The sequence below is a fragment of the Vigna unguiculata genome, chromosome 5 (genome assembly GCF_004118075.2).
Source record: "Vigna unguiculata cultivar IT97K-499-35 chromosome 5, ASM411807v1, whole genome shotgun sequence".
NCBI lineage: Eukaryota > Viridiplantae > Streptophyta > Magnoliopsida > Fabales > Fabaceae > Vigna > Vigna unguiculata.
The window spans coordinates 41,602,218-41,746,396 of record NC_040283.1 but is presented as its reverse complement, the minus strand read 5'-3'; the positions used below and the strand labels follow the sequence as shown (position 1 = coordinate 41,746,396).

At 31.0% G+C, this 144,179-nt stretch overlaps 14 protein-coding genes, 1 long non-coding RNA gene and 1 other non-coding gene across 27 annotated transcripts in view; 9 read left to right on the top strand and 7 right to left on the bottom strand.

Moving 5' to 3' along the window:
• LOC114185408 (SPX and EXS domain-containing protein 1-like) overlaps positions 1-212 on the bottom strand; it is a 7,507-nt gene extending 7,295 nt beyond the window's left edge. Inside the window, exon 1 of one of the 2 annotated variants that reach the window (XM_028073120.1) lies at positions 9-212. The gene's annotated coding sequence lies outside the window, so the exon portion shown is untranslated. The remainder of the gene's footprint in view (positions 1-8) is intronic. The other variant, XM_028073122.1, reaches the window with a different exon arrangement.
• A 1,511-nt stretch (positions 213-1,723) lies between these two features.
• LOC114183007 (zinc finger protein CONSTANS-LIKE 12) lies at positions 1,724-5,699 on the top strand. 4 transcript variants are annotated; one of them, XM_028069832.1, is made up of 8 exons: positions 1,724-1,908; positions 2,418-3,000; positions 3,546-3,767; positions 3,874-4,252; positions 4,593-4,778; positions 4,861-4,926; positions 5,007-5,084; positions 5,373-5,699. In XM_028069832.1, the coding sequence occupies exons 2-5, from the start codon at positions 2,422-2,424 to the stop codon at positions 4,607-4,609; spliced, it is 1,197 nt and encodes a 398-aa protein (XP_027925633.1). In that variant the 5' UTR covers positions 1,724-1,908; positions 2,418-2,421; the 3' UTR covers positions 4,610-4,778; positions 4,861-4,926; positions 5,007-5,084; positions 5,373-5,699. The 4 variants fall into 4 exon arrangements, with proteins under 4 accessions (XP_027925633.1, XP_027925635.1, XP_027925634.1 ...); XM_028069831.1 differs by having other exon boundaries at positions 1,725-1,908; positions 3,874-4,220; XM_028069834.1 differs by lacking the exons at positions 4,861-4,926; positions 5,007-5,084 and having other exon boundaries at positions 4,593-4,757.
• Positions 5,700-23,457: 17,758 nt separating this feature from the next.
• LOC114184728 lies at positions 23,458-25,197 on the top strand. Its single transcript, XM_028072039.1, has 3 exons — positions 23,458-24,231; positions 24,330-24,857; positions 24,967-25,197. Exons 1-3 carry the CDS (start codon positions 23,458-23,460, stop codon positions 25,069-25,071), a joined length of 1,407 nt encoding a protein of 468 aa, XP_027927840.1. The 3' UTR covers positions 25,072-25,197.
• A 7,245-nt stretch (positions 25,198-32,442) lies between these two features.
• On the top strand, positions 32,443-34,474 carry LOC114186085. Its single transcript, XM_028074103.1, has 3 exons — positions 32,443-33,242; positions 33,334-33,861; positions 33,957-34,474. Exons 1-3 carry the CDS (start codon positions 32,466-32,468, stop codon positions 34,059-34,061), a joined length of 1,410 nt encoding a protein of 469 aa, XP_027929904.1. The 5' UTR covers positions 32,443-32,465; the 3' UTR covers positions 34,062-34,474.
• A 7,369-nt stretch (positions 34,475-41,843) lies between these two features.
• Positions 41,844-42,736, top strand: LOC114184041 (cysteine-rich repeat secretory protein 38-like). Its single transcript, XM_028071273.1, has one exon. It carries the CDS (start codon positions 41,896-41,898, stop codon positions 42,628-42,630), a length of 735 nt encoding a protein of 244 aa, XP_027927074.1. The 5' UTR covers positions 41,844-41,895; the 3' UTR covers positions 42,631-42,736.
• Positions 42,737-52,015: 9,279 nt separating this feature from the next.
• On the top strand, positions 52,016-52,856 carry LOC114185765 (cysteine-rich repeat secretory protein 38-like). The gene has a single exon (XM_028073669.1). The coding sequence runs from the start codon at positions 52,085-52,087 to the stop codon at positions 52,817-52,819; it is 735 nt and encodes a 244-aa protein (XP_027929470.1). The 5' UTR covers positions 52,016-52,084; the 3' UTR covers positions 52,820-52,856.
• A 5,289-nt stretch (positions 52,857-58,145) lies between these two features.
• On the top strand, positions 58,146-59,168 carry LOC114186296 (uclacyanin 1-like). Its single transcript, XM_028074351.1, has 2 exons — positions 58,146-58,450; positions 58,543-59,168. The coding sequence occupies exons 1-2, from the start codon at positions 58,285-58,287 to the stop codon at positions 58,998-59,000; spliced, it is 624 nt and encodes a 207-aa protein (XP_027930152.1). The 5' UTR covers positions 58,146-58,284; the 3' UTR covers positions 59,001-59,168.
• A 332-nt stretch (positions 59,169-59,500) lies between these two features.
• Positions 59,501-61,598, bottom strand: LOC114186295 (transcription factor bHLH115-like). Its single transcript, XM_028074350.1, has 5 exons — positions 61,311-61,598; positions 61,104-61,160; positions 60,380-60,454; positions 60,139-60,301; positions 59,501-59,996 (listed from the first exon to the last, which is right to left on the bottom strand). The coding sequence occupies exons 1-5, from the start codon at positions 61,463-61,465 to the stop codon at positions 59,748-59,750; spliced, it is 699 nt and encodes a 232-aa protein (XP_027930151.1). The 5' UTR covers positions 61,466-61,598; the 3' UTR covers positions 59,501-59,747.
• A 997-nt stretch (positions 61,599-62,595) lies between these two features.
• Positions 62,596-70,155, top strand: LOC114182921 (beta-amylase-like). Of its 3 annotated transcripts, none has more exons than XM_028069721.1 (12): positions 62,596-62,763; positions 63,066-63,097; positions 63,216-63,250; positions 64,992-65,822; positions 65,937-66,134; positions 67,104-67,172; positions 67,268-67,666; positions 67,960-68,124; positions 68,236-68,499; positions 68,578-68,787; positions 69,556-69,795; positions 69,890-70,155. In XM_028069721.1, exons 5-12 carry the CDS (start codon positions 65,943-65,945, stop codon positions 70,103-70,105), a joined length of 1,755 nt encoding a protein of 584 aa, XP_027925522.1. In that variant the 5' UTR covers positions 62,596-62,763; positions 63,066-63,097; positions 63,216-63,250; positions 64,992-65,822; positions 65,937-65,942; the 3' UTR covers positions 70,106-70,155. The 3 variants fall into 3 exon arrangements, with proteins under 3 accessions (XP_027925522.1, XP_027925523.1, XP_027925521.1); XM_028069722.1 differs by having other exon boundaries at positions 64,992-65,860; XM_028069720.1 differs by lacking the exons at positions 62,596-62,763; positions 63,066-63,097; positions 63,216-63,250 and having other exon boundaries at positions 65,808-66,134.
• Positions 70,156-76,993: 6,838 nt separating this feature from the next.
• On the top strand, positions 76,994-90,439 carry LOC114183732. 5 transcript variants are annotated; one of them, XR_003604505.1, is made up of 9 exons: positions 76,994-77,050; positions 77,129-77,220; positions 77,290-77,391; positions 77,471-77,527; positions 78,918-78,984; positions 79,611-79,673; positions 82,426-82,513; positions 82,956-83,025; positions 87,875-90,439. It is a non-coding gene; the product is annotated as an uncharacterized LOC114183732 (long non-coding RNA). The 5 variants fall into 5 exon arrangements; XR_003604503.1 differs by having other exon boundaries at positions 77,042-77,220; positions 87,875-87,942; positions 89,423-90,439; XR_003604504.1 differs by having other exon boundaries at positions 77,042-77,220; positions 87,875-89,602; positions 90,082-90,439.
• Positions 81,158-81,228, bottom strand: TRNAC-GCA. Its single transcript has one exon. It is a non-coding gene; the product is annotated as a tRNA-Cys (tRNA).
• Positions 90,440-96,774: 6,335 nt separating the features above from the next.
• Positions 96,775-97,722, bottom strand: LOC114185751. The gene is made up of 3 exons (XM_028073652.1): positions 97,517-97,722; positions 97,231-97,436; positions 96,775-97,141 (listed from the first exon to the last, which is right to left on the bottom strand). Exons 1-3 carry the CDS (start codon positions 97,613-97,615, stop codon positions 96,970-96,972), a joined length of 477 nt encoding a protein of 158 aa, XP_027929453.1. The 5' UTR covers positions 97,616-97,722; the 3' UTR covers positions 96,775-96,969.
• A 4,826-nt stretch (positions 97,723-102,548) lies between these two features.
• LOC114184727 (arp2/3 complex-activating protein rickA) lies at positions 102,549-102,974 on the bottom strand. The gene has a single exon (XM_028072038.1). It carries the CDS (start codon positions 102,972-102,974, stop codon positions 102,549-102,551), a length of 426 nt encoding a protein of 141 aa, XP_027927839.1.
• Positions 102,975-106,564: 3,590 nt separating this feature from the next.
• Positions 106,565-107,520, bottom strand: LOC114186143 (transcription factor bHLH117). The gene has a single exon (XM_028074173.1). The coding sequence runs from the start codon at positions 107,492-107,494 to the stop codon at positions 106,781-106,783; it is 714 nt and encodes a 237-aa protein (XP_027929974.1). The 5' UTR covers positions 107,495-107,520; the 3' UTR covers positions 106,565-106,780.
• A 4,620-nt stretch (positions 107,521-112,140) lies between these two features.
• On the bottom strand, positions 112,141-127,807 carry LOC114184853 (histone-lysine N-methyltransferase ATXR3). Of its 2 annotated transcripts, none has more exons than XM_028072199.1 (20): positions 127,519-127,807; positions 124,945-127,313; positions 124,725-124,781; positions 121,619-122,752; positions 120,897-121,270; positions 120,270-120,815; positions 120,086-120,186; positions 118,549-119,584; positions 118,354-118,425; positions 117,499-117,609; positions 117,297-117,397; positions 115,820-115,919; positions 115,625-115,720; positions 115,249-115,416; positions 115,035-115,160; positions 114,846-114,899; positions 114,156-114,403; positions 113,955-114,063; positions 113,562-113,864; positions 112,141-112,955 (listed from the first exon to the last, which is right to left on the bottom strand). In XM_028072199.1, exons 2-20 carry the CDS (start codon positions 127,193-127,195, stop codon positions 112,779-112,781), a joined length of 7,164 nt encoding a protein of 2,387 aa, XP_027928000.1. In that variant the 5' UTR covers positions 127,196-127,313; positions 127,519-127,807; the 3' UTR covers positions 112,141-112,778. The 2 variants fall into 2 exon arrangements, with proteins under 2 accessions (XP_027928000.1, XP_027928001.1); XM_028072200.1 differs by having other exon boundaries at positions 120,897-121,267.
• An 11,692-nt stretch (positions 127,808-139,499) lies between these two features.
• LOC114183847 (scarecrow-like protein 32) lies at positions 139,500-141,518 on the top strand. The gene has a single exon (XM_028071002.1). The coding sequence runs from the start codon at positions 139,668-139,670 to the stop codon at positions 141,048-141,050; it is 1,383 nt and encodes a 460-aa protein (XP_027926803.1). The 5' UTR covers positions 139,500-139,667; the 3' UTR covers positions 141,051-141,518.
• The last annotated feature ends 2,661 nt before the right edge of the window (positions 141,519-144,179 follow it).

Genomic DNA, 144,179 nt, shown 5'->3' with positions numbered 1-144,179 from the left:
AACCGAACCGAATCAAATCGAATCGAAAGGAGGCGTTAATTGGAGGATGAATTGATGTGTTTGTGTGATTACTTGCGTGGTTGTGTCGCTCGCTATCTCACATGACGGAAAAAGGGTTTAGATTGCGAAGGACGAACCAAACGCGTATATTTGAACCGTCACGGAAGAAGACCGGTGTTGCAGTATTTTGAAGTTTGGTAATAACCTGTAGAATTTTACGTTGGTCGTAATCAATCCTTAACGCAGAATAATTTTTATGAAATTTTGTGTTATTATATTTTTAAATGTTTAATTTTTATTATATATAATTTAAAAAGGTATTCCATTTTCATTCTTTATATATTTTCTTCAATTAATTATTTAATCTTGGAATTTAATTCAAACATAATAGGCGTGTAAATTATTTTATATCACTCTAACAACAGTTACTTTAACATATATCTATAATTATTTTAATTAGTTGATAGTATAAACTTTTGTACTAAAAACGGATAAAAAATAATTATTAAATTTCTTAATTAGTTTTTAAATAAATTTTAATATTGATATATTAATATTATATGCAATTGAAATTTACTATTATCTACATTTTATTGAGTATATAGAAAGTAAAATAGTGTAATAAAAAGATTTTGCCTGAAAGATACGATGGATACTCGTTTTTCTGAATGTGAATTTTAGATGTCCAATTAAAAACACACATTTGAATGCTTTTTGTGTAAAATATTATTAAAAAACACGTACACCTATACGTATGTATAAAATTATGTAACTAAATACGAAGTAATGAAAAAAAAATAGCCTATTTTAATTCTTTTTGAAGTCACTACAAGCAACACTGACAGTGAAACGTTGATTATCAGCAGTCAACAACTGAGCTCTTTGGTTTAAACATTTTATCTCTTCGAATAAAAAAGATTACAGAAAAATAATAATATTAATTCGATGTTAGCTTTCTTTTTATTTTTATTTTTTTTAAATTAAGTCTACAATATATAGTTCTAAACCAAACTCAATAATAATTAGGTCCCAGTATTTTCTCAGCTGAGGCACGATCCATTAAGTGACGTGGACTAGTTCACCTAAAACCCCCTTCACTCTCCTCATGTTTCTGCTGCTTTTATGGTGTTTTTCGTTGGGTTTATTAATTAGGATTAACGAATTATTAAATAAAAAAAGTTAGTTTCCATAGTAATCAATATTTTAAAAACTAAAATTGCTATTAAATTGATTATGGGGGCACTTGTTCATACCGTTCAAATTTTATCCTACTTATATTTTAACTTTTAAAAGCATAATAAAATCAATACTGATTACGAACTTGGAAAACGAAGACCGCGGTAAAAAAATAAGAATAACCCGGTAATGACACTTGGAAGAAGTGGACCTACCCAGGAAATAAAAGATTAAAAATCATAATCTATTTGGCTCGTTTTCTGCATCAAATTCACAAAACCAAAACCAAATCAAAATCCTTTTCTTCATTATTTCCACAAATATTTCTCAATACATCCTTATAATAGTTGTGATATTTTATTTGCATTTATTCACGGATGATGAACTGTCCGGGTAAATCTGCTGAATTTTTTACAGTCAGATCAATGGCTGAAAGTTTCTTCCACAAACCTGTCCACATCAGCAAAAGATCTATTTTCAGACTTTCGCTACTGGCATGTGTCACTACTCCTAACAAAGCAAACCTAATAAATAAAGTGATGATTGAGATAGTGTTACTAGTGACCTTGGTAGTTGCTAGTATCTGAACGCATACATTGTTTCTCCGAAAATATCAGATACTACCCCATCCTTTGTTTCTCTCATTCACATTCATGGCTTCTGGGCTTCCAGATCTTGGATAATATTTTGTACCAGCTGCGTCTGGAGGGGAGCTACAGAAATTTTGGTTAGGTAAGAGTAAAACTCATTTTCTATTTTATTCTGCGCATGACATAATAAATAGTTATGATGGATGATGGATAACTTTTATTTGTTTTTGAGGTTTCGAGTAATGAATTTCAAATTTGATATTACAGTTGAACTAGTTCTGCATGAACTAATCATATATTTGAAATAGCCAATCTTTTCTTTGTAAGAAAGTCTCGCTATTGGTGTCCATTTTTATAGGGATTCAGAAGCAAAGTTCTTGAGTTTGAGCTCTAATTTTGAATTGAAAAATAAATAATTAAAGAAATTATTATAAAAAAAAGGAAGAATAAAATGATTCTGGTAAGAGAAGAACAAAGATTATACAAATCCATCTCAAAAGCTATTTAGTTCGAGAACCTTGTTCTACATGTTTTTTATTTTTTGTTTGCATTTAATTTCAAAAGATTCATTTTGTAACTTTTTGTTTGATTGGAGATGGCTAAGGGTTAGGAAATGTATCTTAGAATAAATTGAGTTTAGCATACTTGTAGGGGCATGGAACCTATGTGTGAGTTTTGTTGGGCTGTGAGAGCTGTGGTATACTGCAAGTCAGATTCTGCTCGTCTCTGCTTGCATTGCGATGGTTGTGTGCACTCTGCAAATTCTCTGTCTCGCAGGCATTCGCGTTCTCTCCTTTGTGATAAGTGCAATTCCCAGCCAGCAATGATAAGATGCATGGATCATAAGTTGTCCTCGTGTCAAGTTTGTGACTGGAACCCGAATGATTGTTCTGCAGTGGGACATAGGCGTCTCACACTGAATTGTTACTCTGGTTGTCCTTCTTTGACTGAGTTTTCTAGGATGTGGTCCTTTGTTTTTGAAGTTAGTTCTTCACAAGGTGGTTGGGAATCTGTTAGCACTTTGCCAAAAAGTGAGAGCTGCACTAGCCTGGAGCAACCTGATCACAATGGTGGTTCCTTTGGTTTGGTGAGTGAGAAGTTGGATGAAATTGAATCTTGTGTCAGATATGAACCTTGGATGGGGCAATCTCACATCATTCCTTCAAATCCAAATTACACACCGTACGGCAAAGAAGACGGATTTTTCCTGGCTCAGGACTCAAACCAGCCAAAGGTATGTCTTCTTCTGATTTTGTGTTTGGTTCATTGTAAGCAATATATATGCATTGTTTTTAACGTGTAAAGATAACACACCATTGTTTAGTACATTATCAGTGCGTTTCTTTTCTCCCTCTATTTAAAAGTATATGTCAAATAAATCCTGCCATTGCACAACAAAGGATTAAGAAAACTCTTATAAGAAATATAATTGTACTTGACTAAATTATCCACTGTTAAAGTATTCAAAATATTATCACTCAGGGTAATTTCTTGCATTCCATTTAGTGAACAACGAAAGATATATAGAAATAAAGACAAAGTTATAAGGGGGAAAGTTATGTGTTCTTAGTTTCTTAAAGTGACACTTCACTAAAACAACAAATATTTTGAAATGTAATATTTCACAGGGAAAGAAGAACTATAATATTGACAAAAGTGGTTAGAACATGCAATATGAGAATTAGTAAGCTCTTTTCATGTTCCTAGCAATTCTCTATTTTCCTTCTTAACCAAAGCTGATAGAAGTTTTTTTTAATGTTACTTCTTAACTCAAATTAGCCGCAGGAGTGTACTGATCGAGGAACTGGTGATGGGAATGTACTCTCTGAAGGTCTCAATGTGGACAGCGGTCCAATAAATTTTGAAAGTGCTGATGAAATATTTGGCTGTTCACAAGCTGCCACAAGATACCCTCTTGAAGATGGAGGAATGGACTGTCTGTTGATGGATAAAAAACTATCAGTCACCGAATCCAGCTCACTTATTGAGAGTGCCTTAGAGGTTATTCCTCAAAACTCATTTTCTGATTCTCCTCTCTAAATTTCCTTATGGTATAAGGTTTGGTAGTAGTGTACAGAACTAATTGTCAAACGCGTGATTGTTTAAGGCATCATCATCAATTCAACAAGATTGTGTGGCTTTTCAGTCATCTAGGACTGGTGGATCAGTTAGTATGTTGCCGGTTATGAACAGTAACACAAACTGTGCACTTATGAATCCTAGCAGCACTGGCAACATCAGTCTGGGATTTCCTCAGGGTCAAGTTCATTCAAGCATACCTCTTCAATTAGGCAACATTGTGGGTGAAAATAGTTCTACTGAATATCAAGACTGCGGGATATCGGCAATGTTTTTGCCGGGTGAAATCCCCTGGGAATCAAATTTGGAGGGTACATGCCCACAAGCAAGGGATAAGGCTAAAATGAGATACAATGAGAAAAAGAAAACTCGAACGTATGCACCCTTAATTCTCTACATATTTTATGGTAAAATGAAATGAAGACTTTTTTATTTTTCATTTGTTTTACTTTCATGATAAATATGCTCATTCAACTGTTCCTTGTTCAAGTCACTCAAGTGCTATTCTATATATAACCATTTGAATTTGTGAGAACATATCATATCCTATATTACGTATTGTAGTTGTAACTCTGCCGGGAATTATGTGTTGTAGTTGTAACTCTGCCGGAATATGTCCCCATGCTTCATTATGGTCTACTATTTGAAAGATGATGTTATCAGATGTTCATACCTCATACATTTCACCCTTGAGTTACCATTTTAGATAGTGTTTCTCAACAGACTTTGCTGATTTCTTATCTGCAGGTTTGGTAAGCAAATAAGATATGCATCTCGCAAAGCAAGGGCTGATACAAGAAAACGTGTGAAAGGTAGATTTGTTAAAGCAGGCGAAGCATATGATTATGACCCTCTTGTGACAAGGGAGGTCTAAGAATATTATCTGCATGAAAGATATGCTTTTTCTGACTGGTTAGTCTGTCATTGAACGCTGTAAGTACATTGCATTGTTTTCAAGCATTGTTTTCAAGGGATGTTTTGTTTATAACCTGAAAGTGGGAGAATTTTAACGCAGATAGATAATTTATTCAAAACTTGACTGCTTGGGTGATTGGTACAGATCTATTAGAGATTTTAACAGGTTAGTATTTAGAAGATAAGAAAGATATGTAATTGGGAATTGCACAGGAAGGGATTGACATTGCATTTAATTATACATAGGAACAAAGAAGAGCCCAACGTTTGAACAGATTACAAAAACAGCATCACGGTCACTATGAATTCAGATAAACACACAGGGTACGTAAGATAAACACCACTTTATACATCTAACAATCTTTTTTTCTTTAAGTTGTAAAAGGATAGAACTGAATACTCTCTTCTCTACTTAAGATTAATATCGAAGTGCTTATAGAAAGTTATTATGGGTTCCAAAGTCTTGCTATATGCCTATATAGTTCCGAATATATTTCCCGTTGCTTTGGCTTTCTGACAGATAAGATTAGACCTTTTACTGCATTAGTTAGAATTAAATAATTTTTTGCCTTCTTTATTGATCTTTGGATTTGATCATTCAAATATTTGCAGGCCTGCATTTTCTTCCTTGCTGTGAGATGTATATAGTTATCCACACCTGAATTTGAAAGGTGAGACTATGTGTAATGTATAAACACCGTCTACAATAAAACGGAAACTGGTGTTTGGCAAGCAACTATAGCCAACCGCACATTGTCTGCTTTCAGTTTGGTCCTTCCTCAAAGAGATCCTTCACACGACAATATTCTGTCATCCTAAGCCATTGTTCAAGAACAACACCTATCAAAAAAATGGTTCAAGAACAAAAAATATGGTTCAAGAAGAACAACTATCAAAAATAATGGTTCAAGAACAAAAAACATGGTTCAAGAACAACACCTATAAAAAAAATGGTTCAAGAACAACACCTATCAAGAAAAATTGTTCAAGAATAACAGCACCATGATTTGGAACCTCTTCGTTTCTCCCATTTTCATCAGATTGGGGAGCACGATCACCTGTGGATTGAGATGCCATTGTTCTTGACTCGCTGGAAGCCAGTTTCACTTTGCCTCAACTATTTCATTGCTTCTATGACTCTGTTTTCTAAGGATGAAACTTGTTTCTTTAATAATTGTACAAAGTACAAACTTCCTCACTTCAATGGAAGTTTGTTTCAGCTACTCCATTATTTTCTGTTCTTTCTATCTGTCTTTCCAGGTTATGGTGCAGAAGTACTGAAATGCAATAAATTTTCTCATCCTAATAAAGTAGTTAATGGATTTTCCATTTTTTTATGCAGTTTATTTATTTTGGTCCAGTAAGTTTTCCATTTTACTACTTTCATTCCTGGGTTACACTTTTAATGAATGCATATACGTGATAATAAATTAGGTAAGATAATTTCATTCCTGGGTTACACTTTTAATGAATGCATATACGTGATTATAAATTAGGTAAGATAAATAAGGGAATAATTAAAAAAAAGACTAATTCATATTGATTGAATTTTAGAAAAATTATAAAAAAAAAAAACAGTTTAAATAGTAGATGGAGCATGGAAAATAGGGGATATAATGACTGTTTCCTTGCTTTGCAAATTGATTTCAGAAATTACAAATAATAGACCATAAGTCGATTTTTCCATCTCCTGGACCAATTGTTAAGATTATTCACCTCACCTGGACCTTCATAGAGATTATTTCTCAAACTATACCACATTACTGTGTTGACGTGGAGAATTCTCTTTTCGGCAAATGAATTTTCATGATGATTTTAAATTTTGATGGATTCGGTTCCTAGAAGACGAATACTAAGAAGCTTTTATTATTTTTTAATTTAAAGAAATTAAATAATTTTTAATTTTTTTAATTGTATAATGATTTATTAAAAATAATTTATTATAAATTTAAAATTTTAATAGTGTAATGTAAATTTGAAATTAAAAAATAATATTTATTTTAATATGTATAAATAAGTTACGAGTAAGAATTTGAAAAATAAAAATAATAAATAAGATAACTTTTGTAAATGTAATTATGATAATAATATATTCATATTCTTCAAATTTTAAAATAGATAATTGTTTCCTATTAGTTTTTTAATGAAATGACAATTTACATTTTATATAACTTTTTGAAGACTATTTTCTAATAAAACAACATAATCTCTCTTATTTTTTCTATAATGAAACGATATTTACTTTTCTTCTTTTAATAAATGTAACATATTAACTCAAACTTAAACAAAAATATGAAAATATATTATTTATAGAAGTCTACATTTTTTTATATTTTAACATTTTATTTTTTATTTTCATAAATTTTAATGAAATTTAAATAAATGTAATATTTTAAATAAAATAAGAAAAGGAAAATAATACTTTATTAAAAACAAGTAAATTCCATTTTATTAAAAATATAAAACATTAATTTATTTTAAAAAAATTAGAGGAATATAATTATTCTTTTATTAAAAATTATGTCACTTAAAACCAGAGGGATAAAGTGTAGATCCTAATTTTGTTTTATTTGTTTAGAATTTTAATGTACAGTAATTTAACATTATTAGGTTTAATTATATTTTAAGTCTATGTTAAATTATAAAATTTTTAATTGAGTTTCTAATAATTTTTTATGGTTTAATCTTGATACGTCTTCACTATTACCTCTTTTGTACTAATAATATAGTTACTTATATGGGTATTATTTTGTCATATCACATGAGTTGTTGTGATATGTAATTTTATTATTTTTAAAATAATTTTTGTCACGATTATTATATAGTTTATATTGTTATATTGTTATTTTTAAGTGGTTGACATTATTATTATTTTATTTTCTATTAAAATTATAATGTATGATTTTATAATATTAAAATTTTATTATTATATTAATATTATTATATTGTTATATCATCATATTATCATATTGTCATATTGTTATATTGTCATATTGTCATATCGTTATATCGTTATATTGTCATATCGCCATATTGTTATATCATTACATTGTCATATTGTTATATTGTCTTATCGTTATTTTGTATTATTGTCATATTGTTATATCATCATATCGTTAGTTATATTGTCACATCAGTTATATCGTTATATCATCATATCTTTAATTATATTATCATATGATTATATTGTTATATCGTTAGTTTTATCCTCATGTCATCATATCATTATATCATCGTATCATTATATTTCTATATCATCATATTATTATATCGTCTTTATCGTTATATCATCATATTGTTATCTCGTCATGTTGTCATATCATTATATCATCTAATCGTATATTGTGTTATCGTTATATCGTCATATTGTTATATCGTAACATCGTTATATTATCATATCTTTATATCGTCATATCATTATATCATATATTGTTATATCGTCATATTGTTATATCATTATATCATGTTATCGTTATATTGTCATATTGTTATATCGTCATATTGTCATATCGTTATAAAATTATAAAATTATAAAATTTTTAAATTATAAAATCATAAAATTACATGTAAAGACAATTGAGCAATGTAACATGACAATATAATAACCACGTGAGTCACTAACAGTCACATCACTAGATTAGCAAAAAAAGTTAACAAGATTCGATTGCAAAAAAAATATAAATTTATTAGACACTCAATTCAAAGTTCTCAAATTTATTAAGAACTTAAAACATAATTAATTTAAATATGCAAAATGTTTAATGTTAGGATTATTTTTTTTGAACATGATACTTTTCTTCTTCTTCTTGTAAAATAGGTTAAACATATTTTATTATTATTTCCAATCAAATAATTTGAAGAATGTGATTTTTAATTATCTAAACTCTTTAATCGACCAAAATTAATCTAATGTATAAATACACTTAAAGTTTTACTTGTAACTCGTTATCAAAGTTACGACAAGCACATTCCTTCTTTCGTATATGTTAACACTTCATTTTGTTTTTTAAAAACAAATAAATATATCACTTTATCTTCTAAAATATAAAATAAAATAAAAATAAACAGAGAATTCATCCTAAAATTGTGAAAGATTGTTAAAAATTTTAAATTTTTGTTTTCATATGTGACATCTATAAATTAAGAGATTTACAATAGAAAAAAAAAATGAACCGAACAATTTCACAAGCGTAGAAGTATTTTTATTTATTTGGATGAGACAATTTACTTGTAACTCGTTATCAAAGTTACGACAAGCACATTCCTTCTTTCGTATATGTTAACACTTCATTTTGTTTTTTAATAACAAATAAATATATCACTTTATCTTCTAAAATATAAAATAAAATAAAAATAAACAGAGAATTCATCCTAAAATTGTGAAAGATTGTTAAAAATTTTAAATTTTTGTTTTCATATGTGACATCCATAAATTAAGAGATTTACAATAGAAAAAACAAAATGAACCGAACAATTTCACAAGCGTAGAAGTATTTTTATTTATTTGGATGAGACAATTTAAGAGAGTAATTCATTTATTTTGAGATTTTGAAATGTTTTTTTAAAAAATACATGTTTGGATAAGGAAATTAAAAACAAATTGAAATTGAGAAATTTTAAGAAGTATTTCAAATAATTAAAATAGTAGAATTTGAAATTCACTAAAAAAGAAGAAATTGAAATTCTCCAATTTGTGAAATTGCTTATTGCTTAGGACAAAAAAAGTCCACATGTCTAAAAAAGTTGAGGTATGTCGAACAGAAGGTCGAGATGTCTTGATTTGGGATGAAGGTAGAGTTGATTTTGCCCAAGCCAAAGGATGATTTGAGCTGAGCCAACCCGAATCAAAGGTCGAACCAAACCAGCTCAGGGTTGAAGGTCGAGTCGAAGGTCAAGTCAAGTTAGACTTGAATTGAAGGTCGAGTTGGGTCCGGACTGAAGGTCAAGCTGAGTTGGTCTTGGCCAAAGTTGAGTCATATCGGCTCAGGCTGAAGTTGAATCGAGTCAGTCCGGACCGAAGTTGAGTTGAGTTAGTTTAGGCCAAAATTGAGTAGCTCTGGATCGAATGTCAAGATAACTTAACTCAGGTTTAAAGATATAGTTAAGTTTGCCTTAAAATAAAAATTAATTTTTTTTAAAAAAAATTAAAAATTAAAAATATTCCAATTACTTTGTCCAAATAAATTATTTAAAAAATAAGTGAATTCAATTATAAATAATTAAAATATTTTTTTTTCATTCTATAAGAAATGTAAAAACATATAATATTTGAGAATAAAATATATAATCCCGAGCAAAATCATTGTCATTTTATTTATAATGTGGCTAATCCCATATCATCATGCATTTAATAACATAAGAAGTAATTGTGTTTCTGGGAGGCATAGAAGATCTCAGTTAATTACTATTTTGGTTCTTATTTTCGTTCAGAAATATTAAGTTAGTTCTCCAGTTTTTTTAGTCTCGATGTGATTCCAACTTTTGAAAATAATGATACAGTTTGATAAACTTTTCGTTAATTTTTTGAATCGAATCAATATTTTTTCATCAAAATTGAAGTTGTAAATAAAAAGGATTTGCTTTATTGTTGTAATTGACATGATCTTAATGTCAATTTTGATGAAAGATTGGTGTTTCGTTTTAAGAAATTTAACAAAAAAAATAAATTACATCAATTTTTTTAAAAATCGAGATCCTAGATTACCAATTTGACATTTTTTGACAAAAAAATAAATCAAAAAATTAATTCAACCAAAATTTTGACCCAAGATCCACCACTAATTACAAGTGTTTTAAATGGTTTAACAGTCATGAAAAAACTTAACGTTACAATTTTAAATAATGTAATTTAACAACTTTTTTCTTTTATTAAAGAATTCCACTGTTTTTAAAGAAAATAAAATTATTAAAAAATATATACACTAATTTTTTTTATTAAAATGAAAAAAATAAAAATAAAATTGTTACATATCATAAATTATTAATACCTTCACACATTTTTTTTTATCCTCCATATATCATATCTTATGGGTTCTTCATAAAAAAAGCACTTCATGTATTTGTTTGCACATTATGCATTACTTATTTAAACTAACTTCATAATAACACTCTTTTAACTGTCATACTCAAAACTTATACTCTATCGTGTTTTCTTCTGGATAGCTTTAAATACATGAAACCAGATGCAATAACCTATTAGCTGTTCGTAGAGTGTTTCATCAGTTTTCTTTCTTCATTCGTGAAATGGCCAAGAAGTATAAATCCAAAAACAACAACCCAGGTATTTTTTGTTCTTTTGATTCGTGCTTGTATGATAAGTATAAAGAAGTCAAATCTTGTGGGTTTTTCTTGGATGATAAATTTGCTAATGTGTGACCTAAACTTTACCTTTTTTTAGTGTTCATTTTATAACATGTGATTTGTTTGATTGAAAATAACAAAGGTTAACAATGATTTAAATTGGAGTGTCTTAGATAATCTTTTGTGTCCATATTTAGTATTGGATCATTTTATTTTGTTTAGTTTTAATTGTCAAAGAGATTTTGCATGATATAATAGTACTAATATATTATTTTATGATGTTAAAAATATCTAATTATTATTAAAAGTTAATTCTTTTGGTGTTTATTTTGGAATACTAGAACTTAAACAAATTGATTTAAACTATTTTATATATTTTTTTAATTTGATTATTTCCAAAAATTATTTCAAACCATTTTAGTTTCTTTTTTAATTTATTTATTTCTAAAAAAATATTTCAAACCACTTTAGATCGTTCTTTAATTTGGTCATTTTTAAAAATCGTTTCAGATACTTCTTTACTTAAATTATTTTAAATCACTTTATATAAAGTTTTAATTTTATTATTTTTAAATTTTATTTTAAACTCTAACTTGGTTGTTTTTAAATATGCATCCTTAATTTGATTACTTTTAAAAACTATTTTAAACCAATGTATCCATAATATTTTTGTTACAAAAATTATATCAAATTATAATTATGTAACTTTATTCTCCATTGCACTCACATAACATCTCTTTTAATGAACTAAATATACTATATTATATTACTCTTTTGCTGATAAAAAAACTATAATACTCTTTTATTATAATAATAATAATAATAATATTTATTTTTTTTAAGTAAGAAGACCATATCAAATAGATACTAAGTTTCATAAGATTTGTTTGACAGGTGAAATAAATATTTTTAATTTAACCAAATTTTCTTATTTAATCAGAGACAAGTATTTTAGAATGATGCTAACATGTTTCCTATAAAAAAATGTATTAAAACAACATTAACTACTACATTTACATGATATTAAAGAAAAATAAAACAACATTAATACTTGTATTTTATATCATAATACTAAAAACATTAAGCACTTCCCTGTAAGCCAGACATAGGAGATTACTCATCATATCATCAAAGGAAAAAAGGAAAAAAAAAAAAAAGAAGAAGAAAAAGATGGAAGTTAGAACAATAGGGAAGGGTTGCTATGCATTCTTGAACACTTTCCGAAGGTTCCTCTGTTGTTCGGAAGATTTCGTCTGGCCCAGTTTATGTTGGGTGGAAGAACCACTTCTAACGATTCTCCAATCAGATATCTTCGCGAAAGGTTATGACATGTGTTGCACAGAAAGCACCTTATATGCCTAAGGGCCAAAAAATTAGCTCCATGAACCCTTCTATCACATCTTCTACACAAATATGCATCATCAGCTTCACAATACAACGAAGCCTCTAATCCACACAGTTCACAACATTTATCACTTCCTCTTTCTCTCTCTTTATGCACGAAGCTACTGCAGAAACCATGTTTCTTTTCTCCTTCTGCAACACCTTTGCACATTTTTTTTTTTTTTTAAGCTTAGTGGTTTCTTGAACAAATGGTGTACCTTCTTATAACAAGTGATGGTTGGATGGACTTGTTCAACCAGACAAAGACAAGGGTGTCACTTCTACACGTAATCACACGTGTCTATGTTTCAACGCATGTGTCTTTTTCCAATTTTGCCTAAATCAATTTGGTGATTAAAGAGGGAGAAAGAATTTGTGATTCCACTGGTTTTGACAGAAGAAGGAAGAAAAAAACAAGGAAAAAATAGGGTGATGAATGATTAAGCTTAAAAGCTTCATTTACATGCTTGAAGGGTTGTTATGAGCCATAATTTGCATTGGTGTGTGTGGTTATCAATGTTTCTTGTATGGTCTAGAATTAGCACCTTTAAAATTGTGACCCACCAGAATCCATTTGGTTGCATCTAAGGCCACTTGAATGGAAACTGATTGACTCACTGGTATTGGTTGAGAAGTTGTGTGGTTTTGTGACATCTTTTGTCTTTCATGGTTGGACCAAAAAACTAATGCTTTTTTGCAAGGCACAAGAACATAACACGTCTCTGTCCACATATTGGTCGTAAACTTGACAATTTAGTCTACATGTATGGTTGAAACCAAAGGAGCATCAAATGGGTCATTCATTATTCGTCACGAATGTGAGATTACAAAGAAAGATAGAAGTTGACGGACATGAGAAAAATGAAAGGTGATTGGGAATTGGTGACGTAGAAATAGCTTTGCCATGAATTCTAAGCATTCACTTGAACACAAATCACAACCATTACTAATTAGATATTGTGTATATACATATATATTGATGACATAAAAGTTTAAAATAAAATCTACTATGATAATATAATTTGCTAGAATCGTTAGCTAGATTTTTTAGATAGTTCATATGACATTTATTGAAGGTGATTGAGTATTATGGCTTGTGACTCTCAGAATTAGAATTAGAATTAGAATTGTAATTGCAGTGATATTTAGTTTGATGAGGACTTTTTTTATGTAAGTGTGACTCAATTCATGAAGTTAGGTTTTCCATGCCTAATTTTTCTGTCGCTGAAAAATTCTTCGAAAAGGACAAATTTAGGGGCATGAATGTCGTGCACCTCGTATGTGTGTCACCAAAATTTTTGGCTTCAATAACTGTTTAAAATTGGAATGATCTTGAATGAGTAGTTATCTGGGTTCTATTGCATGCCTGCTTCAAGGGTAAACTTATGTAATGTATTTTAAGTTGAAAAAGGAACCAATAATTCAAATATTCAAGTGATTTGTTATTTGTGTTTCCATTCCTTAATTTCAATTATGGTATGTTATTTTATTGAGATAAAAATTTATTATTTATGTTAATTTTAACTTTGTTATTAATACGTATATATAATTGATTTATTTATGCATAACAATGGAAATAAATAGATTTACGAATATAGAGTAGCAATTAAAGTATTAAATTTTTATTTTATAATAAAGTTTAATTAAGGCTGTTTTGTAGGTTACAAAAAGTTAAGAAATATAATTTAATTGATTAGAATCTTGAAGAGCACGAGGGATCTTAATCAAAAAAATTGAAAAAGCCAAGATTTATATATTTAATTATTATCATTTATGTAACAAAAGACAAAAATATATATGATTTAGTATATTTTTGATATAATTATAAAAATTAATATGAAACTCCTCAAGTATAATTCTTTTAATTTTAATCTTAATAAATGGTTCCTCTAATTCAACAATTGAACATTAGTATATATCATGCTTAGAAAATATGTAAAAAAGTAAATTTGTCTTGTTTTCATCTTCACGAATATCTCTCCTTTTATCACTTCACAAATAAAATGAATCTACTATTTTATTTTTTTTATCAATATACCTATTTAAAACTAAAATTAATATAATAAAAAATTGAAAGACATGATTACTAAAAAAATATGATAATCAAATTAGAACCAAAAAATGATACGAAAAAAATATATAGTACATCAATTTTCTTTCTATATTCATAAAAAAATATAGAAAAAGCTTATGAGATGAAAACATTAATAAATATTAAACTAATATTTAGCTATCAAAGAGATAAGAAAGAGTTGCCTTTTTTTATATTGAAAAATGGAAAAGAACATATGAAAAACGATAATACAAAGAATGAATTTATGTCTAACTTCCAATTTAAAAAAAATGCAAGAGTGGAAGATAAATAGAATATGTGAGAATTTTAAAAGACAATAAGAAAGAACATAAAAAAATATCTCAATAAAATTTGTACACTTTATTATATTTAATTTTATGTTTTTTTATTTATTAACATTAGATATTATATTTTATAAAAAAAATAAAAACCTATCTAATTTAATTTCCATCAATATAATATTATATATATATATATATATATTTAAAATAAATTGGAGATATACTCTTGAAATAATTTAAAATTTTTGGAAGGATCATGTACCCTAGGCATTCACTTAGATCCGCCCCTCTTGAAGAGAATGGAGTTTTTATATAGGAAAAGAATATTTAGATCTTAAAAATAATTTTTGAAAATTCTTTTTGTACATAATGAGATGCTTATATCTTCATTAATTTTATAAACTATCATTTCGTTAAATATTTTAACAATTACAAATTCAAATATTTATTAAATAATTTTATATTTTAATATAATAAAGATAAAATATAATAAAAGAGATAAATGATTATGAATATCAAATTATCAAACAAAAGAGCAGTAATATGAGATAAAAGAGAAAAAATAAAAAAGTGAGAAACAAAATCTTCAAATTATATATTTTTGCTTAAGAGCATGAAACATCAACTTGTTGGTAGAGAATGATTTTGATGATGTCTAGTGATCTAGGATAAAACATAGCTTGGTCCAGTTAGGATATGCATTAGGCAATTAGCTTCTCTTTATCAAATGTATTTCAGGTCTGCTGTGTAATTCTGCATATGATTAGTTGTTTAACTAATGGATTAGCTGTGAGTATTGTAAAAAGTAAGTGAAAATATACTCACGATAATCGATTAGGTAAATTGCTAATCGAATTAGTGACAGCAAAAACCTTTGTATAAAAGCTGCTTTGGAATCTGTTTTGGGTTTGGAAAAATCAGAAAGATCACGCAGTTTTCATCTGAGATAGAGTCATCTGAGAGACACAAAGTTTCAGAAGATTCTACAAGATAACTCAAGTACAGATCCAAGAAGAATTGATGGTTGATTCTACCATGATGGATCTTGCTTGATTCAAGGAGCATCAAGTCAAATCTGCACAGTATAGGTGTATTCGTTTCTTGTTTTGTTTTCTGTATTTCTGATTACAGTTGCTTCAGTTTGAAGTGTGGACCTAGGTGCAATTGTGTGGATGCATTGCTCCTAGGGGGAGTTCTTGATTGTTGAATCAAGTTCTTGGGTTTTAGGGGTTAGAATTACATAGGTGTGCTTGTAATTCTTGGATCCTTTCTGTTTAGTGGAATCCTCCTAAGTGTGTTACTTAGGAGAAGACTGGATGTAGATTCGCATTGAATCGAACCAGTATAAATTGTGTGTCTTGATTCTTTCTTCTCTCTCTTAATCTTTCTTGATTGATTTAAACAGTCCATTAACCCAGAACTGCGAAATTGATTAATTGAGTTTTAAACCTTAAAGACTCCTTCAAGATTCACATTAAGTAAGTGAAAAACTCATTAATCAATTCAGATCCCTTTGTGGTTAAGAGTATTACACAGATTTGATTTTAACACAACTCTTGAGACATTTATTAATGGGGTGAATGGTTGAGCATTGTTTAATTTCTTTGAACTTTTATTATTGTTTACTAAAGTAACTCTAACACTAATGGGCTAATCTTAGAAAAAAAAAGATTATTTTTCTATAAAATTTATTTGAATAACGAATTTTGACTTGGTTATAAAATTTTATTAAGTTCTAAATTTAATTCCGTTATATAATTTAACTCACTTTAAATTTTGACTTGGTTATAGAATTTGATTCAGTTGTAAAATTTCACTTGGTTATAAATTTTGACTTGATCACTCAACCCGACTAAGGGTTGATCTTAAAAAAATTAAGATCAATTTTTTACAAAATTCAACTCGATTTGACACTTTGTTTGGCCAAGGGTTGGTTTCAGAAAGAACAAACCTGAAAAGACAAAAGTTGATACACTTGGCCAACATTTGACATCAGAAAATACTAAAATCAACGAAAAGATAGAGCTAAGAGATTAACATACAAGCATAACCCTTTTACTTGCTTAATCATTGTTTCAAAACCAAGCCTTAAAGAGAATGTGATCTCATCTTTCAAAGCCTCCTTTACTTTGTGTTATTCTCTCTCTTTTAGTTCATGTACAGTTATGATTTGAGTGACCTCCTATAAAATCGAGTAGTTGTTTGACAAATAGTCCAACCATTGATAACTAAAAAAGACGATTATGGACTAAGTTGACTTGGTACCACCACGACAAGGATGGGCTTCTTGATCAATTTAGTCTTTGTGTCTCACTGGTTAAAGGTTGAGAGATTATGTATCGTCATAACATTAGAGAACGACCAGGTACCGAATTCATCCTTTAAGCTGAAATTCACTCAAGGCTAGGGTCCATGTACTATCATAATATAAGACCTCATAAAGATTATTTCAGGTTGATTAATGATAAAAGATAAATTAAAATGAATCTCCTTTGATATCAGAGATATTATAGGAAATGATAAGATATTTATATTTTTAAGAAAGATAGTTTGGATTATCTTTCGAGGATTTTATATCTTTTCATGTATTAATAAATACATAGAAAACAAAAGGCTTAATTAGTTGATTGATACCAACTTTCGTTTGAAAATTTCAATTTGGGACCTGTTTTTAAAAAAGTTTCAATTTTGTCCAAACTTTTAAAAAAGTGTTTCAATTATGTCTTTTTCAGAGAAAAAATTATTAACATCGTTAACGGTGTATCACGTGTCAGCCTATGCTTTTTTAATTTTTTTTAAACATAAATTTATAATTTATTTAATAGAAAAATATTAGTAGAAAAAAAAAATTGAGACCCTTTTTGTCTATATGCCTAAAACGAGTGTTTTACTTACTTTACCCTTAAGTCGATCTAACTTGTATACCTATCCACCCGAAATATTTTAAATTAACTCGAATATCTTATAAAATCACTTTTTATTAATGGTTTAATTGTTAGCTATACAAAATATAAATCCAAACAATTTGACTATCATCTTTTATATATATATATATATATATATATATATATATATATATATATATATATATATATATATATTCTCTTGAAATATTATAATATCTTAATATATTGGTTAAAATATTTTTTATCTTTTTTAATTTTTATCAAATAAATCCTAATTTTGTTTGTGTTTAAGTAAGACCTAATTTTCGTCAAATTTATTTAATTTAATTTTTGTTACTAAGTTATCAATCGCATAGTTTCATTTGAATCCATATTTGTTCTTCTACTTAATCTTATTTTTCTAATTCTTTTATTTACTTAAGTGTTTGAAAGTTATTCAAACATAGATTTTCGGTTAGTACTCAGATCTGCTTCATCAATGACACTTTTTCTTTCTTAAAATCTACCATTCAACTTACAAAATACAAAATCAACTACTTGTCAAAAAACATTCTATTTCTACTAAGAACAATGGCTAAATATTTTTACTCTTTTAATAAATATATTGTTTATATTTATACATACAGACAATCTCTTGATAAACATTTATGAATAAATTAAAATAAAAAATTAATATTTATAAAAACTAAAAGCACTACTCAATTTTTTTAAAGTTAAAGTAGTTTTTGAGACGAAAAGAGTTATATGACGTTTTTAGAGTTTAGAAGAATTTATATGAAACTTATTTGAGTTTATAAAAAATGATTAATTATTTTTATAAATTATTTTAATAAATTTTATGGTCAAACCTTTTTGAATATAATAACGTTAGGAATTAGGCCATGTATGTAAAGGTGGGTAGATGAACTAACTTAAACCTATCACAGTGGTCCCTTCTTGAGCTCACTGTTAATTTAATTGATTTGTTTAAGCTAACTTGTATTTAATAGGCTAGTGTTTAGGATTTGTATTTTTTCAAGTTATAATTACCCATTTAGTTCTCTAATTTTTTTTTGTCAATCTGGTCTTTTATTATTTGTTGGTTTAATTTAGTCTTTTAATTATTTAAAAAGATCTTAATTTGATTCTCTTTATTAAATTTTAAAAAAATTAAAATTTCTTTTTAAATTTTTTTCTAAAAATATATAAATTGTCATGTCGTGTCACATGTCAGTTTACAATCGTGACATAAAATAATTTGAGTATTTAGGTAAAATGATTTAATATATAAATTAAAAAAATTATTGTAACATGTACATTTAGTGACATAAAATAATTTGAGTATTTAGGTAAAGTGATTTGATGTATAAATTAGGGATGGCAACGGGGCGGGGCGGGGACGGGTTTCGCTATCCCATACCCATCCCTGCATAAAAAATTCATCCCCATACCCATACCCAAACCCAACGGGTATCAAACTTTTTTCCCATCCCCATCCCCACCGGGTAACGGGTATAATCTCGTACCCATACCCGTACCCGTGTTCTAACTACTTCAATATTAATTTTTATAAAAGAAAAAAATTTACAGTAAAGAAAACATAATATTATGAAATATTCAATATTAGGAGGATTTTCTTCGATGCCAAATACCTTAAAATAAATTATAATTGTTTACATTTTATATTAGAATACCAAATAAAATTTCATGTGAACCAAAACATTTATTAAATTTGCAAACTACAACATTGATGAACTTAGTTGATAAAATTAAAAAATATTTCAAAAAAATATAAAAGGAAAACAAATATTCAAATTAAAATATATTTTAAATGTTTGTTTACTTCAATTTTTTAAATTCTAATGAATCTATTTTTTATACACTAATAAAAGTTATAATATATCACTTGATCAAAATGACACAAAGAACAAATAATAAACATAATAATAAAAGGAAAACAAATATTCAAATTAAAATATATTTTAAATGTTTGTTTACTTCAATTTTTTAAATTATAATGAATCTCTTTTTTATACACTAATAAAAGTTATAATACATCACTTGATCAAAATGACACAAAGAACAAATAATAAACATAATAATAAAATTTTGACATAGATTTTGTATCTTTTGAACTTCAATATATGTTGGATAGTGACAAAAAAATATTCATAGCAATTACATTAAATTTTTATATTGTAGTAAATAAAAGTTATTTATACAATTAAAGTGAAAAAAATTACAGTATGATTAATAGTGAGTTATAAAATAACAAATAATTAGATAGAATATATCGAAATATTATTATACATGATGAAAATAAAAAATAAATAAAAATATTAAAAAACTAACAAATGTGTGTTTTAGAAAGAATTTGAGAGATTATCCAAAGAAATCGTACAAAGGAAATCAAATGTATAATTAAGGTATGATAAAATGAAAAATACCTTCGAGAACTAATTATTAAATTATGTTTGAAGTGGTTAAAATTAAATAGAAATATCATTAGTGACCAAAAAATTTGTCATTAAATTACAAATAAATTAGTAATTAAATTGGTCACTAAATCAAGTACCGATTCGATCATTGAATCGGTCACTAATTTAGTCATTGATTCAGACAATAAATCAACTACTACCACCAATGACGAAAAATAGTGACTGATATGGGTTACTGACTAAATCAGTCACCATTTCATGTTTTTCTTGTAGTGAATTATCATATACTATTCCTAAATATCATTATATATATATATATATATATGTATATATATATGTATATATATATATATATATACATATATATATATATATATATACATATATATATATATATATATATAATTTTAACCACTTCAAACAGAATTTAAAGTGAAAAAATTATATTATGATTAATAATAAGTTATAAAATAAAAAATAATTAGATAGAATATATCAAAATATTATTCTACATGATGAAAATAAAAACAATAAATAAAAATATTAAAAAACTAACAAATGTGTGTTTTAGAAATAATTTGAGAGACTATCGAAAAAAAACAAATCAAATGTATAACTAAGGTATAATAAGACGAAAAATATCTTAGAGAATTAAGAAAACTTTTCAAATATCAACATATATACTTAATGGTTGAAAAATAACGAAAATTATTTTAATGAAACAAAAGAGTTCTTCAAATTAAACAATAATTAATAATAATAATAAGTAAATAATTTTTTTATATTACCCTAAATTGAGAGTATAAACATTCTCATGTGAAAGGAAAATTTATAATAAATAAAAATATTAAAAAATAATATAAATATTCAAATGTGAGGCATAATTTTTTTTTAATTAACATACATCATTTAAACATAATTACATAAAGGTTATGATAAGATAAAAAATATATTGGAGATGAGAATGGGTTTCATGACAAATGAAATAATTAAAAGAAATAAAAAATAGAAAAAAAAAAATATATATATATATATACATATATATATATATATATATATGTATATATATAGGGGTTACTTGATTAATTGTGAATATTTTAATAATTTAAACGAGAATGGAGATATGGCGGGAACGGGTATTATGGCGGGTATATGTACATCCCCATACCCATCCCCATACCCAACTGAAAAAGTCGGGGATTCCCCATACCCATACCCATACCCAGTCAATGCGGGGATTCCCCGTCAAAACGGGAACGGGTTCGGGCAATACCCACGGGGACGGGTTTATTTGCCATCTCTAGTATAAATTCAAAAAAATTATTTTAACATATACATATAAGTTGTAATTAAGTTTATTTACTAGTTTGGTCTCGAATTGGAAAGAACAAAATTTGATCATTTCAAAAAATAGAAACACTAAATTGAACAAAAGATTTAAATAGATGACTAAATTAAAAACAACTACTATCTCTGTCATGTGTCATGACCGTAAACTATCACGTAACATGATGATAACCTGACACGTGGCCGTTTATATATTTTTAGAAAAAAAAATTAAAAAAATTAAAAAAATTAAAAAGTTTCATGGCTTGAGATAGGTCATGTAGGAACACAGGGTTAATTTCAACTTAACGGGAAGACCAAATTTAACGTTTTTAAATAATTGAGAAGAGTAAATTGAACCAACAAATAATAAGGAAACCAAATTGAATTGAATCAGAAAAAAAGAAAATAGGCGACTAAATAAATAATTATACCTTTCTTTATCAAATAACTTTTGATAAAAATGGATTAATTTCTTGAATACCAAAAACGTTTGTTATGGTTATTATAAGGATTTTTTTTTAAATAATAATACTTTTAATTGAAATCAAAGCAAGGTACATTAAGCTTTTTTTACCAAGAACCAAATTGGTTTTTTTTTTTTTTTTCATAAAAGTACTCTTTTATTTGTAATCAAATTAATTACAAATTAATCAAATAACTTTTTTTTTTAATTTGTGTTTTTAGTAGTATGTTAAATAGTATTAGGCTTGTTTTGAGTTGGTAAAAATGAAACTAATCTGATTTAAAATTAAATTGTATTTAAATTAAAGTTATATAAATTTTATTTACAAATTGATTTATATGTAATATAATTTTAGTTGTATAAAAACTGTTTTATTTTCTTTCCTATAAATGTTTGCAGAAAAATTTGTACGGATGCATGTAAAACCTATTAATTATTAATTATAGTTACGTCTTAGATGAAAATACATTTAAGCGTATTAATAAAGTGTTTGATCATTTTTGTTTGCTGTTTAAGTTTTTCATGTATAAATTAAAAATACAATGGATATTTTAAATAAATATTACGCACTTTACTAATACAGACTCTTTCAAGAATTATTTAAATTTTCAAGTGCATAAAATAAGATTAATTAAAAAATTAAACTAAAGAAAATGTGATATATTTTTAGCTTGCATTTCTTGGATTTGTGACTTGAGTGAAAATAAATTGGTTATAATATTTTAATATTTATATAAATTATTATTTGACATTTAATATATATATATATATATATATATATATATATATATATATATATATATATATATATATAATATGGCGTTTAAGATTTAGTCGACATAATTCTTTAACAGCTAAATCGTAACATTTTTGTAATCTGTTAATATCGTCAATAATTTTTTTTAGATAATTTAATTAAGGTATTTTTAAAAAATTACGATATAATTGATATTTTTTTCGAAAGTTAAAATACAATTAAAACTTTTATTAAGAACGGAAATCAAATTAAAACTGTCTGAGAACCAAAATGGGATTAAGCAAGTAATTAAACTTATAAAATAATCAGTAACTTTTGTTATTATCGTTGAAAACATATTAAAGAGGCATGTTCTCCAATAACTTATAAATTATCGCTTATAACTATCTTTTGTACATAAATTAAAACACTTCAAATGTCCTAATATTTATATACAATATATTTTTCCGATAGACAAAAAAAAATTATAGCGACCAAAATATTATTTCTCTTTTATCACCGTCATATTGTGACCTTTCTTCTTATTTAATACTTTTTGAATAAAAATATTATTTACACATTAACCATAATATACTTTTATATTAAGTAAAAAATTCCATATTTCTTAACTTTTGGTAAACAATGACATGAAGAAAGAAAGAAAGAAAGAGTAGTTTTTTCTTTTCACGGTCAGTTAATAGAAATCAAAATCAATTAAATCATGGCCTAATAAGGCCTAACTAATTGAAAAAATAAATGTTTCTAACAATATAATAATCTCCATTTGCACAGCTACATCTCATTAATCATGGAGTCTTTTCAGAAGCAAATCAAAACCCAAATTCTGATCAAATTCATTATAGTCTGCTCTTCATTTTTTGCCATTTCTATATGCGTATCAGTGCTACTCCTAGCAAAAACAAAGATAGTAGAACCGAGTTATTCACCACAACAAGTCTCACAGTCTGATCTCACCACTGTTGATCATCTTGTATTTGGAATTGCCTCAACCGGAGCTTCATGGTCGTGGAGGAAGCAATACATCAAGCTATGGTGGAACACCATACCCAATAAAACCATGAGAGGATGTGTTTTCGTAGATACCCTCCCAAATGAAAATGTAAACAACGATGCTTCTCTTCCTCCTCTCTGTGTCTCCCAAGACACTTCCAAGTTTCTCTACACTTACGTGGGTGGTCTACGCTCAGCAATCCGTTTGACCCGTATTGTGAAAGAGATCGTGGCACTGAACCATTCTGGTGTTAGATGGTATGTGTTTGGGGATGATGACACCATTTTCTTCCCTCACAATCTGCTCAAAACTCTTTCCAAATATGACCACAGGCTTTGGTACTATGTTGGCTCCACCTCGGAGATTTATGATGCCACCCAGGTTTTTGGTTTTGAAATGGCTTTCGGTGGAGGTGGTTTTGCCATCAGTTCCTCCCTCGCACAAGTCCTAGCCAAGGTTCTTGATTCATGCATACAAAGGTATCCTCATCTCTATGGAAGTGATGCTAGGGTCTACTCTTGCATAACTGAACTAGGTGTCGGATTAACACATGAACCAGGTTTTCATCAGGTAACAACTAGGTTGAAATGCTAAATGTTGCTAGTGTTTTTTTTTCTTAATTATGCTTCTAATTAGGCCTCTATTATGTGATTATGGACTTGGATTAGGTTGATTTGCGGGGAAATATCTTTGGCCTTTTGGCTTCTCATCCGTTAACTCCATTATTGTCCCTACATCACCCAGATCACACTGATCCTATCTTTCCCAACATGTCAACCGAAAAATCGCTGCAACATTTATTTGAAGCTGTTCATGTTGATTCCGAGAGGATCCTACAGCAAACAGTTTGTTACGAGAAGAAGTTGTCATGGACAATTTCTGTGTCGTGGGGCTATGCTGTTCAAGTGTTCCAGAACAACATGCTTTTGCCAGAGGTTGTGAGAGTGGAGAAAACATTCAGACAATGGTTGCCGGGAAATGTTTTGAAAGGAATATATAATTTCAATACAAGAGAACTTCACCCTGACCCGTGTAAAAGATCCACCATTTTCTACCTAGATGAAGTTTCTTCTGCCAAAGATGGTAGCATAAGCAGTTACAAGAAGAATTTTCAAGATTGTTCATACAATTCATCGATGAGTAAATTGGAAGTGATCAAAGTGATGACAAATAAGTTAAACCTTGACAACAAACAGGTAATCTATTTAGACAATTTGTATTTCTTCATCAGGAACATGATTTTATATTGATTCGTAATATATAATATTACTAATTATAAAGTGTTCTTTTTGTATTGAACTGCAGACCCCAAGACGGCACTGTTGTGATGTGTTGCCCTCTAATGGTGGTAACTTGATGGAAATTGCAATCAGAGAGTGCAATTATGAAGAACTGATTTTTCTGAACTGACAGAACAAGTATGTGTAAAATCTTTTTCTATATAACAAATGAAAGAGTTTGCAGAATGCAATATAAGGGAATTTTAAATCTGGAGTTTGAATTCATATATGCTAACAGAGAAATTTACTGAAGTTGTATGAATGAATAATTTCGTTTCAATCTAAACTTGGAAAGAAAATGGAAAAACAAATAAAAGGGGAAGTGCATTTGGACGAAAAATAACCTTTTTAACTACAATGTATAGGTTGAACATCAGCATTTGATGCCATTTATGATAATTCTGAAATTTTTTAGATTCAACAGTAGCGTAGCACGTGAAACAGCTAGCTAGTTACTCCAAGGATGCAAAAATGGTTTTAATGCTGGTCAACTGCACAATATATTTAGCTATATTATAGAGGTTTTTTAAGAAAATATATTTAGATAAAATTTTAACTTCAAAATTGCTATTTGATAACACTTAATTTTATGAAAGATAAAATTAAATTAATCCAATAAATACTTAATTTTTAAGTAAAGTCTCACGGAACTTTATAAATGAAAAAACCTGGTTGTCACCCACTAAAATATTTAGCCAGATTTTTTTATATAGAAATTAGTTATTAAAAATAAAATATCTATAAAAATAATCCAAATAATTGTATTATGTTAATCATTAAATATTAGTGTAATTTTATCAAATATAAAGTAAACCCTAGTATAAAAGATAAAATTTTATCCTATCTATTTTATTTAAATTCAATCATTGGATAATATATAATTTTATTAAATACAAAAATTAAAAAATAACTCATATAAAATATAAATTATCATTATTTTTGTCAATAAAATGTTAAATTCAAACAATATACTGCATATTAAATACTGTAATTGTATTATGGGTATAACCATGTCAATAAAATGAAAATAATTTCATGTGTACCTCCCAATTTTCATACCCTTTCTAATACTTAGTAAAAAAAGTTACTTTTTCACTTTCCTAGCTGATTCATTTAAAATTATTTTACTTCTTACCATAAAAATATTATTTTATTGGTATTGGATGTTGAATAGAAAATAAAATGTTTGTGTATAATTATCTCAATCAAAATATGACATTCACTTTGATTTTCTGATTCAAATCTACTACTCCACAACAATCATAAGATAATTTTACCTTCAACATTTAAAAGAATGGAAATATATGAAATTTGAATTATATGTAATAAAAAAATCATTCTCTAGATATTTTGCTTGAATAAAATAATTAAGATATCTTATATTTCAACTTCTTTTTATGAAATATTGAATTTCTCTTTCGGGATAAATTATTCATTTTGAAAATATATATTTTAAAATTAAAATTTACAAAAAAATTAGTTAAATTTAAATATTAAAATAAATGTTTAATAATTTTTTTCTCATGTATATATGTATAACATGTAGAAAACAAAGCTCACAATTTGGTATAATCTATGAGATTTGGATCTGTCCACATATAATGGAGTAAAAAAAAAAGGAAAAGAACTCACAACTAAAATGTTTACATAAAAAAGTTCATAAGGTCAAAAGAATAACAAAACCAAAATAGTTAGTTGAAAATCATGTCAAAACGACCCAAAGTGAAAGTTGAGTTAAGTTAGTCAAATCAAAGAATCGAGGTGAACTAGACTGAGAAATTCAAGTTAAGCCAGTCTAGTTGAAGGTCGAGTCAAGTCAGTTTAGTCTATCAAGTTGAATTGGACTTGACTAAAGGCCAAACCGAGTCAAATCAACTTAGGTTGCAGGTCGAGTAGAGACAGTCCAAGTTGAAAACGAGTCGACTCAACCTAGTCTAAATGTCAAGTTAAGAGTTTAGTTAGCCTAAGTTGAATTTTAAACTAAGTCGATTCAAGATGAAGATTGAGTCGAATTAATCCAAACAAAGCTCAAATTGAGTCGATCGATGCATCAAGTCAAGTTAGTCCAAAATAAAAAAATACACAAGAGATGAAAGAGATCATCCTTATTCAAATTTTCTATTCTCAACTTATATAAAGAATATAAAATTAACTTGAAATCAATTAAAATAAATTAACTTGTTACCTGAAATTAACTTGAAATATAGGGAACAATTACAAAGCTAGGACTTTATGAATCTAAACACTTACAACTTTTAACTCCAAACCAGAATCAAATAAAAACAATATAGAAATTATTTGAAAAAAATTAATGTACTCTGTTACTAAAATTGTGAAAGACTACTAGTAAATACATTTTACAATACACTTTTTTATGACAATTAAAATAACTGTCTACATCAGTTTTTGAACCCAAATCATAATGTAATTAATTAAATATCTTTACACTATAATTTTACTTATGAAATATTATATTATGCACCTAATATTATGTCCAAAGGGGAATAGGCACTAGGCAGACGGAGGCACGTGTTCCAAATCAAATTAAGGAGATCATAAATGCTTACATATGAACGTTAAGGATGTCAGTTCTCCATCTTTCATAATTCTTCCATTTCTATATACATTTAATGAGTCATATATATTTCACATCTTTAGTCATTCACAATTACTTGAACTGGGGTCAATTTTTTTCATGGACTATAGAAAGGTAATATAGTAAATATATTGATGTCTTTAATTAACTAAAATCACCTTATACACTTTAATTCTTTGAAATATTAGATGAGAATAATCCTAGGAATAATTCAAAATTGGTAATTCATTTCACCGTCTTCAATCTCAACCATTCAAATTTTAATTACTATATCTATATGACAAATTCCGATTGTGGGGACTTTCCCTAAGATTCAACGATCAAAAAGCATCGAAACATTAACTTTTTTTATTGAAAAAAGCGGTCATCGCCACTGAATCTCACCATCAAATTTTAATTAATATACTATATGTCTAACTACTAATATTAAAGATGGGAATTGATGCAAGTTGAAGTGAAGAGAGTTTATTGAAATTTATTACATTTTTTTCTTTTTTCGTGGCTAATCAAACTTTATAATTGATATTTTGACTCTTTTTTTTCATTCACTCTTAACCCATCAAGTAATAAGTTAAAAGTAGATAAAAAATAATGAATTAAAATATTAATATCTTTATTCATTTTCCGATCTTTCTATTTTATCGTTTCTATATTTTTTTCCTCAATGAAAGATCAATTTATTCATTTGATCTAGAATGAAATCACAAAATATAAAATGGAAGATCTTAACCCAAACCTTACTTTTCAAATAAATCAATACAAAGTCTATCTATAATACTTAAACTTTTAAGCATTTTAGACAGACACTCTAAAGTCTAACATATAGCTCAATGCAAGACCTAAATTATTGTCAAATTCTAGTGCAAATTTGACGTACCATCATATTCATGTTATAATCATTTTTGGAGTGTTAAATCGTAAATTTCTTAACTTCAAGTAAATTAACTTGTTACTACTTTAATTTACTTACTTGAAGTTAATTTTATATTATTGATGTAACTTGTTACTTTGCTAATAAAAAAGAGTTTAACTTGATACCTTAAAGATAACTTGAAATCTAGGGGGAACAATTACAAAGCTGAGACTCTAAGAATCTAAACACTTACAACTTCTAAGTTCAAACAAAAAAAGTTATAGAAATTATTAGATAAAATCAAAGCATCCATTACTAAAATAAATTAAAAAAAAAGATATGAGTTAAAACACTAATATAACATGCACTTTTATGAGTGTTAAAATAAGCTTTTACGTCGGTTTTTAACCGTACTAGTCATAATGTAGTTAATTAAATATTTCTACACTAAAACTTTACTTATAAATTATTCTGGCTAGGTTATGCACTTAATATTATATCAAAGGGGAATAGGCACTAGGCAGACTCTAAGTACATGTTGCGAATCTACTGAAGGAGATCATAAATGGTTGCAGATGAACGATTCCATCTTCCATAATTCTTCCTTTTCTATGTTATGTTTAATTAGTTATGTCTTTCACATATTTATTAGTAGGTAATTCAGTAAATATATCGAATGTCTTTAATTAATTTAAATCACCTTTATGAAATGCAAAATTGGTAGTTCATCACGGTCTTCAATCTCAACCGTTGAAATTTTAGTTAATATAAGGAACGGCAATGTGCGGGCCGGATAAATTTCTTTATCTCGTACTCATTAGCAAAAAAAGAAAAAAAAATCTTCATCCCAGTATTTAAATTTAATGGTATCAAATTTTTGTATCATCCTCATTTTCATCAAATAACAAATATATACCTCTACTTGTACTCATATTCACTTCCTTGTTATTTCAATATAAATTAATTATTTTTGGTTAAATCGTTCCAGAGGTTCCTATTTTTGTATCAAAATCTCAAGTAGGTCTCCTCATTTTTATTTGACTTAATTGAGTCCCTATTTTGGAAAATTTGTTGCAATTAGGTCCTTTCCGTGGACACTTAACTATGTGTCACGTGTCAACACGTGGTTTTTTTAAATTTTTTATTTAATTTTTATAATTTAAAAAAAATAAAAAAATTGTCACATGTCAATATGACATTGTGTCACGTGGCAAGGACGGTGTGATGTGAATGTGACAGTGTCACGTGTGACTATGGGATGTGAAAAGTTTCAATGCAGTCCCTATATTTATTATTTTGTCTCAATTTGGTCCCATTTTTTTTAAAACTGAAACAATTTCATCCCGATATCAAATTTAGATTTTATATAAATTTTACAATGATATTTTTATTATATTTTAGTATTTTTAACAAAATTAAGTTTATTTAAATGTATATTTTGCATTGAATTTTATTTAAATTTTGTTTTAAATATTTATATATTTATAATTTATAGATAAATGTTAGAGTTACTTTCAAAATAAAAACTTTATAAATTCAAATATAAAATTTTAAAATAATTTGATAACAATTTAAAATGAATATATTTATTTAAAATTTTACAATTCAATTTATAAAGTTGTTATTTTTAAACCACTTTAACATTTGTCTATAAATTATTGATATATAAATATTTGAAACAATATTTAAATAAAGTTCAATGCAAAATATACATTTAAATAAATTTATTTTTGTTAAAAATATCAATTATAATAAAAATACTATTATAAAATTTATGTAAAAACTAAATTTGATATTGGGATAAATTTGATTCAGTTTTAAAAAAATTAGAACCAACTTAAGACAAAATAACAAATACATGGACTGTATTGAGACTTCTCACATCCAATAGTGACATGAGGCACTACCACTACTACATCACATTGTCTTTGCCATGTAACATAATGTTAGATTGACACGTGATAATTTTAATAAATAAATTATAAAAAACTTAAAAATTAAAAAGAAAATAAAAAAAAACCACGTGCTGACACATGAAACATAGTTTAGTTAACACTGTTAATGTAACGAGAATGACTTAATTACAACGATGTTTTCAAAATAGAGACTCAATTGAGTCAAACTAAAATGATGGGACATACTTGAGATTTTGCTACAAAAATTGGGACCTTTGGGATGATTTAACTTTACTAAAACTAAAATAGTCACTATTATGATTAAAAAATTATAATTGAAATTTTTTTTATACCAGATGTCGACATCTAGTAAAAATAAAATAAAATTTTGGATGTCGACATCCATAGAAAAAAAAATTAAACATCGAATGTTGACATCCAAAGATGAAAAAAAAAATCATAACATTGTATATGTCGACCTCCATAATGGACAATAGCTTAAAAAAAGTACTGGATATCAACATCTATAGAACAAAACAAGGTATTGTATGTCGATATCCGTTGGAAAAAGAAATTTCAGATAGAAAGAAAAAAAGTAGTTACTTTTAACTGAGAAGCAAAGTGAAAATTTTAAAAAATTTGGGGATGCAGAAGAAGTGTTTGGAGTTGCAGAAAGAAACCCATTTAGTTTAGTCCATTGTGTCTATAGAATTCTTAGGCAACAAAGGTGTAAAGATTATGAGTATGGATCATATAAAAGAAGAAAAGAAAAGTAATGATATTAATATTTAGTGTATTTTTATTAGATATCTTTTTAAATATATATTGTATTTTGTTTAGGGTTAAATATGTTTTTGGTCCCTCAAGCTGTAGTGAAACTTGAGATTAGTCGCTCTCCGAAACTTTTGACCAATTTAGACCTTCATCTTCAGAAACACATGAATTTAGTCATTTTAACCAAATTTGGTAAAAAGTTTATGTGACGTTTCAAGCGCATTTCATTATAGAATTTGAATTGTTTACACCGTTTGATACATTTTCGCTTCAATGTTAACTCAAATATTATCATAAAATACATTTGAAACGTCAAATAAATTTAACAAAATTTGGTTAAAATGACTAAACCCACTCATTTTTAAAGTTTAGGGACTAAATTAGACTAAAGTTTCGAGGATGAACTAATTCTAATTTTCACTAAAAATTAAGAGATAAAAAACATATTTAACTTTTTTTGATATTATCTTTATTCTATATTTAGGCTTTGTCTTTTCTTATCACAAATTTTATCAGTTATGGTTTTTATGTTGTGTTCACTTCATTTGAATTACTGTGCATGCGAATTACCATGTTGTTCATTTCTACGTATTTGAAGTTATTTGAGACGAATAACTTATGTGATATATCACTGTTCCCATCCTAATATAAGTAAGAAGATCGGAGAAGAATTACTATTCACTTATTGATATTTTACTGAAATGTCCATATATCTTTTTCAAAAGTGAGATCGATTATAGGTGACTCTTAGAATAAGAAGAAAATATCACTTTTGATCAATAATAACATTAATAATAATAATAATATATTAATTTTAATAATAAAACAAAATAGTAATTTTACATTTTAATCAATTAAAATATATTTTTTATTTTATTACATATATTAATATTATTTATTTTTTATTACTTGCATCTTTCCCATTTGCTGAATATTATTTCTACGCTTCTAATAATTCTAACAAACTAGAATTACTCCAAAATGGAGCTTTTATTGAGAAAAATTCAAAAAACAACTCCCCTCTCGGGAGGAAAGGGAAAATCTGGGACTTGCAATCTAAGAAAAGGTGGGGAATGTGAAGTAACAATCACGGTATTTATGTGCATTCAAATGCATTAATTCACCAATGTGAGGAGGAGTACGGCGCAAGGATTGAAAAGGTAACCATCCCCAATGGTTGACTTCAATCTAATCACCTTCTCACAAACCAATCCCATGGAATGCACATGTAGAGAAATAAGTATTAAAACTTTATTTCCATTTTTTTCTTATAATATTCCGCGGATTATGGTTTCTGTAGTTAAATATTAAAGACTTCAAACTTTTATGTAGGAAATATAATGCAACTTTTCTCTAACGTATAATAATCTGCATCTGCACAACTTCATCTGGCTCCCTCGTTCATCATGAAAAGGTCACTTCACAGTCCTATCAAAACCAAACCTACTCTGATGAAATTCATCTTGGTCTTCTCTTCATTTTGTGCCATTTCTCTCTGTGTATCCATGTTACTCCTAGCCACACCAAAGATAATAGACGTGCATTCTTCTCCACAAGATGTCTATGAACCTACCACTGTTGATCAACTTGTGTTTGGAATTGCTTCAAGTGGGAATTCCTGGCCTAAGAGAAAGGAATACAGCAGAATGTGGTGGAATTCGAATCCCAATAAAACAATGAGAGGATGTGTTTTTGTAGATTCCCTCCCAAATGAAAACGTAAACAACGATGCTTCTCTTCCTCCTCTTTGTGTCTCTGAGGACACTTCACAGTTTCTCTATACTTACAAGCATGGAGGTCTAAGATCAGCAATCCGTGTAGCACGTGTTGTGAAAGAAACAGTGGCATTGAAACATTCTGGTGTTAGATGGTATGTTTTTGGGGATGATGACACCATTTTCTTTCCTCACAATCTGGTCAAAACTCTTTCCAAATATGATCACAGGCTTTGGTACTATGTTGGGTCCTACTCAGAGATTTATGAGGGCACCCAGGTTTTTGGCTTTGGAATGGCTTTCGGTGGAGGTGGTTTTGCCATCAGTTCCTCCCTCGCACAAGTCCTAGCCAAGGTTCTTGATTCATGCATACAAAGGTATCCTCATCTCTATGGAAGTGATGCTAGGGTCTACTCTTGCATTACTGAATTAGGTGTTGGATTAACACTTGAACCAGGTTTTCATCAGGTAACAGGTTGAAATGCTAATGTTGTTGGTGTTATTTTCTTAATTATGCTTCTAATTAGCCCTTTATTATGTGATTATGGCCTCGGATTAGGTTGATTTGCGGGGAAATATCTTTGGCCTTTTGGCTTCTCATCCGTTAACTCCCTTATTGTCCCTACATCACCCAGATCACACTGATCCTATCTTTCCTAACATGTCAACCAAAAAGTCACTGCAACATTTATTTGAAGCTGTTCATGTCGATTCCGAGAGAATCCTACAACAAACAGTTTGTTACGAGAAGAAGTTGTCATGGACAATTTCTGTGTCATGGGGCTATGCTGTTCAAGTGTTCCAAAACAACATGGTTTTGCCAGAGGTTGTGAGAGTGGAGAAAACATTCAAACAGTGGAAGGAAGGAAATGTTTTGTTAGGAACATATACTTTCAACACAAGAGAACTTCACCCTGACCCATGTAAAAGATCCACCATTTTCTATCTAGATAAGGTGTCTTCCGGCAAAGATGGCATCACAAGCACTTACAGGAAACATTCTGAAAATTGTACATACAAGGGACCAATGCAGAAATTGAGTGTGATCAAAGTTGTTACAAATAAGTTATACATTGACAACAAACAGGTAATTAGCATTTCCTTTTCTTCAGATTTGGTCTATTAATTACATCGGTGATACTAATAATGTTACATTAACTATTGTTTTGCATTAAGTTGCAGACTCCAAGAAGGCACTGTTGTGATGTGTTGCCCTCTAATGCTGGTGACTTAATGGAAGTTGCAATCAGAGAATGCAGATATGAAGAACTGATTTACATGCACTGACTGACATTAAAACGTTGCTGAAGCAGCTGGCATCCTCGAAGAATGTTGCTTACAGAGAAAGCAAGAGACTGCGTAAGGAAATTTGCAATCTAGAACTCAAACTTTCTTACTTGCTTACCCAGCTTTTACTGAAGTTGTAACAATTCAAACGAACCGAATGTAGTTCCTCACAGCATAATTTTTGTTGTAAAGAGAGTTCATCTATCAGATAGGTTCAACAACAACCATGCAGGTCAACCATAAAAAACACCTGCAATTAATGCATTTTTTGGCTCATTTGGTGCCATTTATGATTTTATTCTAAGATACCGCAGTGGCATTGCACGTGAAACAGTTACCTAATGCAAGATACTGGTCAACTGCAACAATTTGTAGTGTTTGGATGAAAACAGTTGAGTTTATAATCGCTTTGAATTCGTTTCACACACACATACCTAAAGCAATTTGTAACATTTAAAATCTTCTATAACTTATCATCTATGTATTATTTTCAGAATAACTCGTATCACTATATGATATTTGGTTGGATTTGATTTATGTGTATTTTTTTTTCCAAAATTAATTTATAGATAGAGCAGAAGAAAGTGAAGTGTTATTGAATTGTCTTTTACGGATTGTATAATCTAGAAAGTAATTTTGAATTCGGAAAATACTTTTGAATTATTCATTTGGGAATTTTTTTTTTTTTTTCATTTGGAAATGTATTCTAAATTACACGTTCCAAAATACATTTAAAATAAAACTTTTGAAATAGTGTTCTGGAAGCTATTTTTCCTTCCTCCCCATGCTTCTTCTTCTCCTTTCTCCCTCACCCTCATTCTTCTTCAAGAAGGTGAACGTTGGATGGAATCTGTGAAGAGTACGGATGCAGTGAAAATTAGTGCAAATGATGTGACGGAAAATTAAATGAAGGTGGTGATCCACGGGTGAAAAAAGAAGATGAAAATGGAGGTGCAGCAGTGTGGATGCAAGAAGGGGATTGGAGATGAAGATGGGGTGCAGAGGTGTAACTAGTACAAGGATGAAATAGGAAATAAAAATTTTATGGTGGTGCAGAAAACAAAAGAGGAAGTGCTGGAGGAAGTAGCCGAATAGGATTCAACCAATTAAACATATTCAAATAGCTTATAAATAAGATGGGTCTTTCTTCCTAAACCTCCAACCATTTCTTGCACTTCCAAAATTGTTTTAAATTTTCAAAATACTCTTTGAACTTTTAAGAAAATTCACGGACATCACACTCCAAAAGTAATTTTGGATGTCGACTTCCGGAAGTTAAAATATATAATTTTTGGAAGTCAAAATATATCACTGAAAGTCAATTTTCGGAAGTCAAAATATATCATCGAAAGTCGACTTCCGAAAGTCAAAATATATCACCGAAAATCAAAAATCATTACCAAAAATCGACTTCCAAAAATCAAAAAACATTACCAAAAGTCGACTTCCGAAAATAAAAACATTAAGTTAATTTTAAAACACGTATTAAAAATTATAAAACATATAAATTAAAAAAAATTACTTTAAAAAATAAAAAAAATAAGTTACAAAAATACTAAATAAAAAATTGAAAATTAAAATTAAAAAACAATTTAAATTAAAATAATAAAACTTTAAATTAATATATATATATATATATATATATATATATATATTTATTTGTATATATATATATTTTTATTTTTTATTTAAAGTTTTATTATTTTAAAATAAATTTAAATATTAAATAAAATTAAATGAAGCAGAATAAATTTTTTAATTTTTTGTTTTTTTATTTAAAGTTTAATATTATTTTAATTTTACTTATTTTTATATTTATATTTATTTTTCAGTATATTAAATAAAAATAAAATTATGTATATAGATATTAATATTTTTAAAAAAATATATATTAAGAAATATGAAAACATAAAAAATCATTAAAAGTTAAAAAATGTAAATTTTAAAAAGAATTAAAAATATTCAAAATAAAATTTGTTTTTTGATTTAAGAAAGTCAACTTCCGGATAATGTTTTTTACTTCCGGGAATATTTTTTGACTTTTTTGGACTTCTGAAAGTCGACTTCCGGTAATAATTTTTGACTTCCAGTAATATATTTTGATTTCCGAAAATTGACTTTCGGTGATATATTTTGACTTTCGGAAGTCATATATTTTGACTTTCGAAAGTCGACATAATTTTGAAGGTGTGGTGTCTGTGGATTTCCTTAAATGGTCAAAGGGTTTTTTGAAAATTTAAAGAAAATTTGGAGGTGTAGAAGAAATTTTGGAGGTGCAGAAGGAAGAAAGACCCAATAAGATGAGGCTGTGCTTTAAAAAACATGACCCAAATTGATTTAAGCCATTTAAGCTTACTCGTTTAATCCTTAGGCCCAAATTATTTCTGATCATCATGGACTTCAGGTCAATCCTTTGTCAAAAAATAATTAACTAAATTTTTTAATTATTAAAAATAATATTATTTTATAAAAATCATTCGGCCCTTCAAATTTATATATCAAATCACTATATTCAATGATTAAAACTAATTTTATATATCAAATTACTATGTATATCTATTGATTAGAACTAATTTCATTAAGTTTAGAAAATTCATTCTAGTTTTCACTTTTTTGGATTTAGAATATTTTTATTTTTTAAATAAAGCTAATATTATCCGTTAACCCAGCGTACTGAACCTAAAGAACTCATAGTCATAAAAATGTGAGCTAACTAGAAAGATTCGAATTATTATAAACCAGGCTAAACTAAACCAGTGATTTTGAGAACCCTAATGCTATCCATATTCGATCATAAATAGATATTATACATCCATAGTAATAATTTAATGTTTTTTATCTATAGTAACAATTTAATGTTTTTTATTTATTTTTTACTTAAGTGTTCTATAATTTTTTAAACAAAGTTCAATGTGATCCGTCAAACCACCGTTAAAATCGTTTAAAAGATGAGCTAACATTTGTTGATATAATCATTTACTTTTTTTTTTCTTACGTAGTCTAGTCCTACAAGCAAAACACGAAAAATAATGTTAATTAAACTAAAAATATCAGATTGAGTATTTTTAAAATATATAAGAATTACATTGAATAAAACATAAATAAAAAACATTAAATTACTACATGTATAAAAATAAAAAGTGCTATTATACCCACAAAATAACTAACCAAAAATCAAAAGTTAAAATTTGGCCATACGTGAAACATTAAGGTGTCACTTTTTCTACTGTACATTAGCAATTTGTATGCAACCTTACAGTACGCATGATCAAAATAATCCTTTGAATCTGTTCAACCACATCCAATTCTCCCATATTAGAATGCAGCCTCTTCCCAAAAGTGTCATCTTGGGTTACAAGTTATATTTTTGAGTTAAAATGAAAAAGTTGAACACCATATGAAGATTAAAACCTATAAATTCATTATTAAGATTTTAGACTAAGAGTGATATTAATCCCTTATAAGACTCAAAATTTCATCAACTAAAGCACCGTATCATTTTCTTGCTTCTAGGGATCTTTTATCCTCTATTTCTGTGACTTCTTAAATTCCTATCAGCTTTCAGAATCCAAAATTTCAATTTACTTTGATGTCTTACTTTAATATTTCTCTTTTATTACACGATTCTTCGTCCTTCATCGTAACACTCCCAAAAACTTAATCGTTCAATACAAATTAGATTGATGACTCAATTGACAATGAACCTAGCATCATAATTACATATATAGTAGTGATCAATAAAAGATTCCATCAGCACTAATATCATTCTTGTTATTCAATATATTTTTAATAAATATAATAAAAAATCACTTCTTGTTTTACCTTAATATAATTTTATCTATATTAAATATATAACCTCTCATTTTTTAACATATAAAAAGCAACAAATAAGATGACATTTAAATATTCAAATTAATAAAAATATATATCAACTCAATTAAAAAGTATACAAAATTTAAACACTTAATAAATTATAAAAAATTAATAAAAACTCAACTATTTTGTTTCAATTATAAATGGAAAATTAAATTGGTTTGAGAATAACGTTTTTCTTCATCGTAACGTAACGAAGATGTTAGGTACATTTATCATACATTTTCCTAGTGCAATATACTTTTTTAAATAGCTCTATACAATTTTTGCATTGTAAGTTCCCATATCTAGACGCGAACTCAAAATATTTAAATTGTTTTCAAGAAAAAACATAAACACTGTTTGCTAATGAGATTGTCTTGAAGTGTAGAAGGTATTGATTATGGGATTGTTGACTTACACTCTTGACATCCTTTTTAGGAACAAGCTTCCAGAAGGAACGACATTAGACAGAAAGTATTAATATGTGTTTCTTTTATATTTAAATAAATGAAAAACTCAGAAATTATTTGGATAATATTTAAAAAATTCAAAGTAAAATTAAATTGTTTATAAACCATACCATTATTTTTTTAAAAGTTAGTAACTTTTTTATAAATGTATTAACCAATTTTAAAAATACGTTAATAATTAAAATTGCATGACTTTCTGAATTTTGAATTAAAGCAGGGATGCTGCACTTCTAGAATTTTTTTTTTTTACTTTTATTATTTTCAATGATTAAGAGGAGAAAAGTAGGAATAAGAAAGATGTAGTGTGAACTTAACATGGGATGGAAATAAAAGAGACGCAATGGTTGAAGAATGAGTAAATATGCGGGAAGAGTCAATGAGCTTGGAAATTAGGATATTCTCATTTCTCTTATATCATAAAAAATAGACATGATATTTAAAATGCTCATATTTTTCAGTTTTCTTTCTTTGTTTCTGTGTTAATACGAGTTCTAATCTTATTGAAAAGAAAATCCTAGGGCAATAAATGTAATTTGTGGGAAAATAAAATAGTATAATGAAGCTTCCTAATAAAAATTAAGTATCTAATAATAAGATGTAATAGATTTTATTGAAAGAGGAGTTACAAAAATCTCCTTTGTATCCATAAATAAATAACACTACCTGTCGCATCTAACAAATAATCATTGGGAATAGTCATTGGGGAGACAAAAAAATGGGAAACAATTACGAAATGTGATTCTTAAATAATACCATTGTTTAGGTAGATTTATTAGAACGGGTAAGCTTGGCATGAATTCATCTTAATAAATATGTATTTATCTTTTGGTAAATTATTTTACAGGTACATTTACAATTAGGACTACGGTATTATGATTATTATCTTTTTATTTTCATCTTTTATTTTCTAACGTGATTTAATGTGAGTCATTAATTAATGTAATACTATATTTTTTTTTTAAAAAATCAACAATCCACACTAAATCACGTCAAAGAGTAAAGAATATGAGTAAAAAAAAATGAGAATTAAAGTATAATTTTCCTTAAAATTAAACTCACTTCCATTGCTCCTTCAACCATGCAAATATAGAGCTGTCAAAATGGGTTGGAGGCCGCAAGTCAACCCGACTCACCACGGGTTCGGACCGGGTTGAGTTAAATTTTTTTTACAAATTTTAGTACGGGTTGATTTTTGACCGGACCCATTTAGAACCTAGCTCACCCAGGTTGAACGCGTGGTGAGCCGGGTTGGTGAGCCAACCCGCAAATAAAGGATCACACAAGTATTTTTTGTTAAATTGGGCTTTGCATTTGGATCAGGTTAAATTATTTTTATTAGTCAACACATAGATAACTTGTATTTTTTGTGATTTTAGTTTGTATTTGGATTGTATTAAAGTTTATTCATTTTTAATTAGAACTATAATTTAATTTTGACTGAAAAAAATAAAAAAAAATTGTATTTTTTTTAATTAAGTGAGCTCGTAAGCAAATCCGTTTAACCTACCAACCCGTGGTGAACCAGGTTGAACCTAGCTGACCTAGATTGAACGCGTGGTGAGCCGGGTTGGTGAGCCAACCCGCAAATAAAGAATCACACAAGTATTTTTTGTTAAATTGGGCTTTGCATTTGCATCAGGTTAAATTGTTTTTAAGTTAAATTACCCTTTTGATCCCTCTATTTGTTATGAAATTTCATTTTGGTCCTCACGTTTTTCGTTGTCTCAATTTGGTCCTCATTTTCTTAAAAATGACTCAATTTGGTCCTCACCGTTAACTTTGACCAGACGGTGTTAAAGTCAATGCCACGTGTCAATTTCTGGTTTTTTTGAATTTTTTGAATTTTTTTTGAATTTTTTTTTTGAATTTTTTAAATTTTTTTTGAATTTTTTATTTATTTTTGACACGTGTCATTTCACCGTTGTGCCACGTGTCAAAGTGACTCAATTTGGTCCCTATATTTATTTTTAGTTTCAATTTAGTCTCAATTTTTGTAAAAATGAAGCAATATTGTCCTCCTTAGATTGAGACTCAATTTAATCTTTGTATACAACTTATAATAATATTCTTAATAAAATTGACATTTTTATTAAATATTTATAGAAATATTTTTAATTTTTTTTAGTTTTATTATTAAACAAAGTTAAACCCCAAACTTAATTTCAAAAATTAACAATTTTGTCATCATATATAAAGGCATCAAGTGTATCATATTATACAAACTTGGTAAAGATTAAAAATCAAATAACTTGTCACACATAAATTTAGAAACTAAATTTCAAGTTTAAAACAAAATCAAAGTCTAATGTTTTGTGTAGAATTTAAAGTTAATTTAAAATATTTATAGAAATATTTAATAAAAACATTAATTTTAGTAAGAATATCACCATAAAATTTATAATAAAGTAAATTTAGTGTCAATTTGAGGAAGGACAATATTGCTTCATTTTTACAAAAATTGAGACTAAATTGAAATTAAAAACAAATATAGGGACCAAATTGAGTCACTTGGACATGTGGCAAAACTGTGAAGTGACACGTGTCAAAAAGAAAAAAAGAAAAAAAAATTCAAAAAAAATTCAAAAAAAAAAATCAAAAAATATTAAAAAAATTAAAAAAAAACCAGAAATTGACACGTTACGTTGACTTTAACACTGTCTGGTCAAAGTTAACGGTGATGACCAAATTGAGTCATTTTTAAGAAAATGAGGACCAAATTGAGACAACAAAAAACATAAGGACCAAAATGAAATTTCATGACAAATAGAGGAACCAAAAGGGTAATTTAACCTTGTTTTTATTAGTCAACATATACATAACTTGTATTTTTTGTGATTTTAGTTTGTATTTGGATTGTATTAAAGTTTATTCATTTTTAATTAGAACTATAATTTAATTTTGACCGAAAAAAAATGAAAAAAAATTATATTTTTTTTAATTAAGTGAGCTTGTAAATCAACCCGTTTAATCTAACAATCCGTGGTGAACCAAGTCAATTTTAAATTTTAAATTTTTGTTGACGAGTCAAACCGAATTGGACCTGATTAACCGTTATCACAGCATATATCATCTCTAGAGAGAGAACATGTCGCGCTATCTCTAACTTTCAACATTTGACTCAAGAATTTGTAGAAAATTTCAAATATCTCCTTCACAAGATTAAATATACACACGCCCGCAAAACTATATTATTTTTTTGCCAAACGTTTAAACAATGTATGAAGCAATTGACAGGATCATAACGGAGAAATGGTAGTGTGAATATAAAATGGAATGAAACTCAAATTTTTATCTTGTAAACCAAATGCGACAGTGTCCAAATTCCGAAATGTTCAAGGCGCAACCTAACTTTGACATAGTGCAGTGCAACCTAACAAGTTAGCATTAATTATAAAATGGTCAAAACGAAAGTGTTAACTTTTTGGATCAAAGCATAAGATTCTCCATAAATAGCCTCATTCTCCATAATCCAATTTGCAAAACAAACCAACAAAAACAACTCATTCACAATGTCTTCCACGAAGCTCTTTTCCACTTTTCTTTTCTCACTAACCTTATCTCTCATTCTCCAAACATCTTCTGGAGCTGACCCTCTCTTCCATTTCTGTTCAAATTCTCAGAATTTCACAGCCAATAGTCCCTACGAATCAAACCTGAAAACTCTCATAACCTCACTCATCTACAAGACCCCTTCAACAGGCTTTGGTGTGGCCTCTGTGGGCATAGACCAAAACCAGAAGGCTTATGGTCTTGCTCTTTGCCGTGGCGACGTATCAGCCTCAGAATGTAAAACCTGTGTTTCGGAGGCACCCAAGGAAATCCTTAATCGCTGTCCGTACAACAAAGGTGGCATCATCTGGTACGACAACTGCATGTTCAAGTACTCGGACACTGATTTCTTTGGCAAAATCGACTACACAAACAGGTTCTACATGTGGAACCTGAAGAATGTGAGTGAGCCTTCATCGTTTAACTACAGGACTAGAGAGTTGTTGAGGCAGCTTGGTGAGAAAGCTTATGTGAACAGAAACTTGTATGCAACGGGAGAGATATATCTTGAGAATTCGGTGACCCTTTACGGGTTGACTCAGTGCACCAGAGACCTTTCAAGCAATGATTGCAAGAAGTGTCTTGATGATGCGATTGATGAACTCCCAAAATGTTGTGATGGCAAAGAAGGAGGTAGGGTTGTGAGTGGAAGTTGCAACTTTCGTTACGAGATATACCCTTTCGTCAAAGAGTAGATACATATACTTGTGTTTTATGGATTCAGCAGCCTCATCGGTTATAAACCTTGTTATGTTAATTAAGTAATGCATGAATAAATTTATAATATTGTATTTCTTACAATTTTTTTTTTGTATCGAATCTTTCATTTTACTGATAATTTTGATTTGTAAATTAGTTTATTCAATTTTGGTCCTATATTTTTAATTAAACTGTTCAAGTTCTCGAATATTGTATTATGTTACAAATCGGAAGTTAATAACACAAATGAAATAAAGGAAGAATTTGTTATCACGCGTTAAGTAATTCTCATAAGATATTTCCACCTTGTTCATCCGATATTAGTAAAAAATCACCTCAACTTTTTTTTTTTTTTCATATACTATCTAAATATCTTCATTCTTTTAAGAATATTTCTCAATTTATCACTAACACTTATTTAATAAATGTGATTTAGAATATCATATAAGTTATCATATTCCCTTTCCTTGTGAGATCTATTATACTTACTATCAGAGAGAGCCCATAATATTATCATAGGTATAAACATATTATATCTCATCTAACACATGTCAATTCATACATACATGAATATCTCCAAGCATATATCACTAACATAACATCACAACTAAACATATGATGCTTACTTGAATGAGACTATATACACCTTCCTTGAGCACCTTACTTGAGCGTAGTGGCAGAACTTGAACAAAAATTTTAGGGGACCAAATTATACTTGTTATGTATAAATTATTTTTTCTAATTAATTATTTTTCATTTCTTCACATCATTTTTTTATTCAAAACAAACACTCATAATAATATATTAAAAAAAATTACCTTTAGTCAGAGTGTTCCTCCACGCTATTTCAATGACTTAAAATATTCAATAATTGAATTGAAACCGAAGCTAGTTGTAATATCTCTTTCAATGAAAATCAACCCAATTACATGTAACAATGAAAACATCTAAGTCAAGTCATTTGCTTGGTTTTTTACAAAAAAGATAGCACAATAAGCAATATGCAGCATCTTTTAGTGACAAATACTCAAAGAAGAGTTTGATCAACAGTTAGAGCATGATTTTATGATCTCTAAGAACGTAGAAAAAATCACATACAAGAGAAAAACATATTGTTTAAAAAAAGAGTAAAGAATGAACTTACTCAAAAGAATAAATTATTTGGGCCAAAATGTTCCTTAACTCCTCAATTTTGCCATAGTATAATTTAATTTTGAAAATAATAAAGAATTGGTTGTGAAAATTAAGATGGAAATAAGAGGAGAGAAAGAGATGGAGACACGAAAGAGAGATAAACCAAATAAAAAAGTATAAGAAATTCTAATAGAAAGGGAAAACATGATTTTTAAATTTTAAAAAAACTTTTTCAAACTAAATAAATATAAATAAATAAATAATATATAAAATATATATTTTTAAATATATAAAAAATAAAAATAAAATAAAAAATTGTTGAAATTAATATAAATAAAATAATAATATATAAACATTCTTTTTTAAAAATATATAAAAAATAAAAAGAAAAAATCGGGAGAGCCGTGGCTCCCCTTTTCACACTTATGATTCGTCGTTGCTTGAGCGGCATCTTAAACAAGGAAAAACTCATTGTTTAAACTGCGGACTCATCGATCGAGCTATACTACTCATATCATTTACTTATGCAAACTCATGTTACTTAAGTGATGTTGTTTCTCTTACTTAGACGTCCACATGTTACTCCAACAATTAAAATTTCAATTGAGAGAAAATTGATGCAACATTTTCTTTGTTTATATGTTTAAATTAGTACTTGATTCCCTAGCTTAAAGTGAGGAGAGTCGATCACTATAAAAATAAATATGAAAAACAATTAAAAGATTTGTATAATTTTATCTTTTTAATAAATTATCAAAACATTTGTAATGATTAATAGTTTTGAGTTCAATTAGATAATTCATAAAAAAGTATTTTTAAAAGTACAAAATGAATTTGATAATTAAAAAAAACAGAATATGATTAAAAGAACCATCATCATGTAAATAAAATTTGCAACTATATAAGACTAATTTAAAAAATAAAATGATAAATACTCTAAATTTTATGTTTAGTATTACATTAATAGTTAAATATGTGTCTTGTGTAAGTTTATTGTTTTTATAATTTTTATTTATTTATTTATTTATTATTTTATATTTATAAACTCATTCAAAAAATAATTTATCAAATATTTATAATTAATTGAATAAACTATTCATCCTTAATATTTTATTTATATTTATAGGTTCCTAATAAACATTTCTAAGAAAAAAATATATGAAAAATGACTTAAGTTCTTAAACTAAAATTAATCCATTTACTAATTAAGTTTATGAAAAAATATTTTTCGTGTTTATATTTTATATTTCTTTTAGAATTGTTTATAATAAGATTTTTAAACATACTCAACTTGGAACTATAAACTCAATTATCGACTTTTAATTAACTCTTCAACTCTTATAAGCTGTTTTTTTTTTAAATAAAAATAAAAATCAAGGGTTGTGCTTTAGTATATTAAGGTCCATTTAAATTCCTCTTCCAATAAGGACACAATAAGGAGACGTGTAGAACTAAAATGCCAATCTGTAATGTTTATTTCCCAATTTTAAAAATACATATTAGTCGAAGGGAGAGGGTATTTATGTTAAGTGGCAAAATAGGTAACTTGTCCTGTTTTATTTGTCCGTTGACTGTTGACTTGTCAAAAAGGTTAATTTGGATTAATCCGTCAAATAAAAGTGGACTAATAATAATAATTTATTCTACACATGATAAATTAATGGGTCAAATCAGAGTTTATCTCATCTTTTTTCTTTTTTTATTTAATTTATATATTTTTAATTTTTACTTTTAAAAATTGTTTATATATACATATAAATAAATATTATTAGAAGCATATTTAATTATGTAAAATATTTTTTAAATTTTTAATTAATTAATTAATATTTTTAATTAAATAAATTAAAATATTTATTACATTAATATATTAAATTACTCTATTTTAATTAATAAATAGAAATTAACTTGTAAGTTCATTATTTGAAACTTAAATTATTCTATCACAATTAAAACTTAAAAAGGGCATTGTTTGGAAATTTCTCATTAGATATGCTCATAGTCTTCGTGGTTAATTGTGAGAGAATACCACGTAAGTGATATATTGCTTTTATAGTGGTACTATAGTATTTTGTGAATACACTTCCACTATAACTTGGAAAACTTATCTTTACGTAGATAGTGGTATTGCACGAGTTTAAGGACTAAGATTTTCTACAAAATAAATGTTCTAATATTAGGTTTTCAGATTCTCTTTCTTCTTTCAACTTTATAAATTCTTTTTTGGCACCACTTGCACTTTTAGGTATACTTTGATCATTATATTTATAAAAAAAAATGAAGTTATTAAAAGATAAAATAGTGGATATATGTAAAAGTTTATTGGGTGTCAAAATAATAATATTATAATAGTCTTCCCAATAATAATATGAAATGAAAATTAAGTGTGTGTTTGGTGTTAAAAGGAAGTAAATGACATCTTAACTTAATTTGCACATTAAGAATGATAAAATAACCTAATAGTGGAGATAAAAGAGAAGAAGAGAAATATAATGGATTTAATCCTACTAATAATTTGGAGAAATAACATTGATTTAGAGGGTGAGAGAAGTTGTGGGTTCAACTTTTTTCATTAACAAATGAACAAAAGGTTAGATATGTTTTTGGTTTATAAACTTTCATTAAATATCGAAATTAGTCCATTTTTTTAAATTTTGGCTCAATTTAACCCTTCAACTTAAAAAACTTCTAAAATTAAAAAATTAAAATGAATTAAAGTTTCGAAGAAGAACTAATTTTTACTAAAAATTGAGAAATCAAAAATAAATTTAACCCAAAACAAAAAATAACAACTGTTGTCGATATTTTTTTTTTTTTTATAATCATGTGTTATATGTTGTCTTGAATTCATATTACAATTCTTGGGTTTTATTTATATCTACTACAGCATTTGAGTATGGCAAGTTTTCTTTGGTTTTACTTATTTCTCAAACGTAATAAACATTCCCTTTCGTCAACATGTATTTAATTTTTTTTCTTTTTTTCATTTCTGATCCATATTCTTTAAAAGTAAAACATAAGTGTCTTTCCCTTTTTTTAGTAAACTTAAAATTCCATAAAATTTTCCGAAAATAAATATTCAAGAATTTTCATTTGCCTTCCGTGTCTTTTCTACTTTGTTGTATTCTTTTTGTTAAAAGTGAACTTGATTAATTTAGACGTTATATTACTATTTTTATATTTTTGTTTTTAAATGCTATAAAATAATTACATGATTTCATTTTCCCCAAATTTATTGTTTTAAAATATACAAAAAAATAGGCTCCTACAAAATCAAAATTACTAATTTCTTCTTGATTGAGTGAATAATTAATACTTTTAATAATAAACTAAAATTATAAAATATATTTTTATATAGAACTGAATACATGTAAGAGAATTTACAATACTTCAATGAATTTGACGTCGTTATTTTATAGAAAATAATACAAAGTAATAATCCTTTTCTATCCATAACTCGTTTTTAGAAAGAGCCATTTTTTCTTAAACATAATGAATTGTTTCCTAACTTTGTGCCAATAATTAAAATTTTATAGAGAAGTGTCTTTTACTAAGTTTTCCCTTACTAATTTTTTATTTTACTTCCTAAGTTCAGTTAGTGTATTTATGTATTGATATCCATCTTTTCAAAGTACAAACACTTAATACCCATTATTTGTGTTAATAAAAGAAGTTATACTTTAAAAAGGAATTGAAAGATATTTTTTCTTTCGTTATGATATTGTTAGGTTTATAAGACATCAATGAGACATGAGCCTAATCATATAAAGAGTTGATATCACTTCAATCCAAAACCTTCGAACAAAAAGTTTATGGGTCTTTATTCTTATATATTGTTCTACTTTCTTATTTCTAATCAATGTGGGACTTAGACTCACACTTGTATTCCTAACATATATGATATGGTGATAACTTTATATCTAAAAGGAAGAAAGTGATAAAGCCAAGATATTTATGAGGTTTCGAAAAATAATAATGCATTAGCCAATAATGACATATAATGCACGAAAGATATTTTGTGATTAAATACTAAATGATGCTGGCGGCAGTGCTATTGGGAACATCACTCCCCTTATCTTTTATTAGTGAAAACATATATGCGCTATTGGAACATACTCCCGTTAAATTTAAGAAAAAAATACAAAATAAATCATTTTTAAAATTTTTGAGGTTGTTATTAAATTAAAAAAAGTAATTTCAAAATGAAAAAATAAAATAAAATAATTATTTATATTAAAAAAGTAAAATTGATATATGTATATATACTGAAATAACGGCGCTAGAAATAGTTATAAAGATGAATCTCATATAGATGACTATTGTATAGAAATTACTAGTATTATTTTATTTTTGTTTGATATAAATTATAATTATTTATAAAAAGATAATTCGAATAAAATAAAAATACTATAAATAATAAAACAATACAACTTTCTTTTCAATACTTAACATAACCTGTTTAAAGAATTTGAACCCCACAATATAATAGTGTCACTTCGTTATGGACATTAACTCCATTTAACTTATTTAACTTATGTAAAAGATAAACATTGCCTAAAGTTCAAAATATATTTAATTTAATGTGTGGTGTTTCTCTCTTGATGGAGATAGTATCCAGATATTAATGCTTTGGGACTAATGCTAATACTTATATGTTGAGAACACATATCACCATATCACAAAAGAAAATTGAAAACTATATCTATTTTATTTTCTATCCAATTAATTCATTAATTCTTTTAAGTGATTAAATAAATATTTCACTATTAAAAATTTTTATATTACATGGAATTTATTTAGCAAATTGCAAAAAATAATTTTTTCTACCATTTTTTCTAAGAATCTTAATTCGTAAGTAATTTTTTCGTGGATAATTATTTTCTATAAAATTATAAAATTTGTTTTGAAAAGTATTTTATACAAAATATTTTGTAAAAAAGTTTGTAACAATTTCTTGCAATTTTATTTTCACAATAAAATTTGTAAATATTTCTTAAGAAAATAATTTCAAAACAAAATTGACAGAAAATGTAAACCCCTTTTTACAGTTATATTCTTGGGCCTGACCTTTTCGTAGGCCCAAGGCCAGCCCAACAGTAGGACCCCATACCCTTTCTGTTTCCTCATTTCTCTCTGCCTGGGTTTTCAGAAACAGAGCTCCCTCTTGTCTCCCTCTACGAAGCAAAGTTCTGCTAGGGCACGTATCATCTCCCATCTCCAAGCTAGCCTAACCCATCTGGTACTCCTGGTAAGTCGAACTCTAAAGCTTTAGTTTAATTCTTTCCCTTTTCTTCGCTGTTGAGCGTTTTGGGTATATTAGGGTTCGATCTCCTAACCCCGTTTTGGTCTGGATCTTCATGTTTCAGCTCTACTCTTGTCCTTGTAGCTGGGATACCCCATAGCTAGGGTTGGTTGCTTTTGGTACTCCAAAACAGAGGTAAGGGGAGCTAGGTTTTTTTCGTCTCTTTTGCTGCATGTGCTTGTTTCCACTACTGTTATGCATGAAATGACTGGAAGCTGCATGTATTTGTGTAAGATGGAGTTAAAATGTTTGACGTGGTTTGTTTCTGGGGTTGCATGCGTGGAATAGTGGGGGAGATCTGATATTCCCGCCCAAGCGAGCCCGTCTCACCTAGGCGAGAATATTAGAGGCTCGCCTGAGGTTCTGCCTCGAATGCTCGCCTAGGCGACCAGTTCGCGTTTTGAGCGACGCCCTGTCTCGCTCAGGCAAGAAGGCCTCGCCTGAGCGAGAGTTCGTGAAATCCCCCTGTTGCATGTCTCGCCTAGGTGAGGGCCCGCTGTTTGAGTGAGGCCAGTCCCTCGCCTGAGCGAGTTCGTGAGTGTGTGCACTATTTCACTGACTATTTGGATGATTTGTTGCACGTATTGTCTAGATTATTCTTCCTAAATATGATGTACGTGAATATGCTTGGGTGTTTGGATTTTATGAACGAGATTGGTATGTTTGGTATGAGTGATGGAATGAATTGCACATGATTATTGGGTGAAATAAGAATTGGATGTATGAAATGAAAGTGGTGGTTGTGGTATGAGAGACAGGAAATGTGTATGTGATAGGCGTAATTCCATGAGTCTCATGGGGAGACCTCATGGTGGTGTGTAGTGTATATATTAAGTAAGGATCGCATCCCGAAACTCTAAAGGGTCAGCGAGTCTCAGGTAGAGCAAACAGACCTAAGTGGTGAGAGTAGGAGGAGACCTTACTCTTTGGCAGGATAATGGCCTTAGATGCTTGAAGGTTAACCTTGTGCGTGGTAGGGTGAAAGTCATTGGCAATGGCTATGCAGAGCAGTAGAGGCCACCACAAGTGCAAGCGTCCGATGAATCCGATCTTAGTATATGTATCCGGATAGTTGAGTCATAGTGTCTTGCTTGTTTGCCATAACATGACTTATGTGTCTCTGTGTTGTATGTCTGGGAATGTTTATGTACTTGTTCTTTTACACTATGATAAGTTTCAAATTACACTAGCTTACCTTTGCATTTTGTGTATGTTCCTGTTGTGTTTTCTCTTTTGCGATGATCACCATTGGTGGGAACAGACGAGAATACTTCTGGAGGTAGGCCTGATGGTGGTAGCAGTGCAGCCTAGTGGGCCCGTTGTTATGGCTTTCGAAGAAGTTCTATGGCCCTAGTGCCTTGTAATTCCATGCTCTTAGAGCATTTCTTTTGCACAACTGTTAAACTTTAGATTTGTTTTTGTTTATGGCAGTGTTGTATGCCCAAGTTTCCCTCTAAGTACTCCTATGGATGACTCTTAAAGTACATTCTTTAACTCTTGTTTCTTCTATCAGCTTTGCTCCTTAATATTATAACTATGCGATGTTTTGTTTTAGTAGATTAATCTATTTAAATGAGATGTCACAGAAAATCTGAGTTTTTTTATTAGTGTTAATTGTTATGATAAATTTTAAGTTAATAAATTAAATTGAATAAAAAATGTTATAATTATGATGAATTGGCACTACAAGAAAAAAAAATTAATGAAATTTTATTATATGTGTGATTATAGTTTTGACTTGCAAACCATTAGTTATCCTTTGATATGCAAGGGGGTTTCAACTTTTATCAATTAGTCAATCTTATATCTCCTATCTTATACGGGTTTAAAAATCTTGTTAAGTGAAGTGAGTTATTTAACTTAAACGACTGTATATTTCATAATTATCATAAAGTATAAAATTAAATAAAAATAATAATTTTAAAGTACATGCTCACTAAAAAGAACAAGGTCCTAATCGCATACCTACAATATTCTTAACTTTCTAAGGCATGAGCTGGTAGATATCTTGTGAAAGGAAATATATATTTGACTCATATGCTTGAGTTTTCCCCTTTAAATAATAAAAAAATTTATAAATAAAGCTAACATCCAATTTTGTTGAGTATTAGTCTTTACAAAAATTATACTTACTTTAAGTTCTCTTGCCCATCATTCACAAATTCTCTATTACTATGTTTATCTGTTTCTACCCATTATTCTTTCCAATTTCCAAGCTCTTGCTTAAAATTTAACAAAAGTATATGATATAAAATGGTAATATTTACACCTTCCATATCCATAATGTTTCCAGGACTTTGAATCTTCTCTTAACAAGGATTGGTCATTTCTCTCTTTCACACTTTCTTTTTTCCCTTTTCATTGTTGGTTGTACTCTAACTTGTGCGGCACTGAAGATAGTTAGGTCATGGTCATGGCAGGATAGGTAGTGATTATTTATGTTGACACTAACTAGTGCTAGATTACTGTGATGAATTTTGGAATTATTCTTTAGTCAAAAATTTTATGATTCCTTAAGTGATTAAAATAAGAATTATAATACATATTCTATTTTAATTTATTGTTTTTTATACAATTTTAATTTGTGATTGATAGCTAATGAGACAAAAACCTATGTTTTTATATATATTTAAAAATTATTGTACGAGAGGAGTTAAGGAAACAGATTTTATATATATATAATATTTTTTTATTTCACTCTCACCCTAATGCTCTTTATATTACATATCACCATCACTACTCATGTCATCAAACAAAAGATGATATTTTTTTAGGATAAAGATGATGTTGAAATTAATTTGAACCAATGTTTACACATGAAATATTTCACACCAACCCAGTATAAGGTGTTCTGAAGATGAATTTTCATACTTTTAGTGATAGATATTTCCTTTATTAAAAGTGAATTTTCTTGCAAACTATTTTTTCTCTATAAATGGTCTCACACCCTCCTCAAATTCATAGGCAAAAAAAGTCATCATCATCGTAAAATTTTCTTGATAGCTCATTGATCAACAATGTCTTCCTCAAAGCTCTATACTATTCTTCTCTTAGTTTCATTGAGCCTATTTCTCCACCAAACATGTTTTGGAGACCCTATTTACCATTTGTGTTCAAACTCTGAGAACTTCACAGATCATAGTCCCTATGAAACACAGTTGAAAACACTCGTCATCAAGCTCATTTACAAGACCTATTCAACAGGTTTTGCAATGAGCTCGGTGGGCAACAACGTAAACTCAAAACCATACGGGCTTGCTCTTTGTCGTGGCGATTTGTCAGCCTCAGAATGCAAAACTTGTGTCTCTGACGCAACCAAAGAAATCCTCAGTCGTTGTCCATACAACAAAGGTGGCATCATATGGTACGACAACTGCATGTTCAAGTACTCGGACACTGAATTTTTTGGTACCACTGATGACAGAATCAAGATTTATATGTGGAACAGCAAACGCGCGAGTGATCCAACAACATTTAACCCAAAGACTATAGAATTTCTTAGCGGAATTTCAAAGAAAGCTTGGGTGAATAATCCTAAGTTGTATGCAAGCGGAGAGCAAAAGCTTGAGAACTCAGACACACTCTATGGGATGGCTCAGTGCACCAGAGACCTATCTAGCTATGACTGCAACAAGTGTCTTGCTGATGCAATTAACGACTTTCCGAGATGTTGTGCTGGACAAATAGGAGGCAGAGTTGTGGGTGGGAGCTGTAACTTCAGATATGAGTTATACCCCTTTCTCAAACAATAAACAAAAATATTATAAATTATCAAAACATTCGTATTAATGATCTTGAGTTGAGTTTTTATCGACACAAATTCATAATAGTGATAAAATATATTTTGAAAAGTAAAAATTGAATGTGATAATTAAAAAATAAATAAAATATGATTAAAAGCACGACCTGATATGTGAGATTAATTTAAAAACTAAAATGATAAATCTAACTTTGCTTTTTTATAATAATATAAATTAAAACTTACGTATAATTACTTTATATTTATCAACTCATTCAAAAAATATTTTATCAATCTTTTTAATTAAGTCAATAAAGTAATAGTGTTTTAAATTTTATGTAATACGTTCTTAATAACCATTTCTCTCATTTTGTGAGTGCTATATTACTTTTCTAGTGATACCATAGCATTTGTCAGTACACTTCCACTACAAATTGGAAAATTTATCTTTATGTAGAAAGTGGTACCATTGCACGAGTTTAGACTATATGTTTTTCTACAAAAGAAGTGTTCTAATTAGGTTTCATTTTTTCTTTCTTCTTTCAACTCTTTAACCTTTTTAGATAATATAAAATGAAAAATGTGTGTATATAATGTTTAAGGGTAAGTAAAGGACATCTTAACTTAATTTGCATCGTAATCATGTGTTTTATGTTGTCTTGAATTCATGTTACAATTCTTGGTTTTAATTCATCTCTATTAAAGCATTTAAATATGCTAAGTTTTCCATGGGTTTCACTTATTTCTTAAACTTAATAAAATTTTCTTTCAACATGTATTTTATATAATTTTTCTTTTCCTTTATGATCTATTTGTTAGGCTTAAATACATCATTAGCTCTAATTTTGGTAAATTTTGTTCACTTTAGTTCTCATTTTTTGAAAGATTTAAAAATATCTTAATATTTGTAAATTGTGGTTAATTTGGTTCCTTTTTTAGATGTCGTTTAAATTGTTAACAGAAGATGTCTGTCACGTGTCACTTTGTAATTTTATTTTTATTTTTTAATTTTTTTAATTTTTTTAATTTAAAAAATTGTTCATGTGTCAAGTCATCATTGTGATACAGTGTTACATGTCAAGTCAGTGTTACTACCATATGTCAAGTCAGTGTTACTACCACATGTCAAGTTAGTATTATTATCACATATCGTGTCTTATATTCAATTTAGTTATAATTTTTTTTATTTTTTTTATTTAGTCTCAATTTTTGTTATTTTATTTTATCGAATCCTAATTTTGTCCCTCTCGAAATTGATCAAATTTAATTTTTGTGTAAATTTTATACAAATTTTTTTATTAAAATTCACATTTATATTAAATATTTATTTCATTATTTTTATACCAAACCTAATTATAGAAAAAAAAAACAAATTAACCACAATTACAAAAGTTAAGACCTTTTAAACTTTTCAAAAAAAAAAAATGAGAATCAAAATAAATAAAATTTATGAAAATATGACCACTAATATATTTAAGCCTATTTATTAAAAGCAAAACAGAGTTTTGTTTCCCTTTTTAAGCCACAAAACGCCTTTCTGAAATGTCCCTTGAATATGTTTTTAGATATGCATAAATCAGTCTGCAAGCGATGAATAATTTAGTTGCGAAACAACTTTATTGCTCTATTGACGATTCCAATTTTCAAATACTAAGCTGTGAGAATTGAATTTTGATTAAACCAAATCATGAGGAATTCAATCATGATTCCTTTAATTATATATATTAATGCTAATATAAAGTAATAATCTTTTTCCATCCATACCTCTCTGATTTAGAAAGGCCAATTTTCTTAAATATAATGAATTTTTTCAATTAACTTTTTACGTCAATAATTACATTTTTTTAGAAGAAGGTCTTGACATGGTGATAAGTACTAAAAAATGTTATATATAAAATAAGAAAGTTATACAACCAAGATATTTATAAGGTTACACTTGAAGAAAAAATGATAATGTATTAGCCAACAATGATATAAAATAAGTGATGCAAGAAAGACATTTTGTGTTAAACAGTGTTGCTGGCTTCAGCGTCATTAGCAACATTACTCCCATTATCTTTTATTAGTATAATAATAATAATTATAATAATAATAAGAAGTAGAAGAGATATTACAAATTTTATTATATTTTATTTGATATAGATTATAATTTTGGTTATAAAAAATAATTCGAATCAAATAAGACTTGTAAGACCCTAGAAAATGACGTTTTAAAAGTGATAGTGGTTTAAAAATAGTGAGACTCAATTATTTTAATATTAAAAGGTTTTAGTATAAATAGAATTGTTATAAACGAGTTTCATTATTTTAAAACACACCATCTCTCTAGAAACCACTCTTCTAGAGTTCTCTGACTTCTCTCTAGATGTTTTGTCTCTCGGCGAGCTCTTCAAATTGGACCGATCAGTTTCTCCGTTCGCGTAAGTTGAGTTTCCGCTCTCTTTTTTAGTCTTTTTCTGTTTTTTGTTGCATGCAAGCCCTCTTCCGCTTGCATGCGACGTTTTAATCATCAGTATGAGTCTTTGCTGATCAGTGATCATAACGGTATGTCCTGATCGTTCTTGTGATGTTTCTATGTGTAGATAGAGCATCCTGTGGAGTTAGAGGTGTTGACGTTTTTAAGGCGTTGACGTTTATAAAGTTGTCTAAACAGGATAACAGGTAAGGGAAGCTAACTGTTTTACTTGAATTTCGTATAGAAATCATTCTAATGACTTTGAATTGCATGATTGATTGTTGTATGAGTGCTTGAAATGTGTAATTGAGTGTATGCTTGAATTGTGCTAGATTTCTTTACTGTTGCATGTGAGAACAGATTGGGAATCTGGTATTTTCGCCTAAGCGAGCAGCTCTCGCCTGAGCGAAAACACCAGAAACTCATCCCTTGTCTCTGCGCGAGATCTCGCCTAGGCGAGCCAGTCTCGCTTGAGCGAGAGTCACTATCGTCTAAGCGAGACAGCTTAGCCTGAGCGAGAATTCGCCCAGAGTTTGGGCTGCTCTCTGTTTCGAGCCTCGCTCTGACGAGAATGACTCGCCTAAGCGAGAGAGCCCTTTTCGCCTAGGCGAGACCCTCTAGCTTGGGCGAAAACCTCTGCCGCTGAGTGTTATTTCTCTGTTTCTAATGGATGAAGTTATGTTTAAATGTGAACTTAGTTATGATATGCATGAATTGTTATGACTGGTAATATGTGTGGTGAAATTGCTTGAAGTTGGAATATGATAAGAAGTGGTTGAATTAGAATTTCAAGGGAAATTCAAAAGAGTATGTTAGTGTGTGTAAGGACATGAGGACTCTGTATGGGTTGGTATCCTGACGCTCCAATAACCATTAAGGCTCATGTAGAGTGTAATGGATTATGTCGTGAGGAGTAGCAGGAGGTCCTAGTCTGTGGACCCGATTCAGTCATAGACGCGAAGGAGACTTACCTTAGGAGTGGTTGCCCTTGTGTCCAAACTCTGCAGAGTTTGGGAACCTTCACAGGTGCAAGCCACCCAGAGATTCAATGTTGCTTACATAATCCGGATATCGAGTCTATAGTAATATATCTACATTGTGTTTGGGGTGATCTATGTGATTCTGGTGAAAATGAGAAAGATTGCATGATTTATGTTTATAATTGAACTGTATGATTCCTTTAATCAGATTAGCTTACCCTTCTGTGTGTCTATCTCGTGTTGTATGTTTTCCTTTTGCGATAATCACCTATTCGGTGGGAGCAGATGTGATTGCAGTGTCAAAAACACTTTTGGAGGATGAAGAGCCATCGTGTTAGTGTTGAAGAGGAGGTTTCCAGTGGGAGCTTTAGCAGTGGTCGGTAGTACATAGTTTATTAGTTTAGTTTAAGTGTATAAGTGATATATTTTTATAGTCATACCTTTTGTAAGACTGTATTAATATATTGGGTACACTGGATTATCTGTTTTGAAACTATGATGAAACTCCCTATTTTTATTAGTTTTAAGCTGCTAAAATTGGGATGTTACAAGACTAATGTAAATAATAAAACTTTCTTTTTGAACATTTAACACAACCTATCTAATGAATACTTCTTTGCTGAAACTGATTAGTGGAACAAGTATTATGAGGTTAACATCTAAGACGGGTGTGTTTGTTTTCCCGTTTGGGAGCCCAACCCACTTTCATTCTGAATTGAAAATGATGTCAAATGTTTGACAATTTTTTTAATGTTTCATTTGGTACAAAAATTGCTTAATTTTAAAGTAACTTGAAGATGTTTTTCCGTTCAACCAGATTTTTTTTGAAAGAAACTCAATTTCTTTAACTGTAATCCAATGAGTTGCTAAAGTCCATGAGTTGCTAAGTGGTTTGTCTTAGAATGCTTCTCAAACTCTAATGTTATATGCCGCAGGGATTTGTAAATCCAAAAAAACAAAAACACTGTACATTAGAATCAGAGATAAAACATGCAAATCTTACTTTATATATTCAGATGGATTAAACTTAAAATTTCCCTCTTAATATGATATATAATTATGAGTTACAATCCATCACAATGAAGTTTGATGTTGTGTTAGAATCAATCCTAACCAAAATGAAAATTAGATTAAAAATCTTTCATTAACTAAAGATAAAATTAATTTATAATATATAAATAGATAAAAATCTATTTTATAGATATTATGATTATAAAGTTGAATAAAGTTGTATGATGCAGAGTGGATTTCTACCTAGAGAAATGTATCATATTGATACCTATTCGAAACAGTTAGCTAGGAATTTCACCGTAAATAGAGGAGATGTAAAGCTATCAATATTAGTAAAAACCAGTTTCCTCTGCTTTTTTATTATGTTCCTTATTAGATCCCTACTTGCCAACAATTAGACACTAGTTTAATATTCTGCCACAATGGGTTGGTTGGATGCATGGATTAGGTGCACCTCAAGGGAATAATTGGCCCAGCCTCAAAATGATTCCCCTGTACTTCTCTGACATTTATTCTACAAATTAAGGGGAAAAAAATTGTGATGCCAGATTTTGATTGGATGGAGTAGAGAAAAAGAATTTTGTGAAACTTTTCGGTAGAATGATGTGCGTGCAAGTGAACTAAGTCACATAATTTTTATGATGGAATTGATAAATTAGTTTTCAAATCATAGATGTGAAAAAAAAGGCTGAAGTTGAGTTGTTGTGAATCCAACAACTATCATCTGAAAATTCTACACCTGTGAATCCTCCAAGCATCAACCACCTTAAATTTAACAAATAAGAAGTTAGGAATCATATGGAAGAGTCAGGACTTTACCAACTTATATAATCCCTCTCATCTGCATGACTGTACCAACTCCAGCATTTGCATGAACCACAAAGATTCTTCTCCAAATTCCATTATGTCTCTATATATACACTTCTAAACTCAAGGTCAAAATGTCAGACACAACCAAACAACTTTTATCACTTCTCATCTCTTGTGAATCTTCTCCATCACTCCACATACCTCACTTAGCCATTAGAAAATATGGGTGTTCCAGCAATCATCTTCAGGGTATCTTTTTTGACCATACTCATCAAATTGGCCTTGGCTACAAATTACATTGTTGGAGGACCAAATGGTGGGTGGGACACAAACTCAAACCTTCAATCATGGGCATCATCTCAGATACTTTCAGTGGGAGACAGTCTAGGTAAGTCACTCTAAGCATGCATCAGTGAAGCACATCATCTTCATGTATTGTTTCTAAGTTGATGACATTGACATTGACATTGATGAATGCAGTTTTCAAGTACCTGCCAAACCATGATGTGGTTGAAGTTACAAAGGCAGACTATGATTCTTGCCAGCCATCCAACCCTATTCAGTCTTACAACGATGGCGCCACAACCATCCCTCTCACCTCACCAGGGAAAAGATACTTCATCTGTGGAACAATGGGACATTGCAGCCAAGGAATGAAGGTTGAAGTAAACACTCTTGCCACTGCAGCATCTCCTGAAGATTCTACTACTTCGCCTGCAGAATCACCTGAAGAAATTCCCGCAGCACCAAGTCCATCGTTCCAAACTGATATAGAAAGTCCTATATCTTCTCCAGTCATTCCTTCTAATGAATTTCCTGCTTCTGTTTCACCTCTAGCACAACATTCACAAGACGTGTCAGCTTCATCTACCAGGGAAGGAAATCTACAAGCCTCCTTTATAGTTTCAAGCTTCCTAATGATGTTTATGGCCTTCTAAGGACGGTGAAAATTTTAGTTAATCGTTACTTCTGAGTTCATTGTATGAAAATTGTTATGGTGTTCTCTTTGTCAGTTTGGTGTGGTTATTGCTTACAAATTCAGATATAATTTTTATGAGCGTGTGTTATTAGTCAATGATATTTGATTTTAGACCCCATTACTGAAACTGATTTTCGGATCATCCTACCGAGGATAAGCTTGCTCTTACATCTTCAAGTTCTCAGAACTTTGCTTAAAAATGAAAGGAAACTAAACTACTTTCTCACAGGTGATGTGAAAAAGACAGAACAGACAAATAGATGGGATCTTCCCCTATATTTATAAACCGCAGAAAATAAATTTCCTATATAACGATGAGATGATACAACTTCCCAAATGGACATGATATTCATTCAGTACCTTGAAACAATAGGCACTTTCTGCTCTTGAAAATGAAAGAAGTATTATATAGGTGATCATTTTGGTTCTAGAACCTGGACCAAGAAAAAAAAGGAAACATTCCAGCAAAGAATCACTAAAACACACTTTTATTTTTAATCATGCAACACACATTATAGCCATGACATGGTCCACTTTCTTAAAATAGTTCAAGCAACAATAGCACAAATTTATCTTATTAATCAGTTTCCGAGCACACTTCTCCAATGACTTTTAGAAAACACACAACAGGTAGGATGGATGACTTATACAAAAATAACGCAAGCAAAGAGCACACACAACAAAGTGGATGCTATTGCTAACCACTTTATGCAACTGGAGGTCGAAGCAGATGATCCTTTGATGTATCAACTGCAGCAGGAGGCATAAACTGCCACATAGCAATTCCAGGATAGCCAATGAAAGGTATCAGCTTGTGGCTACCAACTTGTCCTTTAGCAGCTTGGGCTTGAGGGACGAAACTGTTATGTATATTTGTCAGTTTTACCTGTTGCTCCAACTTTTCTTTCTCATCCTTCAGCATATTCTTCTCATCACGAAGCTCATTCTTCTCAGCCTGCAAGGAAACAAAAGTTAAGAACTACGCACAATCAGAACTTGTTTCGATACAGAGAGCTTACCGATCGAATTCCAGACAGAACTAAACTCTACCAAGTTAATTCATCAAAGTAAAATAATCTCTAGAAACAGAAAATCACCTTCAATTCTTTAACTTTTCCCTGTAGTTCATCATTCATTTCCTTAAGCCTCTCGGTTTCATTTCTCAATTGGACTACCACTCGAGCAGCATCACTTAATATTGCAACTTTGTCTGTTTTGGGCGGCCTACCAGGCTCCAAGATGGAACTCAATTCCAGAAACCTTAAAATCATGCCAAATTGAAGACATGAGATTTTGAACACTAAACTCAATCACATAAGACGCAAGGTAATAGCATGCCTATCATTCAGTTTATCCCTTCGCATTTTTTCGCGACACGCCTTGGCGCCAGATGCACATGACTCAGTCCTTAACCTGCAGTAGCAGTTCCAAAGGATTTAGGGAAAATAATGAATCAAAGAGAAAGATGACAGAGGTAAAAGAAAAGGACACGGGCAAATTCATCAGAAATTTCAAGTCACTAATTGAACTTTGTCATCAAGCATAGCAGATCCGTATACTTAACCCTGTATTAGTTGACTAAAGTTTAACATAGTCACTGTTAACTAACAAAGAAACATAGTAGTAATTCCTAATCTCCAAATACATGAACATCAATTAACACACGAGAAACATTCTTGAGGCCCATATTCTTCACTGTGACTAATAATAATTGGTTAGACCCAATTGAAAGAATTATTCAACTAAATTCAGAGCACGATAAGATTCTTTTCACTCAAACCCACTTTGACTGTAGTACATAGAATTAATTTCCTCTTCTATATTTACAGCATGGAGAAAATCCTTATGTAAAGTTCTAGCCAACTGGGTGTCCTATTGCTGTAGAATCCCTTAAGGCATAGAACATGTCATGGGAGGCTTCAAACTGTACAAAATTTGAAATTGTCCTGGTTATGATAACTCGAACATCCCTGCTCCATGCCAAGATTCTAAATCATAGAAACAGTTGTGAAGGTACAACTTTTACTTCATATATTCCTTACAGAGCCAGAAGAGATATTACCGCTTTGAAGGACTATTTTCCAGAACAGTTGAATCCAGTGAGTATTCCATTTCCAAGCTGCAATTATACAACAATCATCATAAGGCAGTTCCAGCTTGTAAATAAAGGTTAATTCAAACAATATTCACTACAATTCCCATGCTCAACAACACTCAGTGGTGCAAACAGAAGGTAAAAGAAGAACAGAAAGCTACAAACCAAACCAACCTCGTATGTGAAGGACCCTTCAAGGTGTGATTTTGAGGCCCCCAACTAAAACCTCCAGAGTCTGCTGCAACCATGAAGTCAGCACCAGCAACAGGGATATCAAAACCATAATCATAAAGCCAACCGGAGGCACCACTTGAGGAATTCATGTCCATGTTGGAAGTAAACAAGAAGAGAGAAGAAGAGTGTACTGTGTATGAACTGAGGCTAGGAGAGCAGTGAATAGCGTGAGAATATTATAATACTATGTAACACAACATTATTCATTTGTTCCTTTGGCTTTTGTTTATTTTACTTGTTTGTTCCTTATCTTCCGTTGTAAGTGTAAAGAGAAAGTCATCGTGGTGATGAGGGCTGTGACGGAAGCAGCAGATTGTGCGTCATGCTAGAACAGTGCACCATTGCCAATTGCATTACACTGCCTTACGTTGTTACAGTGCAGAGGAACCAAGTAAACGCCATCTCTTCCTTTGTCGATGCCTTTGTGTTGGGCCGTTTCACATGCAAATTAAGCCGAGTTGACCATTCAACCACGTTACTATTTTTCATAAAACAACTTCCACTTTTGTAACTTTTTGTTGGTAACGTAAAGACATTCTGCATAGTAGTTCTCTTTTGGTACGAGACAGAGAAATTGTTAAGGCTGGTTATTCTACTCGATCCTCAGATCAACGTATACAAAAGTTTGTTCAAGATAAGTACTTACGTATAAATACATAATATGATTGGTAGTATTTATATTAATAAGTAAAATCTCTTAATTTACCATCTTTGATTATTTTAAAATAGCTCGATCTTATCGTAAGAGCCATCATTTTTGGGGACGGTGGACTATTTAATGAGCATTAGGATAGAAAAGGTGTGGTGATGTTTCTAGAAATCACCATATTAAAATTTACGTATTAATCCTATTAATAGCAATGATAATATCATAATAGTGATTAGCTCATTGGTGTTAATATAATGTGAAGTGTTTTTCATTGTTGTGGTCATCTAAACTCTTTGGATGCATTATAAAATACAACTAGCCCTTTCCCAATGGCTTGAAACATGCTGCTCATTGCCGTGACGTTATGTGCATAAAAATATCATTTTGGAGATTAACAACTTAAATCAGAGATTAATAAAAAAAAATCTATTACACTCCTACTTTAATTAATAGTAGATTGATTAGATTATTGCTAAATTAAATAATATTATGTAATAGCCGAGAGGGTGACATATCACATGTAAAAATGTAGAGTTACTGGGATGAAAAAAAGAGGGAGTCGTTTTTAGGGTAAAAAATATTTTCATTTTTCCATTCAAATTCTCTTCCTCTTCCTCTCGACTTCGTCTCCTTTGTTCCTTCTCTTTTGTTTCGGTTTCCATTTCATTACTTCCATTGAGCAATCTGTGTGAGTCGTTATGATCATCGAGCGGCACGGGTGCGTTTTTTCGTCTTCTACAACATGTAAGCCTTCGTTTCTGTTTTCGTTTTTGAATTCGTGTTTACATTTGTTAATGAAATTTGTATTGCAAAAAATTGGGAATGTGCTTGAATTTGTGTTAAGGTAAGATCAGTGTCTTCCGTCTGTAAGGCTGGGATATAGTTTAAACCGAAGTAAAGAAGGAACAAAATAGGGTTGATCTGATACTACATCCATAGCACAATATTATTACACCTCCAAATTTTTTACCGATTTCAAATTTTTCTGTGTTGAGGGTTTTTTTTTTAGTTTCTGATTTCATTTTTAATTCTTCTATGGAAACTAGTTCAGGTGGTTTAAACACGGGTCAACGTTGAGGTATATATATGAACCAACTCATTTCTCATTTTTCAAAATACTCTGTAACAATATTTTGTTTATAGGTACATTGTTTGAGTTTGATTTTGCTTCTTTTTTTCCCGAGACATGTTTACAGAGTTTATTCGGCAAATGCAAGTGAAAGATGTACAGGTATGTCTGTTGGACTTATTTATTTTTTGGTTGTCTTTAGCTTGGACATGGTGTGAGATGTTGATTTTTGTTTCTTTGTTTAGGAGATTTTGCTTTGTTACTGGTGTGGTTGGGAATTGGGTTTTGAAGAGGACCCTTATGTTTATGTTTGTTACTTAAGTTGGTTTTTGTTAAGTCTTTGTTTTGCAGCATTTATGAATAATAATGTAAATAACCTGTTGAAGATAAGAGAGGGGTAATACAATACAATCAGGGAAATTTAAAAGGCATCAGAAAAAACACTTTACTATTAATTCATTTTTTAACTCTTAAATTCTGTAAAAAAAATTGGTAAATAAATCAAAAGACAGTAAATAAGAACCCAGAGAGGTCAACCAATATTACTGAATGCTTTATTATTAATGTCTCCATTGGAAAAAAAATTAGAGGTACATAATTTATAATTTTGAGCATTGTGGTGGTTGAAATTGCATGGTATATTTATATAAGTAAAATACATTAGAAAATATGAATAATGCTTAAAAGAACACATGAGAACATAATGTATCCTAATGAATACTCAATTCACAATGAAAGATGATAGGTTAAAATATATTTCCAAATAACTAGGTGAGTATGAAATAAATGCTTTAAGAATTTAGTTAGTTTGATCGGTTGAAGTTGACATTAAGCAAAACTCAATAATTATGTTAAAATTTTGTGTCAATTAGGAAATGTATGATGTTGATACTATTTGTTATTTATATTAAGACTTTTTGTCAGGTTTTATCTCAACCTATTGTTATGCTAAGACCTCCTATCATATTAAACTTTAACATAACTCATAATTCGACAAAAATCAAAGTCCCTTAGAATTTTAAAGGGATGAATTTTGACACAACTTGTCGAGAATTTTTACAATTACTAGGATTTTAATTTAATTAAAACTAGAATGAAAACCTCTTATTATTTTTAACTATAAACCTTAAGACAACTCTAAAATTACACAAAATTACACTCAACAAAACTTTATCCTAACTTGAGGAAAGTTGAACATTCTTCAACTAATCTAGTACTGTATAAGTGTATGTTTGGATTATTATTTGACGTAATTTAAATGGAAATTTACACTTTTTAAAGCACATAATGTACAAGTAACAAGTATGACGGATTGAAAGAAGGTAAGTTACGTTTAATTTAAAAATAAACAAAACAAAATTATAACGTAAAGTATCAATCAAAGTTCAAAAGCGTATCAAGGACAAATTGCACTTTTACTACCAAATACATGACAGCACATGTAAGTAACAGCTCTACACAATATGCTGGAAATGTGTTTTCAAACAGAAACAATAACTTAAAACAGTAAAAAGCTTCGTTTCTAATTAGAATTATGTCCAAGTCCTATAGGAGTTAAGAACTTTTGACACAATTCAATAATTATGAGAAAAACGACTCAATTTTTATACAAATTAATTTTATATATTCTTTTTGTTTTAATTAACATAAAATTGACCAATTGATTAATTGATCTTACATAAATAATAGATTTTGAATCCAACCAAACTTGGACCTATTCGAGTCCAATCTAGTTTTTTAACTCTAGCCTACGTGACCTACACCTGGCTGAGCAACCTGATCAACTAGCCCAAAAGTCCATTAAATAACTTAAAACATTATTGTTTTATCTGTGGTTAAAAAAAGTGTCATCATCATTGATGAAACCAATTACCATCATCAATCGCCCTATTGCAAAATGCAGATAGATAGCTACACATTAGCATGCACAGGATCCTGGTGTAGGTGTATTAACATGTGGCGCCGCCACTCTTGGAGGATTTGGAGGGGCAGTTTCCTCCGGCGGAGGTGGTGGTGGCGAATATGGGTTGTTATCGAAAGGGGGAGAAGGGGTTGGTTTGAAACAGGAGTGGTTGGTGGCGTAGAGGGGTATTGAATGGGGGAAGGTTGGGTTGGTGAATTGAAATTGGGGTTTGGGAATGTGGTTCGTGAAGGAATGAATGCAAGACCCATCAGAACATTGTGGTGACGACGGCGTAGGAGTTCCATTCCCAAAACCAGACACAAAACAGCGAGCATGCGACTATGGAGATGAACGAGGATTTGCAGAGTGAAGATTAGTAATTTTTTTCAATTATTTTAATTTTAGAAAATATACTATGTTTTAATGGTATAAATTAGTTTTACATTACCTGCTGCTAACCATTACTTTTTTTTTCATGTCTTTGTTTATTCACACAGCACACAAATGGATTTTACGTATTAGATTAATATGTAAAGAAAGACGATATAGATTGATAGTTGTAATATCAGAAATTAGTAATTGATGGGTCTTCGAGTGAGGCCCAATTACAACAAGAAGTAGAAGATGATATATTATGAAGCCCAATTAAGAAGCAGATGAACGACGATGAAAAAATTGACACTGACGGTCCAGAAGCGCTCTCTATCCTTCATCATCGGTCCAAGAATTAAGAAGCAACATCCACCACGTTCCTCATCATATAAGCTGCATCCCTTAATTAGCGCCTTTAAATAGACATATAAGAAGATTCAAATCGAAATCAACATTAAAGTTCGTTCATCCTTCTTCTCTGCTTTTCCCTTAGATAGGTAGATTCTCTTATTGCATGGTTCATGCACTCAGTGTGAAGAGGTGCTAATGGAAGACTTGGTGTGTGCAACACAGCGCAACATGGGAACAAGAATGACGTTTCAGTTTCAAGAAAGGTATAATTTCCAGCACGAAAGAATGTCTGGTGAAGCTATACGTGTGGAGAGAGCAAGGAAGCAAAGTGCCAGCTATGGATTCAAATTGGATGGTGGGCACGTCAAGAAACAATCACGTCTTGGGCTGCCGTTGAAAGCTTCACCTGCTAAATCCAAGGTAACCGCTTCTTCCATTTCTCATCACTATCGAGTAACCATACTTTTGTAAGTTCCATTGCGAGTTTAAACATTTTAATTTTAACGGTTCATCAACCTTGCACGTGTTCTTTCTTTCTTCTTTTTCTTGATTGATTTTCATTTTTGCGTCTATACATTGTTCAATATTACGATAATTTCATTTATCTTTTTGCATTTTCTTGTGACCAAACAAATTTTCATATAATACGAATTAATTGGATTGACAATAATGACCTTCTTGCTTTGTATGTTGTATCGTAAGTTTGTGATAATTATTTCAGTGGTCCCCGCTCTCAGATGTTTGCCACGAGTCCCTTGCTATCAGGAACCTTACAAGTTCTCAATCAACGGCGAGAATATGTCGAGAACGTTATTATAATAATAATAAAAAAAAAAAAAAATGGGATAAGAAAGAAGTTGATTCATTCACTTAGCGCAGTCAATAATTTACTGTTGTATTATATGTTTTACTGAACATAACCAAAAGTTTAAAATGATATTAAATAATCAGACTTTGTTATTTTTTTTGTCCAAATATTCCCCGCCAAAAAATAAGTTACTTTCTTGTGCATCTTGATGAAAATTGTGTCTTATATTGATCAATATTGGTATGGTGACCCGTATTTGTAACTTTGTAATCTACATATTTTGTAATGCAGATAAATAATTTTAATATATTTTTCAATTATTTTTAAATTTTGAAAATATATGATAGTGAATATTATATTAAAATTTGACAAAATTAGTCTATAATGGCAGAAAATATTGTTAAATTTAAATTTAGAACACAGTAACATTTTAAGACTTTTGTTAAAAATATGTTTGATAATATTATTGAATTTACAGTGCAGCCATATATAGCTAACATATCAATTGATGAAAAACGTGTAAGATCTCCAATTTGATCAAAACCTTATAGTAACTTATAAACTCTGTTCATAAAATGCAGGAACAAATTCATTCAATTTCCGAAGATCAAATGCTTGCAAATTATGTACCGGTATATGTGATGCTCCCAGTAAGTCACTAAGCGTTATAACTTTTTCTGCATACCTGTGCCACTTAGCAGGATGTTGTGTTCCATTTTAAAAATGTAATGGTTGTCGCTTTCAGTTAGGAGTTGTTACAAATGAAAATGTCTTAGAAGACAGAATGAAACTGGAGAAACAACTCAGGAAGCTACACGAAGCAGGTGTTGATGGCGTTATGGTTGATGTCTGGTGGGGCATAGTTGAATCAAAGGGGCCTGGGCAATATGATTGGTCTGCTTATAGGACCTTGTTTCGATTGGTTCAAAAGTGCAAATTGAAGCTACAAGTTATAATGTCGTTCCACCAATGTGGGGGAAATGTGGGGGATTCGGTTTTCATATCACTACCTAAATGGGTCCATAAAGTTGGAGAAGCAAATCCTGATATCTTTTACACCAACTGTAAGGGTATCAGGAATAAGGAATGTTTATCCCTCGGGGTGGACAACGAACCTGTGTTTCATGGACGAAGTCCCATTGAGGTAAACTTTCTCGTATGCTTTTATTTCATATATTCTTGTTGTTTGTGAACTCTTCACGTTCCTTAAACATCTATATTTACCAAGTCTTGCCATTATTCCAGTATAGCTAATCAATCGCGTGCACGACCATTTAGCCATTTGGGTCTACCCCAAGTTCAATTTTGGGTACCTTATCATGAATTGGAAAAAGTCTAACACAAAACAAAGCCAAAAGGAATTGTGGATTTTTTTGGTTTCCAATTGATACTTTTTGCTTCTTGATGTTAAATTGATTGTTTCACATTTTCATACAGGTGTATGGAGACTACATGAGGAGCTTCAGAGATAATATGAAAGAGTTTCTTAAATCTCAACTCATGGTAGACATTGAAGTAGGACTTGGCCCTGCAGGAGAACTCAGATATCCCTCTTACACTCAAATTCTGGGGTGGGTATTTCCTGGTATTGGAGAATTTCAGGTGAGTTTGGAGTTTTCTGATGAAGCTACTTGTGTGTACTTCTAAAATGCATTAGGTACATCAGTAATAACAAGTCATCCTGTTTAAACTTATTTGAATAAAATCTTGCAGTGCTATGACAAATATCTTAAAGCTGATTTCAAAAAGGCTGCAGCAGAGGTAGGCCATCCTGAGTGGGAGCTGCCAGATAATGCTGGAGAATCGAACGATATACCGGAATCTACAGAATTTTTCAAATCAAGTGGAACTTATCAAACCGAGAAAGGCGTTTTTTTCCTGACATGGTATTCCAACAAGTTGTTGACCCATGGTGATGATATCTTGGATGAAGCCAACAAAGTATTCCTTGGTTACAAAGTGAAATTGGCAGCAAAAGTAAATTCTTTGAATGAATATAGTAAATGAGCATGTTTGTTTTTTGCATGAATTACTTGACATTTTCATATGAAACAGGTTTCTGGAATCCACTGGTGGTATAAAACAGAAAGCCATGCTGCAGAACTTACTGCAGGATATTACAACTTAAATCATAGGGATGGATACAGACCCATAGCAAGGATGCTTTCCCGACACAATGCTATTTTAAATTTTACATGCCTTGAGATGAAAAATGATGAGCAACCAGTTAAAGCCCGCAGTGGAGCCGAGGAACTTGTCAAGCAGGTAATTTATTTCAACTTCAATCCCGATCGTATTCCTTCTCCACAAATCATGAGATGTCTAATTGATATATATATATATATATATATATATATATATATATATATATATATATATATTCTAAGTTTTAATTAATCAAATATACTAGTTGCTTACTATTTGTTAGTGATAGTAACATATTTTTTATCAATCTTGATATATATGTGTGTTCTAAGTTTTAATTAATCAAATATTAGGTTGACATAGATGTTAACAAGGTTTTGAATAATGGATGTTAATAATTATTATTCAAGAAGGTAAATTATTTTGAAGGTTCTCATTACACACAAGAAATAGGATTCCTTTGTTCCTGTATAGCTCTTATTCTTAACGTCTAACGTCTATATCGTACATGGAGTTGAACTCTGGAATTGCAAGAAAATTTAACGAGACCCAATAGGAAGCCAGAGAATTTCCTTGATGAACATTCTCCTTTCATTCTCATCCTTCGCGATAATCGATCCAACTTCCTGAAATTTCATATTCAGCTTTTAAGAAACTGCAAAATTTTCATCTTTACACAAACTTTTGTTTACAAAAAACGTGTAAGTCCTAACGTCTGACATAAAATTTCTTTCAAGCCACTGAGTGCAATGATCAGTAGCCTCAGCCAGAAACTGAGCCTAGCATTGCAGGCCAACTAAAATAATTCCTTATGCATTTCTTTTCACAAGTTATTTATATATATCGAGTAAATATTCGTGGCTATATTTAATATCGAGATACCTACAGGTTCTTAGTGGCGGCTGGGCGGAGAACATTGAAGTTGCAGGAGAAAATGCACTCGCAAGATATGACCGTAAAGCTTACGACCAAATCCTTTCACATGCTAGACCGAACGGTGATGCCAGATCTGGCCATCCCACACTAAAAATGTATGGCGTGACATACCTCCGTTTATCAGACAATTTAATGATGCAAAGAAACTTTGACATATTCAAAGGCTTCGTGAAAAAGATGCATGCAAATCTGGTAAGCAGCACCATTGCATTCAATACATGTGGCAGTACTTAGTTATTTGAAGTATATAATCAAAAGACTCTATGTTATTGTAAAAACTTTACAGGATTACTGTCCGGACCCTGAGAGGTACTATCATTTCACAGGACCTATGGAGCGATCAAAGCCAAGGATTCCATTAGAGCTTCTTCTGGAAGCAACCAAACCATTGGGGCCGTATCCTTGGTTAAAGGAGACGGATGTAACCCTGAGTGTGCTTACTGGTTTTCTTCATTACATACTTGCTACTGTTTTACGCATACTCAGAATAAAAGTAAACTAGCAAGGGAATGTAAATGAACGACGAAATGGAGGAATAATAGAAAAAAAAAATGAGAAGGATGAAGGAGCAGCAAGATATCCCTTCATTTTTGTCTACCTATCCCTTCACGTTTACGCGTTGACTTCAAAAAATTGTAAAAAGTCAGCATCTATTTTCCTTTTCAAATTAAAATATCTGTGTCATTTAATTAAAACAATAAAGTTGATAAAAAATTAAAATTTATAATATAAATATTAATTTTTTGGTTAAAAATATTTTTTATCGTACAATTAAAATTAAATTATATTGTAAGTACATACATATTTATTTATAATAATAACTACTTTAAATAAATAACTTGTAAAATATTTTAATAGTAATAACTACTTTTTGTATTAAGCTTTACAATTTTGACACAACATTTCCAAATCCAATTATTGATCTAGTAGATAAAAATCACGATTTTCATACAGTTGGGTAATAAAAAAAATCTTAGACTTTGTTGTAAGGTTAAAAAAAATAAATCAAATAAGAGTTCAGTATTATTTCTAAACTTTATCCATTTCTTTGTTCTTTTATGAAAGATTATTTGATTGCATGCAATAGGGTTATTTGCATTAATAATTTATTGAGTAATTTGATTTGAAATGGACTTTAAAATTATTATTTTTTAAATACATTTTATTTAAAATTTCACAATAAAAATATATAAAACTATTTGTAGATATCATGGGTACCTGAGGTTGAACTTTTTCAAGGAAAGACCGTGACGGTTCATGTCCAGCTCCTTCTATTCTATAGTTCCTTCCCCCTTTCCTTCACCACCAGCTGGAGCGCAGTCTTCGCCGGTCTCCAGGTTATCAACAAGACAAGACCTATCACGTGGCACAAAGGTGCGTAGCTTGTGAGAAATTAGCTGGCTTAGAGATGAGAAGACTTATTAGTAGTGCTTACGTAGGCTAGTAAGGTGCGTTAGCCAGCAAGCAGCAAGCAACGACCTATTACGTTACGTGAACACATTTTTACGAGTCCCGTGAGCCGGCGAGAAGAGTTTTAGTCTTATAAAAGCATTGAAGGGACACAAAGGCTGAATTGGAAAAAGTCGGATACCTTCATAAGGGTTTGGCATGAGTTAGTGGGAGACTCTTTGACGCCCTGCAGAGCCCCCCGCCCCTGACCTTTCCCATACTTTACTGGATGACAACACTCGTCGCGCCGAACTAGATGAGCGCGCGGGGTTTCATTTTGTGGGGAATTTTAAAGATCTCGGGATTGCTTCAATGGCAGAAGCTAGAAGAGTGAATTCAGCGATAATGAGTGATCCGTTCCCCTGCGGATCATGGCCTTACCACTCGGTCCCCGATGGCCAGCGGGGGGTATTGGATAGCTGCAATTTCTGGCCCCATATTCTGGGTGTGCCATGGGGGAATATTTCCGCGATAATGGAATGCACGCATTAATAATCTATGATGATCATACTGTAACTCCCACTTTTTCAGCCCCTGGCATCTCCAAGCTTTGGGACGAAGCTGGACTAAGACTCTTTTCGTTGGGTTGCCTTTCCGGCCAGTGGAGTCATAAGTTGTAGATCTTCAATGGCTGAATCCGTTGTTCAAATAGCAGTTGCTTGGGCACCAATAAGAAGTAAAATACAAATAAGAGTTATGGCATTCAATCTCATATTGCAAGAAATCCAAGAATTTCTGGGGGCACTAGCACGAGCAAAAATGGTTGAAAAGCTATTTTAATAAGGCATCCGAGTAAGACTAGCGTCTCCTTCATTCCCAATATATGCTCCACAGTAAGCTATTTTAAGAATGATTTAGAGTCAGATGAGAAAATCGGAGAGAGCCTCAATAAGTTAATAGGCCATTTATTACTTGACTCTTAGAACCTTTGTTTTGGGCCACATATCACTCACTACTCCTACATGAAGGGACTCTCTTTCTGTCCGGAGGGAATCATTCTTTCTCAATCAATCATGCCTCAACTGGATAAATTCACTTATTTCACACAATTCTTCTGGTCATGCCTTTTCCTCTTCTTGCTTTCTATTTTCTTCACGCTCCTTTATGCTTTAGCCGATAGGGAGCGAGGTGGAGTGAAGCAAGGTCGGCAACAGTGAATTGGCTCAGGTGAGGGGAGTCTTACAGGGGAAGGGTGTAACACAATCCGCTTCGTAACTGGAAGGCCGGACCGAAACATTCACTGGTTCAACAAGCTCCATAGCCCCCATGTTCGTTTTACTCACCGTCAGCCTTACTACTCACTACTTATTCGATTACCAGCTTTCTCTTACTTCCGTCCCCGCCCCCGACCATAAGAGGTGGATTTTTGCCCATACCCGCTATTACTCCTGGTTGGCCGCAGAGGATTCACGCCTTCTCTCTGTTCCTAGAGTGTGATCCTTATTGTATGCGACAGTTCGAGGAGAAAAAATGGGGCATCTATTTCCCTGCCAGTTTCCTTTGCTGTCGATGCAGGCGAGTTGGGCCTAAACCTGACCTTCGCCCAACAGTGAGTTCTAGCTATGGGGAATTTGAATGAAAAGTGGGCCTTGAGCACTTCCAAATACTTTTCTTCATATACGATACCGTCCGGTTTGATATCCGAAACTATAGATATGACACAGGAAAGAGATTTCCTTAGGCAACTTTAACCACAGTAGATCTCCCACCTGGAACTTATGATCGGCGGTTCCGTCTCGGTCGTGCCTTTGCTTCTGTTGCATTTTTGTTTAGTAGGTCGGGGGAAGCTACCGCTTATACGACAGCTCTGCTTCCCCGTCTTGCTTCTGGCAAAGCTTCTACTTTGCTTGCTTCTCTCGCGCTTGCTTGCAAATGATTAACTATTATTATTATTATCTTAAGAGTTAATATATTTACGGTTATATATGTCATTAATTATTATAATAATAATAATAATTATTATTATAGTTATTATAATAATAATTATTATTATTATAATTATAATTATAATTATTATTATTATAATTACTAGCGAACAGTTACATGTGTGTTTGCATTTTTTAATTTTCAAGAAATTTAAGTTAAGATGAATAATAAATATATAATTAATTTTTAAAATAGTTGTATATAATTAGATTTGTTATATATAATTTTTTTTAGAAAAAAAATTATTCATTTTTTTCTCTTCATTTCCTCTTCTTATAACAAACACATATAATAGTAGAATTCAAAAAAATATTACTATCATTCGTTATTATATCATGATACCAATTCATGAATACTATTTTAGATAAGTCATTCGTATTTCATCAATTTGATTTGGTGGTATTGTCAAATTTGATGTCGTTTTTCCCAGATCACGTTCTATTGAATTGTTAAATTCATTATATGTAACTCTAATAACTTTAGAGATTTGTTTTATATTGTCTTAAATTCTTGGTTCTTATTAAATTTCTCAAGCTTAGTTAACGTAAATGCATTTCTTTTTCATCTTCATCACAAACCTTCCTCTTTGAAAAAAAAAATCAATTTTTTTACTTTTTATCATAATCTTTCTAATATAAATTTATCACCTCTTACCTATTTAGAAAAAATAAAATTTATATTCACAAATCACAATTATCACAATGCAAAACATAACAAAACTCATACTACTTTAATTAAATAAGCAATACTGTATAAATTCAAAACTTAAAAAAAATTACCATAGGTAGCGAAAAACACAAAATCCCTAAATTTCATAATTAAGGATTATAATAATTTAGGAAAAATTATAATTAGGGTTCATACCAATTTCATAAAAGAATCCCTAAAATAATAATTAGGGGTTATATTAATTTGGGATAAACTTAATTTGGAAGAAACATCCTAAAAAGAATCATAAACTAACATACATAAATCCTAATAAGATATTAACCTTGATTTGTGATAGATCATGTAAGAATGTATACATGAATCTCAATCTATGTGTTTCCAACCTCTATTTCTCAACCTTTGTATTTATCTCTCTTCAGAGACTTTCATGATAATTTACATGATGAAAAGATCTTATAGTCAGAAAAAAAACCCTAATCTCTTTTATAAATGAATGTCTCTATTAAAAATTTTTATTTTATCTTTTATTATAATTTTCCATAATATAATTTTAATATAAATAATATATAATATAATTTTAAAAAATATATAAATATATATAAAAAAAATTCAAAAAAAAAAATGGGGGAGCCGTGGCTCCCCCTGTCACATCCTAGTTCCGCCACTCCACGTGGCATTGACAATATCACGTGTCCCACCAAGAATTTGACATGTGGAATTTTTATTTTCAAAAAAAAATTAAGAAAATTAAAAAAAATAAAAAAAAAGAATAAAAAAAAACTAGAGACTGACATGTGGCACATTATTAAATGCGTTTCGAATTTCAGTACTAAATTAAAACAAGCTTAAAAGTGGGTACCATTTTGAAATTTTGGAACTAAACTATGTATGTTCCAATTAATTAAGTCAAAGTAAAATTACACATCAAATCTTAGTGAAAAAAGTTTGTTATTATTCAATGAGGTTGAAGTTCCACATCGGATGAAAGTGATTAACATTACTAGTATATATGTAGAATTACACATCAAATCTCATGGGAGAGGTTGTTAATATTTAAAATTATTCGGGACAAAAATGAGTACTTAAGTCATGATTATAAGAAGACGGAAGAAATGGTTAAGATGGTTATAAATATAATTGTTATTATCATAGTTATTATTATTATAATTATTATTAAATTTTTATTTTTTTATTGTTATTAATTTTTCTATTTTTATTATTATCATCATAATATTATGTTATTATTTTATTTTTTGATTTTAGAATTTCATAATTGTATAATTGTATAATTTTATAGTTTTATAAATTTAGTATTTCAATATTTTAATTCAAAAGTATATAATTATAAAATTATGATTTTTTAAAATTTTAAACTATGATATGTTTTCAATTTTTATTCAAATAATAAAATCATTATAATTATACAACTTTGAATTAAAATAATAAAATTTTAATTGTCCAAGGATTTGATGCAATATTTTATTTTGTCTCACAAACAACTAAAACTCCATTTGGTTAAATAAAAGTATTATTTGAGAAAATTCATATAAATTTTGTAGATATAAAAAACTATGTATTAATTTTCTTGAAAAATTTATTAATTTAATTAGGATTTTATTTTAAATAGAAGTTTTAATTTTATGTTTTTATCTTACCACGAGTTTTTATTACGAATTTATGAAATATAAAAATTATGATATGTTATATTTTAATTTAAATAATAAAATCATGATTATTTTAATTATTCAATTTTAATAGAAAATAATAAAATGATTACAACATAAAATTGTATAATTATTTAATAAAAAATTCATATAATTTATAAATTTAAAAATTATAAAATCATAAATTGTAAAATTATAAATTTTAAAATAATAAAATAACATGTGGTGACAACTCATCAATGTGATACGACAAGATAATAACATGATTATTCCTTTAAAATTAACATCCCTTAAAATTAACATCCCTTAATAATCAGAAAATATTAACAAACGGGAGCTCAATTGAAAAAAAAAAAATTTATTAAGTACTCAATAAACTAAAAAAATTTATCAATGACTCAATTGAAAGATTTAAAATTTATTAGGACTAAATTGAAAAAAAAATAAATATAGGAACCAAATTGAATATAGAATATTGACTTTGACATATGACACGTTGTATTGGCACGTGGACATTTAAAAAAAAAAAACTAAAAAAAAAAACCACAAAGTGATACGTGACAGTTAGTGTTCACATCCGTTAATAATTTAAACAGTGTTAGCAAAAAAGGATCAAATTGAACAAAATTGACGAAAATTGAGACCTATTTGAACACAACATCAAAATTATGACTTATTTGACAAAACTTGACGAAAATTAGGACTAAAAAATATTTTAACTAAAAAAAACATATTTAACCCAAAAAGATTACTCTCCTTCATTAAATCATATATCATCTACGTTATCGATGATGCAAATAAAGAAGAAAAAAAAGAGAACATGTGGTGGAAAAAATTCTTCAAAACATATTTCATGTTTTACAAAATTTATTCTAATGATTTTGTTCCCATAAAATAGTTTCGAACGTTTTTCATATGTTTTGAAAACTTTATTCTAAAAATTATGTTTAAAAAAACCCATTTCATATGTTTAAAAATTATGTTTTACGTGTTACAACTTGTTTTAGAAATTACGGAAATATTTTCCCATACTTCCAAAACATGTAATTCCAATTTTTTATCTTTATATATAAATATTCTCTTTTAAAATAGACATATTTACCAGGTCTAAAAATAGACAATATTTAATATAGTAAATATTTGCTTAAGTCTACTTTTTGATTTTGAGAGTTCGATGTAAACTTAATTGGAATGCGAACTTATGAGATATTAATAGTCATATTACAATATGAAATATTAGAAGTCATATAATATAATTATAGTATAAAATATTATGAATGTTGAAAAAAATTAAAAAATTATTAAAATATGAAAGATATAAGATATATGACAGATGTAAGAGATATGTTACAAAAAGAAGAATTTGTTATTTTATTTGATATAACAAAATATAAAGTCAAATAAATTTACGAGATTAATTCTAAAAATAAACTTACAAAATTATTTATCCTATAAATTTTTTCTTTCCAAAGATTTAGGTAAGATACGAATTAAACAGAATTTTGAAGAATTTTATCTCATTGAATTTAATAATAGCATATAGCTTAAATTCTATATATTTTCTATTTGTATTAACTCAACTTTTTTTTTATTTTGTTTGGCACCGCTATATAATTGGGCCGTAGGCCCAAATACAAAAATAACTTAACCGGCACATATATTCGATCCTTTCGCGGCAATTAGTTTTCATATAAATTCTCTCAGGCAACTGGGTTTCTGCCCAACGGCTACAATCAATGGTATCGTCTTTTTACGTTTACTGTGTAGACATGATATGAATCTGATTCTGATGGTGTTTGGATTTTGCATGAGTGCAGGGGAAGGGAACAGGGAGTTTCGGTAAGAGGAAGAACAAGACCCACACCCTCTGTGTTAGATGTGGCCGTCGCAGTTTCCACCTCCAGAAAATGTAACTCTTTTACTTATTAAATTTAGGGTTTGTGTTAAAGATGTGTTCTTGATTGGTCGATGGTTTCAGATAACTGGAGCGTCAAGGCCATTAGGAGAAAGACCACCGGAACGGGAAGAATGAGGTATCTGCGTCACGTGCCTCGCAGATTCAAGAGCGGCTTCAGAGAGGGTATAATCGGTTAAGTATTTGAGTGTTTACTTTTGGGTTTTGGTTTAGGGTTTTTGCTAACGTGGTAGTTTTGAATCAGGTACCGAAGCTGCACCCAGGCAGAGAGGAGCGGCTACCACTGCCTAAGCTTTCGAAGGTAGCAATTTTTCTGGATCAATGAATTAGGAGTTTAGGCTTCTGTGTTGCGCGAAACCCAGTTAAACAATTTTTCTTTCTGTCTTTTTGACCTTATTCATATAAATGGATTTGTTTTTCAACTTGAGTATGGTAAGGAGTTTTGACTTGATAGTTTCTTTTACGTCTATACTTTAGAATATCCCTTTAATTGATGATTTATCAAAAGTTTGTTGGTTTGGTGTTATGTAATTTAAATTGGCTTGCCATCGAAGCCAGCTAGAATAGTTTCAAGAAGGAAGAAATGGTGCGGGTGAGAGATAATAAAACCATGTCTGTTCAAAATTCTTCGCAACTTTGTTTCATCTGGTAGTGTTTCCTTGATAGAAGAACAATGAGAATATGCAAGATTGCGATTTATATAATGTAATGAGAGATTGGCCTTAGTTATAGGGATATTTTTTGTTTTTTTCTAATCAATTTTCTCTGATAAAGTTCTATAGATATTGAAAAATTTACTCTTGATAATCCCCTAGTCGTTCGACACAATTTAAGAAAATGCATTATTACCAAATTTTACGTGTTGAATGACTTAATAATTATGGCATCATGACATATCCACTACAACCATCAAGCATTATTTTCTTTTTAAATTCGTCTCTCTAGCCTTTTCTTATATATTTGTACTCTCAGCTTTTTTTAACATTCGTTGTTTCTCATTTTCCTTCCTATAAAATAGTAGCTATACATAATTTCCTGAGATAAGATGATGTACGTGTAAAGATGGAATTACTTCATGTCTTTTTTGTATTTCCTTCCCAAACTAGGTTTATCGTATTAGGGTTTTTACTACCATTGTCAAAATTGATGTTAAATAAGCCATTTTGCACTAATACGTGTAAAGATGAGATTGTATTTCCTTCCCAAACTAGGTTTATCGTATGAGGGATTTTTCTACCATTGTCAAAATTGATGTTAAATAAGCCATTTTGCTCTAATACTGTGATGATATTTTCGATTTTCGTTTCCTATTTAAATGGAAATATATTGTTATTATTATTATTCTTATTTTTGGATGATAAAAGTTGGAAGAAGATTCATCGACATTTTGTTTTTAAAAAATTAGAGAAAGTATAAAATAAACTGGGGTTGTGTCATTGTTCTTCACTAACATTCTTCTTTTTTATTTTTGCAAACTTATTATTGTATTAATATAATGTTGACTGGTATACAATATACTGTTTTACATGTTTTTTTCCCTTTAGAGAAGTGTTTAGGGACCAATCAATAGACATTCTTAAATTAACAGATGATTCGGCACTCTTGTTCTTGTATTCACAAAATACATGAAAATGATACTGCCAAGCCAACCAATAAATTGAAATGTTATGTCTATTAGTTAATTCTTATAGGTCTCATGAATTTTTAAAGCTGGAAAACGAGATTGGAAATATCACAAGACATGAAGCTATCAATATGGTGAGTCTTTATATGTACTTCAAATCTTCAAATGCTTATATGTGATTTTTTGTTCATAATTTAGTTGCGAGATGAATGCTTTATTCTATTTATGACTATTTATTGAGTTCGAAAGATATTAAAAGATTACAATTGAAATATTCGATGTGTAACTTGGGTGTGCAAGCACATTGAGATTGAGGTAGGAAATTTTGAAATATGTATTCATAGTTAGGATAAGGTATGTGTATATATGACTTAACACTCCGAATCTTTTTACAAGATGAAAATGTTCAGTTATCACAAGAAATAACGATGGTTTGTGATGCTAATTTTGTGCGAAATTCTCAGATTTTACTATGCAAGTTTCATACGAGTATATTTTGAGTTATCCCACCTGAAATTATCGATTCGTACTTTGATTTTCTTAGTTCACTGTGCAAATTTCATGAGAATATTTTTAGTTGTTCTATCATAAAAACAATTGTCAAAGTGCACTTTGACTTTCTTTTTCTCAATGCAAATTTCTTATGCTTATATTTGATTTGTTGCTCATAATTCACTTGCGAGATGAGTGCTTTATTCTATTTTTTACAATCTTTTGAGTCTGAATTATATTGAGATTACAATTTTCATTGTGTAACTAGGTGTGCAACCACATTGAGGCTGAGGGAGCAAAATTTGAAATATGTATTCATAGTCATCACAAGGTATGCGTATATTCGAGTTAATACTTTGAATCATTTTGTAAGATGAAAATGTTTCGTTATCACAAGAAACAATTATGGTTTTCGAGTCTAATTTCGTGTGAAATTGTCAAATTACAATTTTGATTTATATTGAATTTATGGTAAACATAAATTGTTATTTATCGTTGTATGGATTTGACATCTTACATAACTATTGTTTTATTCGCTCTTAGAATTTGAGTTGAAATTGTGACTTTAATTTTGAAAGTTCTATTACCTGAATTAGGTATACATTCTAAATGAAATTGTTGAATAAAACTTTGCTTTTTTGGTTCACAGTGCACGTTTTATCAAAGTATATTTTGAGTTGTTCTACTTAAAACTATCAGATCGCACTTTGATTTTCTGAATTCATTGTGCAAAATCATTATGGGTATATTTTTAGTTGTTACTTCATAAAAAGAATTGTCAAAGTGCATTTTGACTTTATTTGTTCACATGAGAAAATTGAGTTGTCTCTTGTTATTTGAACTCTTGATGAATTATTTAGCTATCTTTGTCCCAACACAAATTTCAGATGTTTAGATTTGGTTTATTGCTTTTCACTGGTCTGATGAATTATGTGCAACAAATCAAATATAAGCATATCAAATATCAACAACTCAATTTTCTCATGTGAACAAATAAAGTCAAAGTGCACTTTGACAATTCTTTTTATGATGTGACAACTAAAAATATACCCATAGTGATTTTGCACAGTGAATTAAGAGAATCAATGTGCGATATGGTAATTTCAAGTGAGATAACTCAAAATATACCCTTATAGAACGTGTCGTGCACTATGAACCAAAAAAACAAAGTGTTATTTAACCGTTCCATTGATGGTGTATGCTCAACTAAGGTAATAAGGTTTTTAAAATTAAAAACAGAACTTCAACTCAGATTCTAAGAGCGAATAAAATAATAGTTCTATAGGATGTCAAATTCATACAAAGAAATAACAAGTTTTGTTGATCATAAATTTAAAATAAATCCAAATTGTAATCTGACAATTCCACACAACATTAGACTCGCAAACTATAATTGTTTCTTGTGATAATTAAACATTTTCATTTTGCAAAATGATTCAAAGTGTTAGCACTCATAAACTTTAAATTAGTCTGTATAGAAGGTTTTTCTTCTGCCTTTTCTCTACCTAAAAATGGACTTTCCTATCCGACTTATTCTTAATCCAATCTAATAAAAGACCCAGTCAGGAGACAGACACTACAATAGTTGTGTAGTGAACGAACTATCATTTCTAAATTTATGGATTCCTTTTCACTACTAGAATCTTTCCTTGAATTCGAGACAAAAATATTTACAACATTTTTTAAGCTACTGATGCTTATAATTTCGAATCAAACGCAATTCTCAAGACTCCTTTTCCCTCGCTTGCTTCTGTTGGAAAAAAAGTTTTCTAAAAAAACGTAATATAATCTTTCATTTACAGTTTCTTATCGATCAGGCGACACCCGGATTTGAACTGGGGAAAAAGGATTTGCAGTCCCCCGCCTTACCACTCGGCCATGCCGCCAATAAAAATATAGATATGAAGTTTTTGAGAATACTCCCCCCTTTTCTTTCTATTGAAAAATTGAAAAACAATCTTGAGACAAATCGCAACCGTTAACTATTCTTTTATGAATTATTCTTGAATATTTGAATAGAAATTTTTTTTTTCTTAATGAGATCAGAAAATAAAAATTGATACATAACCAATCAATATTGCTTTTTTTTTTTAACTTTGTTCATTCTAATTATAACAGCAACTTTCAATATATGTAAACCCTAGAATATCAATTTGATCTGTTACACAGATATTATCTAATCAAGTATCTTATCCATATCTATATAGATATAGAATACCAATACTATACGGTATTTTCAAGAAATTATCGTGCTTATTCTTTTTTTACAATTTTCAATAGAAAATTTGTAAAAATTCACACAACATGTTATGTGTTTGTTATCCTGAACAAATATGACTGCAATAAAGTTAGAGACAGATCTATAGCTGCAGTTAAATATATGCATGTTTCAAAAATACAAGCCTTATTACATTACACATAACATACTCTAATCATATTCTCCCCAATTCTCTCCAAAATACTTCACTTCAAAATATATCTTTTCTTGACAATTTCGAATGGATTTTTTTTTGTATCCAATTGAATTTGACTCATACATTATCACGACTATGAATATATATTTCAAATTTTACTCCCTTAGTCTCAATGTGGTTGCAAAAGAGACTTTACTCCTAAACCTTTTTCTATAAATTTAATATTGATTTTTTAATTAGTGGGACAACTTCACTTTTGTATTGATTTGAATTTGTTGATATTTAGGATTATAGAGGGTGATAACCTTAATTTTTGTTGGGATTATAATTTTTTTTTAGATTAATATTGTGATAAATTTTAGTGAATGATTTTTGATGAATTAGTTATGAATTCTTGAACTTAGGATTATATTATTCATAAATATGTTTATATCTTGTAGAATAATTGTGATGTGTTATTATTTTGGTTAGGAATGTAAGTGTGATATTATGATTAGAATTATGTGATTGTATATTTAATGAATTAGAGCAAAACCACATTACTTGAGTAAAAGATTGGTTGTGTTGAGCATGAATTTAAGAATCACATCTCATTGTTGCGAATGAAATATACAAGTCTGTTATTTCTTTTTCTATATATTTATCCATCTATGCCTCGTTGCATCCTAGGTACGAATGAAAAATTGCAGAATGAAAAATTTACCTTTCTGTTGGTTATTCCTGCATGGAGGTGTTTGGTCAAGGCAGTTCTAGTAAGGTAAACTATGCGATTAACATATTAAAAGATATGGTTCTCTCATTATTAAAAACATGTACATGATTTCAAATAATGAAACCTAGAAATAGAACGTAAAGGTGACAAAGAATGTCCATTCTATAAATTCTATTCCTTTTTGTGAGTTTTTTTTTTTCAATTTATAAATTATTGTTGAATTTGGTTGGAAGTGTGGTGAAAGGAATTTAAAGCACATTTATGTTTCTTTATAAATGTTTGATGTTCACATTATATTGTTCATGTCAATTTAATTCTTGAGATATGATAAATGTTTATTACATGTGTTAGAAGTTCATAATTATTCATTCTAACCAATTCATTTTTTAACTGTTTATTTTAGTGTACAAATATACCATTAGTCAATTGAAATTTTAGTTCTTTATTGGGTTGTTACTGCATTCTTAACGATATTGTCTCTTTGCAGTTCCAACATCCTTGTATTTGCAGTCCTTAAGCAAAGTTTTCTTCTCATTGTTGTACCATCTTCAAGCTAGGTAACATTGACTCCTTTTGTTGCAATTCTTTTCAACGACATGTTTTTTTTTTTGTAATTTTAAATCAGAATTAAAATTTTAGATGTTTATATTTGAGTTGTTGCTTAGAAATATGTTTTTAATCCTTGTATTGATTTGACATCTTACAAATATATTGTTTTATGCACACTAGATAACTGACATGATAATATCCCTTCAATTTTAAATATGAGTTGATATTGTTCCTCCAACTTTGAAAGTCCTATAACTTGAGTTAATATTGTGCCTCCAATTTTGAAAGCCCTATAGAATTCCTTTCATTTGGAATGCAAATTTCATATGTTTATATTTGAGTTGTTGCTTATAATACAATTGCAAAATAAATGCATTATTCTGTGTATGACACTTTCTTGAGCTTGGATGATAGAGATATTATAACTGAAATATTGGCTTAACAACTTGGGTGTGCATCCACATTGAGACTGAGGGAGCACAAGAATAATGCTGTAACATTATTTATTCATAGTCAGAATAGGAGATGACTATAGTTAACACTTTGAATCGTATTGCATGATGAAAAATTTTAACTCTCACAAGAAACAATGATGGTTTGTGAGCATCATTTTGTGTGAAATTGATGGATTACAATTGGGCTTTATACTAAATTTATGGATAACAAAGATTGTTTTTTATCTTTGTATGTATTTGACAACCTGAGTTGGGCAACCACCAAAAATGAAATTGCCAAATAACACTTTGATTATTTTGAATCACATTGTTCTGTAAGGGCATGTTTTGAGTTAGACCATATGAAATTCTCTATTTACCCTTTAATTATCTTGGTTTAATGTGCGAATTCCAATGCAAAATTTATATTCTTATATTTGATTTGTTGCTCATAACTCACTTGCGAGAAGAATGCTTTATTCTATTATTGGCAATTTTTTGAGTCTGAATGATATTGAGATTACAATTAGAATATTGGATATGTAACTGGGTGTGCAACCACACTAAGACTGAGGGAGCAAAAGTTGAAATATGTATTCACAGTCATGACAAGGTATGAGAATATCTCAAGTTAACAGTTTGAATCTTTTTACACGATGAAAATGTTTAGTTATCAAAAGAAACAATGATGGTTTGTGAGCCTAATTTCCTGCGAAATTCTCATATTACAATCTGTTTTTATATTGAATTTATTGTCAACATAAATTGTTATTGATCTTTGTAAGGATTTGACACCTTAAAGATATATTGTTTCATTCGCTCTTAAAATAAGAGTTGAAATTGTGGCTCCAATTTTGAAAGGTTTAGGTATACAACCTAAATGGAACTATCAAATAGCACTTTGCTTTTTTGGTTCACTGTGCAAGTTTCAAACGGGTATATTTTGAGTTATCCCACCTGGAATTATCAAATCGCACTTTGATTTTCTTAGTTCACTGTGCAAATTCCGTGTGGGAATATTTTTAATTGTCCCGTCATAAAAGGAATTGTCAAAGTGCACTTTGACTTTCTTTGTTCGCGCGAGTTGCGTCTTGTTATTCGGACTGCTGATGTATTCCTTAGCTATCTTTGTCCCAATGCAAATTTCATATGCTTATATTTGAATCGTTGCCCATAATTCACTTGCGAGATGAATGATTTATTCTATTATTGGCAATTTCTTGAGTCCGAATGATATTGAGATTACGATTAGAATATTCACTGTGTAATTGGGTGTGCAACCACACTGAGACTGAGGGAGCAAAAGTTGAAATATGCATTCATAGTCATGACAAGGTATGAGTATATCCCGAGTTAACAGTTTAAATCTTTTTACAAGATGAAAATGGTTAGTTATCGAAAGAAACATTTATGGTTTGTGAGCCTAATTTCGTGCGAAATTCTCATATTACAATCTCTTTTTATATTGAATTTATTGCCAACATAAATTGTTATTAATCTTTGTAAGGATTTGACACCTTAAAGATATATTGTTTTATTCGCTCTTAAAATAAGAGTTGAAATTGTGGCTTCAATTTTGAAAGGTTTAGCTATACATCCTAAATGAAACTATTAAATAGCACTTTGCTTTTTTGGTTCACTGTGCAAGTTTCATACGGGTATATTTTGAGTTATCCCACCTGGAATTATCAAATCGCACTTTGATTTTCTTAGTTCATTGTGCAAATTCCGTATGGGAATATTTTTAATTGTCCTGTCATAAAAAGAATTGTCAAAGTGCACTTTGACTTTCTTTTTTTCACATGAGAAAATCGAGTTGCCTCTTGTTATTCAGATGACTGATGTATTCCTTAGCTATCTTTGTCCCAATGCAAATTTCATATGCTTATGTTTGATTTGTTTCTCATAATTCACTTGCGAGATGAATGCTTTATTCTAATTTTGACAATTTCTTGAGTCCGAATGATATTGGGATTACAGTTAAAATATTCGTTGGGTAACTGAGTGTGCAACCACACTAAGACTTGGGTAGCAAATTTTGAAATATGTATTCATAGTCAGGATAAGGTGTGAGTATATCTGAGTGAACACTTTAAATCTTTTCGCAAGATGAAAATGTTTAGTTATCACAAGAAACAACGATGGTTTATGAACCTAATTTCATGTGAAATTGTCATATTATAAATTTGGCTTTATATTGAATTTATTACAAACATAAATTGTTATTGATCTTTGTAAGGATTTGACATCTTAAATGATATATTGTTTCATTCACTCTTAAAATCATAGTTGAAATTGTGGCTCCAATTTTGAAAGGTTTAGGTATTCACCCTAAATGGAACTATCGAATAGCACTTTGTTTTTTTTTTCACTGTGCAAGTTTCATAAGGGTATGTTTTCATTGTTCCACCTGAAATTATCGAATCGTACTTTGATTTTATTGATTCAAAGTGCACTTTGGCTTCTCTTTGTTCAGATGAGAAAATTTTGAGTTGCTTCTTGTTATTCATATTGTTGATGAATTCTTTAGCTATCTTTTGATGTGTTAGCTCAAAATAAAATGATTTCAGATTATAATCTTCATATTTCTTCATTTTGTAAATATGTTAGGCGTGCATTCTAAATTTAGTTAACAATTTTTGAATATTTTTGAAGACTTTGGATGACTATATCTAATTTGTCCCTTATAAGTTGGTAATATGATTTTTTGTCCAATGAGGTATAGATTGTTGGTGTTGACCTCATTATGAAATTTACTAAAAAAAAAAAATTGTGTCTAGTTTAATTTATCTGAGCTTGTACCTCAACTTTTGATATTTGGTATTGGTTAGAAAGCCAAATGAAATTTGGTTAGATGGGTATTCAAGTTGTCCCTTTGAAATGTTTCATCAAACTTTGGGTATTGATCGTGGGTAACAGTTGTGCCTCTAATTTTGAAAGTCCAATAACTTGAGTTGGTATAATGCATCCAATTTTGAAAGCCCTACAACTTTGTTTGATATTGTGCCTTCAATTTTTGAAAGCCCTACAAAATTACTTTTATTCTAAATGCAAATTTCATATGCTTATATTTGATTTGTTGTTCATAATTTAGTTGCGAAATGAATGCTTTATTCTAGGTATGAATATTTCTAGAGTTCGAATGATATTGAAAGATTACAATTGAAATATTGGATATGTAACTTGGGTGTGCAACCACACTGAGACTAAGGTAGCAAATTTTGAAAATATGTATTCATAGTCAGGATAAGGTATGAGTATATGTGAGTTAAGTCTTTGAATCTTTTTGGAAAATGAAACTGTTTAGTTATCTCAAGAAACAGTGATGGTTTGTGAGCCTAATTTCGTGTGAAATTGTCAGATTATAATTTGGCTTTATATTAAATTTAAGATCATCATATTTTGTAATTGTTTTATTCACCCTTAGAATCTGAGTTAAAATTATGGCTTCAATTTTGAAAGGATTTAGGTTTACACTCTAAATGAAACTGTCGAATTACACTTTGCCTTTTTCGTACACATTGCAAGTTTCATAAGGGTATATTTTGAGTTGTTCTACCTAAAATTATCGAATCATACTTTGATTTTCTTAGTTCACTGTGAAAATCCATATGAATATATTTTTAGTTGTCCCGTCATAAAAAGAATTGTCAAAGTGGACTTTGACTTTCTTTGTTCACATAAGAAAATTTTGAGTTGCTATTGATGAATTCTTTATGTTTCTTTTGATGGTTTGTTGGCCTAGTGGGAATATGATTTTTTTGTTCAATTGGTTTTTGAGCCCTTTATTAAATTTACGCAACTCAAATTTATTTTTCTGTCAAAATTTAATTTTAAGTTGGACTTGTACTTCAAATTTTGATATTTGGTACAAAGTCCAAATGAAATTGGGTGAGGTGGATATCCTAAATTGAATTAATTAAGTGTGGTTCGAAATTTTTATTCTTAGTAAAATTTACACAAGCATATGCAAATTTTCCCCCTTGAAATGTGAAACTTTTTATATTGATCACATGTGACATATGTGCTTCCAATTTTGAAAGTCCTATAACTTGCGTTGATTCCAATTTTGGAAGATAACCATGTAAAATGAAAAAAAAACATCGATGGATGTAGCAAAATATTTAAAACTGAACTAGGCGGGTAGTTATCAGAACGTTGTCAGAAAAGTCACTTGCGTGTGTGGTTTAGAAACCTTGAAAAACAAAAGACTTATTATACATAATTAAAGGATATTCTCTCATCTAAATCAAAGATTATATGCTTATATAATGCTATTATTGCAGTAAATATAGTATTTTGATTTTCTAAAGTTTTTTGTACGTGGATCTGATTCATGTCAAATTAGCTTATGTCTCTGCAAATCTTTTTGATGAGGGGACAATGTGCTTTGAATTGAATGTTCTTTGCCATTATATTGCAGAAATCTTTATAGTTAAAGGTGATTCAGCTGAAGGAAGTGCTAAGCAAGGGTGTGACAGGCGCTTCCAGGTAAAATATACATGTTTCCATTAAAGAAGAGTATCGAAGGAATATTAATGAACTTATTGTATTTGATTATTCCACTACTTTATTAATCACTTATTTATTCAATGCACATACACCATTTAGCTATTTAGTTGTTTCATTTTTGTACTGTATGTCCATCGGTCACTCGGCTAAATATAAGACCCTCAGGGGACCATCGGTCTTACGGTCAAACGAATAGTCATGAAGCATCGTTAAAACATAAGACCATCGGTCAAACAGATAAAATGTCATACCATTGGTCAAACGGTCAAACATACAAGTCAAGACTTAATCGTATTCATACCCATCGGCCAATCGGTAACATAGCAACGTTGGACCCTCTGACCTCTAGGGCCCATCGGCCAATCGGTAAAATAGCAATGTTGGACCCTCTGACCTCTAGGGCCCATCGGCCAATCGGTAAAATAGCAACGTTGGACCCTCTGACCTCTAGGGCCCATCGGCTCATCGGTACAACAATAACAGCGGACCCTTTGGCCGCGAGAGTCCATCGGTTCATCAGTAGAACAGCAGCGACGGACCTCATAAAATACTTGACGGTCGATCGGTAAAACACATTATTAGCTTGTTGAAAGCATATCGTCATTAACCCAGCAAAGCGACCATCGGTCGCACAGTAATATAACTTAAGCCAGTGATTATCGGTTAAACGAGTCAATAATCGTCATTAAGGGATCATTGGGCCGTGATTAAGAAACCCTAATTACAAGCCCATGTCGAAAGCTATAAATAGGGCCCAAAGGTAGGTTGGTAAGGATCTTAATTGCGCATTTATTACAACTGATATACTGACGCACCGATCGGTCCGTTCTGACTTAAGCATCGGAGTATTTTAGACAGGTACCCCGATCGTCATCCCAACCGATCGAGCTAAGGAGTGGATTTAGTTGAAGTCATTGGAGAGAAGGAAGATATCGCGAAGTGAACGAGTTCTTTTAGTAGGCTCTTGGTCCCTACCCCGAAACAATTTTCATTCTTTTAAAATAAAGGCTTCACAAACTCATATAACTAATAATTTTATTTTGTAAGATTTTCCCTTAGTAATTTAATCTATGTCTAGTTTAATATGTTTAGAGTGGATACGGTATATTATCTATATGATGTATTTAAAAGTATATTTCAGTTGCTTTTGAATCTTATTACTCCATTCAAATTATGATTCATGATTCAAAAATATGCTTGGCGATTTACAACTGAAATCTCAATTTGATAACATTGCCTAAAAGATTGAGTTCTCAGGCCATGACAGACGAACACACTCATTGGTTTTGTTGTTGTCATTAAAGCTTTATGTTACCTTTTGAGTGTAAGAAAACATTATAACTAAGGTAATGTTGTGATGAGTAGAAATATAAAATTGAGAATGTGGTTTTTATACTACTAACGGTCATTTTTCTACTTCCTGTATCTAATCACTTGAATTTTGTTTACTGACATGTAGAGCACTTTATCAGAATTATTTGGAGTTATGTAAGTGCATCTATTTATCAGAGCATATTTGATGCAAGGCCATTCTCCCTTTGAGGGGTAAGATTCTGAATATTAAAAGGAGGGATGAAGCAGGAATGTACAAAATGGAAGAGATCAAAATTTTATTTTCGGGTTTGATCTTGGTGTGAAGGTTAAAATACTTCCTGTTTCATTAATTTGCTATTAATGACCGAGTTAAAGCACACAAATAAACTGATAAAAAACACAAATGAATAATTAGTGAAAGTTCTGATAGATAGGCCACGGTTAGGCTTAAATAAATTATAGAATATTACTAAATTGATATATCTTCAATTGCTAAATTGTAAGTTTTTGTCTTTGTCATTTTCTTCTTAATTATATTAAAATAGAAGTAATTTGATATATGATCTAGAGTCTAGTGGAAAATTAACTTGCATGAAGTTCAAATTTGAAAAAGTAAATCCAATCTTTAAATTGCTGAGATTTCCAAATGGAGGCCAACAAAAGAACCAAGTTAACATCAATTGATGTGATTTTATTAAAAGTGAATTTAGAGTAACTTGGTAGAAGTTTTGTGCACTGTTGTCATGGTATTATCTTAACCTTTTTGAGTTGTTGGGTATATTCAATCACTCTTGATCATTGCAGCGATGGATGTTGTTGTCTACGGGAAATTAGTATTTAAATTTTGTAACTTGAGGACGATTGAAGTACTGATATGAAATTCAACGTGATCATGATGGATTTCGAATGCTCAAAAGAAGGATGTGGTGGTAATGTCATCAACAACCTAACACTCATTGCTTGCTACAAAAGATCGGATTTTAGTATTTCACTTTAAAATGTTCACCAGTTATCAACTAACTATTAAAGTTGACACAGATTGAGATGTCAAACTTGACTTAGCTTTGGTTTCTTGTTTATTATTTACAACTGGTTGTGAATGATATAGAATGCTTTTGCTGTCTACGTAGAAATAAATGCTTTCTCATTGTCCCAAAACAAATGTAAGACACAAATCCCTTAGTCATTGAACGAACAAGGCTTGGGAGGTTTTCACGTTGTTTATTTAACTTTTTTAATCAAATCTGATAGGTTTGGCATGGTGTATAAAAGACTTATTTATAAGGAGAGTGTCCGTTGTAAAGCAATAAAGATTTTCAAGATAGAGTCTTGTATTTCAGTTCTTAATATGTAGTTCCATCAAAATCAAACTAAACATAAATCCCAAAACCTCTCTATATGCCGTTAAAGAAATGGCTAGTGTGGTTGACCATTTTACATATTTGTGTATTATGTTGTTTATTTAGATAAAAGAAGTTATGCAGAGAATGCAGTATACAAGTGTTTCCTATGCAGCACTTATGCGTCTTTTATTTTTTATTTCATTTGCAAAGCTATTTGCTTGAAATGAATGTGAAAGTTATACTAAAAAACTAATGAGCTAATGTTGTCTATTATGAAGTTTAATGAGTGTAATATTAGCCAGTCATACTAAGTAGAGACACTCCATATTGAAATTCGATCGAGTCAGTCCTTTTGAATTTGAACGAGTTAGACTGGTCCAAAATTTGGTTGACTACATCCCAACCTAACCTATAGTCCATAACCATAATCCAACTACTCATTTTTGCCCCTAATAAGTTTGGTGAGTGTTTTTACTTATATACTATTAATCACTTTCACCTTATGTGGGACATCAACCTCATTGAATAATAACAAACTCCTTTTTATGAGATTTGATGTGTAATTTCAATTAAATACTAGTTATCTAAATCACTTCCACCCGATGTAAGACTTCAAACTCATATTAAATGATAACAACCTCCCCCATTGAGATTTTATGTCTAATTTTACTTATATACTAGTTATTTAAATCACTTTCACCCTATGTGGGACCTCAAACTCATATTGAATGATAACAATCTCCTCCTCATGAGATTTGATGTGCAATTCTACATATACTAGTTATCTAAATCACTTCCCGATGTGGGATTTTAAACTCATATGGAATGATAACAAACTCCTCTCCATGAGATTTGATGTGTAAATTTACTTATATACTAGTTATCTAAATCACTTCAACCCGATGTGAGACTTTCACCCGATGTGGGACTTCAAAGTCCTATTGAATGATAACAATCTCCTACCCATGAGATTTGATGTGTCATTTTACTTATATAATGAAACATCACTTAATAATCAATAAAATTTTACTTATTTATTGAGTACTCAATAGACTATATAATTATAATTATTATTATTGTTATTATAATAATAATTATTATAATTATTATTATTATATGAGTTTGAAGTCCCACATCAGGTGAAGGTGATAAACATATCTAGTATATAGGTAGAATTGCATATTAAATCTCATGGGGAGGAGATTGTTATCATTCAATATGGGTTTGAAGTTCCACATCGGGTGAAAATGATTTACATAATTAGTATATATGTAAAATTGCACATCAAATCTCATGGGGAGGAGGTTGTTATCATTCAATATGAGTTTGAAGTCACATGTCGAATGAAAGTTATTAAGGTAACTAGTATATAAGTAAAATGACATATAAAATCTCATGCAGAGGAGATTGTTATCATTCAATATGAGTTTGAAATCCCACATCTGGTGAAAGTGATTTAGATAACTAGTATATAAGTAAATTGCACATCAAATCTCATCGGCAGTTTGAGTCCTACATCGGTTGGAAGTGATTTAGATAACTAGTATACATGTAGAATGTTGTGGACGAGTTAGGCTTCAAGAAGATTGCAAATGTTGCATCTTCAAAGGAAGCATGGGATACTCTAGAGGTTGCATACAAAGGGAACGATTGGGTCAGACAAATCCGACTTCAAGTCTCATAGGAGAGTTTGAAGGCTTGACAGGTAACTGAGTACATAACTCGGGTAGAGAAGGTGGCCAACCAACTCGACAGGAATGAAGAGTCAATGCAAGCAAGCCGAGTGGTGGAGAATATCTTGAGGTCATTGACAAATGATTTCGAGAGCATCATATGCGCCATCGAGGAGTCAAAGGACCTGTCAGTTCTCTTAGTGCAAGAACTTTCCGGGTCAATGAAGGCCCGTGAACAAAGGAGAAGGAAGAAGAACGGGTCAATCAAGCATTACATGCGCAACTTTATTTGAATGAAACTCAGAATACTCAGAGCCGAGGTCTTGGAGGCACAAGACAAGGTGGACGTGACAGAAGTGGCCAAGGAGATTGGTCCAAGTCAGAAGTGGAATGTTTTAGGTGTGGCAAGTACAGTCATTACGCAAGAGAATGTAGATCAAATAGTTACTACAACTGTGGCAAGGTTGGTCATAAAGCAAAATATTATCATTCGAAAAAAAGGAGAAAAATCTTCTCACAGAGAAAGACGACGATGAGGAGATAAGGATTTTAATGATGATGCAAAACTTTGATGCCAAACTCAATATTGGTAAATCTGAGTAGCATTTAGAGTGTGGAGATCTCAAATAGCCTAAAAATGTACTTGGAGAGCTCGGTGGAGCATGAGGCCAGCTTAGTTAGCTCGGTGAGAAGTTCGAATAGCTTGGTGGAGCAAGTGGAGTGCCCAGATCGTTCCGGGGAGCAAGTGATCACCTTGAAAAGCTTAGCAGGGAGCCTAGGTAGCTCGGTAGAGCGTCTAGCTAGCTCGGATAACTCAGCGTGGATTGCGGATAGCTCGGATCTTGAACAAGAAGAGCAGTTGCATGCCGAGAAGGATCCGAGAGTTGTACTGGAGGTGCAAGATGAGAAGTGACAACTTGGAATGGATGATAAGTTTGGTGTGAAGAAGGCATGGAAATTCCGATCTCTTAAAGAGAGCTCGGCCTATTCAGAGGAACCCGGTTAATGGCAAGTCGATCACAAAGACCATAAAGAACCCAACAAAGGGTAAGTCAGCCAAGGTTAAGATGAAGTCAGTCAAAGAGAAGATAAAGTCTGTTAAAGAGAAAAGTAAGTCGACTATAGAGATAGAAGATTGTTCAGGATGAGAGAAGAAAAAATTTAAGATTATAGAAGAATTTTGTTGGATAATCTTTAATTTTGTTAGATAAGATTTAGATTATATTTTAGATTATTAAGTTGTTTTTATTTAACAAAGTGATAGTGTATTTTATATTTGATGAATTAAATTTAAATTAGTTGTTATTTTAGTTAGTTGGAATATCTAAGATTTATTTTGATAATATGACATATTAGATAAGATAAATTAAATTTAGTTTGATTTGTTAATATTTGGTTTGTAATTGACTACGTAAAAGCTCATTCTTCATCAATGCTCATTCTTCATCAATGAAATACATCATAATAAGTTACATTACATATTTTTTAGTGTGTGTGAATTTTTTCCAACACTAAATACCAATCCAAATCGGTCTCGACAAGTTGGGCTAGGCTGGAAAGCTTCTTAAAAGGATTTAGAGCTTCTGCTAATATGCTAACAAATATATATCTTTTCTATCTGCACCTCCACGTTAGTATGTAATTTTTTTGTTTTCAAAATACCTTAAAATAAACACACAAATGACTTCAAAATATTATAAGATAAGAAATCAGTATTTATTATGTTTTTTTTTTCAAACTAAAATAGTCGTGTCATTTAATTAGAACAATAACTTTGATATAAGATAGAAATTTACAACATAAATATTCCTTTTCTTTAAAAATATTTTTATCGTGTATTAAATTATTTTGTAAGAGAAAGTGATACATTGTTAACATACATAATTGTTTATACTGTTTATAATGTGTATAATAAGTTTTCTAACTTGTATAATTTTCATCTTTAAAAACTATTACAAAATATAATGGTATAGTTAACTATAAATTCAAATTATACAAATGAATTAACATCATTAATGAAATGTTTCAATTTTGTTAGATAATTGTCTCAAATTTATTTAAACCATACATTTTAGTTTATTCACAGTATAAACCTTTTTATGCTGACAGTACTAAAGATATAAGTTGATCTGATAATTAGTTATTCAAAAATCTACTAAACCTGTTTGAAAGAAAAATTAATAATTATAAAATTTACTTTAAAATATCAACCCTTATTATAATTCTCTTCAATATCTAAGTTAAAATACTCATAAAATATATTTATAAATATAATATCTTTAAAATATACTTATAAATTAAAATAATAAATACAAAAATATTTTTAAAATATTTCAATATCAATAACTACTCTTTTTTATTTAGTTTTACAATTTTGATGGACACTTCTACTATCAAATTCCAGTGTTTATATATATATATATATATATATATATATATATATATATATATATATATATATATATATAATATATATATATATATATATATATATATATATATATATATATTACCAAAAACTCAAATTTAAGCACGTTAACTTTTTCCAAAATATTGGGCAACAATACCTTTATTGTGTCGAACTATAAAACTAACGATTGATCTTGTTTCCAAATTATTGACCAAGTAATGTAAAATAGTCAAAAGAAATTTATTTGAACTCATAAACCATCAAAAGCACGACTTTCATACAGTTCGATGAAGTTAAAAAAAAAAAACGAAATCTCAGACTTTAATGTACAGTTTTAAAAATATAAAATGTAAATCATGACTTGTTTTACGTCCAATTTCAATAAAAAAATGCAACTAAGACATAATTTCTAATAATTTGTCAAATGACTTTAAATTGATGAAGTCGTACTTACCAGAACGTATGATTTTTAAAATTATTTGACAAATGAATTTTAAAATTTATCCATTATTCTTCTTTGATCCTCTCTGAATGATTCTTTCACTGAGATGTAAGCATTGGAGCTATACGTGTGGAGGGAGGAAGGAAGCCAACAATAACTCATGGCTTCTTCAAATTGCTTTGGGCTTGGATTAGGGATATCTTGTGCTCCACAATTATCAAAATTTACTCGCAATAAAATTTATTTGAATTATATTTTAAAATTAATTTTTTATCTGAATTTATATTTCATAATATTATTTTTAAATAATTTTGCTTACAATTAAAAAAAGAAAAATAAAAAAATATATACGGATATCATGAATATAATTGTTGTTTATATATGTCATCAAATGTATTTAATATTGTTTTTTTACAAGACACTATCCTTTTTTTTAATATCATTCAATTACATTAACCTTCTACAATATCTTTCTTAAAGAAAAATACTAATAGAAAAAGTACATAAAACTATTATAGTTAATTATCTTCATCTTCTTTATCTTGATTTATTACCTTCATTAATTTGTCATTGTTACCTCAATCAAAAAGTAGTGTACAAGAGTTATATATAAAATTGGTAATACCAAAAGATGGCACACAAGTAAGGGTAGGGATCTCAACAAGGCGGGTAGTAGTTTCCATGTACCCTATCTGCTGGATAATTATTTGTCTTGTACCGTATCTATATTTGTTATGTGGGTATCCGCATAATTTTTTAATATTCACGGATATCTATGGGTACCCGCGGATATTTACAAAAAAATAAAAATAAATATTTAATAACATATTTTAATCGTAAATTCAAATAAAATACAACACATAACATTCATAAATTGTAAACAAAGTCCAAATAACTCATTTAAATAGTATTTGAATTATAGTTTACAAAGAAATGATTTTTTTAAACTAATTGATAAAAAAATAACTCATTCAAAATCAATATGTTAATTTTTTAATCACGTCTTTTAATTTTTTTGAAAATTTAAATTAGAATATAGCGGGTACGGGTATCCACGGATAGAGATACTATGATGCCCGTACTTGTCCCGCTAACATGCAGGTATTAAAAATACTCATATCTATTACCCATAGATATTCATTTACAATATTCATTTTTCTAACTGTTGCGAATTTTATTTGTGGGTACGAATTTTTATGACATATCTGGACAAGGGGATGCATGTGTTGTTTTTTTTTTTTTTTTTTTTTGCCAAAACAAGGTAGGTAGTGAAATATTGTATACAATAATGCTAAATAGTACAAATAATTTTCTTGAATTGGTTTGAGGTACTTTTATTACAAATTAAGTATGAAATGAAAATCATATATTAAATAAAAAAATTAAGTAATATATACAAAAAATAAGATTAACAAAGATTAGATTTTAAAGTTTTCAACAGCTTCTTCAACCAACCAAACCATTTGAGCAATTTTCATGGTCCAAGCAAACAGACTCGAGCGGAATGAGGTTACTGTCTTTTCTTGATTGCACAATCGCTATTATTTTACGTGTATTCAGGCTAAAACTAAACTTAAAATAATTTAATTATACCAGGATGAATAATGGAGAATTTAAAACAAGGTCTAAAATAATAATGCTTAATCATTGTTTTGAAACTAAGATTAACAGTAATCAATAAACTACACATGTTAGTGGATGAATAAGACCGGTTCTATTTTTGTTTAATCTAACTTAGTACACATTTGGTAAAGCAAAACAATAGAAAATGGAGCAACAAAGGAAGCAGAAGTGGCCTCAAAGTTCAGTTATCTTAATGAGTAACTAAGAGGCAGTGGAAGAAACGTAATACATAACACTGAATAGGGCATGCACAAAGCACAAAATTCCACCGATGGATAGGAAGTGATGGTGAGTGAACCCACAGGAACCACTTGATTTGTTGTTTGATGAAGTCCCTATCACCAGCATGCTCAATCCAACGGCCAACACAATCCTGAACAACAACACAATTCTGTATTCATTTTTTCAAACTAAATATTTTATAATTTCTCGAAAAGAGTAATGATGAAAATGAGGCATTACCATGTTAAAATGAGAGAAGCCATGGAGAGTTGTCTATTGGGAGAAGCCTTATCAGCCTCTGATTGAGAACAAAGGCAACTGAAGCCACCAACCAAATTGAGTATAAGATGAGCTAATGCCAAAAGCAGTGCTGCACCCAACCCCAGCATGAAGGCCTTATGGCTTGGATCTTTGCACTCAAATATCCACAATCTCAAGTGCTTAACCTGTTCAATTGGTTCAAACCTAAAACAACCATTTCATCTTTACACAAACTTCAAAAACGAAACATCTTCTTCAACCATACCTTGTTTTGTGCAATTTCAGCTTCAATGCCTAGAATCCCAGCTGTGATATCCATCACCACAAGCAAGAGACACAGAAAAATTGCTGCTCCTCTGTTCATTTTTGGGAGAATTGAAAGTGTTTGTTTCTGGTTTGATTGTTGGGAAGAGGGGTAAACACTGAATGGTACATAAAGTATATATAGAATATAACTAGATTGGTAGGAGGTGGGATAAGTGGGAAAAGCCTTTTTATACAAACTGGACAATCTAAACTTTGGTTTGCTTTTGTGTCTCTTTATTTTTATTTTTTTCCTCTGATGTTGGATTCGTTTGATAGGGTGCAAGGAAAGCAGGGCATAAACCAGCTCATAAAATAGCGTCACTATAGGTATCTACACAGTGGGCCAAATGATTGTGAATAGGTAACATTTCTTTATTAATAAATGCTCATAATTAAATTATTATAAATTAATAGACTCATTTGATTATTAATACAATCATCTATAATCTTTATAATATTACTACATATCTTATTATTAGTAAGAGGTTAAATGTTCTTGTTGGATCTTCCAAGAGAGAATCAATTTCTTCCTCAAGTGTAACTTCCTTCACTTTGGTACTTTTACCTCAAAAATATATTTGTTTGATTCTCTATCAGAAAGATTTTTGATACAGAACTCGTCTAAGTCGGTCACCATAGGAACATTCGTCTTTAACATCATTATTGGGTCTTTCGAGAAAGGATCACCGAAAAGATACAAAATCAATAAGACATGAGAATATAAGGTATTGACACCACTCTCAATTCAAACCTTAAGACAATAGGTTTATGGGGCTTTATTATTATATGGTGCTCAACTTTCTCATTTGAGTTTATGGGACTTCATCCTTATATAGTGTTTAACTTTTTCATTTTTAGACGTATTAGAAAGACTTTCGATACAGGAACTTGTCTAAGCTGGTCACTAAGATAAACCTTCGATTTTGATACCAATGTTGGGACTCTCGAGAAAGGATCACCGGAGAAATAAAATCCCGATGAGACATAAGTGTAACCCACACATAAGAAATTAATATCACTCTTAATCCAAAATTAAAGCAGTGTGTTTGTAGGTCTTCATCTTTATATGGTGCTCAACTTTATAATGTATACTTCAAATATAAAATAAATAAAATTATTTTATCTCTCCCAAATACTAGTACATAATATCTTATTGTGAGGTTTTTTTTTTTTTCGGCTTTCATTTTGTTTTCTTTCGGTCAAGTAAGCAATGGAATGGTATCAAATGAGCACATGATTTCGTATTATAAGCCATATATGAGCACATGAGCCATAGCATCAGCGATAAAGCCAAGAATATTTAGTAAGGTGTCGCTAATGTTGTAAATGACACTCTACTCTCACGAAAAACAAATTTTCATCTAATCTTAGAATAATTAGTACCTTATTTTAGAATTCATTAAATAAGTGGTGACATAATATTCCTTTTATTTTAAAATAATTAGTGCCTTATTTTTAGATTCATTAAATATGCAGTGACATAATATTCCTTTTATTTTCCAAACTTGTGTACATTTTACGGTAATAAATTATATACATATATAAAATTGAAATTGGAAATTAAGATGGATGCATTTGGAAGAAAGAAAATATCCTTGTCTTAGAAAAAAGATACATCATGAATACCTATATGTGTGACAAAAAGTATATATATGTGGTTTCAATCAGACAACCATGGTTTATGTTTGATGGCACTATGAACCTTTCCTTATTAATTAAGCGAACGTAACTTTCATCACTTTAAAGCTTATTAAAGGCACTGATTGGAATAAGCAAAAGTGATTTATACTATTCTATAAACAATATTTAACGTCCAACGAGTCTTATTTGAAGAATCTGTCACAATATAAATTTAAGAAACCTAACATGAGTAAATTCTATGGAATTATGTATTTTATTCTTAACGCTTTTCTACAATATTTCCTTAAATAAGGCTTGGCTAGCATTTTAGATTTTAAAAGTTACTTCAAAAATAAGTAATAATTGAGATTTAGGTTTGAAACTAAGATTGTTTTGTAATTATGTAATTTGTTTATCTTGATTCTTGAAGTTGCTTTTAATCAAGGTTGTGAATTAGAGGAAGGTGATTAAGATTGTTGTCATAGTTTCTAATCCCACTTAATAGTTTTAATGTATGTCTATATACATAAACCATACATGACAGTATAATTTGGTGGAATTGAAAGCAAATGGGAAGTAAACAGTGAGAATACCACTTAAAAGAAAATAAGTATCAAAAGTTTTAAAATGCATGAAAAATATAAAAAGTATTTCCACATAGAAATCCTATATTTAAATTGGTACCCAACACAAAACGAAAGTCTTTTTAGATGCAAGTATCTCCGATCTATTATTCTTAAACATCAAAATGCATGGAATAGACATGAAAGAAGGATCTATCCCTACAACACTTTATAGAATCAGTACAAGATCATGAATACTTGTAATCTAACTCACAAGATAAGAACTTGTAATAGGAAAACCAGTGAATTACCACAATTGCTTAAAGAATCAAATCGAATTTCTCCTCCTGCTGCTTGCTGAATTCTTTTAGCAATTGAACTCTCTATTTCAATCATTATAAGGCACCAAAATTATGGAATTGATTTGAAAAAAAATACCAATCAATAACTGTACCGTTCAAGTTCAGTTAACAATCGACGAGCCAACTGCTTATGATTAGGAGCTTGATCGGTGATAGAAAAAGCCACCGCCAATTCAATTTAACTGCACTGCGCTTGATACAATGTCGGGAGCACAACAATCACAAAACTGCATCCGCTGCTGTTTGTGGAATTAAATGCATTGAACGTACTCATTTGTTTTGATTCAAACTGCAGTTGCTGAATTAATCCAATCACAGAAAATATCAACTGCTTGCTTCCAAAACACTGGAGCAACGAACCAGACCTTGAATCAATTGCTTCTCACAAAATTCGTCTGAACAAAACTATTGAAACAGATGATAAAGCATAGACTCACTTACATTCGGCGCAGAGCCAATTCCAAATATTGGACGAAATGCTTCAGTGAAACCTGATTGATTCTTGCACTGAACGTAAATTTTAGCGTCACCTCCAGAATTCCGCTTGTTAATTGCGTGAATTCAGTCTATCTTCGCTTAATCAACGAAAGCGATCCTTCAATCAAAGACGCTTACCACTTACCAATAACCGAACAAACATCACAGAGTGTTACAGAGAGGTTGGATCTGTCATCAAAATGTTGGATCTAAGCTTTGATAACCAAATACGAATATTCAACTTCTGTTTAGCTTGAGATTAGAACCTGTTAGGGATTTTGATTCAATTTTCTATCACGAACTAACTAACAATGGAAACTCTGAATTTTGATCGAGAAATGTTGGATACTTATTATTGAGAACTAATTAAATCTAAGAAGATTATTTAAATGTGAAGATTTACTTCTAAGAGATGAGAAAGAATTAAACACATTTCACATTTCACTAGGTAAGCAAAACATGATAAAGGACATTCTTTGGCGAAAACATGAAGCGAAGGATAACAAGACATTAAGTTCAAGACAGAGAACAAAGAAGAAAAGATGGAGAAACCTATAATAAGAATGCAAAGAGTACTACTTGAAGATGGAGAAGCCTTCATTTCCATGATAATTTCAAGATAGAATCATCACTTGCCTTTTTTAAGAGTTTAAGATAAAATCCAAATCACTTACACAAGTGTTCTTACAACTATAAGAACCCTCCTTATATATATATAGTGTGGGAAGGGATTAATCAAACAAATAATTTCCTTCCGTAGTCTTATATTAGAACAAAACATAAAATAAACTAATACCAGGGACAACTACTCTTTTCTTGCTAATATAAAAAATACACATTTACTTTATTTTCAGCATCACATCAACATCAATTCAACAACCAACACAGTCCTGATCAACCACACAATTAAAAGGAGACAAATAAAAATCATGCCACACAAATTTTGTATTTATTTTTCTCATCACATCGTTTATCACATTCCAAATTTCTTTGCTTCTCTCTGAATTGTACATTTAACATTTCTACTTGTTCTTTTTCTCCAAAACAATACTGAAGGCAATGAGACATTACCATGTTAGAATGAGAGAAGCCACTCAGAATTGTCTATTGGCAGAACCCTTATCAGCCTCTGGTTGAGAACAAAGGCAACTGAAGCCACCAACCAAATTGAGTACAACATGAGCTAATGACAAAAGCAAGGCTGCACCCAACCCTATGACTTGGATCTTTACTCTCAAATATCCACAATCTCAAGTATTTCAGCTATCTAATTGGTTATCAACTAAAACAACTATTGCATCTTAATAGAAATTTCAAAAGAAAAAAAAAATCTTGAATGAACTTAGAGAATGAGCTTCAAGCATGCCTCAGTTTTGTGCAATTTCAGCTTCAATGCCATGACCTTAAGCAAGAAGCATGAAAAAAATGTCTCACCATAATCTTTCCTTTGTAGTTTTATTCAGTGTTAGCATTCTCATGCAGGTCCTCACTGGAGGCTGGATGGAGAACCTTGAAGCTAATTGCAGGGCAAAATATAACACTGAACCTATAACCAACTGTTTCAAAATGCTAGACGGAATCCAAAACCTAAATTATATGGCGTCACACAACTCCGTTGATCAAATGAATTAATGCAACAAACAACACACTTTGATAGATTCAGAGCCTTTGGGAGAAAAATGCATGCAAATCTGGTACGCAGCATTACTGCATTTAATCAATGTCATTCGAAGTGTATAATCAAAGAGTTGTATACCTTATTGCGAAAAACATACAGGGTTACAAAAAAAGTGCTCCCACATTCACATCATCCCAATACCAAAAGAAAAACATCAATAAAGTAACAACCCCATCACCCAACAAATTTATGAAAAAAAGAGAGTGAGAATAATAAGAATCACTCAGATCCGATACCAATTTTCCTTTTCCTTTTTGACCCAATTGCCATCTGAAAAATGCAGACACATAGCTACACAAAAACATGCACAGGAGCTAGTGCCACCAGCGCCGACCCTGGTGTAGGTGTATTAATAGGTGGCCCCGCCACACTTGGAGGATTTGGAGGGGCTGGAGGAGCAGTTTCCTCCGGCGGCGGTGGCAGTGACTGCAGCATCGGCGGCGGCGGCGGCGGAGATGGGTTGGGGTCGGAAGGAGGAGGAAGGGTTGGATTTGTGCCCGGAATTATTGGTGGGGGAGGGGGGTACTGAAAGAAGGGAGGTGGGGTTGGTGAATTGAAATTGGGGCCGGGGAGTGGATGTGAGCAAGACCCATCAGAACATTCATTTGCAGCTTTGTGGTGGCGGCGTAGGATCCCCAATCCCAAAACCAGACCCAGAACAACGAGCACCGTGACTATGAAAATGAAGATCTTTGTTGCTTTGCCTACGTAGCACATTGTCTTGTTCTTTTTTCTCTGCAGCTGAGAAAAACGATTTCGTAACTGTTGAAGATAGTGGGGCTTTGTCTGTGTGTCCTACCCTGAAACTTGATTTCCTTTTCAGAACAAGTTCTTCTCCCACTATTTGTTCATCTGGGTTCAGTAGTGACTGTGTGTGGGTCTTCTGCTTTCTTTTTCGTCTTTTTCCATTGTTGCGCTCTTCTATGCTCTTTCCATGCTCACTACAATGCACCTGCACCTGCCCTTTCCTTAACGGCTAGAAACACAGCAATTCACGTTACCAGAGGTGCATAAACCTATCATTTTAAAACTTAATAGCTTTAAATCAGAGATTAAAGACCAAACAACTTTTGTAATACTCCAAGGTTACATTATTCTTAAATTAAATACTAGCATGTAATAACCGATTTACAGGTCAACTAATCTTCTAACAAATACTGTCATGAACAATTCTGATATACACACCACACTCCATCTAGCTAAACATTATGATCATGGTTGCACAAACTTTATGCACGTATGCAAAAAAATTCAATTTAAATCCATTCATTTATTAAAATCTTAAAATTTGTAATATATAATATATAAAGACAGTGGACAAGAATATAGAAAATCCACCTACATTAATGGTGACAAACTGCTTCAACAACCACCAATAATAAAGCCAAAAACTTTTCAACAAAAGTAATGACATTAACTATTATGTTAAGACATATGATTCTAAATAAGGAGTTAAATTGATTATTTTAGAACATTTAAAAAAATGAAAAATGCTTACACTTTTAACTTCATAACTTTATATATAATCATAATTAATAATTAATAAGGTGTATATTATTTCTATAATGATAGTTCTCTATTCTATGAATATATTTACTTATATCATTCATCAAATTAGATTACTCTTGTTATGATAACTTTTTGGCCTCTATTATTAAATGATGTATTATTAGTGTTTTATAGAAAGAATTTGGAAGACATATAACTTTTGGTTTTTAATGTTATGGTGGGAAGATGTTGACATTAAACAGTATATTTATATAAGTAAAGGTCATTTGAAAGTAAATAAACTAAAGAAGTGAATAATACTTAAAAGGATAAATAAGAATAAAATATCAATTTATATTAGTGAAGACCCAAAATATTTTAATGTTGAAGTTAAGAATAATGACAATGGAATATGGAACAATGTATGTTCAAATAGTTAGTAAGTATGATAATAAATGTTAAAAGAATTTAATTGGTAACTTTTAAAACCCAAGTGGAGTCCAAGAACTTCAACATATATTTCAACTTCAGACCCAGTATTCTCCTTTTAAAAAAAATAAAAATGTTTAATTGATGTATATTCTAAGTTTTAATCCATCCAATATACTAGGTCATTACTTTAATTAATGATAATTAATTTGTATTTTTTTTTAATCTCTCATCATGATTAACAAGTATGAACTTTCAAGGATAAATTATTATATTTGAACCTATTTAGGTCTGCTTATAGTTGTATTTTCATTATTTTTAATAAACGCAAAAAGAAATAGAAATAACTTTGTCACTATATATATGAATGTAATGATGACACTTTATTAGAAAAGAAAACTCTTAGAAGGTTATCATACATGGATAGAGCCCAAAAGTAGGAAAAGTTAACGGGACATAAGAGGAAGTCATCAAGAAGTATTTTCTTTGTGAAAATTGACCCAATTTTCCAATGCTTTCTAACACTTAAAATTTTCATACTTACTTTTTCTTTCTTGACAAGCTTTTGTTTAAAAGAAATTACTTCATAATAACTTACAACAACAGCAACATGGTTAGGAATAATGATGATACTGATTTCCAATATTAAATCAAAGAATGAATACGCGTATAAGAAAGGATGAAAAATTAACTTAAATGAGTGCCACCGAAGATGATTAGTGTATATACTACAAATATATGAATTTATTTGTAGTTTGAAAAACATGAAGATAATGACACTAAATTTAAAAGCTTTTAACAATGTCTAACCATTACAGAGAGAATAACCAATTCAACAACATAATCATACTTATTATATTGATATTCATCTTCTTTTTACCAAAAGACTCAAGCTTATATTATAAGAACATATTCACTTCTCACTATTCATACTCCTATATATAAAAATTTTAATTAAATATTTTAATTGTTATATTTTCATCATTTTTATTTAACTTGAAAAACTATTTTATTTCGTTTTTATACTTGTTAGTATTAGAAAAAATCAAATGAAATGTATAGATTTGATATTGAAAATTTAAATAAAAAAATAAGTTGGAATTTAATTTAATCTCGATTTGGTAGTTTTGGTAATAAGTGAAAAATATAAAAATATTTGTAATAAGTGAAAAATTGACTATGGCAAAGATTATTTATTGAAGTATAAATAAGTGAAAAATTGACTATGGCACAGATTAATACAGATTAAGCCCACAACCCAATTATCTGTAACTATTAATTTCAAAAGCTTTTTTCTTATTGCACCCCCATCACTACTAAATACAGCATAACACATTAGAAACTACATTTCTAATATCAAGAGTTTTTTTTATTATTATTTATTTCAGTTCTCTTCCATAGCCTACTTATGAAACATTCGTTTCTATGCTTAACGAATTTTACTATCTAAAATTCACAAATACAAATACTTTCGTACACACAACCTAAATATTCTGCATCCCATATATCTAACCTTAGTTTGAAACCAATTTTGTTATCATTAATATAATTTTATTTAAATGTATAATGTGTTATTTATTCTTTTAGAGAAATGTAATACATTTTCTAAAAATAGTAAAAACAATTGATAAAATAATATCATTTATAATATTTTGGAATTCGTTAAACGCGTTTTTCAAGCTATATAGAACTTTCGCTCCGTTCAGTGTCCAAAAGAAGTACTAAATAGACACTTTCATATTTATCTCTTCATACCACTGGAATTTGATATTCATGTCCAATTTTGACGTAATTTTTAATGAAATGAGCTTCATGGTTATCTTATCCATTTCAATACTTTATTCAAAGCCTTTTAATTTATAACTAACCTTGAAAGTTTGTCTCTAAATTCTTAATATAAAATTCAAAACAACTCGAAAAGGACTCAGAAGACAAATGCATAAATTTATAAAACATTCTACTGAATATTCTGAGAGCAAAAATGAGAATGAGTGTTTTAAGTACAGGAGGAATATGCTTATTATCTCATTTGCAAAACCCCAAAAAAGTGTTTGTAGAAAAAAAAAACAGAGAATAAAAAATGTTCCACGGGAAAAAGGAACGATAAATACTTTAAAGATAAGAAATGATATATTTTCACCGTTTGATTAAATAAACGCCCACTTGACATATTCATTTTAATAATATAATAATAAATTAATTCTTTCAAAAAATATGTCTAAAATTTTACAATAATAATTTCAAAAAGAAAATTGACATATATTTTTTAATAACGAAATAACTATTTGAAAACCAGTAATATTAATAATTTTTAAATATGAATTTTGATATTATTACAATGAAGTTGCGAAGTAGGTGATAATATAAAACTTGTGTAGACGATTGGAGTAGCATAGATATGGTATTGTTGAGGTGTATAAGTGAGAGAAGAGAAGGTAAAATAGTTGAGAAATTGAAGAGAGAGGAAAATGTGTAAAACACTATGGATGTAAAGTAGCAGTAATAAGAGGCAGAAAACATTGAACACTTAATTGATGGTATCAGTGTGCTGAAACTAAGCTTAATGGGAAGAAGAAAGCATTCAGAAATGAAAGCAGAAGCTAAGATTAGTTGAAAACAGATTTGGAGGAAAGGTGATTATGGTGCTGGTTCCTCCTATCTGATAATTTTCTGAGGAGAGATAACTGTTCAAAAGAGAAGACACAAAAACCTTGAGAATAGAGCATGGTCTGTGCGACGGGTGAGTTAACCAGCACCTGCAGTAGCTGAGAGCGATTAAGTTTCTCGAGATCCACGAATACCGCTGAGTTTTGGCGGAAGGAAGGAGCGGAAGAAGATGAATGGGAGGGCATGGACTGCAGCACGCGGAACTGCGCCTGAAGAAACCTCACGTACTTGTACGCTTCCTCAAGGAGCGTGCCTTGGTCCATTTTCTTGTCCCACGGCATCAGTTTCTGCAGGCACCGGGTTTTCTCGCTCAGCTTTTGTCTGCGTTGCCGAGCCAGGTTGCTCTGCGGGATCATCGGGGACTCCAAACGCTGCCGTTTCGGCTGGGGTTGCTCCGGGGACCGGAGCTGCGGGAGGCGGAGGAAGGGGGTGGGATGGTATTGGGGGAAGAATTTGAAAGGTTGAGAGGGTTCGGTTTTAGGGACAAGGAGTTTTGGAGGTTCTGCGGCTTGCGGGATTAGGGTAGGGTCGTCGGTTAGAGAAGCCAAGGTGGGGAAGCCATCGGCGAAAAGGGAAGGGTTGAGAGAGAGGAGTGACTGTAGACTGGTGCCGGAAAACATGGGGTCCAAGGAGGAGCCGTCGCCGGAATACATTATCGTAACTTACACAGAGATTGAGAGTGAGGGAAGTGAGAGGAATGAAAAGGGGATTATATAATGGTATATATATATATAAGAGCTTGGTGATGGTGAGAGAGAAAAGAAGAAAGGAGTTAATTATGAATAATTAATGTAGCCATAAACAATACTATTTAGTATTTAATAAGGATTAGAGATTTAATTAGAATGGTGAATGATTTGGATTCTTTCTTCTTTGCAGTTGAAATAAAAAACTAATCCATTTATTATCTCAATAAATTTGACAGTCGATCTTAATTTTTTTATTATAATTTAATTTGTTTTTATATCATTTGTTAGATCGAAGAATAATAAACATTATGAATTGGTAGGGTTTATTAGTGAGAGAGTCGTAACGTTAGATGAATTAATTTCAGATTTTATTAATCGTTAAGATTTATTAAACAGCGTTAACGTTAAACAAATCCTGTTTTTACTTTTTAAAAAATATAAAAAGAACATTGGTTAGATATATTATGAGGAAAATAGAATATTTAAATTAATATTATAAGAATGAGAATGAGAATGGAAGTAACAGGTGGAATGAGAAGAATGGATGCGTGCAGTGATGACAGAGTGTGTGTGCGTTGGTTGGTTTGTTTGTTTGTTTGTTTTTTTTTTGTTTTGTCTGCTTCTGATACAATTTTGGGCTTCTTGTTGTTCTTTTTCTTATTATCCCTGACACTGTTGTTGTCGTCAACTTTTCTTTTCTTTTTCTTGTTATTTAGTTATGGTTTGAGGCATGGCTTGCATCGCAACCGTTGCATGTCATCACCATCCGACGGCTGGGATGCTTAATTCTGAAAAGGTAATGTTTCGTGTTCTTCTATCTTCCCTGGTATATTCACACGTTCTTCCAATGCCATTTTGTTATAATGAAACACTCTGCTCAATCATTATTATATGCACGAAACGTGGTTTTACTTTAAAAAAAGAAAAAAAAATGAAAATTATGATTTGCTTATAGATAATGGTGATCTGTGTTACACTTCCGAAAAATAATATGGCAAATTTGATTTAATTTAGTTTTACTTATTCGTCCAATATGATTTATACGATATTTTTAGATAAAAAAATATAAAAAAGTAGGTGTTTTTTTCATTGTTATCCAAAAATCAGTGAAAGGACAAATGTTAAAAGAATATGGCAACAATAAAGACGGCCAAAGCAACAGTACCATCTATCCAATGCTACAAAAGCATCAAAAGTTTAGCTGTAAAATAAAAGTGACATTTTCCAAAGCAAACATCGATTTTGAATAAGAACTCGGATATTATTGTATAACGATATATTACATCTTAATTCGGCGTGTTATAACTTAATTAACCATAATTATTTTATTTTATTTTATTTTATTTTAACATGCATCTTTATTTATAAAGACTAAAAAATTTATTAACAGTATAAAAGTATATTATGATGCTTCAATTAATCCTTTACACTTGTTTCACATAAACAAAAAACTTTGTATTTTCATGTAATTTTACTAAGGTTTTTTACGTGAATATCATTATTTGAGCACCATATTTAAATTTGGCTTAAATACTTTTTTGGTCCTCATTTTTCATAGTGTTTGTTGCAGATGCTCCTCATCTTGACATAATGTTTAAAATGATCATCATTTTTACCGAATGTTTAAAATGATCCTCATTTTCGTAATTCGTGTTTTATTTAGTCCTTTTCTGTAACGCCGTTTAAATCATTAACGGAGCATTGTATAAGTGGCACGATTTGTATTAGGATGTGTTATGTGCCACTTGTATAATGCTCCGTTAATGATTTAAACAACGTCATAGAAAATGATCAAATCAAACACGAATGGTGAAAATGAGGACCTTTTTAAACATTCGGTAGAAATGATGATCATTTTAAACATTCTGTCAAAATGAGGACCATCCGCAATAAATACTACGAAAATAAGGACCAAAAAGGTATTTAAGCCTTTAAATTTATAAAAATAGATGAATACTTAGTAGAGACCCATGTATACTATTTAATACTTATTATTAACCAAAAAAAGTTGGTAATAGACAAACTTTAAAGAAGGGATTAAATAGAGGTCATACTTCATTGGAAGACAATTAAAGATAATTCATAATTCTTAGGTTACATCTAATTCACTAATGAAAACTTTGATTACAATAACTACAACTATTTAATTATTTTTTTCTCAATTTTTTCCTCAGATTGGGAACACGGCTATTCTTTATTGTCACTTTTCGTTACAATCACAAAGGAAATATTGAAAAAAGTGTTTATTCTCAAGGAGATTATGTTGGAAGTATCTTCTGGGAGAGGGATAAATTCATAGAGTAAAAAATACAAAGGTTTAATATACTTTCACCAAGAACAAATTATACACAAAGCTAATTAACAAGAGTTGTAGACATCATCAAGTTGGAAATATAGAAACAATACAAATATATTTGGCACTTCAATTAAATTGATTGCACTCATTTAGTTCATGACCATTTGATTCCTTAAAATAAAATTTTAGAACTCAATTTTCAATAACAACTCAATTATTATTTAATAATATAAGATTTTTAACCATATAATATCTTAAATGGCTTCCAACTAGTCTCAACTATGACAAATTTGTAATGACTTTGGCATCATACACTTGTGTATAATGACTTTATCATATATCAAGATAATGTAAGATTTTTAACACTATATTTGATCCAAGGAATAAATATTTAAAATGTGAAATTAAATATTTGTAGGTAGTATAATAGGATTCTCATTGCAATGACATAATAATTCCAAAAAAAATTACTATGATAGATTCTTAATACTTTTAATATCATATTAAAGTAGTGGACATTTAAATTTAATTTTCTCTTACAAAACTGACTTAATAAGATGAATTTTTTACCCACCTATATATTATAATTTGATCATATTTCTGATTGATGTAAAATTCATGACATTGTTGATATTCATATCTATCCATGAGAGTTAAAAACCTATATAAGAATTATTCTTACAAGAACTGAGATGACCGTATACTTCTCTTTGTTTCTAACATCTATTTTGTAAAATGTTTTCCTTTTTCAACTAGTGAATATGTCTATGATGACACTCAACAATCAAGTTAATTGAGATATATAGGAGTAAAAAGTTCACAATTATAAACAATACAATACATCTAAAAATGTATTTTTCATTGATACTTTAATCAACTCTTACAAGAATGGATGCAGCTTAATTGTCGAATTTGTCCTAATAACAATAGCGTTTAATCATTGTATCGGAAAAATTGCATTTCTTTGAGAGTGATCTCATATTATTATCCATACAACAACATTTTTACATAACATTATCTCACAACTTATCCATTTTATATTACTATCGTTTTTTTTTAATTGTGTAGATACCTTGGCTTTCATCTAAGATCACTATGTTTTCGCTTTTGAATTGGATAATATGAAAATTGAAAAATTTAGTTTGCAACAAATAAATGAGAAAAAAATTTGTAGAAAACCGAGAGGGAGTACGAATTTGCAATCGACGCTTGCTTCGGTGGTGATATAGTATTCAGTGTTCCTCTTTGTCCCAAAATAAAACCAAATTGAAGCTGCGTTTGCATGCGATTATAACTATTATTTATCCGTGGCATCCAATCATTTGATTCTGCTTGGTATGTTGTTATAAAGTGAAGCGATTCGACAGTTCATGCGCCGCAACTCCCAGACAAACTGCGACACGTGAATGTCAGATAATGTTCATAATACCCTAAGCTAAGTTTAATATCAAATACTAATCACTCATATTGTAATCGGCAGATACTGAACCCGGTCATATTATCGAAGAAGAAACGGTGTTCATTAATTTGGACTAACATAGCAACTAATGGTTCTGGTGTTTGGCAAATGGATGTTAATTATGATGAAGACCAAATCGATAAAGGAGACTCAGGTGCCTTCATCCTCGTGGATTGTTGTTTGTTTGAAGACTCATTTGGTGTCTATACTCACTCCACAAAGAATTCACCAAGAAAACACCTTCAGAAACGAGTTTCAATCTGCTCTATTCTAGTACACCTGCCTCCTTTCTTCTCGAGTCTGTTTCGTAGAGGATTGGTTTATAGGAAGAAGTGTATGGAAATTTTCAAAGAAAAATTAGAAAAACAACGATTTAGAAGTCGTGTCTGAATAGTGTGGCATATTAATTTATCATAGTACAAAACAATCTCTCCCCCTTGTCTGAATAAATTAAAAATACCATTTCTCTTTAATTAACTAAATTACATTTCCACTTCAATTTAATTATTTTCTTTTTTATCATTATTTAAGTGTGTTAAAGTTATAAACCGAAGATTTTCAACCAAACAATCGAACTTTTTAACGAAAAAACTGAAACAAATATTTTTCTCACTAAAATAAGTGAAGGATACATTCAAAAGTAACTTTATATACAAATACAGCTTATCAAGCTCTAATGAAAGTCTGTCAGAAAAATAACTTTTCGATGACTAGTTACACTTCTAAACGAATTAAAAAGGTGACTATATTTTAACACTAAAACATAAATGTAGTTCTCCCTTCCAACCTTGTTAACAATTAGCAGCCAATTATGGGCAATAATAAGGAAATATACTGGAAAAAAAGCTCAGCTAATAGTATCAATTTAAAAATTATTTTAAACTAAAGTATCCAAGAAAAGAAACCATGTTGTAGCCGACAAAGCACAAAAAAAAAACACGGGAGGACAGTCAGTGTCAGCGATTATCATTTCTCTCCCCGTAATGTTGGTTATCAGGTAACTACTGGGTTACTTATCAGGTGCCAGCTCAGTACTAAAAAGTGCAGACCATAGGACAACCTAATATGAAGCAACGTCGTCACCTAAAGCATTCCCCCATTAAACTCACGCACTCGTAAGTATCCGAGGTGAACTTGATCAGAATATTTGAAGGGGGAAATTACAGGGCACCGCTTTAGCGAATAAAAGACGAGAAGACACAGATGACTACTGGAAATAACCTTTCTTTTTTCTTCCTAACTATCATTTCATATTACATAAATGTAAAAACAATGCCCTACAATCAAATGAATTACAAATCAATGGCCAACAAAACTGTACACAAGAATGACTGAAAAGCGGTACAAGGAACGACGCTTTTGGATTAATAATTACAGACCCCCCACCCAGGCTAAAACAGGCAGGCAGCTCTGAAGGATGAACCATTCCATATCTAAAAGTAGCTGCTTTATCGAGCGTGCTCTGACCAAAATTCTCCAAACCATGCAAAATTTTAACGGTCCCACATGGCTTGGAATATGGCAGGTCTGTGCTTCAACCAATGAACCATCTCCCTGTCCAGTGCAGAGTTATTTACTACAGCATCTAACATTGGGCTACCAAAGAATTTCGGAAAACTTTTGAACGACCATATCCGGTCTTTGGGCCAAGATCTCTGCGGCTGCTTCTCCTGAATAAACAAAACAATAGATTACCAATTAATTGCCAATGTCACACTAAATCACAAAGAATATATCTGGGCTACCCTTTAAGCATGTCATTCCTAACACTGTTCAAAAGTCTACTTAAAGGATTTGAATCTGATTGAAGCTCCTTGAGGCATACTATTGCCAAAGACAGTACGTGAGGTATAAAGGTTTTCTATGGACAGCATGAGAAGGCTATCGAGGCTGCGGATGCAGTTACTTGCCTCGCATCTATGAAATCCTTTAGGTTGGGGTTTTCAACCCCCCGTTTGCTCTCAAAAATCTCAAGAGAATGCTTCTTGCAGAGAAAATATCTAGTGGCTGTTTGATATATGCCTATCATTTTAACATTTACTCAGTAACTCGCCTAATGGAACTAGTCTTCTGTCATTGGTCACTTTAAAATCATTTTGCCTATTGGGATAAAGTTTATTATTTTAACAGAACGTCATCATTTTTGGGTAAACTTATACTGTGTAAAGACATTTCCTATTTATTATTTCCAATCAACGAGCCTACCTAGGAAAAAAAAAAGCACAATAACAGAATAACTTAAACAATATATCATGATAAAAATAAAAAAAACTAACCATTCTAGCAAGCATAGATCTGACGGTCCTTGGACCATAAACACAATGTCGAGAGGGCTTCTGCGCCTTGGCATAAAAGGAACTTGTATCTGGTAAAGACAAGCAACCCCTGCTAGCTCTAGCCAGGCTCCGATCTGGATCAGCATTACTCTGGTTATGCCAAAATATCAGCTGTCCTAAACAATAATTTTCACCATATATCTTTCGGTACTCCTGAAATTCTGCTCCCGACTTGTTAGTGTACTTGGGACCTAAGTCAAGTGGACTAATATAGACAGGTGGTGATGTAATCGCTTGATAATTCTGCAAGATAAAAATTAAAAAACGGTTCAAAATGACAAGAAAATTAACTGTACCATCATGTTGCTTAGTATTGGCAGTAGCGAAGTATACCTGTATCCTAAAGAAGTACTTGGTATAAGCATAAATATGGATTAAGTCAGCAGCAGCATCATGCCGACATTTATATGTACAAGGAAGATTTCGGACCTCATCCCTCAACCTTTGAACATGAGAAAATTATAGCGTAAAGTTTGTGAAGTTCCACTAGGTTTAAAATAAACTAAAGACAAACTAGGTGTAGGAACCACATACCATAACAAAGATTTGCGAAGCTCTTTTTGAATATCTACTGAATGTGAAGGATCGTGAGCATGAATTTTAAGCTTGAGATCTTTCAAGATCTCTTCTTCAATATGAGGAGCGATGCACTTAAGAAGCTCCTCAACAAATGAACCCTCGCCTTTCCAGAGGAAGGAAACAGTTGCTTCAGGACTGAGCTTCTCAAGAGGAGGTGGTGCTTTCCGTGGATCGCCAAAAATACATCTCATGACATACCTTACCTGCAATACCCCACAAGAAATTAGCAAATACAGAAGGCAAAATTAATTGGAAAACTAAATACCAGAATGAGATAATGCTGCAGTGAAATAGGTGACACTAATCAAGTTCAAAACACAAAGGGTTGCAAATTTAGCGAAATGCTTGATTTCTTACAAGATATAATAACACTATTGACCATCTAGAAACGGCCAAATGATTGATTTACTACGTAAGAAGATATAACAATATTGACCAAACTAAAAACGGCCTTATGATGCAAGGCTTCTCTATCACAGTAGTATAGGCTTGGTTATTGACTGTTAAAAAGCCCAGGCCAAAAACATTGTGCTCACCATTTCTCCTTTATGATCAGGTTTACATGCAAAGTGTTTTCTTCTTATCAACGTTAAAAATATAGAATAATGAGAAAAGGCTAATATAGATATAAGGGTGGATAATCACCTTATCAAGAGTGACAGCAAGATTCTGAAGCCTTTGGTTGTAAACACCCTCGGCCTGAGTCATACAAAAAGTGGTATAAAGGGAAATATTACGAGGAAAAATGAGAATAGAATATTGCAAATGTCACGAAAGTAGACATATATCTGAAAATAATGTACGCAAAAGAAAGTAGACAGACAAAGAGCAGACCTGAACTTCGGCATCACTCCTTTCAACTTCAAGACATATATCTGAAAAATATTTTCTCTTTTCTTCCAGATTATGCTTTAGAATTTCTTCAGGAAGTTTTGTTCGTTCAAAATTGATAAATCTCACCTTCAACATAGAATATATGTTAGGGAAAATTGATGCACAACAACCACAAAAACATAAAAGAGGTATCAAGACAAAAGAAGGCACATACAAGGCGAGCCGCATAAGCAACAAGCCAATCCGGCAGGCCTCCAAGCAAACAACTGCCTAAACCAGCTCTTCCAAGGTCATTATAGTCCTCTTCAGACACAGAATTTAATTCACAAGCTTCTAGCATCAAATAATGCCGATCAAGAATTCCATGAGAGTCCTTCAGAACCTAAGAGGACAGAAAGCTCACTCCAGTCAACACATAAAATAGTACCAAAATAGAAACTCGGTTTCATGCAAAAAGCGCTACCAACTAATAACAAGCATGTCTTCTTCTGGTTTTTTTAGAATTGAAACCAGTGAACAATTAAGAATATTTATGTCTTCTCCTGGTTTTTTTAGCACCTATAAATTGAAACTTTTGAATAAGTTCAAACCTTTTGGAAAGCCCCTTCACCAGTCAAATTCAGATAGCTCCCACGGCATACTTGGCTTCCACACAAACAAACCGATGCTTCATACTCCTCCTTGCTCTACAGTGAGATGAAAGGTACTCATTACACAGCGATGTACTAAGAATATATTTACTCATGGAATAAAATAGACAGAAGTCAGAAGGTAACAGGACAAACCTCCGTTACAGAATTGTAGTCAAAAGTGATCTCCTCACCATTTTGAATTTTACGAACACTATAAATACCAATTTGATATTGACCATCAACGGCAGTCACCCTACAAAAACAGTGAAAATAACAACGGATAACTACAAGAGTATATAATAATTAACAATTAAAAAGAACGTAACATAAGGAATGCAACCCAGTAATGTAATCATCAACTAACAATAAATAACCTTGTCATTGCCGGGGAAAAATTTTAAATAATATATATAAAATGTGTCAATCGGTCAAATCTCAAACTATATCACAATATAAAAGATTTAAATAGAATATTCCTATCATGCACGTAGGCTTGGTCCCTCAAGCATCAACCTATACAAATTCTATTTTCCTCATCAAAAAGACAGCAATCACAGAGGCATTGAAGCCCATCGACACATTGAAGGACAAAACAACGCATTGGGGTTAAAAGAAGTAAAGACAATAGAATAAAAAGTAACAACTTTGCATGTGACCTTAACTCTGAATCTGGTAGTAATTCTTGCATTTAAGTTCTTTTTAGCAGAAAAATTCAAGTGCATTCTTTTGTGAAGTTTTGAACCCTCTAGTTCATTTTTTTTAGTAAATTAAGTCTGTATTTAAAAAAAAAAAAATTGATCCTTTTGTCCATTTAGTTAACCATCAAAAATATTAATTTTCTACTCAAATAATTGGGGATTTACAATTGATATGGCACATATAATAAATTTAAAAGTTTGCAACCCAATAATTTAGTTGAAATTTGATGTTAAGTATGAAAGGAAAATTTTGGGATTTTTTGTTATGAAATTTGATATTTTGGCTGGTGAGTTGTAAATGAATGAATATATAAAACAAATGATTCAACTTTTATGAAGATTTGGAATACGAAAATGAGAATTTTAGAGTTTTAAATACAATTGGAAGGTGATGAACTTATTTGTAATAATTAAAAAACAGAGTCGAGTTCAAATAAAAAAAAAATAGATGAGCAAAATCACACATTAACAATAATAAAGGGACTAAAACTTCAATGAACCTAGCAAATAGCATAGACGTTAAATAAAGAATGGAAAAGGAAACATTCTGATTGAATTTAACTAGCCAATATTTGATTGACAGCACAACCACAACATGCAAGATGCAGAACATGATGAGCTACAAGCGGTTTTTATCATTTTCAAACGAAGGCCAAAGTAAAATTCACACTTCCATTAATGAATAATGGAAGTTGGAAGAAGATAATGATATAATTTCTACAATGATCACAATCATAATTGTAGCACACAAAAGAATATCATGATTGCATTTGATAAATAGATCAGTATAATCTTTCATGCACAAGTGACCCTAAATGCACACAGTGCACTAAAATAGCAACCACAATTGCTTTTACAATCAAGAGAACTAGTATCAGGATCTGAAAAGTCAGCAAACAACAACCATACAACCTGAATGACAAACAACTTACTTGGCTTCACAGTTAGGTCTGCACGAATGACATATTCGACTGGCATAATTAGCCATATGCATGGCATCAACAACAACTAAGTCATACCCATCAGCATCACCCTGTCATGAAAATTGTAAGATTCATCAGTATAAAATGAAGATGGATGAATAATATCAAGTTAGCCATCATAACCTCAGTATTTTGAAGGGATAGGTGGCACCTTTGGCCTCTCAAGGTAGATGTTGTAGAATTCTGGTGCTGGATCTTTACTATCTTTCTGCAGAGATCGAATCCCATCTTGTTTTTCAAACCACTTCCACACAGGATAAACCTATGAAAAACAATATAATAAAAACTATAATGCCTCACGAATACAAAATTCTTGAAGCATATGATGATATGCTACAGACTAAATTTCTAAACTGGATAACCGCTTGTGGAGTTGATAAGCTGAACAAGCAGAGCGCACCAACTCAAAAGAACAAACATCTCTATCTACAACTACTGTAAATAAAACACTTTATATAAACCATAGATAGCAACACGAGCAGTAGTTCAAAACCCCCAGGCTAACTAGAAAGTCAAGGATCCAACTGGCCAATATTTGTTATGGTGACACATTAGAGAGTAAATTATTGCACACTTCACAAGCTGCACGTGCAAAACATATAGATATCTAGATCTTTAGAGAAAAGATCACAACCGGTATAATGACTAGAAAATACAGAACAAATAGTGTGTGCAAAGTTGACTATTCTCTCCGGTGAATGGTTGTTGCTTAGATATTTGACAAGCTTCATATGTAAAATACAGAAATGTACAGAAATGTATAGATTTGTAAATTTTGCAGAGAATAGATCAAGAGTAATTTAATCATGTTAAGTGATACAGAACAAATCATGACTGGGCACAGTCTTCTGTTCTGTCTTTAGAAGGATCATTGCTTAAATATTTAACATTACATTGGAAACCTGCATTTATCCGAAAGTAGAAGCTTGCACGAAGAAACATATACCTTGCAAATTTAATAATCAAGGACTGAAGTTTCAAGGGTAAAATTCCATTGAGAACATACCTCTCCCAGAAACTCCACAACAAAATCATCTTCTGCAAATCCTTCTTCCTTGTTGCAAACAACACCAAGCCCCTGCACGATCCATCACAACAGATAGTATCATAGTAATGAAAAATAGCAGCGAGAAGTCAATCACCAGAAAACTAGTGTAAGATAACAGTTAAATTATAGTTAACAAACAAAAAAGTGATATACCTTCCTATAAGCTACGTATTTGTCTTCTGGACGACTGTCCATGGCCTTTAGAATACCTTGACACATTTTAACCATTCTTGCATCACAATCCTCCTCAGCTTGTCTTTTAATATCTTCAACAACAGGCCGCAACGGGTAGCTCATTGGAGTGCTTCCAGTTCCAGTAAAATTTCTACCTTGCTTATTCAATGTTCGAAGGAGTGTATCTTCTATAAACAAATGCTTCTCTGGCAGAGCCCAATCTAACTCCTCTGGCATAGAATCAAGCAAAAGATTGTGTGTAAAAGGATCAATTCCATAAACTTCTTGCTCAATAACCTCATATCCTAGCTGCTTTCTAGGTTTGTAATCTTTCACTTCAGGAAGTTCCATATCTGACTCCTCAGTGCCATTCTTTTGTGCACTCAGCTTCTCAGCATAGTCGTCTGGTAATGAAACCCTCATCTTCCTTCGCACATCCTCCTCATCGGCTACAATGCAATATTGATCAATGACTTTATATTTCCTGGTAACTGGAGGAACCAAACTTGCTTTTGTCATGCGTGCACCCCACTCTCGATCATCAGTTATAAAATCCAACTCTTCCTCAGATGTCAAGTATCCTTCCCCTCTTGAATCCCTAATCAGACTTTCTGAATGTACTTCTCGTTCACTTTCAGTGTCAGAGGTTGTAGTATCACTGTCACTCTTTCCATCTTCATAAGACATATCAAGATCATCATCAGATGTTTCACTCTCTGAGTCCATAGATTTTTTGTTCAACTTTGATAATCGCCTCTTAATTTCTCGATCAGAGGTATATTCCACATTATCCAAACCATGTGTCCCATTACTCCTATACTTCCTTTCATTCACTAACCTATTCTTCTTATACTTTGACAAAGTAGAGCAGGACACTGCAGGCAAGTCATTGTCCCACGATTTCAGTAGATTTCTGTCATGCACAGATTTAGAACTCTCTTCCAGCCGTGTTGCAAGCTGAATAAACAGTGTGATAATATGATTCATGTAACTAGCATCACCCCGATTCTTCACTCTGTGTAATCAATACCGATACGAACACATTAAAAATTTAATATAAATATTGGATTAAAAACACATAAAATGTGGGCTGTTCGATGAAACACCCACATTTTGAATGATCCAAGAAACATATGCTAAATGAATAAGTCCATAAACAGAGGCAACTGTAACGTATAATGAGTAAATTATGTCAGAATGCAAAACAACTAAGATATGCAAACCCACCAACTTTAGCATAGATGAAAGTTAACTACAATTGAAAAGCAGTAGTGCTTACACTTACACCTGAGAATCAAACAGCTCAATGGCAAGAACATACATCACTGAATCAGTATTTTGACACAAATATGACAAACTAAAGGAACCTTTGTATTCTTGTCACTATAAACTAATAAGTCTTATCATCTTCAGTTCAATGTTTCCAACAAGAAAAGTAATATAACCCTGGGATAAGATCAAAGTGAGAATAATTACCACCTACCAATGAAAAAGGAAAAATGGAAAGAGAACTTACTTTATGGCATCACGACACATTCTACTTATGTCGTCTTTCACAGAATTCAACCCACGGCTACTGTAATAACCACTTTTCATTTTAGCCTCAATTTCTGCAACCTATTAAGGAAAATAAGCCAAAAGAAATCATGAACAAAGGAGAACTTCATGACAGCGAAAATAAAAGAAATTTTGCACAGTACCTTGGGCACAAAAAAGTCACAAGAGTTTGTCTTCATAATTTCCCTGAGTCTGGAAGCAAGGAACTCCTCCATCCTCTTATAACCGCTTTCAGTTTTCTTGATTGCCCAACGTCTTGTACGAGCATCCCTCGATAGAATGGAGGAGGACTTTCTAGCATCATATAGTTTTGATCGCTTGTACAAGTTTTGACGGAATAATTGCTTGGTATCTCTCTTATCCACACTATCAAAATAGTCCTTCAATTGCCCAAAATCATCTATACCTATACTGCTGGATTTGGAAACAGATGAGGTTAGCTCTGTAATATGTTTAAGACTTCTAATTTTGTGAGGATCCTCAGAAATTTTAGTCAAGTGTGAACTTCGGCTCTTGATCCATTTCACATTCGCAAATTTAAGAGTCAGCTCTCCAAACTGGTTGCACCCTCTAATGTCTACTGTAAATAAACCAGGAAATGAAAGAAGAACTTTCTCAAGCATCTCAGCCGTAATATTAACACAACCCCTTAGAATTATAGAATTGATCTTCTCTTTCTCGTATCCATTCTGCAAACAAATAATCAGATTAGAGGAAGATGAAGAATATGAGACATTTAAAGTGAATTGGCAAATACATATCAAACCTACCAAAATGTTCCACAACATGGCATCAGTGCATGAATGACCCAAGAATGACAAATTGACCTGCATTGACACTTCTTTATAAAACCTTACAGAAGCTCTCCAGCGCTTGCAAGTCAATGAAGCAAAAACAAGGGACTTCAAATCAGATTTCAAAAAATGGAAAATCCGTGCTAGCACATGGCCATCCAAATTGTCCCAGCTTCCCATTTGAGAATCAGTAACACTAATTTCATCTTCAGGAAAAGTAGCATCACCACATAGATCCTCAAAACTAGATTCATCCTTCTCGATAGTAAAATCACCATCTTCCAAATCACTGTCATCTTCACTATCATCAACAAGAAGCCGGGCTCTCTTGGCAGCATGCGCATCCCCTTCTAAAAATTACATGTACCAACACACACAAAATAAGGAAGTAATTAAAAAATTAATCATGAGTCCATTCAAATAAAATTTCCTGTGATTTTCTCTGATGGACCAGTCTAACACACTACCACACAGGAAAAAACACGTGACAAGGCCACAAGCATTGATCAGAAGGGTAAATTTGCTACCAAATGGGCTCAGCTTATACCAGCCACGCAAATACATTAGTCTAAAAATAAATTAGTTGCCCAACTAGTAGTTATTAACAGAAAAAATGAGGTTTGAACTAAAAACAGGTTAAAAATTTACTACCAAAGAAGGTCAGCGAACAAATTAAAAATCAAAGAAATAATCATTACCTGATTTCCAATATAGTTGTTTTTCAATTTCTTTCTTTGGTTGTCTTGCATTGATCCAGGGATCTAAAACCTCATTTATAGCTGCAGCAAACTCTCGGCTCTTATATGATTTCATCACCAGCTCATGTAGCTTCCCACGAGTATAACCAACAAACTGAGGATGCAAGCTGTTAAACAAACTTGAATTTGTGTAAGGTTCACCACATGCCTGAGTTTGCTTTGATGAAAAACCAGATATTGAACTGCTTTCTTGTTGGATCGGGAAACTGCCATCAGATGTTTCTGTTGCAGAGGTGATAGGAACCCAGAGTTTGTCACTTTTCCTGAACACACTGCTATGTTTTTTTATGATGCCTTGATCTACTAAATACTGTAGTTCTGAAAATGATGAGGGGCCCCTTTCACGCCCAGAACCATCATAATAATACCAGTCACCCAAATGTAATTGCAACTCATGGATAGTACAGAGATGGTCTTTAGGAGTGTTAAGGAATTCCATGATCCTGTAAGAACCTTGATCACTAAAAGCTTTGAACTGGGAATCCTGTTCCGTTGATGATCTCTTGCTATCACTGGTTGCAGAGAAAGGCCGATTTGATCTAGAATGATGTCTTTCCTTGCCCCGCGTCTTGTGGCGTGACTCAGAGACCAATGACCCCTGGTCCTTTACTACACATGCATTTATCCTGACCACTGAAAGAACATTGCCTTTCACTCCTCTCACAGAAACAGGCTTACTTTGAACTGATCTACCTGCAGCACTGCTTTCATCCCGCTCATCAGCACAGAAAGCCCACAGAGGAAGATCAAGCCTCTTGTTTTGAGAAGGAAAATACAATTCATCTTTTTGAGGCCAACGAGGATCTTCACATCCAGACTTTGGCATTTGACATAACGAAAAACCATTATTTAGCACAAGTTTCTTTCTAGAATATCTATCCATGGAATCATCATTCCTCTTCCAGTCACCACCTTTACATGACCAACGGGTGGAAAACCAGTCACTAGAAATACCAAAGCCTAGTCCATTATCCTTATCAGATGACATACTTAACTGAGACTCAGAATCTCTAGATGCTAAATCAGTACTTGAATCATAATCTTCCCCGAGGCAGGAAGCATTCCAAGGAAAACCTGAAAAAAGTCGGAGATACTTTGTCATGACACATCTAACTCATAAGTGAATATCCCTTTATTTTTCTAAGATGAAAAATAATCATAATCCACAAACAAGTTGAGGGTGCATAGCCATAACAAAATGGGAAAATTATAATTTTAAGTTCCATATATGATGCAAAATAACAATCAGACATCTGACATGGTTTACAATTTTTGTTTTGAATGAAAGTATACCCAGCCATCATAAACGACTGAATGGAATCACCACAAAAACTTTGTTCTATGAACCAACCAAGTCAATTGCTAACATACGATAGCATACCTAGCCATCATAAACGATTGAGTGGGATTACAGCAAGCAAAACTTTTTTTCAATGAGAAGTAACAAAAGAGAGACAGAGCCAAGCCTAAAATGAAATGCAAATTATCTCATTTTATAAATAATGACCAAAGTGTTCTGTAGAACACTAAAAAACTACTTCAGATTTTTCAGATTTTATACACGAATAAGATGTATTTGCTTGAAACAAAAGCAAAGTGGTTGCAGAACAGTCCCCTGCCCTCAACAGAGTTTGCCAGTGGAGTGGTTTAGTATAGCAACCATACAGACCAAATGGCAGACTGAACGGAACCCGCAGCAGCACTTATTTGGTTCCAGAAAAGCTCTCTCCACAGAGAAATTAAGGTTTTTTGGGTAGCTACCTTGGAATTCCGGTTTTCAAAAAATAAATATACAGGTGTAACAGTATAATAGTAGTAAAAATTAGGGTTGTAAATAACCGGGTTGAGTCAAATTTGGTCCAATTTTCAACACAATCCAATTAAATTTAATTGGGTTAGATTGGATCATTGGGTTATTAAAAAATTATCACTTCTTCACAAAAATATATATTTTAATGCTTCTTAATTTTTATAAGGTAATAAATATGTTTAGTGCCTCTTAATTTATACAAGGTAACAACAATACTTATATCACATATATAAACAACATTCATATAATAATACATAATTCTTTTCATAGTAAAATTATAACACAATAAGTATTTTATCATATACTTATCATGTAGTTGGGTTGGGTCATGATCATTGGGGGAGAAACTCCCGAACCCATCACCAAATCCAATTTAAATTGGATAATTCCAACCCAACCGACAATAAAGGATTTAGTTGGGCAAGTTTGTGTGTTAGGCGCATGATCATCAAGTCTGAAACTCCCGAATCTGTCACCCAATTCAATTTAAATTGGGTGCACTAAAAATTCCAACCCGCAAAAATCTAATTGGGTTTGGTTCGGGGAGATTGTGTTAGTTGCAACCCACCTATGCTCCTAGTGAAAATGATAAAAAAAAAGACAGATTTTAAAGATGATGACTAATGATTTCAAAATAGGAACTTGGATTTGACTCTGGTTGGCATTTACCTGTATGTTCTGTTAAGACACCAATGTTATTGTTAATTATGAATGTCATTAATTTGGAGTAACTTTTACCCTTTTTGTACAATATACATTATTCTATTAAAAATATATAAAAATTTCCACATAACTGTTATCTGGCTAAGGTTTTTGGAGCAGGCCACTACTCGCCCTTATGGGATTTAAATACTGAACAGTATTATTTTCAAACAAAAATGCTCACCTGCCGAAGCTAAGCACGTATGAGTTTCACATATTTATCATCTCCCAGTCATGTATTACCAATATCAAGAAATGGGTCCACATGTCAATGCTCAATCAAACACCAGTAATGGAGAACTCCAACAACAATAACCTCAATATTGCCAAATACCAGAAAACCAGAACAATTTGAAAATTTGCAAAAACTAACCAACAATTTGAATATAGCACAGTATATAATGCTTCCAAAAAAGTCAAACTTCTAAGAATATCGCATCTTAGTAAGAAATATCAGACACACAAAATCATGAAAATAGAATATGTAAAATTAAAAAGATGAAAACCGACAAGAACCAAAAAGCAATTGCGTACCTTCATAATCTCTCGATCCCTCCCCTCTTGCATTTTCAAAATTCATTAGCAACACTTCTGCAAGCATAAAAAATAATAATAACAAAGGTGAAAAGGATGATGAAATATTAAAAAAAGGACAGGGTGTGGGGGATGAAATTAACAACAAATTTTGAGATTTATTTTCTCACTATTTTTATTAAAGAAACTCTCAAGAATTTTCATTGACAGAATAAAATACCTTTTATTGCCTCAGGTTCCATCTCAGGAGTGACATCATAACCCTTCAAGAGATGTTTAACTCTTTCATCAATGTGGAAGTCCTCCAAAAGTTCAGACGAACGCAAACTGTCAATGGGGCACACTAGTGGAGGCGGCGAGGAGGTTAGCATTTCCTGGTGATTCTCATGAGCGGATTGAAAAATATCAGCTGTATCTGACAAGATATTACCAGGAGCTTCTGGGGGATTTACCAGTTGAGTTATGCTATCCGACACAATTGAAGGAAAGTTCGGAGGTGCCAAAGGTGACGCGGCATTTTCAACTGTTAACCACCTGTCACTATCTATGTGCTTGATAAAGTGATCTGACATTAGTACACCTTCCTCCACAAGGACCTTGATGTCGCACAATTTAGCAGGCCCATTTTCCACACCACCATAGTCCAGGTAATACCATTTCCCTGAAGACAAATCTGTCACCACAGGGACATGTGGAGGGGTATCACAAATGTCCATATCCTCCTCCATAGAAGGCATCTCCTCAGGAGGGGGCTCGGATTGAGGAGATTCTTTGTGGGTAAGGGTTGGGCTGCAACTCCGGTGTTCGTTTAAGGGTTGATTGCAGATGTCTTTCTCAACAGACTTAATGGACTCTTGCACACTTTTTTCATTCTGAGATTCGGTACTTGAACAGTTTGAATCCCTCTGAGTCTGCTTATCTTCATGATCCTTACAACAATTTTGGGAATCATGTTTTTCACTTGGTAAGGTTTTACAACCTGAATCACGTCGACCGTCTTTCCTAGCCTGATCAAGGGGAGATGCTTCTGACAAATTTGTGGTACTATCCTTAGGATCGTGTCGCCGACTGCGATCAGGTGGCGACTGCTCAGAACGAGTTGGACTTCTCAATTTATGATCAGGCTGACGACTTCTGTCCCAGTTCCTTGTATATGGCGACCTCTCCCGACCATGGGGGGATTTCTCCCGGTTATACGGATATGGGGACCTCTCCCGTCCATGTGGGGACTTCTCCCGGTTATACGGAGATCTGTCACGACCACAAGGAGACCTGCGTACTGGAGTTCGATCCCTATGATCATAATACCTACCTCGGTCACGTGGGGATCGCTCAGAATGACCAGGGCTGCGCCCATGCCTGTCATAAACCTGTCTAATAGACAAAGAAGATTCATGATTCCTACTTGAATATTTATCTGCCGATAATTTGGTAGCATTATTAGTTCGGTAAGACCGTTCCACAGAACGACGAGAATAGTTTTCTGAATAAACTTGGCGACAGCTATCATCAGAAAGTCTTCGGCTTTTTAAACCGGCATAATCTGCAGAATGCTTCCGCTCATAGCTGTCAGAATCATTGCCAAGCCTCTTCAAGCGACTTCCAGAAGTGTAATCTCGTGCATGGTCCTTACCATTGCTGTGAACGTTCTTCTCGTCATCCACAATCTTAGAACTTATCCTTACATTCCGCTGTTGTCCACCCTCCCACCTGGGAGAACTTTTAGGATGCTGACTGCCACGAATATTCAAATCTTTCTTCCTAAAAAAATCATCCCCAGAATATCTCCCAGAAGAAGGTGTACTTTCACGTTCACGTTCAATTTTCCACCCTTTGTCCCTACCTGAATGGTACCTGCGGATTCTACTGTTATCATAATCTCCCTTGTACCATCTATCCGGAATGAATTCTCCCTTCTCGATTTCATCATTTACACCTCTCCACGACCCATATTCACCTCTCTCGGCTTCCCCTTTCCTACCACCCTTCTCAGGAACTATCTCCCCTCTTTCAACATCCTCTTTCCTCCATTTCCCAGAAGCAATCTCCCCCTTCTCCAGCTCCCTTCCTTTCCACTTCTCACTCACAATCTCCCCGTTCTCAATCTCGCCCTTCCTCAGCGGGGGTGGTGGCGGCATCTCTGGCACGAACTCCCCATTTTCCAGGTCAGTCCTAGGCCACTTCAAAGTGCCCAATTCACCCTCTTCCACTTCCTCCTTCTGAACCTTCTCTTGCTGCTTCTCCACTTCGCCACCATTCTCAACATCATTGCTGCTCCTCTTGCTCACTCTGTCTAACCCCAATTCACTCTTTCTCGCCTTCATCTTCCTCCTCTCATTGCCAGCAAACTTGAACAACTTGGAATTGAAGCCATTCCCACTCTTGCCTCCGCACACAACAGTCTTCTCGGAACTCGGCAACCTCTCCATAATATACTGCAAAGGCATGCACGGGACGCCTCCATCGCCCATGGAAATCTCACCCTCCACGTAAGAACCTCGAAACCCTAGCAGTCCCCTCGCCCAGGGCTGTCGATGCTCATGCTGCAAATGCTTCGCCTCAATTCAATCCTGGCTCCAATTGAAAACCCTAAATTCCACACACAATCACGAAACGGGTCAAAGCCGAAGCAAATGCGCATAATTCGCGCACCGGCGCGCGCAAACGAACGAGAAACCTCCCGTGGAAAAAATACGCTTCAAGATTCGAACCGCGTGAAGCCACTCCGTGAAAATATATAAAGAAAAATTAAAAACAGAAAAGGAAGAAGGAGGAGAGAAGACGAGAAAATTACCGAGAAAAGAAAGATATAAAGAAGATGATAGATCGGAGAGACGGGCGTAGCTGTAGTTTGAATTTGAAGCGTGAGAAGAAGGAAGATCGAAAAGTATGGTTTGTGGCGAGAGAAAGATAGGGTAATTAGTAACAGTGTCTTCGTTCTTGGCGCTTCCTCTCTCTGCTATTATATGTTCTCTTCTTTGCCTTGTTTTGGGTTGTTCTTCTTTGATGTTGGTCTGGGTTAAAGACGAACCAAACCTTCGTGTGTATTTCTTCTCTATTTTTTCTCCTTTTCTTTGTGTATATTTCTTATTTTCTTTGTGTATATTTATTGCTGGTGACTGAGTTAAAGTACGCAAATGCCCCTCGTCATGCGGAACTCGATATATATTCGGGTGGGGAAAAGGGCCGGGCCCGGGTAAGTTTACTTTTAAGATCCAAATCTTGTATCAGAGGAAACCGTTGACTCAAAACAAAATTCACTCGAAACCATATTGTGAATAAAATATGGCAATTGATTTTTGCACCCCATCAATTTCTAGATGCACTTAATCATTTTTTTGGGAATTTCAATTTTATAATTGGAAATTTGATTTGAAGTGCATGTAGTACACTGATAAGTGCCAAAAATCGTGAAAGATTCATAGAGAACTTTGGCACTTTTGTTTGTAATTCATGTTATTTCATATTGATTCTCCCTAAATCTAAGATAAATGAGTTTCAATTACATGCTTCCAAGTTTTGACTTAAAGAAATCACTTGATCCCTATTTTGTGTAATTTTCAGATAAATTAAAGTAGAAGGAAGAAAGAACACAAGAAGAGTGAAAGGAGAAATCAAGAAACAGATAAGAAACTCTACAAGGTCGCTCAAACCAAAGCAATCTCGCCCAAGCGAGAGCTTGGGCCGCCAATCTCGCCTAAACGAAGAAGGATCTCGCCTAAGCGAGAGCTTGTGTAGTGAAGATCATCTTTTGCCGCCATTCTCACCCAAACGAGACTTGATGCTTCCAATCTCGCCTAAGCGAGAGTTCGTGAAGGAGCTTCTACAGTTGTGTGATTCTCGCTCAAGCTAGAATTGGGTCACCTAAGCGAGACCCTTTCTTCATGCTGAAGTACTCTATCTCGCCCAAGCGAGAGTTCGTGCTATATATATATATATATATATATATATATATATATATATATATATATATATATATATATATATATATATATATATATATATATATATATAAGTTCAAGAAGGAAGGTAGCTTGGAATTTGAAGAAGAACTGCACACCTGCTAGAGAGCTGCAACCACGAGCAGACACAATTCATATTTTCTTCTTCTTCTTTAGTTCGTAAGTTTTGATGGCTGTCATGAGTGGCTAATCTTCCTTTGTGTGATTGAATGTAATATACTCGAACTTGGATGTAATCTGGTGATATTTATATATAGCATTTATGTTTTTACTCAATATTAGTATTATTGTTTTGTTCTTAATGCTTGATTCTATCTAATTAATAGATGTTTTGATTTTGGTTTTTAGATCTGACTGGAAAGTATTTTTGAAAATCTAATTTGAACAATGATACTTGATATACTGTGATACTAGGAATATATCTCAATATATCAATTGCTTTTAACACCTGATCGTAATGCTGGATAGTTTGCTGAATATGTGATGAATTAATATTCAGGGAACTAATCTTATGAATTTTATACGCGAGGGATCAATATAGATGATTTTTGAGTGTGCATCAATATTGGTACTTTCAGAAGTTATGTATTATATTCATCTAGATTACAGACAAGGGAGATAGATGAAATTCATTCCTAGTTTCTTTTACTGAATTTTTCTAAACTTTCCCGCTTTTACTGTATTAATTTTATGCAATAGTCAATGACAAATCAAATTAAAATCTTTATACATATGTTGATTGAGATAATTATTAATTTTCACTGAATTCGTTCCTCGTGGGTTCGACACTCCTACTTAAAATCATTACACTACAGTTGACTTTTGGCACGCTTGCCAAGAGACTAACATACACATGATGTGGACCAAACTTCACTTCTCTAATATATGATCAAATGACTCAATGACATTTTTGTAAACAAAATAATAATCAAAGTGGCATTTTTGTAAGAAAAAATAGTACATTATGCAAGATGGAATGAATATATCATGGTGACAAATATTCATTTTTTATATTAACAACATTTCTCACATACATCACACAACCAACTTAACCATATCTGTCTATTTAGAAATTGTCTAGTTTTTCGCAGAAGCATCACCATGTTCCACTAAACCATAGACTGTGATTGCATACTCATATCTACTCATGGTCTATCAAGTGCATGTAGTACACATGTTGCAGACCAAACTTCACTTCTCTAATATATGATTAAATGACTTAATCACATTTTTGTGTATAAAATAGTAATCGAAGTGGCATTTTTGTAAGAAAAAACAGTAAATTGTGCAAGATGCAATTGATATATCATGGTGACAAATGTTGCTTTTGATACGTACAACATTCCTCACATACATCACAAAACCAACTTAACCACATATGGCCACTTTTAAATTGTATAGTTTTTACAAACACATACCATGCTCCACTAGACAATATGTTGTAATTATCTCATCTAAAGTGACACATCACTCCATGGATGTAAAGTACTAACAATACATCAATTAGTGATGTAACGACACATTATTTAGTATAATAATCATCTCACTATTTAAAAGATGAAAATCCTTGATATACTTATGATCACTTCTCCACAAATACGAACAATAATAACTCTTGTTGGATTAAGCCTGACAAGCTTGCTAGCCCACCAAGAAAAAATGTGGGTCATGTTGAAGTTTTCAATCTATTAGCCAATTTTGGCTTAATCCACTTAGCCTAGAGTTGTCAAAATGAGTCAAAACTCGCGAGCTAACCCCACCCACCACGGTTTCGAGCCAGATTGGGTAGAAATTTTTTTACAAATTTCAATGTGGGTTGATTTTTAACCCGGTCCACCCAAAACCCGACTCACCCGGGTTGAATCCGTGGTGAGTCGGGTTGGCTCATCAATCCGCAAATAAAGGATCATACAATGTGTTTTTTTGTTAAGTTTGGCTTTGCATTTGTGTTAGGTTAGTTTTTTTTTTTAGCCAATACATGGATAATTTGTATTTTTGTGATTTTGGTTTGTATTTAGATTGTATTGAAGTTTATTTAGATTTTAATTAGAATTATAATTTAGGTTTGACTGAAAAAAAATGTATTTTTTTAATTAAGTGAGCTCGTGAGCCAACCCGTTTAACCCACTAACCCGTGATGAGCTAGACTGGGTTCAAACTTTTTTAGCTCGCTAATAAATGAGCTTGGTTGGGTTAGCTCACTAGGTGATTAACCTGTAGTGGGTCAAACCGGACTGGGTTACCCACTTTGACAACTCTCGCTTAGCCCGCTCCGACTCAGTAGCCCATTTTATTTTTAATTTAAAAATTAAAATAAAAGCAATTTAAAAAATTAACTTTTCTATATTATATTCTCTAAAATAAGTAAATATATAATAATATTATAATTTAAATCATTAAGGGTTACAAATTAATTTATAATTTTTAGTTATTATATAATAATTTAATATGTAAATATAATTATTATTTTAATTTATCCAACTGAAATTATTAATCTTTCGATTAAAAACTTTAAAAATATTTATATTATTAAGAATATCTTTAATATTATATATATATAATGATTTTTAAAAATTAAAAATAAAAAAATAAAAAAATTAGAACAAAACTAAAAAAAATTACAGGCAAGCATATAAGTCAATCTTGTAACAGGAATGTTACAACTACTAACCTATTCCATTTTTGGTCGAAGAGACCAAATTAACCTGTTTTGTCATATTTTTGTAATATAATAAATGGTCTTTCTTTGCATATATTAATACGATAAGTAAATTTATATATAAACAAATGACAAAAATATTATCAAGAAGAAATTAAAAGAATTATTTAAATTATGAAACTTAATAATTTAAATACTAAACTTTAAATATTCGAAACAAATATCTAAATTAATGCATACCTAAGATAAATAATTAACATTGAATAAATTTTCCAATGATGATATATCGTCAAAATTAACACTGCACATTTTTTACTGTAGATAATTACTTTAATTAAAAAAACAGAATTAAGAAAATAATAATTTAAGAGGATAAAATAATTATTTTAATTTAAAAAAAATCAATTAAATTTAAATTAAGAGTCATTTAAACAGTAAAATTAAAAATATAATTATTTTAGTTTAAAATTCAAAAATAATGATTACTTAAAGGTAAACTTAGAGTACATGAAAAAGAAAAACCTCCTTTATATACAGCATAGATAACATTAAAAGTTAAAATGAATTATTAAAATAAAGACTTAAAAATAATTTTAAATTTAGAGACCACACAAATTTTAAAGATTAAAAAAAGTAAACGTTAATTTGAGAGAATTAAATAAAATTTGATCTAGAACTTCAAATATATTTTAGCAAAAATGAAATAAAATTATCGTATTATTGTTTTAGTAACACGTAATTGCTAATATGGATGTATTCAATTACATGAACAAACAAATGTAAACTATTTAATGAAAAAGAACAAGAGAAATGGTTTCTAAGATTTAAAATATTTTAAATGACATTTTTAGTGTGAAAAACTAAAAGATATTTAAATTTAATTGATATTCAGAAAACGGGAAGAGAGGGTGAAAGACCAGTTTTGTTCTTATCCAGTAGGCCCAATAATTATCTTGTCAACATTATTTCTTCCTGCAACCCCTGATTTGCTACCTGCACATCCATTGTTGATGCACAACGTAAAAATTGCATTATGGGTTTTTTAGGATTAACCCTACCTTTTCTTGTCGTTAAAAACAAACCTAACAAAAGGAGACCACCCTTTCATACCTTGTCAGGGCTAAATTACTTCAAAACACCACCAGAACCCACCACACCATATATCGCCAAAATTAAAACGGAAATTTAAAAGTTTGGATAGAGTATTTTAATGAAGCAATTCATTTTTTTGAAGAATTTAGATTTCTTTGTAATGAAATGCTTTGTTTGGATAGAGAAATTAAAAAGTATTTCAAATGCAAGCATTTTTTTGAAGGATTTCAATTAGCTAAATTAGTAGAAATTCAAATACCCTAAAAATAGGTGGAATTTGAAATTCTTCTCACTCAACCTCACATTCTAGACGATCCGGACGGGCACGACGACTCGGACGTACCCGACAACCCGGACGAACCCGACAACCCGAACGTGCCTGACGACCCGAACGGGCCCGACGACCACGACGGGCCCGACGAACCGGACAGGCCCGACGACCCGGATGGGCCCGACGACCCGGACATGGCCGACGACCCAAACAGGCCCAACGAACCGGACGGGCCGGACAACCCAAACGGGCCCGATGACCCAAACAGGTTTGACGACCCAAACGAGCTCGACGATCCAGACGGGCCCGATGACCTGGACGGGCCAGACAACCCGGACGAGCCCGACGACCTGGAGGGACCGGAGGACCCAAACGAGCTTGACAACCCAAACTATCCCTTCCAAATCATTGGGCCCAACAACCCGGACGAGCCCGACGACTCGGACGTGCTCGACGACCCAGAAATGCGGGATAACGCGGACAGGCCCGACGATTCGACGATCCGAACGAGCCCGACGACCCGGACGGGCCCGACGACCCAGACGAGAATGATGACCCGGACGTGCCCGATGACCCGAACGATCTCGACGATCCAAATGGGCCCAACGACTCGTACGGGCCAGACTATCCAGACGGTCCCGACGACCCGGACGGACCTAACGATTTGAATGGGCCCTTATGAGTTGTCGGGCACGTTCGAGTCTCGGGCCCGTCTAGGTCGTCTGGCTTGTCCGGGTCGTCGGACGTGTCCAAGTCGTTGGGCCCATCCGAGTTTCCGGGCCCGTCCGGGTCCTCGAGCCCATCCTAGTCGTCGGACCCGTCCAGGTCTTCAAGCCCGTCTAGGTGTACGGGCCCGTCCGGGTTGTCAAACCCGTCCGGGTATTCGGCCCCGTTCGGATTATCGGACCCGTCTTGATCGTCGAACCTGTTCGGGTCGTTGGACCCGTTTGGAGCATTGGGCCAATGACCTAGACAGGTTGGACCGGGCCATATTGACGAACTTGACGGCACAATCGTGCAGTATGGGCCGTCAGGCCTCTAGATCATCGGGCCACCCAGCCTGTCTGGGCTTCCCAGTCGGTCCAACTCGGGTGAGTTGTCGGGTCTAACCAATTCGGTTGCATAGTTGGGTTTGTCCGATCCATCTAGGTTGTCGAGCATGTTTCCAAATTTATCATGAACTCAAAACATAATTAAGCGTAAAATTGATATTGTTAAAATTAAATTTTATCTCACAATAAATTCAACTTTTTTTTCCAAACAAGAAATTGAAATGTCAGTTATTTTAATTTCCTTATCCAAACAAGTTATTTAAAAAACTAATGGAATTTAATTACAAGCAATTCAAATACAGAGCATTTCAATTTCTAAGCATGGTTGAAATGCTCCATCCAAACACAAGGTAAGGGAGAGCAGTTGGGAAATCATTGGGTGCAAAAAGTAAAGTCCTCTGTATGATTTGGCTGTCCCACAATCACTCAATGAAGCCCCTGGGGTATGAAAGGGGCTTTTTCCTGCACCTCCAATGATTTCTCTTATGTCCTCAAAATCTTGTTTAATTCCCAGTTTGTCCTACAGTAAAAGTGAAATAAGAGTAAATTTTCTCTCTCATAAAAAAAATTATGTTATGAATGTCGACATTATTGTTATATGTTTGTGGAGGTTGACATTCGTAATAGTGCTAACAATTTCTGTTGTAGTTGCGCACATCCGCAACATTTTTTCTTCCTTTTGATATATAATTTTTTCCTTTGATTCTTAATCCATTTGATACAGTAAATATCCTATAACATGTATAAACATTAATATAATATTTGGTTAATTTATCTTCAATTATATGAATGTGATTTAATTTTAAAAAATTAAAAATATTTTGCTGAAAAATTGTATTGTGGATGTCGACATCTGCAATAGAAAATTTCTAAAGCGAATGTCAACATCCGCAATAGATAATTTTTTTTTTAAATTTTGATATATATTTTTCTTTGATTCTTTATCTATTTGATGTAGTAAATATTTTATAACGCATATAAACATTAATATAGTATTTGGTGAATTTATCTTCAATTATATGAATGTGATTTAATTTTAAAAAATTAAAAAGTATTTTTCTTCAAAATTGTATTGCAGATGTTGACATCCGCAATAAAAAATTTACGGAGTGGATGTCGACATCCGCAACAGACTTATTTTTTTTTTTAAATTTTGATATTTTTTTTGCTTTTATTCTTAATCCATTTAATGTAGTAAATATCCTATAACATGTATAAACATTAATATAGTCTTTGGTAAATTTATCTTCAATTATATGAATGTGATTTAATTTTTAAAAATTAAAAAATATTTTGCTGAAAAATTGTATTGTAAATGTCGACATCCGCAATAGAAAATTTCTGAAGCGGATGTCAACATCTGCAACAGACTTTTTTGTTTTAATTTTGATATATAAAGTTTTTATTTTGCTGAAAAATTATATTGTGGATGTCGACATCCGCAATAGAAAATTTCTTAAGCGGATGTTTACATCCGCAACACACTTTGTTTTTTTTTTTAATTTTGATATTTTTTTTTTGTTTTGATTATTGATCAATTTGATGTAGTAAATATCCTATAAGGTGTAAAAACATTAATATAGTATTTGGTGAATTTACAATTATATGAATGTGATTTAATTTTAAGAAATTAAAAAATATTTTGCAAAAAAATTGTATTGCGGATGTGAACATCCACAATTGAAAATTTCTGAAGTGGATGTGGACATCCGCAACAGACTTTATTTTTTAATTTTGATGTATAACTTTTTGTTTGCTTTGATTCTTGATCCATTTGTTGTAGTAAATATCCTATAACATGTATAAACATTAATATAGTATTTGGTGAATTTATATTCAATTATATGAATGTGATTTAATTTTAAAAAGTTCAAAAATAATTTACTCGAAAATTGTATTGCGGATGTCGACATCCGCAATAGAAAATTTCTGAAGTGGATGTCGACATCCGCAACAAACTTATTATTTTCTTTAATATGGATATTTTTTTGTTTTGTTTTATTCTTTATCCATTTGATATAGTAAATATCCTGTAACATGTATAAATATTAATATAGTATTTGGCGAATTTATCTTCAATTATATGAATGTGATTTAATTTTAAAAAATTTAAAAATATTTTGCTTAAAAATTGTATTGCGGATGTCGATATTTGCAATAGAAAATTTCTGAAGCGCATGTCGACATCCGCAACAGACTTTGTTTTTTTTTTTTTTAATTTTGATATTTGATATTTTTTTGCTTTGATTCTTAATCCATTTGATGTAGTAAATATCCTAGAACGTGTATAAACATTAATATAGTATTTAGTGAATTTATCTTCAATTTCATGAATGTGATTTAATTTTAAAAAATTAAAAAGTATTTTCTTTAAAAAATTGTATTACGATTGTTGACATCCGTAATAGAAAATTTATGAAGCGGATGTCGACATCTACAACAGACTTATTTTTTTTTTAAATTCTAATATTTATTTATTTTTGCTTTTATTCTTGATCTATTTAATGTAGTAAATATCCTATAACATGTATAAACATTAATATAGTATTTGGTGAATTTATCTTTAATTATATGAATGTGATTTAATTTAAAAAATAAAAAAAGTTATGAAAAATTGTATTGCAGATGTCGACATCTGTAATAGAAAAATTCTAAAGCGGATGTCGACATCTGCAACAGACTTTTTATATTTTAATTTTTTTAACTTTTTTTGCTTTTATTCTTTATCCATTTGATGTAGTAAATATCTTATAACATGTATAAACATTAATATAGTACTTGCTAAATTTATCTTCAATTATATGAATGTGATTTAATTTTAAAAAATTAAAAAATATTTTACTAGAAAATTGTATTGCGGATGTCGATATTCGTAAAATTTCTGAAGTGAATATTAACATCCGCAACAGATTTTTTTTTTAATTTGGATATTTTTTTTTTGTTTTTTTCCTTTATCCATTTGATATAGTAAATATCCTATAAAATTTATAAATATTAATAAAGTATTTGGTGAATTTATCTTCAATTATATGAATGTAATTTAATTTTTAAAATTTAAAAATATTTTGCTGGAAAATTGTATTGTGGATGTCGACATCCGCAATAGAAAATTTCTAAAGCGGATGTTGACAGCCGCATCATACTTTTTTTTTTAATTTTGATATTTAATTTATTTTTGCTTTTATTCTTTATCCGTTTGATGTAGTAAATATCATATAACATGTATAAACATTAATATAATATTTGTTGAATTTATCTTCAATTATATGAATTTGATTTAATTTTAAAAAATTAAAACATATTTTGTCCAAAAATTGTATTATGGATGTCGACATTCACAATAGAAAAATTCTGAAGCAAATGTCAACATCCGCAATGCTACTTGAAAACAAAAAAAAAAACTATGAAAGGAATGTCGAGGGCTTCGCAAATTGAAAAGGAAAAAAGGTCTAATGCACCGCCAATAGAGGAGGAAGAGAAAAGGGGCTAAGTCAAAATGAAAAAGATATTGAATTTGGGGGTGCAAAAGGTGTGTTCTAATAATTACACAAATACACAAGAACTGTTTGTTTCTTTTGTCTTTTACTTTGTTGCTTTTACTTTTTTAACTGCTAGGGCAAAACAGGAAATTTTGGGGTACAGGAGAAAGACTTGGGGTGCAGGGAGAAGCCCCCGGTATGAAACAATAGCGCAAACAAGTATACTATACTAAAAAGGGGAGGTGGGAGCTTCTCCCTCTATCTCCAAAAAATTCTTCAACACCCTCAAAAGTATTTCTTATTATGAAAATGTCACTTTTTTTTTTTTTTTTACTTTTATCCTAGTCAATGTGTGGTGCTAGGTTATATGAATTTTAATCTCAGCTATATTGACATCCTAAAGCTCATCAATTCTTTGTCTTGAAAATTTATTAAGAAAAATATAGTAAAAGAATAGGGACTATACCAAACCTATGATAAAAATTACATTTCTTGAAATATAGATAAACTATACCTATATGAAAAAAAATTCTAAATAAAGGCATGGAGGTAAACATTAAACCACTTATATATTTCTCTATGAATCAAAGTTAAATTGGCTAACTCATCAGTACAATAATTTTCTTCACGAAAAGTATCAAAATCTTTGCACTGCATATGCTTACAAACATGCAAGCACACCGTTGCCATCTCCCTCCTAGACTCAAAAACATCCGTTGTTGATCCAAAAATTCATGAGAGACCAAAGAATTACTCTCCATCCAAATTCTTTGAAAACTCTTCCTCCAAACTTGTTTCAAAACATAAATGATCCTACAAATTTAGCACAAATAGTTATAACAATAATTAATACAGAAAGTGCATGAAAAAAAAAAATATCATTAAAGAATATTTTTAACTCTTCTTATGACAATTAGGTCAATAACCAGATAATACTTATTTTATCAGTTATTTAATCAAGATACAAAATTCAGTTTTCATTGTTGTCTAAATTAATGTTAATGGTAAGACATGGTAAATTTAAAATAATGTCTAAATGTAAGTTAAGTGTAAGACAAAGTAAATTTAAAATAATTGGTATAAACAATATTTCCAAAGAAGGGCGTGTGGCATACTAAAACCTACTTGATTGAATTATATAGAAAAGAACAAAATCAGGAATAAGTACGTGGGCAATTTAGTTAAGTGTTCTTATTACTTTAGGTATTGCAAGTGGATATCTTCAAAGAAGAAGGAAAACATATATATATATATATATATATATATATATATATATATATATATATATATATATATATATATATATATATATATATATATATATATATATATATATATATATATATATATATATATATATATATATATATATATATATATATATAATTGGTGGGAATAAAAAGGGTATATAAAAGTGACCCAAATAATGTGTCTTACAGGAAGTGTTCTGGTTTGTCTTTAGTTTTGGCACAACTGAGTTATATTTAATATTCTATGTATATTAATTATATGCATTATGTAAGAGTCAGGGAATGAAGGCAACAACAAATTCAGATTTGTTGCAGTAAACATGTATTTGATCTTCTTTAAAATAGCCATTCCATGAAAACGAATTCGACAAGAGTGGGCCGGCTAGTACACCCCTTTTAACCTATTCATCATCTTCTGTTTTATTTTCCATATAATAACCATAATCATTACTACGAAACAAATTAAGCTAATTCAAAACAAATGAAGAAGCAGCCAAATTAGCCTTGCACGATCTTTTCATCACTTCAAAAACTTACCAATGCATGCGCCATTACTTTTCCAACATTCATCCAAAAGAGAAACGAAAGATACAACAATATATATTCTGAAGAAGAGACGTAGCTGAAAATTCTTCTCTCAACTTTATATAACTAGAGCCAAAGTTTGACCATCCTCAACCCACTTTTGCCATAAATGCACCTCATAATTCACCTAAATCATTTTATAATCATATATATACTGATTAAACTCTACGCAGAGTGTTGTACTTCAGTCCTGCGTATGCTAAAAACCCAAACTAGAAACTATAAACTTTCTATGTATAATTTCTGCATTCTAAACATGTATTTTTTTAGTTAATACTGTATAAATGTGAATATTTTTTAAAATCGAATTCAAAAACTAGTTAGTTGCTCTCTCTGGTGGACCTAACCCAAGTTGTGTATGTATCTTGATGTAACCCTTCATTGTGATAGACCCTTGTTTTGCTATAAATATGTTTCAAGGATTCACACAAAGTAAAGAGCTATCATCAAATCTAGGTTCCCTCTGTTTTGCCTCTCTACCTTTTCATTCCAGAAGTTAAACCATCTTAATCTAGAAAAATAGCATAGAAACCTACCTCACTCTTCAACCACATCTTCTCCACTGTTTCTCGTTTCACTCCACTTTAGGCTCCATGCACGTCACGTCCTCACACAGCCACATGAAAGCTGAGCTTAAGAGCACGTCCATTTCCTTTCAAAACCCTACCACTCTCTTTAACACACCTCACAACCCTCTCGCTGGAGCACTCAAAGGTTGTCTGGGAAGCCTGGATGGAGCTTGTATTGAGAAGCTCTTGCTCCACTGTGCCAGCGCTTTGGAGAGCAACGACATCACCTTGGCTCAACAAGTCATGTGGGTGCTCAACAACGTTGCTTCCCCTGTCGGGGACACAAACCAAAGACTCACCTCGTGGTTCCTAAGGGCATTGATCTCTAGGGCTTCAAGAATTTGCCCTACTGCCATGAGTTTCAAAGGAAGCAACACCATTCAGAGGAGGCTGATGAGCGTCACCGAGCTCACCGGGTATGTGGATCTCATTCCTTGGCATAGATTTGGGTATTGTGCATCCAATAATGAAATTTACAAAGCAATAACTGGGTACCAAAGGGTACATATTCTAGATTTTAGTACAACCCATTGTGTGCAATGGCCTACTTTTATAGATGCATTGGCCAAAAACCCTGAAGGACCTCCTTCACTCAGAATCACAGTTCCATTTTGTAGACCCCATGTACCCCCCATGGTCAATGTATCCATACACGAGGTTGGTTTACGTTTGGGGAATTTCGCCAAGTTCAGAGATGTCCCTTTTGAATTCAACGTTATAGGAAACACAGGACCGTTAACACCTGCGGAATTTAGCGATGAATCATCTAGCTTCCATTTTGAAGCAATGTTAAGTCTCTTGAACCCTACTACGCTAAACCTTAGGGAAGATGAAGCTTTGGTCATAAATTGCCAAAATTGGCTGCGCTATTTGTCTGATGATAGAAAGGGAAGCCGCCAAAGTCTTTCCCTCAGGGATGCTTTTTTAAATCTAATAAAAGGTCTTAACCCGCGGATTGTGCTCTTGGTTGATGAGGATTGTGACCTTAGTGCATCTAGTCTCACATCAAGAATCACCACATGTTTCAACCATCTTTGGATACCCTTTGACGCATTGGAGACGTTTTTGCCTAAAGATAGTGGCCAGAGGGCGGAGTTTGAATCCGACATAGGGCAGAAGATTGAGAACATCATAAGCTTTGAAGGGCACCAAAGAATCGAGAGGTTGGAGTGTGGGGTGCAAATGTCCCAAAGAATGAAAAATGTTGGTTACCTCAGTGTTCCGTTTTGTGATGAAACTGTTAGGGAAGTTAAAGGGTTGCTAGATGAACATGCTAGTGGGTGGGGGATGAAAAGAGAAGAAGGTATGCTAGTTCTCACATGGAAAGGAAACAACTGTGTCTTTGCGACAGCTTGGGTCCCCTGTGAAATAAGGGATCATGTTGGAATGGATGCAAGTCTGCCATAAACACACTTCATGAGAGGCAAGTTTGGACCTACCATGGAAATGATTCCAATTGCTTAATTCAGTGGTCCAAATATGAGGCAGAGAGGAATTTCATCTCTTTCTCATAGGGTTGAAATTCATCTGCATAAGACAATTAGAAAAAACGGCTGCTTTTTGAGAATTATTTGTGGCAACTTTGTTACGGAGCTGAATACATTGGATCACATGAAAGGCAAAGGGGAAAAAATGTGTACGTTGTCCTCTTGTATGAGACAAATTTGTCTCTTTCCTATCTTTTCTCTTTTATGCAGCTTTAACTTGTTTCTGCTCAGAGCTCTGGGTCTAAGAAAAAGAACCTGTTGTAAGAAAATCCCTCTTTCTTATTACCCAGTTCTAACACTAATAATTTTATGATTATCAGCGAAATTTGTGCCAAAATGTATGCATATATAAAGGTAAGGCTAACCATAACATTAACCTAGCATATCTAGTATGATATGATCCTATTCCTACATTTAATGGCTGACTCAAACCCTGTTTCCCAAAGGGCAGTTTTCAAATACTACTGTGCAATTTAACCTTTTAAGGTAGTTCTAATATTACTTGGTACGTACCCAAATGCATGTAAAAGGACCACCAAACTTTAATTTTATGAGTGGTCATGTTCAGTGAGAAGATGTACAGGCTAAGGCCAAAAAGTTATCTTTTCGAGTAGAAGGTGATAATGATAAGTCATGAATAGCAGCATCTACACAAATGAAATCCAGCAACTGCATTTAGGGTCCAGAAGGACCTTCTGTAATTTTTGTTTTTCTGTTTTCGTGGAGATGTAATTTGATGTTAATCGAGAGGTGAAAAAGGACAACATGGTCCATGAGACAAAACGAATCAGAGCTATGGGATTCGAACCAGCGACCTAAGGATAACTGTACGTGGTCCCACAACACAGTCCTCCGTGATGTCGTTGTTTTTAAATATTCCAAGATGTCATTAGGGTTAAAGACCTGATACGATAAATTCACTTGATATATATACGTGTTTGAAAATAAATTCTAGATAAATATTAATTGGTTGATTTTATTTTATTTTATAAATTTATAATAGGTTATTAAAAAAATGATTTGTAGAAGTTATTTTTTATAAGCTTCTTTAAAATCTTATTTTAATTGATTCTACAAAAACAATAACTGAATTACAGTCACATGTTTTACAGACAGATTTTACATCTACATGTATGATTTTTATATCTAACAGATTATTATGAATGTCACTATTTGGAATCAAAAATAGAAATTAAGCAATATGTGCAATACATATATAAAAACAAGCTCATTTCAACCAAAACTATGTTGAATAAATTACTCTCTGATATGATTGATTTTAAAGATTTTGTATCCTTATAGCCGTGATATATAAATCCCATATCAAACTGTTATTAAGTGATAAAAACTCATACTTTAACAAAGAATTTGCACGCCATGTCAACTTTTGAATGAAATCATTAAAATGTGTTGGTGACCGTGAATCTAAGAATAAGGATTATATATGAACTTTGAATAACTTTATATAAAGGTTTAATTACTAACTAATTTGGTTCTTATATTTATGTTTTTGACTCGTTTTTTTTTTATATTTGTTTTTTAGTTAATTGACTCCTTAATTTATGAAAACACTGATCCATTTCGTTAAATAGGTGTTAACAACCTTTAAAATGATAACGTTTCAAAAAATTTGTCATTTCCTAGAATTTTTCTGATTTTAATAAGTGATATCTTCCATATAAAAAATATTAATATTTTGATACTGATACTTCTAAATACCATTAACGTCAAATTAATTGATGAGTCACATTAAATTTGTTTTACAAAGGTTGAGACTTAGTTAAATTATATATATATATATATATATATATATATATATATATATATATATATATATATATATATATATATATATATATATATATATAAATATAAGAACTAAAACAAATCAATGATATAGAACAAATAAAAATTAAATCTGATAATACAACAATATATTTCCTTTATTAATTTGATTGTATAGTTATGATATTGTCAAAGTGATACTTAAGAGACAATTATTGTAGTAAAGAGTTAGGTAAAAACGACCTTTATCTTTAATGAGACCTACAACTTTATCTGTGTATAATCCATGTCTTTACAGTCCATTTTGAAGATATAGGATGATCTTAGTGTAAAAATTATTTTGAAAATGAGAAAACTAAGCAATGTGAGATATGTTTTCTCTTGGAACAATCAAAATATGCAACCATACCCCACGTAAACCAAAAAACAAAAGAGAAAGAAAGAAGAAAAATCTTGGTTTGATAGAAAATGTAATGCACCAAGCTCATGTATGTGTGTCATGTACTTTAAACAATGTGCAAGAAACCCTAATGTGTTCAAGCACTTGAAATGGCACACAGATTTAAAAGCAAGTTATGAAGACACTAACAGAAAAAGTGTTTATAACATCACCTAGTTAACGTCTCTCGGAGAGAACACAAACGTAAAATATAACCAATGACATTTTTGTAAATAAAGCGTCAATTTTGACGTTTGTCTAAGACTGCCCCGACATCCCTTAACGTTTGTTCCCCACGCGCCTGACGTCACTCCAGCTTAATGTCTGTTAGCCACGCGCCCAACGTCCTTTGATGTCTGTCAGTGCAAAGACAGACGTCAATTTCAGCAGTTCTCCCCAGATGGCGCGAGTTGAACGTCGGGTGGGTTCCGAACTGACGTTAAAAGACGTCGTTCCCTTATTTTTCGACATTAAGTAACGTCAGTTTTTTCTTTCAGACATTAATTTTAACATCACCATATATGATGTCGGTATTTTCACATACGTCAAAAGTCAAAAATAACAAACTTTGTAAGGACTTTTTGTGTTAATGAGAAACAATGATTTAAGGACTTCCACCGACTATGTGCACAATATATATAGAAGGAGGAGGTTCGTCATAGTACCCTTAGAGTGTGAAATGTTGTTTTGAGAAGATTTTCTTCGACCTTCTTAACCTTGGTTCAAACCTTGTAGGAGATCAAATTTGGAAAACCATAACGCATACTAATAGTGTTCCTCCCAAGTATTGACTACTATAGTAGATTTACTAGTATTATTATGTTA

Coding starts and splice junctions, on each gene's coding strand:
- LOC114186295 (XM_028074350.1), bottom strand. CDS start 61,465: ATGGACATGAATTCCTCAAGTGGTGCCTCCGGTTGGCTTTATGATTAT. Junction 60,302..60,379: donor AGGGATAAACTGAATGATAG/GCATGCTATTAC, acceptor CATGATTTTAAG/GTTTCTGGAATTGAGTTCCA. Junction 59,997..60,138: donor GAAAAGTTAAAGAATTGAAG/GTGATTTTCTGT, acceptor GTTTCCTTGCAG/GCTGAGAAGAATGAGCTTCG.
- LOC114184853 (XM_028072199.1), bottom strand. CDS start 127,195: ATGGGCGATGGAGGCGTCCCGTGCATGCCTTTGCAGTATATTATGGAG. Junction 114,404..114,845: donor TTGCTGTCACTCTTGATAAG/GTGATTATCCAC, acceptor GGGGTATTGCAG/GTAAGGTATGTCATGAGATG. Junction 112,956..113,561: donor GATCTATGCTTGCTAGAATG/GTTAGTTTTTTT, acceptor TTGTTTATTCAG/GAGAAGCAGCCGCAGAGATC.
- LOC114183007 (XM_028069831.1), top strand. CDS start 2,422: ATGGAACCTATGTGTGAGTTTTGTTGGGCTGTGAGAGCTGTGGTATAC. Junction 3,001..3,545: donor AGGACTCAAACCAGCCAAAG/GTATGTCTTCTT, acceptor AACTCAAATTAG/CCGCAGGAGTGTACTGATCG. Junction 4,221..4,592: donor GAGAAAAAGAAAACTCGAAC/GTATGCACCCTT, acceptor TCTTATCTGCAG/GTTTGGTAAGCAAATAAGAT.
- LOC114186085 (XM_028074103.1), top strand. CDS start 32,466: ATGAAAAGGTCACTTCACAGTCCTATCAAAACCAAACCTACTCTGATG. Junction 33,243..33,333: donor TTGAACCAGGTTTTCATCAG/GTAACAGGTTGA, acceptor GCCTCGGATTAG/GTTGATTTGCGGGGAAATAT. Junction 33,862..33,956: donor TATACATTGACAACAAACAG/GTAATTAGCATT, acceptor ATTAAGTTGCAG/ACTCCAAGAAGGCACTGTTG.
- LOC114186296 (XM_028074351.1), top strand. CDS start 58,285: ATGGGTGTTCCAGCAATCATCTTCAGGGTATCTTTTTTGACCATACTC. Junction 58,451..58,542: donor TTCAGTGGGAGACAGTCTAG/GTAAGTCACTCT, acceptor TGATGAATGCAG/TTTTCAAGTACCTGCCAAAC.
- LOC114184728 (XM_028072039.1), top strand. CDS start 23,458: ATGGAGTCTTTTCAGAAGCAAATCAAAACCCAAATTCTGATCAAATTC. Junction 24,232..24,329: donor ATGAACCAGGTTTTCATCAG/GTAACAACTAGG, acceptor GACTTGGATTAG/GTTGATTTGCGGGGAAATAT. Junction 24,858..24,966: donor TAAACCTTGACAACAAACAG/GTAATCTATTTA, acceptor ATTGAACTGCAG/ACCCCAAGACGGCACTGTTG.
- LOC114182921 (XM_028069720.1), top strand. CDS start 65,910: ATGGAAGACTTGGTGTGTGCAACACAGCGCAACATGGGAACAAGAATG. Junction 68,500..68,577: donor AAGTGAAATTGGCAGCAAAA/GTAAATTCTTTG, acceptor CATATGAAACAG/GTTTCTGGAATCCACTGGTG. Junction 68,788..69,555: donor CCGAGGAACTTGTCAAGCAG/GTAATTTATTTC, acceptor AGATACCTACAG/GTTCTTAGTGGCGGCTGGGC.
- LOC114183847 (XM_028071002.1), top strand. CDS start 139,668: ATGCACGTCACGTCCTCACACAGCCACATGAAAGCTGAGCTTAAGAGC.
- LOC114186143 (XM_028074173.1), bottom strand. CDS start 107,494: ATGTATTCCGGCGACGGCTCCTCCTTGGACCCCATGTTTTCCGGCACC.
- LOC114185751 (XM_028073652.1), bottom strand. CDS start 97,615: ATGAACAGAGGAGCAGCAATTTTTCTGTGTCTCTTGCTTGTGGTGATG. Junction 97,437..97,516: donor CTGAAATTGCACAAAACAAG/GTATGGTTGAAG, acceptor CCAATTGAACAG/GTTAAGCACTTGAGATTGTG. Junction 97,142..97,230: donor GCTTCTCTCATTTTAACATG/GTAATGCCTCAT, acceptor GTTGTTGTTCAG/GATTGTGTTGGCCGTTGGAT.
- LOC114184041 (XM_028071273.1), top strand. CDS start 41,896: ATGTCTTCCACGAAGCTCTTTTCCACTTTTCTTTTCTCACTAACCTTA.
- LOC114184727 (XM_028072038.1), bottom strand. CDS start 102,974: ATGTGCTACGTAGGCAAAGCAACAAAGATCTTCATTTTCATAGTCACG.
- LOC114185765 (XM_028073669.1), top strand. CDS start 52,085: ATGTCTTCCTCAAAGCTCTATACTATTCTTCTCTTAGTTTCATTGAGC.